The 141109-nt window shown below is 50.9% G+C and overlaps 1 protein-coding gene across 1 annotated transcript; it reads right to left on the reverse strand.

Moving 5' to 3' along the window:
* Positions 1-10458: 10458 nt before the first annotated feature.
* Positions 10459-116589, reverse strand: NUP210 (nucleoporin 210). Its single transcript, XM_032149776.2, has 40 exons — positions 116208-116589; positions 95403-95539; positions 93032-93163; positions 86561-86657; positions 83636-83786; positions 81618-81750; positions 74914-75072; positions 74264-74332; positions 72929-73035; positions 71772-71912; positions 70986-71123; positions 69213-69368; positions 67331-67529; positions 61449-61594; positions 55751-55972; positions 53705-53878; positions 49410-49602; positions 49019-49125; positions 47550-47654; positions 47349-47450; positions 37301-37429; positions 36122-36249; positions 35874-36009; positions 34357-34419; positions 33975-34154; positions 31954-32034; positions 30904-31035; positions 29526-29684; positions 26356-26447; positions 24522-24696; positions 22836-23011; positions 21297-21517; positions 19875-20011; positions 17394-17517; positions 16277-16423; positions 15669-15919; positions 13986-14202; positions 13451-13546; positions 13293-13376; positions 10459-12002 (listed from the first exon to the last, which is right to left on the reverse strand). Exons 1-40 carry the CDS (start codon positions 116372-116374, stop codon positions 11902-11904), a joined length of 5664 nt encoding a protein of 1887 aa, XP_032005667.1. The 5' UTR covers positions 116375-116589; the 3' UTR covers positions 10459-11901.
* Between the last annotated feature and the right edge of the window lie 24520 nt (positions 116590-141109).

Consider the following 141109-nt stretch of genomic DNA (forward strand, 5'->3'; position numbering starts at 1 on the left):
CAAATAGCTCACCCCAATTCTTTCTTGTTGTGATGTAGAAATGACAGGTTGGTTTCTAACAGTAATTCCAATAGAAATCCAACAGTAATTGCAATTGACTTTTATTTTATTATTATTTATTTTTTTTTTTCTTTTTTTGAGATGGAGTCTCGCTCTTGTCGCCCAGGCTGGAGCGCAGAGGCACGATCTCAGCTCACTGCAACCTCTGCCTCCCGGGTTCAAGTGATTCTCCTGCCTCAGCCTCCCCAGTAGCTGGGACTACAGGTGTGTGCCACTGTGCCTGGCTAATTTTTGTATTTTTAGTACAGACCGGGCTTCTCCATGTTGGTCAGCCTGGTCTCGAACTCCCGACCTCAGGTAATCTGTCCACCTCGGCCTCCCAGAGTGTTGGGATTACAAGCATGAGCCACCGTGCCCGGCCTTTCTTTCTTTTCTTTTTTTTTTTTCTTTTTTTTTTGAGATGGAATCTCACTCTGTCGCCCAGGCTGGAGTGCAGTGGCACGATCTCAGCTCACTGCAACCTCTGCCTCCAGGGTTCAAGTGATTCTGTTGCCTCGGCCTTCTGAGTAGCTGGGACTACAGGCATGCGCCGCCATGCCCGGTTAATTTTTGTATTTTTAGTAGAGACGGGGGTTTCACCATGTTGGCCAGGCTGGTCTCGATCTCTTGACCTCGTGATCTGCCTGCCTCGGCCTCCCAAGGTGCTGGGATTACAGGTGTGAGCCACTGCCTGGCCACTTTCTTTAATTAACTCATTTGATCCTCAAATCAACCCAAATGATGGAGGCGCTGTTAGTGCCTCCATTTCCGAGGTGTGGAAGCAGAGGCATAGAGAGAGCGGGCAGCTTGCTCATAGTCACGCAGCTGATAAGAAGTGGAGCCAGGATTGGAATGCAGGCCTTCTAGCTCCAGGCCCTGCAGATAAAGCCATGGCCTGGTCCAGCCCCTCACTATACTAACTTCAGTGTTTACTCAGCTGACCTGCAGAAGGCCCGCCCTGGCCACACAGCCTTAGCCCTCTCTTGACCTCAGCCTTGCCCTTGACGCCACCACCACCACTGCCCAGCACAAAGCACGGCTCCTGACCCTGCTTGTCTTTGCAGATAAACAATGGGTGATTTTTTTAGTACAATTACATCCCACGCAGCTCCTTCCTTCTTTTGGGAGCCCTTCCCTGTTTTCCTCTTACCACTCCTTCAAGATGCTTGAGGAAGCCTCAGGATGCCACTTCCAGGGAGCCCATCCTGATCATCCCTATCCTCTCCACCGGAGTAAGGCCTTCTGTGAGCTTCCTCAGCACTGGCCCCACTCTGGCCCTGGTCTGAGCCTGTGCTTCACCACACTGAGCTCAGAAGCATAGGGGTGGGCTGAAGGCCTCCCAGAGTTCCAGCACCACAGAGATGAATGCAAGATTGCAAGGTCCAACAGCAGGAAACCTCAGCTTCTGTCATCTTTTCTGTCCTCAGAATAATTTTGGTCCCTGTCCCAGCCTGTCCCTGACCAACCAGAGTTGACTCCTCTGGCGTGGACTGGAGCAGAGACAGAGAATTGGGGTGGCTGGTTCCTGGAGGGGCTTGCAGGAACAAAATCCATGTAGGAATTTTGGCTCAACACCTCTCAAGACCCACCTAGAAGAAAGCGCATGCCACGTGTAGGAAGTTGTCCAAGGGAAATAACCAGGCAAGGGCAGAGCTGTCTGCACCAGGACGTTCATTTCAGCATTGTTGATGACACTGACACATTGGAAGCAAGCTGGGTGCCCCTTAACTGGGGATGGGTGAGGCCACCAATGCCACATCTATGCCTCTGCTGCAGCCTCCGTCGCTCTCTGCTGATCAGTCATGATAGCCACACGCCCTCAGCCTGAAACCCTTGAATGGTTGTGCCTGTACCTGGAACACTCTACCCGACCTGCCCGTCCTCACTTGGCTACCATTTACTCCTCAAATGCCAGCCCAGTCATCACTTCCCTGTGAGATCCCTCCCTGACCAGGTCAAATCCCCCAATAACATGTGTCTTCTTCCAGGAACTTGTCACATCGGCCATGGTCTGTGTACAGAGTGAAGCTTGGTGTATCTTTCCCCCCTAGTTGGACTGTAAACTCTATTAAGGTAGCAATGGATCTGCTTTATTTCCCAGTGTAAACTCAGAACCTAGAAAAGTGCCTGGAACACAATAGGCACTTAATATTTGTTGAATGAATGTCTGATGAATGACTAATGGATAGAGGCCCGTATTTATTGGCAGGGCACACACAGGAAGAGTCCTGGAGGAAAGAGCAGCATGCTGAAGTGGAGTCACAATCAGCAAAGGGGCTGCAGGTGATGCCTCTGTTCTTCTTGCTTATCTGTATTTTCTGCTTCAATTAACTCCCATTACTCTGTGATTAGAAAAGTGCACACCTGGGGGCTTGTTGAAATGCAGATTCTGATTCAGCAGGTCTGGGGCCGGAGAGTCAGCCTTTCTAGTGAGCTCCCTGGGTGCCGGGGCTGAGGACCCAGTGTGAGCAGCGAGGTTGAAGAGTGTCGCATGAAGAGGAGAAGGTGGTTAGAGAGCCAGAGAAAAGGGGAAGAGAGGGAAGGGGAAGGGGCAGAAGAGCAGTCACACAGGTGGTGAGGCCTCTGGTCATCTGTCAGCCCCCAGTGCAGGTGCCAGGCAAGGGAGAGAAGAATGCCCGGACACTGCCCTGAAGCTTCCCAGGGCACAGTGGATGAGAGGATGGAAGGAGGCCCTGCGTCGTGGAGGGTGGATGGAGAGATGGTCAGCTCGGGGCAGCACTGCTGGGTGGGGTGGCAGGTGTAGTTCGGGGATTAGGAGCCCCACATTTGACTTTTTCTCGGGCATCTCCTAGTGACTTGCTCTCCACAGGCCTGGCTCCATGTCCCTCTCTCACATGTCCCCAGTCAGGCAGGGAGAAGTGACAAGTTCGTAGCGTCTTTCAGACCCCAGTGGCAGTATTTGTTGGTTACACTGGGCTGGACTTTGAGGAGGGGAAGACCCCTGTCCCACTGGTGCAGCGGTGGCTCTGAGGCCCCCACCTCCCTCCTGCTGAGGGCAGAGCAGCCCCTGGAGTTCAGCACATCTGCTCCCTGAGAGCTCGGCTGATGGGGCAGACTGGGGCCTGGGTGCTGGGTCCTTTCTTTGCCGGGACTCCCAGTAGGCAAGGGATGGGAACCAAGCGGGCAGAGCCTGGCAGGACAGTCAGAACTAGAAGCAGAAGCCTGGGCCTGTTCCTACTGCTCCTTGGGGTGGCAGGGGGAGCCGTGTTACAAGACAAACAGGCAGCGGCAAGGCAAATTGCACATTTTCCCCAAATACAGGCCCGTCCACGGCCCCGGGCTACAGTCATCCCCTCAGCTGCCACGGAGGGGAATGCATCCCCTCCACACACTTACCCCTCGAATAAACTTCCTAGCCCAGCTCCAAACACGCCACCTGCTCAGGCACCATCCATGCCTCCCCACTGCCTACAGGAGAGGGCTGACTTCTTTTTCGTTCTCTTAAAGAATTTGAGCAAAACTATACCCCCCAACATTTTAAGTCGACATCTGTAACTTCATCCTGTTTAATGTTATACTTTCATTAATAGGAACTAGAAAATATTAAACATTGTGGCTGGGCATGGTGACTCACGCCTGTAATCCCAGCACTTTGGGAGGCTGAGGTGGGCAGATCGCCTGAGGTCAGGAGTTCAAGACCAGCCTGGCTAACATGGTGAAATCCTGTCTCTACTAAAAATACAAAAATTAGCCGGCGTGGTGGCGGGCACCTGTAATCCCAGCTACTCAGGAGGCTGAGGCAGAGAATTGCTTGAACCTGGGAGGCGGAGGTTGCAGTGAGCTGAGATCTTGCCATTGCACGCTAGCCAGGGTGAAAACAGCAAGACTCCGTCTCAACAAAAAGAATATATATATATATATATATATATATATATATATATACAATGAGGGCTAAATGTAATTGGAAAACGTTATGATACAACTTGATGAAATAGCTCTCAATTATCAAATTAACTCACTCAGAATCTGAAGTTATGTGAACCTTTATTGAGTGAATTGTATCCATTTTGCATTTCCAAATGTGGGAACCCTAACAGAGGCCAATCACACTGAGTCGATATCGCTGGCTTCTGCTCCCCAGCTGTTGTGAATTCAGAGCATCTCAGCCCAGCTGAGCTGCCGCCAGGTGATGCTCCAAGATGAGGAATGACCCAGGTATCCCACAGCAGGACCTCTGGCCTCTCTGGGGGCCCAGGAGCTTTGAATGCCCAGGGCAACAGGGCAATATGCCATAACTCCATTGTAAACAGGTGAGAAGGTGAACCTAGGCTGCTGCCTGGAAATCCTCACTGCTTAAGACTGTCCCTGCAGGAGCCTAGAAGTTTCTGACCTTGCCTCCAATTGCCCCTCCCCCCCCCCCTGAGATGCCCCTTGTTCCAGCCCCATTCCAACTTCACCCCCTCCCAGAGCCTCCTCCACCCCATCAACAGGGTGCAGTCTCTTCTTCAAGGCTCCAGCACCTTCCATTCTGTGAAGGTCCTTTGAGCCTGGACTGTCTCTCTCGCTGCCCCGCATGGAGGAGCCCCACCTGACTCAGAGCTCTGCCCCTTCCCAGCCTGCCCCCAGGACGCTGCTAGCACATAACGTGAGCTAAAGAATGGCAGTGGAATAAATACATGGGCAGGCAGGCATCAGAAGCAGATGCCAACGTCCCTAGGAGGCGATAATGGCAACTCAACTATCTGGGCTTGGAGACAAAATTATCCACCTGGCAGCCAACAGGAATCGGCCTCCAGCTCAGGTGCCTAAGAAACAGCTCTTAATAATTTTCCTTTAATTTAGAACTTGAGCCTTAATTCCCCTCCCACATTCTGGCTAAAACTGCCATTTCAGTTTTTCCTTAAAACTTAACAAGGGTTGGCCGGGCGCGGTGGCTCATGCCTGTAATCCCATCACATTGGGAGGCTGAGGTGGGTGGATCACGAGCTCAGGAGATCAAGACCATCCTGGCTAACACCGTGAAACCCCGTCTCTACTAAAAATACAAAAAATTAGCCGGGCGTGGTGGCGGGCGCCTGTAGTCTCAGCTACTCAGGAGGCTAAGGCAGGAGAATGGCGTGAACCCGGGAGGCGGAGCTTGCAGTGAGATCGCACCACTGCACTCCAGCCTGGGCGACAGAGCAAGACTCCATCTCAAAACAAACAAACAAAAACTTAACAAAGGGATTACATTGTCGCATTTAACTGCCCTCCCCTCAACACTCACACACAATCCACTTGCCCACTGCACCCAGGAAGTGGATGCAGGTGGTCAGAACTGCAACTGTCACCTGCTCCTTTGCCATTTTAAGATACTTCAGCTCCAAACCCATGATATTGAGGGGAAAAACAGAAACCTAACATGCACAGGCCGGGTGCAGTGGCTCACGCCTGTAATCCCAGCACTTTGGGAGGGCAAGGCTGGTGGATCACGAGGTCAGGAGTTTGAGACCAGCCTGACCAACATGGTGAAATCCCGTTTCTACTAAAAATACAAAAATTAGCTGGGTGTGGTGGCACGCACCTGTAATCCCAGCTACTCAGGAGGCTGAGGCAGGAGAATTGCTTGAATCCAGGAGGCGGAGGTTGCAGTGAGCCGAGATTGCACCACGGTACTCCAGCCTGGGTGACAGAGTGAGACTCTGTCAAAAAAAAAAAAAGAAAGAAAGAAACATGCACAGCCTCTTCTAGCCACTCCCTTTTCTCTTCCTCTGTGTTTGTCCTGGGCAAGTTGCCAGGGAAAAGCTGAGACCATCTTTGAACATGGGTGAGCTAAAGCCAGTCCTTCCCCATCTCTGCAATGACGGTTTGGAGTAGACTGGGACAACGGTGGCCTCCTCTGCTCTGCCTGCACACGCTGACTGGTGGTGACCACCTGGATGCTGGGTTGTAAGGAGCGCTGAGGGAGTCCTGCTTCTGCAGGGATGCGAACGAACAATATCTGATGGGAGCGACGAGCAATATCTGCTAGGGCCAGAGGAGGCAGTGTGGAGACACACATGCCCGGCTTTTACCAAGTAGGAAGAAATTCAGACATTGAAAACTGGTGGCCAGGTGGGGCTTCGTGGCTCATGCCTGTAATCCCAGCAGTTTGGGAGGCTGAGGCGGGAGAATCACTTGAGCCTGTGAGATCGAGGCTGTAGTGGGCTGAGACTGTGCTACTGCACTGGGTGACAGAGTGAGACTGTCTCAACAACAACAACACATACAACGCAACAATAGCAAAACACATACAAAAAACTGGTGGCCCAAGGACAGTTGTTTTGCCTCACTGTGGGTTGTTTTTTATAGTTTTTAAAACTTGAATTTTATTTCCATTATTTATCTATTAGGTTTTATCCCAAGAAAGCTGGATGAGGGGAGTCTGGAAAACCAGAGGAATTGGCCCCAGTGGGGCTTTGTTCCCATCTGGCCACAGCAGCTGGAGCCAAGCGGGCAAGGCCATGCAGTCCAGGTCACCAGCATCTACCTCTGACACCCTGGCTGGGGTGTGTCTACCTGGCCTGGCAGCATCCATGTTTGTGACCCCTAGACTTGATTATTGATTTGTTTCTGTTGGTCCAGCGAGTGGCAGAGGGGACTGCTGCTAAGAAACAACTCCTGGAGAAGGTGTGTCACGGTCCCCAAGAGACTGGGGATGGCTGCCCTGGACCACCTAGGGAGACAAAGGAAGAAAAGTTCACATTTATTGAGCATCAAATGTTTGCTCACCACTGTTGTGGGTTGTGGTGGGGGGAGGGGTGGTTCAACACAGGAATTCATTATGCTCACGAGGCAATGCTGTGAAGGAGGTCACATAATTACCATTTTGCAAACAGGGAAACTGAGGCTCAAACACGAAGATTCCAAGGTCATCCAGCAGGTGAGTGGCAGAGGCAGGATTTGCTTTGCACCTGGGCCCCGTCCACCAGGCTCACTGGCCACTGCTCTTGCCCCCTGACTCTCCCCCGTCCACTGAGAAGGACCCCGACAAGGAAGCTACTATGCTTGAAAGCAAGGAAGCAAGGGGTCTTTCAGATTCCACTTTCCTGGTTTTTGTCAGTGGCCTTTATGGGCTTTCAGTGAAGCCTCTCCAAATGAAAGTGGTTGCCTGATGAGCTATGAAATCTTCCACAGAGGTTCATTTGCTAATTACATACAACATAAAACTTAACAAAGTGATAGACGATCACCCAGCCTGTGGCCTCAGGTTTTTCTTCTTTTTTTTTTTGAGACAGAGTCTCGCTCTGTCGCCCAGGCTGGAGTGCAGTGGTGCAATCTTGGCGCAATCTCGGCTCACTGCAAGCTCCGCCTCCCGGGTTCACACCATTATCCTGCCTCAGCCTCCTGAGTAGCTGGGACTACAGGCGCCCGCGACCATGCCTGGCTAATTTTTTTTGTATTTTTAGTAGGGACGGGGTTTCACTGTGTTAGCCAGGATGGTCTCAATCTCCTGACCCTGTGATCCACCGCCTCGGCCTCCCAAAGTGCTGGGATTAGAGACGTGAGCCACCGTGCCAGGCCTTTTAATTTTTATGAAAAACATTTTTCCTTGTAAAAAATATTTTTCTATGTTAAAGTTTTTTATGTTAAAAGTTATTATTTTTTTTTTTTTGGGATGGAGTCTTGCTCTGGTGTGATCTTCGCTCGCTGCAACCTCCACCTCCCAGGTTCAAGTGATTCTCCTGCCTCAGCCTCCTGAGTAGCTGGGATTATAGGCACATGCCGGGCTGATTTTTTTATTTTTAGTAGAGACCGGGTTTCACCATATTGGCCAGGCTGGTCTCGAACTCTTGACCTCAAGTAATCTGCCTGCCTCATCCTCCTAAAGTGGTGGGATTATAGGCGTGAGCCACCATGCCCAGCAAAAGTTTTTCCTTATGATTATAAAATAATTCATGAGACAGTCCACAGCTGAGCTGGTCTGAGGGAAGTGGGTGCAAGGCTCCCACAGTGGATGCCCCTACCCAGGAGGGCAGAAGGTACACAACGGGGGAGCAAACTCTGGTGCCAGTCAACCAGGATTTGAATCCTGGTTCTGCCACTTGCCAGCGTGTGACCAGGCGAGTGGCTTCACCTTGGCCTCGGTTTCACCATCTATAGGTGGATGGGCCTGCCTCCTAGGGCTGTGGTGGGGATGAAGTGAGCTGGTGACTGGAAATGCTCAGCATGTGCTAGCAGGTGGTGTGCAGGAAACAGTGGTGGCTTTGAGCATTCGCCCCGCCTCTCGGCTTCTTCCAACCATCTACACAGATCTACACAGACTGCTGGGAGCCATGCTGGTGGCCAGAGGTGGTTCTGTCAAGTTGGCTTCGTTTGGCGCTGGCCCAGATGGCTTGGAGTTGGCTGAGAGGAGTGGTTTGGAAGAGACTGAGTCAGCCCTCTCTGTTTTCTGTCCTGTGGTCCCTCCCTTCAGCCAATTCTCCCCTGGGCTGTGTCTGGTGGGCACTCTCAGCCTGTTCTGAGTTTCAGCCTCCACCCGCCCCCCTGGACCCTGCTCCTCTCCACACTGACCTGAGGCTCAAGATGTTCCAGAAAGTAGAACCCAGAGTTGGGGAAACCTAGAATCACATTCCTTCATGGGGGTTCACTCATGCATTCATTCCACAAACCATCCTGAGAACATCCCTCCCACTGTGGCCCTGCCATAGGGCTGCAACAGAGGATGAGGCTGGGCAGGATGGTTTCATGTGGGCACAGGACTCACAATGATGGAGCGATGTGTCCTGTGGAGCCACATTCCCATCCACTCCCACAGCAGCCTCTAGTGTGTGGCTGACCACACCCTTGCCCAGAGAAGGAGATAGGAGCGCAGGAGGGGCAGGCCCGGCATCGCACAGCCTTGCTGTGCCCCGTCCTCAGAGGCTCCTGACTGGGTGCCTGGCTAGGCCTGAGGCCAGGGATGCCCAGGACACCCTGTCCCAGCAGGATGGGCTGAGAGGGCCCAGAGGGAATCCGCAAAAGGAGGGAACGTGAGAGACGGAAAACATCTGCCTTCACTGGATTCAGCCAGAAGGGAACCATAGCATGTTTCTTATCTGTCACGGGTTGCTGCAACACTGCTGCCTACCACGCTGTCCCCAAGAACCATCACTCTTTTCATAGCCATGGGCTGCAGGCCAGGTGATCCGGGATGGGCAGGTCCCTTGCAGGTGTCCTTCCTCCTGCTTGGATCTGCAGCTACCTGGGCTTCCTGATTACTACATCAATGGCAGGGGCACGAGGAGGGTGAGGGATGCCCAGCACTGACCCATGGTCCTTCTCACCCATGCCAACCAAAGCAAGTCACATGACCACACTTAGCCTCAATGGGCAGAAGGAACTGCAAAGGCATGTGGGAGAGGGCATGCGCAGAGGGAGGCTGAGGGTTTGGGGACAGACCCTCAGGAAGCACCTGCTTCCTGCTGGGAGCCACTCTGGGTGGGTGGTGGGTAGGACACATGTCAGGAGGGCCCCTTTGCAGGTGAGGAAACTACTGTGGCCCAGAGAGATAAATAATTTCTCTCCAGCCCCAGAACAAGGTGGGCCTAGGCTCCTGGTCACCTGATTGCTAAGTTCTCACCAGCCTAGACCTGTGCTACCCACCCCTGACGCCCCAGGTTCAGTGCTCCCTGCTAGTGAGTGTTCGCAGACTTTGTGATGTAACATTTCCAGGATGCGGCCGGGTGCCATGGCGGGCTCACGCCTATAATCCCAGCACTTTGGGAGGCCGAGGTGGGCGGATCACGAGCTCAGGAGATCGAGACCATCCTGGCTAACACGGTGAAACCCCGTTTCTACTAAAAATACAAAAAATTAGCTGGGCGTGGTGGTGGGCGCCTGTAGTCCCAGCTACTCGGGAGGCTGAGGCAGGAGAATGGTGTGAACCTGGGAGGCGGAGCTTGCAGTGAGCCGAGATCACATCACTGCACTCCAGCCTGGGCGACAGAGGAGACTCCATCTCAAAAACGAACAAACAAATGAAAAACAAAAACAAAACAAAACAAAACAAAAACATTTCCAGGATGCAGGAATGCACATGTGAGCAGGCACAAAGACACACAGAGAAACAGAGAATAAGAGTTCACTTTTGGCCAGACTTAAGAATTCTAGAGAAAAAACAATCTATATGATATACTATATTTTTAGTGCTAAATGGTGCTAAAAGCCTTTTCTGGCAACCATTAGAGATACAGAGTCGCTTGGTTAGCTTGGGAGCAGAAAGCTGAACTGTGTGGCATCACCTGGTTTTGTCAACGTGCCTTCTTGGGCACTCACTTGCTAGCAAGATCTGGCTGCGTCCAGATGCACTTGCATTTGCCAACCTGAATGTGCTTGAAAATGATGCTCACCCTTTAGGGTGAATAAAGCTCAGACCTCCAGCTCTGCCAGGCCCCAGAGTATCACAGATGGAAGAAACCATCACCATGAGACAGAAATCTCAGCAATGATCACACCCTCTTAAAAAACCACATAGAGCTTTATTAAATAAACCAAGTAGAAAGGCTCCTATTTACATCCAGGTTGTCAGTTTGAGCTCAAGTAATATGCAAGGCACAATTCTTACTTTCTCCAGCTTTAGAAAAATCAACCACATGGCCCAGCCCTGAAGGACTGAAGGGAGCTTGTGCGGGATCTTATCATCCTGGACTCTCCACACAGCGTCCATGCATGGATGGCCATGGGCATGAGTCTCTGGATCTCCCTGAGGGTGGCCCAGCCTCAGCCTGGAGCACAGGGGCCTGTGATCTGAGAATCTCAGATCCAGAATTAGGAGCTGGGAAGAGAAGACTTTTCCAAGGGTCTCCTCCCCCAGCCCCTGGGGAGTCCCTTCTGGATGGGCAGGCCCTGGGCTGGTGGCCGCCCTCCATCTTTGGCCCAGGCCAGGCTCTAGGGCCTGCTGGGAAGCTGCCTGGGGCCCTGCGCCTGATGAGCTGCCATGAAAGTGGCCGCCTCTCACACTGGCAGGCGGTGGCTCAGATCTGCTGAGGTTCTGGAGTGGCACAGGAACAGGAGGAGCAAATGACACTGGGTCTTTGTGCTGAGGCACGACACAGCGGCTTTCCGAAACACACACACACAGAAAATACAACTCCTGCTGCCATCTCAAGGACATTTTCCTAAGGACAGTCCTGGTGTCCTGATGGAGTGAAAGGGATCACACTTGGGATGTCCCAGCAGGGCCTAAGCCAAGTCCACCAGATGTCTCAACAGCTTATGAAACAAAAACAGAGGACTGAAGTCTGTTCACAGTGGCCCGTGGTCGGGCAGCAGCCCTGGGTGAGCTCCCTTGTTCTCCAGCCTCTCGCTCACCCAGCGCTTGGCTATCCTGGCCTCCAGGTGCTGGTTCCTGAGGCTTCCCTTGTGGCAGTGGGGCAGATACAGGGACACTCACGTCCCATTGCTCCCCCAAAGTCCTAGCAGCAGCCAGACTAGGGGAAAAGTAAGTTTTCACAGGGGGAAAAACCCTACCAAAAAACCCCCTAAAGTAACTGGACAATCCTTTCCCTGAGACCACTACAGTAGCATCACCTACAGACAACTTCTAACTGCTCAAAGTCCTGAGAAGGGAGAGATTTTAGCAAGGCTAGGAAAATAAAAATGCAACAGCACATTGTCCAGAAACCCTAGACAACCATGCAAAAAGGAATGAGCCAAAAAGTCTTAGCTTGGTAAGACTGGAAAGGAAAAAAACCACACATTTAAGACTCCTACATAAAAGAATGAGCTAATGGGCAGAGCTGAAACTACAGCTCTGTGTGAACAGAGACGGCAGTGAAGCTGGCCTGGGGCTGGGGCACTTGTCTGGAGGGGCTTGTTCCAGTGTGAATGCAGCAGGGATGTCCCATCTTGGGGGCGCACGAGGCTCGGCTGAGACCCATCGTCCGGGAACCTTCACGTGGCCTAGTGGGAGGCATAGGCTGGGCTCCACAGCCCTGAGGGAGGGCTGGCTTTGCGAGCAGGAGGCAGTGCATCGGGAGATGTGGGTGATGAGGCAGCGAAATCTAGGGTAGGAAGAGAGACAATGTGAGCAGCAGAGCCAGGGAGAGCGGCACACTCCTCAGTTACACAGCCAGCATTCAGCAGGTGCCTGCCTCGCCCAGGACACACTCATAGTGATGCCCCGAGGCCTCCCCGGCCAGCAGGGGAAAGTCCACGGGCACCTGCTGAGCTGGCCTCATTCACACAGAGAGGCCTGGGACGCCACCCTAACACCCAGGAGCACAGAGCCTTCCGGGGAGAACATGCCTCAAGTTTCAGGACCACAGCAGCATCTGTCCAGGGGGCATGAGGCAAGGAGGCCCCGTGCATCTGAATGCAATGCAGCCTCGGGCAAGAGAGCCACAGGAACAAAGACCCCGAGGGGAGCAGCGATTCTGCAGTGCTCCGGAGACCTTGCAGAGATCCAGGTGTGGCTCCCAAAACCCAGGGAGGAACACGCTGAGAGAGGCAGCCTAGAAAGGGCACGCACCTGCTGCCAGAGCAGCTGCAGAAGGCAGCAGAGCCGCGAGGAGGCCGAACACCCATGGCCTCCCCTGGGTACCACTTCACAGGTGGAGAAGTCGTCCGGCAGAAGGCAACGGTGTGTGGGCTCTCCTTACCCAGGAAAGTGCTTCTACCCACACAACTGGGTCTTCTTTCAAAAAAATTCAGGGACCCCCCTGAAGCTGGTCCACGGGCCCCCATGTCAGCAGTCACGAGCTCAAGGACTCTTTGTATAGGGGAGAGAACCCTCAAATGGGAATCAGGAGACATTAAAGGGCCTTCGCGTACAGCAGTACAGGCTGGGCACTGCATTGTTTGAGAGAGAAACTGCATTCACACAGTGAGGTGCTCCCTGGAGCGGTGCAGAGTCACCAGGGCTTCGGGGTCACCAAAAAGATAGTTGGACCATTGAAATAAATGAATTTGCCCCTTCTGGGAAATTTCTCATCAGAACTACCCAGAATCCCCACCTGTGAGTCAGCTCGTCCAACCCCAGCTTAGAGCCTTCTGAGGCAGCCTCAGCAAGTGGGCATCTGGTCCTAGCATGTACTCCTGCCTAGACAGAGCTCCTTGCTGCCCATACCTCCACCCAGCATGGCTCTACCTGGGGAAAGCTCTTGCTGAACCAGGACTGGCAGCCCCTCTGCCCCGACCCTCCTGGCTCCCACGTCTGTTCTCTGGGCCTCAGGCTCCTTTGGCCCAGGCAAGGGCCTGTTGAGACTTAGGGTTCAGGAGCCTTGACCCCTCCCCCAGGGCTCTTCTCTTTCTCAGCAGCTCTGCCTGGTTGTGCCTGCAGGGGGGCTACTCACAGTGGGGGCTGTGCCCAGGGCTGGCTCGAGGCGTGAGGGCTGCAGGCACAGCAAGATCCCGGGGCGTGCAGACAGCGTGGTAGGCTGCAAGAGCACATGGTTGGTTAGAGCAGGTCGGGGCAGGGGAACAGACCCAGAGATACACGCAGCCTCCTCACCTATAATCATGACCGCTGTCCCAGCCAACAGGGCAAAGAGCGTGAAGAACATGACCTGGTAGGAATCCAGGAAGTGCTGAAAGAGGCTGGCTCCATCTGCCATCAATGGGAAGATGAGTTACCAAAACCACCAGGCCCACTGTGGTGTCCCATCATGTTCCTGCACTACTGTACATCTATAGGGCAGTCCACAGGCCCCTCTTAGACGTAAGGATGGTGGTCTCAGAGGGCCAGGCCACCTGCTGGAGGCCCGGGCCCACAGCTGTTCTTGGTACCCTGGCACTTCTTCTCCTGGTGCAGGCTGCTGAGCAGAGGAGGGGCAGAGCCCCTGTGGCTGCCATGTTGAGAACAGATGGGAAAGCTGGGGAACTAAAGCCTGCATCATGGCCCCAGTGAGCAGAGATCACTTTGAGGGACATTCTGCATTTCTGACTCCTCCATTTCTTCACCTCAGGTTTCTACTGATAGCCAGGACCACTCCTGCCTGTCCCTCCCCACCCTGGTCTGTCCCAGATGATGTCGTTCCACAACTCACAAGGACCGGGCCCACGGCGATCCATCACAAAAGCCACTGTCACTGGGATGGCAATGGCTTGGCTGGTCACGGAGCTGGAGAAGGTCAGGGTAGTGGACAGAGGTCCCTGGCTGCCAGCCGCGGGGTCCGAGATGCCGACTGTGTATGTGATGAAGCTGGGCCACCCAAGAGACTTCTCCTTTGCGAATGCCAGCACGGCTGGGGACCCGGATTTCACCTGGAAGAGACATCAGAGCTGGGGGTGCACATTCTGCAGAGTGGAGAGACCACTAAGTGGGGCCTCAGGACCCCGAGGTGGGGGGACTGCTCTGCATGGCCCATCTCTGGAAGCACCCCCGCTTCAGCCTGACATGCTGGGCTTCCCTCCTGGGGCCTAAGGGGTACAGGTGGGGACCTCTGCCCAGGTCACACCTCATGGGCAGGTAATGACACCTGGGCACTGCTCATGGATGGCATGTAGTCTACAGAGTCGGGAAGCCCTGTCCATACTCAGGGTATTTTTTGAGGGAAGGAGAAATCAATATGAATGTCAGAATCAAATTCAAGCTCATTTAGTTCTAATCAACTGCTGCTTACAAAAAGGCTAAACCAGGCCGGGCACGGTGGCTCACGCCTGTAATCTCAACACTTTGGGAGGCTGAGGCGGGCGGATCATGAGGTCAGGAGACTGAGACCATCCTGGCTAACACGGTGAGACCTCATCTCTATTAAAAATACAAAAAATTAGCCAGATGTGGTGGCAGGCGCCTGTAGTCCCAGCTACTCAGGAGGCTGAGGTGGGAGAACGACGTGAACCCAGGAGGTGGAGATTGCAGTGAGCCAAGATAAGATAGCACCACTGCACTCCAGCCTGGGCACCAGAGCAAGACTCCGTCGGCTGAGGCACGAGAATGGCGTGAACCTGGGAGGTGGAGCTTGCAGTGAGCCGAGATTGCACCACTGCACTCCAGCCTGGGCGACAGAGCAAGACTCTATAAAAAAGCTAAACCAACACACGAAGTATCACCAAGCACCAGCTCTCCAAGGCAGCAGCCCAAGCTCTGCTCACGGCTGGTCTCCAGCAGCCGCCAGCGGGCCGGCCCTCCTCCCTCATCAGTGATGCTGGGCATTTCCTGCCTCTGCGGGAGAACACACGGTCACGCTGGCTGCAGTAAGGCAGGAGGAGGAGCAGGAGGAAGTGCCGAGGAACTCCTTGGTTCTCTCACCCCAGAACTCTTCCCAGCCTGCCAGGCTCCGGGCCTGAGGGATCATTCACCCCCCAATCCCACCCCATGGCTTAGTCATGGGGTAAGTGAGGCCTGGAGAGAGGGGACTTGTCCCAGCAGGGATTAGGGCTTTCCTCCCTGCTCTGTGGTGGATGCTCCTGCACTGAATTCTGCCATGCCACGCACCACACGCTCACTGGCACCTTTTCTGGGTTCTCAGTGCTGCCCCCACAAGCTTAACTTGTAGCTGGGGAAGACCAGCAGAGGTGGGAACAATTAATACAATCACGCAGCCTGAGAGACAGCAATAGTGCTATGGAAGAAGAAAAGAGTACTTCAACTTAAAAATTCTAATTGTAAAAATAAATTTTAAAGAGAGCTGGCCCAGGACATCCATGCCACATTCCCTCTTCCTCCAGGGCCTTCCTTCCTGACGCCCCGACTCCGGCCTGGCCTGAGGCATGCAGATGCCACTCACCTCCAAGTTCTCCAGAACCTCTGGGGCACCAAAGACCCTGACCTCGGAGCTGGTGTAGTGGTTGCTCAAAAGGATTTCAGCCTGGTCGGCGAAGAGACCTGGGCTGAAGGGCACCTCAGCCCCCACCTGCTCTGTGGAGAAGTGGCTGCTGGAGAGGGAGGCAGTGACCACCAGAGCTGTCTTCTTCATGCTCAGGTGCTTCCGCTGCTTGTCCGTCAGCCTGTGCATTGTGATTGAGCAGAAATACTGGCCTGCGGAGACAAGGGTGTATTGTCTTTTCCCCTCTCCTGCCTGTGCACTGATGTCATTTCTTCTCCCTGCTTCTCTAACCAGGGGACTCCTATGCATCCTCCAGAGCCCAGGTGAGAAGTTACCTCCTCTAGGAGTCCTCCTGGGAATCCCCTGTAAAGCCCTTGGCCAAGCTAGGATATCCTCTGTGACCAGCAGTCCTCCCAAGTCCCCCTGGTGTCAATCCCCAGGCTGGGCTCCTGACAAACTCTGCCCTCCAGACAGATGGCCATGGTGAGCTGGGCACGTGGAAACCCCAAGATGCCCAAAAGACAGAGACTGTCTCCAAGTCCCTTTCACTTTCAAATCCTCGCAGTTACCCAGAGCAGCGTCAAACTGTGGCTCCACAGTGAACACATCTTGAGATGGGAAATCAAAGACGGCTGGCTTGAACTGGGACTGGCAGCTGATGAGGGTCTCTGGGTGCAAGGCCTGGATGACTTCCCTCTGGGTGGAGGTGCACTCACCTAGAGAGGGGAGAGACGAGAGGGTGTGGGCTAGGCCCGATGGCCACCACACCGAATTCCACCAGGCCTGCACAGGCTGGCTGGGCTGCAAATGCCACCTGCCCCTGCAAGTCTTCCCGCAGGGCCCCAGGGCGGCTCAAAGCTTTGAGATGCAGCCAGGATTGGTAAAGCCAAGGACATATCATATGGAAGAGGGTGCCATTCGGCATCATAGGGAGCTTCAAGTCAGAATTTCAGCATTTGTTCTAGACCTTGTATCCAGGGGCACAGCAGATGGGCCGGGCCCACTAATGCCTGTCTTCTGTCCCTGTCAGCAGGGGAAATGGCAATTTACTTCTGCACATTCAGAGGACACTAGTTCTCCACTAACACCTGAGCAGCATTTTGGCAATGGCACAGTGCTGTCCACTTGCACTAAGGAAGGAGCAGAGGCTGCCATGATGGAACAGAGCTGCCTTGTTAATCAGGACGAGAAGGGCGGTGCTTCACTCTGCCAGTGAGGTGGTTTAAGAAAACAGCCCTGTTGACTTACTTATTTCTGGCAGCTGCTGTTCAGGGCTGTCATGGGCAGGGGATGGGATTCAACATTCTATGCATGACCTGGGAGAGGTCGCTACAAAAATTAAAACCAGAGACCGGTCCTGCTAATTCATTAGCTTCTGGGATTCACGGTGGGAAATTGTGGCTTTCTTTGCTAGGGTGCCCTCGGGCTGAAGTCACATTTCCAGTGCAGAACAGGCACCTTCTGGGAGTTGGGCTCCATTATGAAGATTCCTTTCACTGGCTCAGCTTTTGGAGGACTCCAATTTCAGAAACGCTGGAAGGAGTGGACGAGTGGGGGCTAAATGCCCTCTCTGGAGTTGGTGTGAGTGTGAATAGGAAAAGCAGACAAACTCCATCCAGAGGACACAGGAAGCCACCTCCCTGCTCCCAGGTACTCTGAAGACAGCCCAAGCCCCTCATTAAGTACCTCTCAGGTTAGAGCTTCTGTCTCCCACGGCAACAATCACTTTGGAGGCTGTAGCCTCCTGGAAGCTGGTCTGGATGGGGTGGAGGTGACGGGCCATGATCCTCTGAGGGACGCCGACCATGACCTAGAGAGGGAGCCAAGGAGGCTTCATGGAGCGCTGCCTGTGTCCCAGTCCATGCTGGGCGTTTCCACAACCTCACCCTGCAGTCTGTCACATAGTGTCACCTGTTTCACAGGTGGCAACACTGAGGCTCAAAGCCTAAACGCCTTGCTAGAATGTGGTAGAGAGGGGGTTTGAGCCCAGTCTGGTCAGACTTCACAGCCCAGTTCTCCCATTGAACAAGCTGCTTCTCCCAGCAGCTGACTGGACGCTGAGCAGCGGGCCTGAATTCATTAATCGATCTGGGTGGGCTGAGGATTTTGGCTCTTGGGACAGCCATGATCACTTCTCTGTAGTACAGCACCACCCCCCACCCAGAATCCAGTCTGCCCAGATTTTCCCAGCTGTTCCCCCTGGGCCCATCCTGTACCTGGCCACATCCAAACAGCCCCTGGAGACCTCCCTGCACTCCCTTGGCTAGGACACCCTCCCATCTCCTCTGCAGAGCCCAGCCTCATCCACCCTTCAGGCCCAAGGCCACTTCCTGCAGCTGAAGGCCCCCCTCCCTCTCTCAGCAGGCACCAGCGCTCCCTGCCTCTGGGGGGTCTGATTTCTACCAGTAGGTGAACTTCAGAGCAGGGATGCGATCGAAGCCCCTGCAACTCCCAGGGATGTGGCCCATGCAGAGCTGCAGGTGACCAGGCCTGCATCACTGTCAAACTCATGGGGCCTCCTCTCAGGGCTCACCACCATCCACCTCCAGGGACTGAGAGGCTGCGTCCCACTCCCTAGCCTGGGACCCCCCAACCCTGGCTCTCCTCTCCCCTTCCTACCTGTCCACCCTCAGAGAGTGCCCAAGGCCTCCTGGCCCCTCTCCTGCCTGTACTCCCAGAGTGCCCGTGCACTCCCACCCACTCCCAGGGCTTCAGAGGCTACCTCTGGGCTGAAGTCCCCACCCTGTCCAGCCTTCCTCACAGCGCTCCTGCCGTACCTGCCCAGCTGTGCCCCGCTTCACCTGGGAGAGCTGTGACATCTCTAGCTCCCCGGCCCAGGCTCCTCACCTCCCTGCAGGCCTACCTACCTCTGTGTGCCCCTCTCAGCAAAGGACCAATAGCAACCTGGTCACCCCAAGCCCTTCCTCCCCTCCAGCCCCACTTCTGGATGCTCATGGAGCTCTGATGTGCCTCCCTCCCTCCCATCTCTCCCAAACCTGCCTTTAGATTCCGCCCTACCCAGTGATCCCAGCTGAGGGCCTGGTCTCAGTCTCTGGCCAGTTACCCTGTAGCTACTGCTCTCTCGAGCTCTTCCAGGCGCCAGATAACCTCTCCAAACACAGCCTTGGTCTATAGCACTGTTTAAAAAACTCCAATGAGTGTGGCATAAGCTTCTACCCCTTCACCCTGGAACAGCAGCAGCAGCAACTAATTTCTGCTGAGCATTGGCTATGAGCTGAGCACCACCCTAGGGGCTTCCGACGTGCTAACTCACTGAATCCTCACAATGCTATCATTCCCATTATACAGGCAAGAAAACCAGTGCATAGTGAGACTCAATGATTGCTCAGTCATAGCCTTGCAGTGGCCAAGCTGGGATTCGACCTAGACCATCTGGCTCTAGATGCCCCACCCTCAACCTGCACCAAACTGCCCGGAATCCGGTGCATTTTCTGATCTGATCACAAAGCCATACCATGCTTCTCCCACACCCTCTGTTCCAGCCCCCCAGGCTCTGCCCTTGAACCCTACACACCTTTGTCCATGCCACCCCATCCCCCTGACCAGAGGCTCTTTCCAGGAGAGCAGAGCTGTATTGTCACAGGATGCCTCTGTCTGCAACTGGCTCGCCCAAACTGCAGAGCCGCAGCACTAAACATGCAAACTATTAGGTTAAACTGCTAGGTTCCATAAAGCACATGTTGCCTCTAAAAATGAGATACATTTGGATCTCAGCCAGACTTGGCCCACTGATTCCTTCTCAACTGGAGATGAATGGAAGAAAGAGCAGGTTTTGTCGCCTCCAGACTCAAAAGGTGACTTGCACAGGGAGTCTTAACTTTGCAGGTGACAGGGAAGCACCGGCTCCCAGGAAGTGCCCACTCCGGGGTTGCCAGACCCAAGCCCACGGGAGCTGGAATCCACCCTACAAGGCTGCCTGTCCTCATCACACCCTCTTGAACATGGGGAGACTGAGGCCTGGAAAAAAAAGGAAGCTTGTCTGCATGTGAGAGCCAGCAAGTGGCCAGTCCCAGACTCATGACTCCCAGACCCCAACCCCTCAGACGGCTTTTCCCTAAAAGGAAAAGTCTTCATAATCCTCCCAGAAGGTCAGGCTCGCCTCACAGGCCACTGAGCCACGTGTGCCTCTGGCTGCTTAGAGCCCACCTCCTTGTAGGTCCTCAGGTGCCCAGCGACCTCGTAGTAAACCGTCACAGATCCCACGGCCCGGGCTACAGCCACACCCGTCTTGGGGTCGATGTGGAGGATGCTGTTGGCTGAGGAGCTCCAAGTTCCCGAGAGGCCTGGAGAGGAAGCACGGGTGTCAGCCCCCTTCCCATAGCTGGACACTCCAGTCAAAGCCCAGCTCACCCGGGTGACAGGCCAGCTTCCTCGCTGGCTGCTGCTACCCCCATGGGGGCTCACTCAGCAGCCTCAGGAGACAGCCACGCTGCCTGCCCCACTGCCGGTCACGCTCCTGGCTCCAGCCACCTGGAGCCATCAGCTCTCCTACCCTGCTGCACCTACCCTCTACAGGGCTGTGGCCCCTAGCACCTGCTCTCCCTGACCCACAACTCCCTGCCTGGAATCTCCTGACCATCCTGGCATGAAGCTTTAGCTGACGCCTTCCCAGGAATGGTCTGGTGCTGCTGCCAGGCCCTGCCCTCTGTAGCTCCTTCCCCAAAGCACAGCCCCTCTCCATCCCTTCGTTGCCTTATCAATTCCTTTTTAGCAAACAGACAGCAGGTGTGAGGCTCAGAGCTTTCACCACATACACATCTGAGTTAAAAGCCAATCACATTATATAATAAATACAATTAAAGGACTCAACAATAATCTATTTAGGGCAAATTATATTTGCTTTTCCTTAAAGGTAGTATTTCATCTCCTTTTAAAATGAATTTAGTAAGGTTAAAAAAAAAGGTGGAGACAATTTGAAAATAAAAACTAAGTAAACAATTGTACACATGTTCCACAGATGTACTACAGGTCACCTGGGCATGGCTGAAATTTGGAAGCCCCTGATTTAGCCCAGTGTCCTTCTTTGCTTAAGTCTCCCAGCCTGTGCTGTCCACTATGGCGGCCACTTCCGACAGAATTCACTAAAATGGTGAATTCAGTTCCTCAGCAGCAGCAGAAATCCGTGTGTCTCCTGGCTAGAGGAACTGCGTGAGACTGTGCAGAGGCAGGATGCCCCGCAGGAGCAGGGGACCCCGCCTCCACTTGGCAGAGCTGTTCCAGAAGAGGGCCGGCAAATGCTTTCTGTGGAGGTCGGACATAAGCATTTGGGCTATGCAGCCCATACGATCTCTGCTATGACCACACAATCTGGCAGTGGTAGGGTGACAATAGCCACTGACCATACATAATGCATGGCGCAGCTGAGTGCCAACAAAAATTTACGTGCAGAAAACAGGCACAGGCTGGATCTGGTCTCCGGGCAGCAGTTTTGGAGCACTGCTCCTGAGTATCCTGCAGGTCTGCCTGTAGGCCCCCATGACTGGCGCCGAGCCCCTGCCCAGGTAGCCCCCACCCAGCTTTGCAAGCGTCTGTGACTCCACAGGTTCCCTTGCTCAGGATCTATCTTACCTTCCAGGCTGGTCAGAACAGTGGCCAGACAGAGCACATCCCCCACGACCACGGCCCCGGACAGCTCTGGGGAGATGGCCTGTAGGACAGGCAGGGGCACGAAGTCCGAGAGGCCTGGGTGCTCTGCGTCCCACACACGGAGCAGTGTCAGGCCCACGCTGACTGTGCGGACAACGCAGGTGTTGTTGGTGGGGCCCTTCCCGATTTGCACAAAGTCGTCTCTAGGCACAGCAGAGAAAGGAGGGCTCTCAGTCTCAGGAAAGAAGCCTCCAACTCCCAGAGGTAGTCCAGGTCCTCTGCTGAGCAAAGCATTCAACTGACTGAGGTCCCAGATGTGGCCCCAACTTGAGGTTACCAAGCAGTGGCCCCAGATGAGGGACCACTGCAGGCAAGTGGCACAGGCTCGACCTCCTCACTTGTCATCCCAGAAAGCACACACAGCCCGCAGCCAGGCAGTGGCAGCATCATTCCTGCATTCCAGAAAGGAAGCTGAGGCCCCAAGGGGAAAGACATCCAGAGTGCTTCCTCACGCTCTTCCCACCAGGGAACTGGACATGCCAGAAAGGGAAGACTGCCCTTACTATGCAACCTGACTGCAGAAGCAGCCTCTGCCCCTTTCCTCCTCTGAAAAATAGGGATCATCACGTGCCCGTGACGCAGGCCTGGCATGAGCATTACATGAGGTCAGCAGTGGAGAGGCACCTGCCACAGGGCAGGTGCTCAGTCAATGTTGGCAATGGCAGCTTTAGTGCAGAAGTGTGGACTGCGTGGGGTGACAGTTTGGGTTAGGGATCGTGGCTGCATCCTTGCCTCCACACCTTCTGACCCTGAGTGCTGACTGGGTCTCTATCAGGTGCTCCTGCCACAGGAAGGCCAGAATGACCTACAGTGCAGCCAAAGGGCTAGGAGAACTGGGCTCCATTTCCTCCAAGACATGCCCTAAACTGATGGACGGCAATTCTGTGCACACACACAGAACGCCATGGTTTGCCAGAGGTCCTCATGACCACTCCCTCAGCTGAAGGAAAGCCCTGGAACCTAGGCCATATTGCCCAACATGAGAGGTCTGGAAACAGATTTTTGGTTGGTGACCTGCTCACAGGGCCCACAGAGGGCAGAGCTGGGGCTAGAACCACGCCTGACTCTAAACCCCAGTTCTTTCCATAAGACAACACCCCTGACACCTGTCTTTGAATGCATTCAGCAACAGGGAAACACAACTGTGGTAGGACCTGTGGGCAGCCGAGGCGAAGGGCCAATTTCCTGTGCCTCGGGGAGCACTCCCTGGAGCTGCCCCACGCCCTACTTCCTCCTCTGGGGGCTGATGCCTGTCTGTCTTCCTCTGAGTTGGTCTGCATCCCCCGAGGGCAGTGGTGCTTCCTCGTGGCCCTGCATGGTGCAGCATGCTCACATCTCTTAGAAACTGAAGTAACACACATCTTCCTTCAATAGCAGCAGCCTTTCTGTGTTATCCCCAGTTGTCTCTACCAGGTACTAGACAAGACTTCATAGAAGAAATGACCCTCGCCCACATCCTACCTGTTAGTGGCAAAGTTGAGGACCGAATTGTGAGCATGGAAGACATCTCCAGAGTTGTCGTGGAAGTGGACAGTGAAGGTCACGGTCATTCCCAAAGGCACGGCTACCAGGGCCTCCTTGTTCTGGGTGTGCAGGACAGGGCTCATGGAAACCCTCAGGTAGGAAACAGGGGATACCTAAGGGAAAACATACAGGTATGATGAGGATTCAGTGCCAGGGACTGGCCTCCAGGAAAACCCACCTCCCAAGGAGGGGACACCTGCCCCCAGCAGGATCCACCTCAGGAACAATGCGGGGCTGGACTTAGGGGTCCTGAGAGGAGTAAAGGCCACACTCCCCAGAGTGTCCCAACCTAGTGACAAGGTTCTTACCTCCCAACACAGCAGACTGGCCTCTCTATGAGAAAACCCACCCAGGAGTGTCCCAATCCATGACCTGGAAAAATGAGATCACTATTTACATTACAAGAGGGCTCCCTGGGCTGCAAATGTCCAGTTTCTTCAGAGAACCTGGCTCTCGGGGCATTTAAAGAAACGACGTCCTCCTTGATTGCAGGGGCAACACTAAGCAGGCCACAGCATGCCTGCAGGCCACCAAGGGAAGGAGGGAAATGGGGATTTCCGGAGCCCAAGAACCCAAGCTCCATAAACAGCAGCCCTTGTTTCTCTGAGTCCAGGTGAAAATCTATCCTGTCTCAAAAGCTAGTGCTCCAAAGGTCTGAATTTCTTTGACAAAGTTCAGTGGTGCAGTGTCTGGTATACAGCTAGTGCTCAAAACATATTTGTTGAAATAGGATGATCAGTCAGTCACTTTCACTCACCAAAAACTAGAGCGGGGGATTTTCTGCCAGGCACCCACTTTGAAACAAAAAAGATGTGAATTAATGAAAGAGGTCTGTGACCCAGGCAGAGTCTAAGGATTTAAGTGAGTGTGTGTCTTCTGTCATCCAGGGTTCAGCAAGTGGTGATGATGAGACACGGAAAGAAAATTCCATTCAGCAAAACCCCAGGACCTGACCCAGGGATGCTGATGGAGGTACCATCCCTAAGGAACACAGAACAGCAGAGGACAGTGCCATGATATGGCAGAAGGACACGGCCCAAACCAGACAGACCCCATCTCTCAATTCCCATGCAGGTTTGAGCAAGTCACTCTCACTCTGAGCCTCAGTCTCCTTGTCTGGAAAATGGGCCACCTCATTCTCAAAACCACAGTGGATGTCATGTACTGGATGTCACGACTTGTATGGCAGGTACTGAGCACACATTCAATGCTCTTAAGAACAGACCATGTTCCAGACACTGGGCTGGCCCAGAACAGAAGCTCCACCATGGGTGGTGATAACGTCAGTGGCCAGGCACGGTGGGTGGAGCACTGGCACTCCAGTCAGGAAGCTGTGGTGCCAGTCCCAGCTCTGTAACCTTACGCCAATCATGGACCTCACTGGGCCTCATCTATGAAATGAAGTTCTTGGAATCAATGATCTCCCAAGGATCTTCGGCTCTGATGACCAGAAGATGCCGTAGCTTTTTATCTACCTAGGACCTTTGCCCCTGAGTTACTCTTAAATGCCTATCTACAGTTTCTCAGCTGGAAGGTGAATATATTCACTTTTACGCCTGAGAGGCATATTACCTCAGTGCTATTGCTTTCATTACTCCAAAAAGGAGGAGAATGCAACCCTACCTTTACAGCAACAATGATGGTTTGGTTGGCCCCAAAGGGCTCTTGTGCAATCACTTCGATGGTGGATGTCCCGATCATAGACCCTGATGCTAGAAAGCCTTTCTCATCAACATGCACAACTGGAACCTTTTCAGGTCCATCCAGGACGCGGTAGCTCAGAGAGGCTGCACCATCCCTTTGGAAAACAAAACAGAGCTGTTTTTATAGACGGCAGCAGTGGGAGTGGGCCTGGACACAATGCCAGATCTAAGAGTCTGCGGCTCCCCATGCTCCTGGGAGGAAAAAAAAGGCCCAATCTTGGCCCCACGGGCCTCATGACCACGTGCTGTCAGTTGTCTGAGGCTTCATCAGTCACCCACAGAAAAGTAATTCAGAAATCCAATGGTTCCGAGCAAAGTGTGGCTTCTCACTCTTCCCAGAGCAGTGCCTGCCGTGGGTCGGTCAGCAGGGAGGGAGAGACTGTGAGGGCAGTTTCTTTCATCAGCTCCATGGGACATTTACTGTAAAATACCATTTCTGCAGCAAATTGTTCTCAATTTACTGAAGCAAGGCAGCCTGGCGTAGTGGAGGATGGGGCTTTGAGTCGGAGAGAATCCAAAGCCGGTCCCAACATGTCCTGCCACCAGCTGTGTGCACATTATGTCCCCTCTTCTCTCGGCGTTGACTTCTTACATGGTAAAAGGTGCGTAATGATCCTGCCTTGTCCTATTTCTAAGGACTGTCAACAGGATAAAAACAGGCTACCCACTAGGAAAACTGTTAGCGAACTACTGATACTATGCACTGGGTAGGAAGCAAATTACACTGTATCTTTTACCCTTTTACATATTTATTAATATAATAAAGAAACCCAGGAAGCAAAGGCCTCTAGCTCCCAGGGCTAGTTTCCATCATCTCTGTCTCTTCCACAGACCTATAGATGACTAGGAGCAAATGTTATTGCCTCTGCCTAAACATTCTTCCCCCATCAACCCCTTCCTCTTAACCTGGGGAGCTCTTATTCATCCTTCAACAACTCCATCCTTCAAGAATCTCCATCTGGGACATGGCTCCCCTAAATCTCCATGGACCGCACCCTTCTTTGGGCTCTGGTTTGAATATTACACCTTGCTTTTTAATAGGCTTCTCCTGCTACCCTCCTCCGGGGCACCCTATGTCACCCATATTTGTGTTCCTGGAGCCCAGCATGGAGCCTGGCACTTTGTTACTTTTGGCTGAATGAAAACATGTATGTGTTTCATGCAACATGTAAGTGTCCTGTGGCCCGTGGAGTCTCCTGCTTGGCAACTGCCATTCAAATGCAAGCCACTGTTATGAAAGGCATCCCCTTGGAATCAAAGGTAGGAATTATGTTTGCAGAAGAGCTTTAAACAGCTTTTCCCAAGCGTTACTGTGCAGCCCCCTCGCCTGGAGATCTCCCTAGGGTGCAGCTTCTCCCTGGGCAGGTCTGGGGTGGGGCTTGAGAGCTGCATCTCCTCTTCCCAGTGATGCTGATGCTTCTGGCTCGTGGGCTACACTCTGAGTGGCAAGTCTTGAAACACAACACTTCTAAGCTGGTGTTTTTTTCCCTTTTAAAGACTGAATTTTAGTACCTCGCATAAAAATGTTTCTAGGCTACAAGAAGGAAAAAGAGACCCACAGTGAGAAGTGATTTCAAGAAGCAGAGGAGCACCACAGAGAAGAGAAGGAGCAGGCAGAGGCCTCACCCATTCCAAGCACAGCAGGAGAAAACCTCCCTGAAAGCACCCATGGCTCCTGACAGTGTTAACACATGAGCTGTCGGATGCAAGCACAGCCGCAAAACTTTGCTAGAAACAAGAGCTGAGTCACGTACCTGTTTGTCTGCAGCTTTATATATGAGTTGGGCGACATTAATATTTGGTCTGCTTCTATTTCAGGGTTGAGCAGCTGCAGCTTCTCAAACACCTGCAAGAGAGGGCAAGTTTCACTTCCGATGGGGCACTGGAGTCACATCCAGGCCAGATGTCTGCTTCTCTCCTAGCAGCAAGAGCCGAGGAGGGGCCAGAGAGGAGAAAAGCGGCTTTCTCGCCTGTCAGGTCACTGGTGACATGATGTGAAGGGCTGACCTTTAAGAGGCCAAAGGTGTGGCCAGGTGCAGTAGCTCAGCCAAGGCAACACAGCAAACCCCCAGTCTCTACAAAATAATTTAAAAAATTAGCCAGGCATGGAGTGTGCAACTGTAGTCCCAGCTACTTGGGAGGCTGAGGCTTGCACTCCAGTCTGAGCAACAGAGCAAGACCCTATCTCTCTCTCTCACACACACACACACACACACACACACACACACACGGCCAAAGATATGATGAGAAAAGGCAGGCAGGCTCATGTTTGTGTAGACTAATGGGAGCTCCTTCAAGGAGCCTGGAAACACAGGCCTTTCCCTCCGTGCCCAGTGAGGGAGAACTTTACCTGCCAGGATGTGAGCGCGGAGGGCAGCACACACAACTCCAGCACCAGGGTCTGCTCAGGATAACTGAGCCTAGGCAAGGCGCCACCGAACTGCTCCTTTCTCTCACAGAGACATCCTGCTTCTCACTGCCACCATCTCAGAACAACCCCCGTTCTACCTCCCAGGCCCCTCTGGCTGGCTCTGGCCATGTTCTTGCAGGATCCACATAGACACACACAGGGGCCTGGTGAGGATCTCAGTCCGGCAAATGATCAGCCTCATGAGGTCGGCTCAGATCTGATCCTGGGATGCCCAGGTGCTCCAAGGCCCTGGTGGCTCCCCAAGCCCGTAGTGACAGCACTTACCTGAGAACTCCAGGCCCCTTCTCTGCAAGACTTCAGATGTGTCCACCACCTGCGTAAGTCCCCTCTCTCAGGCCCCTCAGGGCTGCTGCCTCCTCGGCCTCCCAGCCTGGCTCAGGGGCAGTCACTCACTGGCAGGTAAAGCTGTGCCCTGAGCTCCCCACAGGCCTCTGATCAGACCAGGTGGACACCCCTCGGGCCTGAGCCCTGGGCCATGGCCAATATCATCACATCTGACGAGTGATTCTCCAAGAGGAAGATGGCCTGATTCTATCCCTCCCAGCTCCTCTGTGCTCTGTCCACGTAAGCCTAGATTTCCTTGTGTGTAACATGGTCCACAACTAACGTCCTCTCTATGCCTGTCTTGAGAGTTGTGGGCTCCATATGAGGTGACAGGAGGAGCAACACTTCCCAAATGGTGAGAAACAGCCTTTGGGAGCTGGGTGCGGTTTTGGTGTCAGGTGAGACAAGGCTGACTCGGATGCCCCCTTCCGGCATCCACGGGGAAGCCACCTCACTGAGTCTGACTCGGACACACTTACTGCCCGGTAAATACATTCATAAATAGGATTCCTCCTATTTTTTTTTAAACCATGCATTTCTATTTTCTGTCTTTAGATGGAGGGGGAGTTGTAAGAGATTTCCCACTTTCCTGTTAACTATAAGAAAAGCAACAGCACGAGCACCACGGTAAATGGCAACTGATACTTGATCTCACTGTCAGGGAGACAACAGGGAGTGGCGGGTCCTGTGGCAAACTGGAGAGTGCAGCTCTAATGGAATCAAGGTTGCTTCTCATTGCCTGCTGATTTTGCTGTGGCAGACACCGTATCTTTAGGATATGCTGCATCTTAGATTTTTACATAGAATCTTCCTATCTTTACATGACAACAAGCTGTCTCAAAGGCCTGAGTGAGCCAAATAAAACATGTTTGTAGGCTGGATCCAGATTCTCTAGTTTCTGATTTACTCAAACTCCACCTGCTATCAGATAGGGAAACAGAGGCACAGAGCTGCCAAGTGACCCAACTGAGGTTACAGAATTCGGAAGCTGCAAAACCCTGCCTTTAATTCCATGATAGACTCAAGGACTTACTTCCTTTTAACAAAGAACATGCATTTGGTGAGTGTGGGGATGTGCATGTGTACCTCTATGTTGTATGTATGTGTCTCTATGTATGTGTGTCTGTGTGTGCATGTGTATCGTGTATGTGTGCACGTGCAGGCAGGGGTGAGGGGTTGGCAAATCGGTGGGTTTTTTTTTGTGGGTGTTTCTTTCTTGAAAAGTTTGCTTCTTTGCCCCGATCAGGGAGGTGCTTGGGTTAGACATAGTTTATTTCTTCTTGAGGCGGGGACTAGAAACTGTTTCTTTTCTTGGGACATATAGGGAACACTTTTTTTCTTTACAGCTTAGGAGCACCCAGGGGTTACTGAGGCCCAGAGGAGCAGAACAAGGCCCTTGAAGACAAAAATGCTCTTCAGAGCCAACTTGCCAACTCCCCAACTTGCAGAGGGGCCCAGAGGGGCAGGAACTCACCCAGAGCCCATCCTGTAAGTAGCAGGGACAGGCTGGATACAGACCCAGGGCTGCACCCCAGGCAGGAGAACCATTAGATGCAGTCCTGACCCCCTGGCTCTGAACAAGGCCCCTCCCTCTCTGAGGCTGTTTTCCAAATGCAGACAGGGCACAGTCCCCAGGCCTCTTGAGGCCACCCCCAACTTACCCTGTGACCTTGACCCTCCCCGCCTCAGGGGCATCAGCAGGTGACAGCCCCTGCAGCCCCTGCCCCGCAGGCTTCACCTGAGGACTGGAGGCAGCAATACTGAAAAACGTGCAAGGGCACCCCAGCCTCTGTTGGGTGCTCTATGTGTGTTAAATAAACACAAACGATCAAATTATCAGCCACTCAGACACAGTGAGCTCCAAGCTCAGAATTCTTTGCTCTTTTGGCCACACATCAAGTGAGTTCCCACCTCCAGGCCTCTGCCAGCCCCTCCGATCCTGAAACATTACTCCTCTGTGAAGCCTTTGCTTGGCCCCACCTCTGGGCTCCCATAGCACCAATCATACCCAGATGCTTACCCCACTGCGATGGACCACTGTCATCCCCACAGACTGAGAACTTCTCAGGCCTCTCAGCCCCTGCCCATACAACATGTGGCCCCAAAGGAGGACTGGGCAGCTGGCACTTCCTCTCCCCCTTCCCTGTGGCCTGTCCACCTGCCTCCTACCTGGATTTGGATCTCATCCGAGAGTTCTCTGGCCAGGCCATACAGCTGCCCCGATGTGGGGTCCACAGCCTTGACCACCACCCTCAGCCCGGTCCGGCCTCTCACCCGGCCAAGCACGTTCATGGCAAAGTTGTACTGTGACGGGAGTCGGATCGACGCCTGGGAAGACATCAAACACGTTTTCAGGGGTAAGGCCCAGGTCCCTGTGTCCTCAAAAAGGCAGAGCCAGACAGTAGCCCCAGACCCCTCCGCCTTCCCATCCTGGTAGCTGTTGGCCTGTTCTCAAGGGCCCTGCCTTCCTGCCCAGGTTGGGCCTGCTAACCCCAGAGCTGTGCAGACCCGGCTTCCCTAGCATGGGTGCCCGGGTCCTGCCCCGCCTGCATTGCACAACATGCACAGATGCATTTGGAAAACACTGGGCCCACCCACATAAGCCAGGGGCCTTCACGACAGGATGTCCCTCAGACTTCAGTGCTTCTAGGTCACCCAGAGTGATGCTGGGTTTTGCAGTGTGTCCCTGCAGACTGTTCTGTTTTGGGATATCTGTTAGTAAGTCTCACTGCCAGACTGTTCTGTTTTGGGATATCTGTTAGTAAGTCTCACTGCCTGTGTTCCATGGGAGCAATCTGGGGGAGCCTCCAGGCACCAGGGACAGGACCCTGTTCCCACTGGGTGGGGTGGGGGGGCATTCATCCTACACTAGACAAGCTTCAGGCAGCCTTTAGGAAATCCCATCCCTGGGCCTGGGTCTCTTTCCAGGCCTCTATCCCCACCGTCCTTGAATCAGGCAGCGAGCGACCTTTCAAGCCACCCTCCACTTGGGTCGTGTGTGTCCAAGGCCCACCTGGGCTTTAGCCTAGAGTCACAGGGGCTGGTGCCCAGTACCATTTCCCCACTGGCTTGCTGGGCAACCCTGGGCAAATCCCTTCCCGTTTCTGGCCTCAGTTAACACAGAGAGACTTAGTAATCTCCCTGGCACCTTCCAGCTCTGACATCTCAGGAGAAGCCCAGGGCCCCTCGCTGGGCTAAGGGAAGGGGAGTTTGGCCTCTGGGATGAACCAGGAGAAACCGAGGGCTGCCAGGCATCATCTCAGAAAATGGTCAGAAGCTGCAGACTCTGACCTCCCAGGACTTTCGTGACTTCCTCACACGGCCGCTTCTGTTAGGAGAGGCACCTACTCACCCCACCTGTGTGTTTAGCATTTGGGAGAAGGGAGTCCCGATGAGCCTCGGGAGAGGGAAGAAAGTGGGAGGGCCTCTCTAGGTGTGAGGGTGGGGACTTCCTCTGAGACAATGTGGTGGGAACCGTCCCCGCCACTCAGGGTGCTGGCCTGGGACAGGGGTGGGAGGTGAGCTCTGGGAGGGGGTGGTTACCTACCTCGTGGTGCCGCCCTCGGAGGTCCAGGACGTCCCGCTTGGTGACAGTCCAGTGGAAGGTCAGGCCTGGCACGGCATTGCCAAAGGAGAAAGGGTTCTGGTGGTTGGTGATGCCGGTGACATAGATGGGCATCTGTGGGGGAGAAGTCAGGCCCAGTGAGCAGTAGCTCCGAGCACTGGGAATGCCCCCAGAAGCTTTGCTGCCTCCTTCAAGCAGTGGGAGATGAACCCAATTCCTCCCCAAGTAGAGAAGAGCACGGCACAGGTTTGGGAATTTTGATGAAATATCAAACGAGCAAACCAGAGGTGGGACTGTTTTCTCCCACACTGTCCCTCCCCTGCAGCGCGCTGCGCCTCTCCATGGCCAAGAGACTCATTTCCGGAAGGAGTCCCTGGAGCTCTAGGAGGCCATGGATCCCTCGGCAGCACAGCTCGTGCTGCCCCACAGTGCTGGTTCCTCCAGGCCCCTCTCTCCTAATCTAGCTGGGGTCCCTGCTCACAGGGCATGCGTGGGTGGGGTCCCCAGCTCCTTTAGTCTCTATTTGCTGAGTCAGCTTGAGGGCACAGGTGGAGGCAAGACGGCAAAAGGCCACAGCAGGTGTCATGCCAGGCTGCCCAGTCCACTCCCAGTGCTGCCACTTCCTAGCTGTGTGGCCCTGGGCACGGGTCTTAAGCTTTCTGTGTGTTCATTTGCTCATCTGCGACGCGCAGATGGTTCTGACACCAGCCTCCCAGGGCTGCTATGAACACCAAATGTATTAATGTCCAAGAGAGCACAGAGTGGAGTAAGTGCCATGGTCACTGTGCTCCTGTTAGGTACCTGGTGCTATTACAGATGTGGGAAGGTGACAGGCCGGCAGGAAGCAGGCCTTCGTCAGTGGCTACCAGAGAGCAATGGAGGGTGTCTCCCTGGGCGGGGACAGGTGGGAAGCGGGCCCTAGATACCCAGGCCAGGCAGATGGAGGAGGTGGAGAAGCACTCTAACTCCAGGACAGGGTTCCAGCAGTGGCTCTTCGGGAACGAGGATTCAGAGCCCAGGAGGTCCCCTCACCTGGGTGCCCGTCCTCATCCGCATGATGGGGGCGCGGATCCTCACTGCCCGTAGCAGCAGCACCTCCACCTGCACGAGGTCCTGGGGAAAGAGGGTGGCATTTAGGTGTGGGGATGCTGTGCTGGCCAGGGATGTTTCAGGAAGGGACCCCTCAAGGGAAGGCGGCTGCGGCTCAGAGTCTGTTGCCAGAAGTCCCCTCAGGATGACCAGCACCGTGCTCCTCTGCCGAGGGAGGCCTGGCTTTGCGGGCGGTTGGCCCCTCATGGGCCAGCCATTGCCTCTCCCAAGGCCCCGCAGGTCCAAGCCCAGTCCCCTGAGGCTGCCACCCTGTCTGATCCAGCTGCTCCATGTCAGCACTGCAGACTTGGGGCGGGGGACTGGTGCCTGCTCTTCCTTAGGCCTGGCTGCCCTCAAGCAACAGGTCTCTAGGCCCTACCAACCCCAAATCCAGCCTGTCTGTCTCTGACTGAGCAGGGTACAGGGATGAATGCAGGAGCCCTGTAGAGTCTGATCAGAACTTACAACCTCCTTCATTCTGAACTCCACACTCCTATTAATCTGGCCAAAGACTAACTCTCCTGGCTTCTTCCTAGCACTGCTGAGTCATGCTGAACTAAGGCTATTAAAACCCTTAGGCTCTTTTGACGTGCTCATGCTGAGCCCATCTTCTGAGGCTCATGACTTGGGCTAATGCTAATGCCTGGCACACAGTAGGTGCTTGATAAGCACCCATTCCCCTCCTTTCACTCATCCTTCTGCTCAGTCTCCTCCTGCTAGTCCTGGCCCACCTCACGGCCTTGGGGTGCTGGTTGTGTGATCTGGATTGGACAGATGGAACTGGAAGCATCTGACCAGAATCACATTCCAGGCATGGACAAGGGACCGCAGGTGAAGCCCCTGCCTGCCTAGGCTCAGAAAATGCCTTTCAGATAGGGCTGGTGGTGCAGCCCCTCCACCTGCCCAGGGCCTTTCCCCAGCACCTCCCCAACCTGCCAGATGGGGGACCTAGAAGGGAGGGTGCCCAGCAAGGTTAGACCACAAAGACAAGGAATACGCCGGGCCCTGTGCCCCTCTTGCTGAATTTCTAGCCAGCTGCCCTTTACCTACGCCCTCAGGAGGAGAAAAATCAGCCAGCTCCTGAGGCTGCACTCCTTTTTAGAGAAAAAAAAAACATAGAGCCTCCTGTGGTCCTGAATGTCATGCACCAGGAAGCCCATCTGAACCCTGCCCCACCCCCAGGACAGGTTTTTACATCCCCAAGGCTTTCTCTTTGTCTTCATAATTGACACACACTGGGAAAAGGAGTAAATCAATGAACTCAATGACGGATCAAAGTCAGCCTCTGAGAACAAGCACTTCCCTGCACCCCCTCTAGGACCGTGCACTTGCCAGCTTCCGGGGTGCTGTGTTTATAGGCTGTGAACTCAGGACTGCACGGACTGCTTCCAGGGGACCTAGTTCTCATGAGGGATGATATGACTGACTCTAAAACAGGTTTCTGTCCACAGTTGCATTACACATCACAGAAGGCTCTTCTTACAGACCAGGTTTCTGGCGCAGCTGTGAGTGGAACCCCAAAGCAGCCTTCCGAGATGCTCCTGCAAGTCACTGCTGGCGAAGGAGGTCAGGAAGAATGCAAAGGCCTGGATTTTAGCCCTGAGCCTTGAGAGGACTCAAGAAGATGAAGGCAAAGTGCTCAGAGCAGCGCCTGCCCTCACCACGATTGCCATCATCCTCCACTGGAAGGGCCCTTTGGGGCCGGGGGTTACTGAACACCCTGTCCCGTAAGGAGCAGCTGGAAGAACTGGGAGACTCAGCCTGGAGAAGAACAACCTCTGGGGGTCTGGGTGCTCCCATATTGGCAGGGCTGTCCTGCACCAGGGCCCCTGCAGGGACTGCAGACCCAGGGGGCAGAAGCAGCACCCTTGGAGAGGAGTGGTCCTCAGAGGTAGAACTCAAACACAGTAAAGAGGCTTCTGTCCCAGGCACAGCTGCCCAGTCTCCAATAGCACGCCTGTTACCTGAGAGATGATGACCACCTTGCCGGTCTCTGCATCCACTGCCTGCACGAGCCCAGACACAGTGCTGTTCCCGACGGCGAGGCCTTGTACCAGCCCGGCAGCACTCACCAGAGCAACGCTCTCATTGCTGATGGAGAAAAGGATGTTGGACTGAGGCTGGGGGCCGCCATCGGAGGTGACCTGAGCGGGGAGGAAACAGCGGTGCATCAGTGCCCGTCATGCCAGGCAGCCCACACCTCCCACTCAGAGAGCCAGGGTCCCAGTGCAGGCAGCTTCTGCCTTCTTCTCCCAGTCACTGCATGCAGGGCCAGAGGCAGCGTGCCTGGAACTGGGTGGTGGCCTGCACTGGGGCTGGAGCAGGACGTGGCTTCTTGGCTCTCACCTGCATCGTGGCCCCGATAAGCAGTGTCACCTTCCTGGGCATCAGCCTGAATGGGGGAAAGACCTGTTGGGAGACACAGGACAAAAAGGACTACTGTGCCCCAAGCCCACGGCGCCGAGCATAACTCACACACTACATGTTTCATGAGAGGAAAACTTGGGGCATGGATATCACCCCTCTCTGAGCAGTGACCAGAGGGCCCAGGGTCCTGGACCCCCAATGCTGGGGGCTGTCTCCCAGCCACTGGCTGAGGCTCCCTGGTTCTCTGGGGTGTGTTCGTCTGTTTGTGATTGTGTTTCACTTTGCCTAGATGTTAAAACCCAAAAGCTGGGCCGTCCCTTGGAGGAATGGCTTTTATGCAGTTGAGCCATCCCCTTAGAGTAGCGGTTCTCAGTGTGTGGTCACTAAGCAGCAATGTCAGCAGCACCTGGGGACACATTAACAATGTACAGCCCCAGCCACCTGGCCTGTGGAGCCAGAGGCGGCCCCACAGGACAGCCCTGCCGATATGGGAGCACCTAGATCCCCAGAGGTTGCTCTTCTAGCACGCCCTCCAGATTAGCCCGGGAGGAGACCAGGGACGTCGGTGCCACTCTGTGGAGCAGGTGAAGTCCCCACCTGCTCCTCCTGCAACCCCTACAAGTGCCTGCCTGGCAAAAGTAGGTGAGTGAATGCAGGAGGTGGCCAGGGTGCTACTTGTGTGGGAGTATCGGTCTCTGCAGCTGTGCTATTGATGGGCAGAAACAAATTTCTCATCACCAGAAGAAGAAAGGTGCACCTCCATCTAGAGACACAGATGGCACCCACCTGCTTCAGATCACAGACTAATGACGCTCACCAGCTCCTACGTGGCCCAGACGCAGGGTGGATGCTGGCAGGGCTGGTTTAATGCTGCTGCTGTGAATAGACTTAAAACGATGCCTGGGCCACAACTGCCGTGGCCTGTGGCTGCAGTGGGGCTCCTGTCATAACCTAATGCCCCGAGACAGCCCCATACCACACACTGAGGCCGTGCGGGGACCTCAAAGCTCCCCTCATCCAGGAATCACCTACTTCAGGAGTTCCCTTTATGACACCTCTGCTCACGCAGCCCCTGTGACAGGTGCCCACAGCCCTCGAAGTGCCTGTTCTAAGGCTCAGGACCAATGGTTAAGGAGTTCCTCTACACATGAGTCAGCATCTGTCTAAGCTTCCATCCAGTCAGTGCTTTCTGGAAATGGTCCTGGTGTGTCCCCTTGCCATGTGACCAGGCACACCCCTTCTCTGAGCCACACAATCCCCCATGTCACAGAGGAAAAGTCAAGTCACTTGGCCCCCTCCTTCCGGTTCTGCCAGTCTAACTTTGCTGCCTCCCAGATCCCTGGAGCTAGTAACAGCTGCCTTTTGATGAGAGGACATTGTGGGACACAGATTTTTATATGGCTTCTCTACAGTAGCTTCCTGGACTGTACTATAAAGACACCCCCAACCCCCAGCACTGGGCTGATCCCACATAGTGTGGGAAGAACCCATCTTACTTCAATCTGTTGTGGGGCTGAGTTGATTCTCTGTCCAGCTTTATTGGTCACACTTGCAGTTAGACTGGTCTGGCCGATGGCCACGCCGCGGATGAGGAATGTGATGGTGTAGTTGTCAAGGGCTTCATCAAGGGCCCTGAAACAGATGGAAGGGCTGGGACTTCTCCAAGACCACCCCGTGGGAAAGGCTGCAGCCAGGGTCAGCACTGTCTCTGAGGTGCCCTCTTCTGACCCCTAGGAGAACTCACACCAATGTAATGATCGGGGAGGCTGCTCGAAGCTTCAGGTCCATGAAGGGGAAGTATTTGGCCAGGAAGGGCTTCTTGTGCAAGTCCAGCACGCGGACGTATGCCTTCACTGTCTTCCCAATCTCCACCTGCATCATGGGGACAGAGGTTCAGGGGAGGCCTCCAAAAGACCAATCCTACCATCTATGGTGCCCTATGACTTTCTGAGATAGCATCACCAACCTCAACCCACAGACCTGAGAATCAGGAGAGTCACCCAGGTTGACTTCTGGACTATCAGCCAGTCAGAAAATGAAAATCGATGAGGGGCAGCTTGGGGATACCTAGAGGCATAAATTCCACATTCTACTCTTAAGTAACTAATACACTAATTAGGGAGATGAGACACCACTTAGAACAGCAGCATCCAGTAGGAGCTCAATAAATGCTCACTGACTGAACAGCTCACACCTGGCAGTGTATAATACAGTAAGAACTTTAGGAAATGAGAATCAGAAATACACAGTGAAGAAACAGATGATTAGAAAACAGCAGTGGAAATGAGAATATAGGAGGAGTATGTGAGGCTGGGTAGAGCATATTAGCTTCTTTAGGAGCCTAAGCCGCATGAATATTCCCCTTTTAATTACCAGCCCTTCTATCCACTGAGGAACCTGACTGCAACTCTCTGGAAGCCCAGCTTCAGTCACCTCAGATATTTGGAGTAATAAAAATTCCGTATCAGTGTGAAAGATAAACCGAGATCTATTCTTTGTCTCTTTTTGCAATGGCACTTGGCATGGATGAGTTGTACTCATTTGCCACTGAAACCCCAGAGAACCCAAAACCTATATTCTGGGAAGAAAATCCATGCTCAGCAGGGCATGTGCCTGGTTGGTTAATAACCTACACCAGCCAGAAGACATGAATTCCCAGGTCATGGCTAATTTAGAGACAGCAGGATTAATTGCCAAGCCTCATGGGGATGTCACCTGGGATGAAGAAGTCCCTTACTGAAGGGACTCTGGATCCTCCACATGGAGTGAAGGAGATGGGAGACAGCTCTGCAAGTTCACAGGGGAAGGGATGCAGACCCCAGGAGCAAAAGCAAAGGCCATGCAGAACACTCCTCCCACAGTCCCCTCCCTCCCAGTTCCTGCAGGTCAGCTGAGGGTGCCCCGTCATGAAGCTTCCACTGACCTTGTCAACCACACGGATGTACAGCTCCTGAATGTCCGACACGTAAACGACAGCCTTGGCTGGGGCCGGGAAGACGAGGCACAAGTCATGGATCATGATGGTGGATGAGCCCGGGAGCAAAGGGTGCACCTGCAAGGTTGGGGCAGAGGTGGAGGGGTGGGTGCTGGGTTATGCAGCTGCAGGGCCCCCCTCTGCTCAGGTCCGTGAGCAGTGCCTCACCCTCAGCACCAGCCTATCACCTCATGCGATGCCAGTGGCAGAGCCCGCCAGGCCAGCACTGGGAAGCAGTGGACAAGGGAAATCCTACCCCAAGTAGTGCCCTGCCCACCTCTCGTCATGAGCCCCACTGCTGGCCAGGAGATGGGCTTGGGATATAACACATTAGTGCCAGGATGGATCTCACAGAGCATTGATCTCCACTTGCACATTTTACAAAGAGAAGAAAATGGAAGCTGTTCCAAGGGGGCCAGTCAGCAGCCTTGGGACATGCACCAACTTGAGGGCAGAATGAGGATGCAGTCCCAGGATGCCACATACTGAGCTGGCCACCTGCTGCTGCAGCCCTGGTGCTAGAGAAGCACCCCGTGGGGTCTTCTGTGAAACCGCAAGTCAGGGGCTGGCAGAAAATGAGGCAGATGCTTTCCAATGGCAGCTTGCACAGGAAGTCCCAATCAGACTGATGGAACCACGGAGCCTGGGAGTGGCCCGCAAGGCCACCCCAGTGTGAGCTATGTGCATCTCGCTCATCTCTGTGTCTCATCACATCCCCAGCTATGTGTGAAGCAGTGACTGCCAAGGTCTTGTGAGTGAATGAACAAATCAGAGCTAGTTTTTTCCAGGCTTTTCACTGCCAAAGACCCTTTTAACATTTATTTATTTATTATTTTTAGAGACAGGGTCTCACTCTGTCCCCAAGGCTGGAGTGCAGTGACGGAATCACAGCTCACTACAACCTCAAACTCCTGGGCTCAAGGCAAGAGCCCACCTTTTAATCCTTTTCTCCCTACCCACTTTTAGGGATTCTACCTTTAAGACTCTCTCCCCTAAGAAAGTGTATCACAATCACCCTCTCATGCTGCAGAAGATGGGCATTCACACAAGTAACATGTCTGTTTATGATGGAATTCACACAGCTTGTCTGACTGCTTAGGCGCATATTTCACCCAGGTGGTCTTGGAGCTGGGCAAGCAGGGACAGGCCATGAGGCGAGTCCAGCCAGCTGCCCCACTCCTCTATCTGGGCCTGGCTTTGTTGCTTGCTCTTTGTGGTCTCATATTCATGGGGTGGGAAGCAAGGGGTTTTAAAGTAAGCACTTCAGGGTTTGCAAAGCTAGAGTTTCAATATCAAGAAGCCACAAATAAATAAATAATAAATAAATAAAATAAAAATAAGGTTTCTGACCCAAAGGTGACAACCAAATAGGATCACATCACACCCAACATCAACCCTTCAACAGCTGCCCAGTGCTCTGAGAATGAGCTCAAAGCCTTAGCATGCCCTGTAAAGCCTGGTGTGGCCTGGCCCGTCTTCACTCCAGATTCCACGCACATCACACTACCCCACTACACTTATGCTCCAGCCACGCAGGCCTTCTCTCCCACTCATACAGACAGCAAGCTGCTGCCTGCCTGCCTGCCTCCAGGCCTCGCAGCCCACCTTAAAGACCTGGACTCTTTCCCCAGCCTCCACCTGCTGGCTGCAAGTCATCCTTCAGGCCCAGGTCCAGCGTCCTTCCTCAGAAGAGTCTTCCCTCATCCACGTCAGCTCCTCCAGCACCTCTTCTGTCCTCTTCCGGGGGCTGGGCCTGCCGGGCGCCATCAGTGTTGATAGGACCCACAGTGCACTTGGCCTTCCCCTCCAGGCTGTCCCTAGCACTCACATGCCCTTCGGACTCAGCCCAGCATGTGGTACAGCCTAGCCTCCTATGAGCACATCTTGATGGATGAAGATCCAGGGTTGCTGCTCTGAGTAATTCTGGATAAGGTCATGGAACCTGGTGCTCCAGCCTGCTCAGCTTTACAGAGTAAAACCAGCTTTGTTAAGACTTGGAAATTCTGAAAATCACCTGCAACCCTCATGGATCTTCACTTATTTGCAAAGTGCTGATTCTGGTCCAACCACTTCAATGTACAAATGAGTTAACTGAGGCCCAGATGACGGGACAGGGACATGGCTTTGAAAAGGCAGAGCTGGGGATAGAACCAAATACCCTAACTCCCAATTTAGGCTCCTCCCCCGACTCTCCACTTCCCAGGGGAACGGGGCTAGAAGCCTCCTGCAGCCGAACGGAACTGCAGGGCCGGGGAGGAGGGAGAGTGGACAAAAGCAAAGGCCTAGCTGAGAAGGGCCCAAGCCCACGGCTGGCTGGGGGCATGGAGGATCAACAAGCTGGCCCCAGCTGCACACACCACCCATGTAATGATGGGTACATCAATAAAGACAAAGCATGCCTGGGTTATTCCACACAATGACTTACAGTAGATGAATAAAGATCCCGGAGTGGACGTCATGCTTATACTACAAAACAATAGCTTTGTGACTGGAGCCATCGCCACATGAGCCTGGTGTCAAGTATGGGCTGAGGAGCAGGGTCCAGGAGCCACCAGGTTTCTGGTTTTGCTCAGGCTGATTCACCCCAGGTTATTACATTTCTCTCAGAGAAAACTCATTGAAAAATTACAGAGAGTAATGAGAGCTGTCTTTGAGAACTCAAGTTAAGGCTCCAATCTGAAACTCCTACTATAGTTACTGCTGTCAGGAGTGGGCAGGTCCTTCACAATGTGAAGAAATTCCACAGTGCACCCACTGCAGAGCCCCACGCAGGGCAACACAGGGCAATGCAGGGAAGGGCTTTTTCTCCTTTTTTTTTTCTCCTTTAAAAGAACCATCTTGCACATTTTAAACAAAGACATAAAATGGCAGTGGGAAAATCAATTGCTCTTCCGCTCCATTTCCCAGGGGATGGGCATCCAGCTACCATCTCTGGAGCCCTCAAAGCCTGGCCTGCCCCTCAGGCTGGTGCATGGCAGCTAAATGCACCCCACAGTGATGCTGTAAGGGGGTGCCCACCAGGCCACTCTGGAGGCTTGGGTAATGGAGGGCACTTGGCCGCTAGCTGGTGGCAGAGTGAGACCCTGCACCCACTCCTAACTAAATTGTGCATGTGGCTCACACCACACAGCTTCTCCGTGCGTTCTGGACACACCTGCTTCCTGATTGACACACGGGAGAACGTTTGTGAGGGGAAGGAGGTAGTGGTGACCCATGCCCAGAATGAATTTTAATTTCTGAGTGTTGAAGGTGCCACCTGAGAACATTGGGAAACACTGAGATAAGGGGAAAGTTCTGTCAAGTCAGAGATGACAAATGTGTCGTTGCTCATTAAGACGCTGAGTGCAGCCAGAGGCAGCTCTGTGCATGTGGAGGCTGAAACTGTCAAATACCTCGGAGCTTGCCAGGCCCCAAGGCTCTGCCCACATCATCTCGGTCCCCACTCCTGGAGCCCTAATCACATTTCAGACTTGTCCCCTGACAGGTGGCAACTGCAGGGGATAAGGGACCTTGCAGCTATTTTTGAATGTCACTGGAGCCATAGGCTTCCATTTCCTGCAGGCTGCTTGTCAACATCACGTGATGGACCAGAAAGTGCCAAGCAAGTGTGCCCCTGATTACCCGCCCTCAAGGCAAGCAGGGAAGGACCTAAGCTCACATAAAAATCACAGGCACTGAGTGGGGCCCTGGCCTGGACGCTGGATGAAACTTCACACAGGGACCCGGCCAGCCCTGTGACCTTCCCAAGGGTGAGGACTGGGGACGTGCACCACTGTCCACAGATCAGTCTCAGGGAAAATGTAGATGCACCTGACTTCAGGCCCTGCAATTGCCACCCACACCCCACTCATCCTGGACATGAGTCCTCACCTGAACAATGGCCCCGTGACTGGCTGCGCCTCACAGGACCCAGGAGATGGAGAGATGCAGCCGCAGCTCATAGGACCCAGGAGATGGAGAGACGCAGCCGCAGCTCACAGGAGCTAGGACCCCCGGCTTCATTCCCTCCTGAATCCGCAGTGCCCAGCACAGCATCTGGCACATGATAAGCACTCCAGCGTCTCTGAGTGCACGAGTTAATGGGAAATGTAAAGTGCCCAGCAGGCTCCTTCCCCTGCTCTGGTCATCTCATGGGTTCCACCTGGAGGACTTGATTGAAATGTAAAGAATCGTTGAAAAGAAAGAAACCCTAGGCTTAAATCGGATAAACACTCCTATGTGCAAACCAGCCGAAAACAAAATAAAGGCCCTTACAGAGCGTTCTGGGGCTGTGTGAGCAAAATTCATCACAGCCCTGCACAGTCCATGCCCATTGTGTGGGGATAAAAACCTCCACAGGACCCCAGCTGCGTGAGCCCCAGAGAGCCCCCCAGAGACACTCCAAAGCCACACATGCCCGCAAGCCATCCTTGCGTGCTGAATATGTATCAACAGGAAGGAAAGAAACCCTTTCTGTGAGCTAACTGGGGAGCGCCGGGGGCCTGTCTATCTGTGCTGCTGCTCAGCAGCTGGAAAAAGCCACAGCCACGTGTAGACATCCCTCAGAAACAGCCGCCTGCAAGTGTTTCTGAAGCAACCAGGACCTGCTGCTGACGTCAATACTCCCTGGAAAATTCCTCCTGCAGGCTTCAGAAGAGACCAGAGGAACCAGGGCCTGATTGGAGTTGCGAGGATCTTTGGCACAAGCCCGAAATGAAGGGAAGTGGAGACCCCAGTGGGCAGGGCGCCTCCATGGAAGGAAACTTCTGGACCAGAGCAGTTCGCAGGGCCTGTGGCACAGGCTGCTGCTTGCCATAGTGGAGACTTGTCCCACGTCCTGCCTGCAATGGGCACTCTGTGCCACTCAACCAGGCCAGCGGCCATTCTACAATCCAGAAAGAGAGTGCCAGAGCTCCCCTGTAGCCACCTGTAAAACAGAACTGCAGAGGCACTCCTAGAATCGCAGCATTTTAGGATTCAAGAGGGGTTTAAAGGTCTCCTGGGGAGACTTGACTCCCATGCCGGAATCCCACCTTGAGTCTTTCAGACAAGTGTCCCAGCTTCTGCTCAAATGCCTCCAGAGACAGGGAGCTCACTACCTAAAGCGGCAGCCTAGTCCATCACCGACCTCTAGGAACTCTTGTTCTTGGAGAAAAGGTCTCCCTCTGGTCACAAGTCCACCCTCAGAGCTTGCACAAAATGACAGGTGCAAGGTAAATGTGAATGAGAGGGTGCCCCGGTTTCACTGGCACTGTACACATTTTTCCCTAACTTGGAACTCCCCTCTTCTTGGTAATGGGGAAGTTTTTATTAATTTCTAAAAGTAAGCAAAACAAGGCATATGCCAAGCAGTCAGAATTAAGATATGAGGTTCTCCTCACTCGCATGGCTGGAGGAAGAGCTGGGGAATTGTTCTTTCTTCTATGAGGGGATAAGAATGCTTAGGGCACACTGCCTGTGGTCTCAGGCTCCTCGCCTCCTCCAGTGTCCTCCAACCACAAGCGAGTTCCCAGGTGCTGAGGGCGTCCTGCCATCCAAGGGTCTGCCTCTGAGAAGAACAGAAACAGCGGGACTCCCTCCCCCTCTCTGAGGCACGGCGCTGAGAAAACATCCTCTCTGCAAGACAGCTGGAGACCAACATCAAACACTGAAGGAAGGTTTTTGAAAACACCCCAAACACCAAACAAAAAAACTGAATTAAAAAACTTATTAAACAGGGGGTGTTTCACACAAAAATAGAGATCTCTATTTTCTCTTGAAAATCAGAAGCTCTTGCCTCACAGGCCCACACCCCCACACATCAAAAACCAGCTGGAGGTGCCAGTTCTGCAGGACAGTGTAAGGAGGCCACAGACTTCCCCATGAGACATACAGCCGTTTAATATCTCTGGGATGATTCCAAGGGCACACAGCAAATGAAGAAGCATTTATTGGAGAAAACCTGCTAACATCTGGGAAGAACAAGGGCCTGTGGTGTGTGAAATAAGATGCCCGTCCTCCCTGACCTCCCACCCCAGTGAGCGGGGCTCCGCTCCAGACTGGTTCCTCCAAGATCACAGGACTCCCTCATCTCCAGCTCTCGGTCAGGGGATTCATTTCCTAGGAAGGGCAGGATGTCAGCTTTTCTTTTCTTATCATGCCCCCAGCTACAGCTTGCTGAGACTGAGTCCCAGGAAAGTGGGCTCAGAAGTGGGGGCTCGCATCTTCCACCCAGACACCATTCGTGGGATGGAGGCTCTGCGTTGAGTGCAGCACCCGTGAGAATACTGGGGCCCGGCCGCCCTTCCCTGGCTCATGGGGTGGGGTTCCCTGCTAAGAGAGGCCAGCCAAGGAACACTGGAGCTGCTGCCCCACTCACCAAGGGCCCAGCTCCTAGCGTGCAGGTGTCACCAGAGAGAGATGCACCACTGTGCCCAGCACCACAGCTCTGGCTCACAGAGTTTGCCTGGGAAAGCAGCTGGTGCACAGCGACTAAATGCACCCAGAAAACAGGTGTGAGTTGCTCCTGAAGGGACTGACTTCATGTGCAACAGAGCTTGGAGAAGTCCAAGCCTAAGCGCACTCTCCAAAACAGTGGAGGTTGTGCTGAAAGGCAACTGGGAGGCGACGGAGAGCCTGGGAGGTATGGGCTACACTGGAGGCCGGCAAGTTTGCCAGAGAGAAATGGAAAAAGAGAGAGCTAGGAAGAGCTCTCCTGGGGTCAGAAGAAACTTAAACATCTTCTAGGGAAAGGGTCCCTTCAAAGGATCCTGAATAGGATTGGACTGAGTTGTGCAGGAATGTGTGCTCCAGGGAATTACTGAAGACAGTAGAGCAATCAGCCTCAATTAGTGGAGCTCAACAGTTGAGTGGTCAGTGAAAGACAGCCAAAAAAAGCCCTGCAAAGGCCACAGTCATCCCAGGGTGACAAAGGACATACCAAGGTGTTATCCCCTAAGAGCAGTATCAGAGATTTCTTACTGGGGAAAAGTGTGTGTGTGTGTGTGTGTGTGTGTGTGTGTTCAGCAAAATAACACAGCCTGTGTGTGTGTGTTCAGCAAAACAGCACAGCCTGTGTGTATGTGTGTGTTCAGCAAAATAACAGCCTGTGTGTTTGTGTGTGTGCGCACGTGTGTTTTTGTGTCTTCAGCAAAATAACAAGGCCAGTCACTAAAGAAGTAAACAAGCAAATAATAATAACAAGCTCCAGCGTGGGGATGGGGAATCAGTACCCAGAGTTTCTACAATACATTACCTAAAATGTCCAGTTTCCAACAATTATAGGACATGAAAAAACAAAACAAAACAAAACAGGAAAACATGACCCATACTCCAGAAAAAAGGCAGATGACAGAAACTGTCTGTGAGGGCCACCAGAGATCAGATTCACCAGGCAAAGCCTTCCAACCAAACAACGATGAAGGGAGTAAAGGAAGATTTGATAATAATCTCATATCAAACAGAGAATATCAATAAAGAGGTAAAAGTTAGAGGAAAGAAAAATAGAAATTCTTTTTTTTTTTGAGATGGAGTCTAGCCCTGTCACCCAGGCTGGAGTGCAGTGGCGTGATCTTGACTCACTGCAAGCTCCGCCTGCTGGGTTCACACCATTCTCCTGCCTCAGCCTCCGGAGTAGCTGGGAACACAGGCGCCCGCCACTACGCCTGGCTAATTTTTTTTTGTATATTTAGTAGAGACGAGGTTTTACCATGTTAGCCAGGATGGTCTCGATCTCCTGACCTCGTGATCCACCCGCCTCAGTCTCCCAAAGTGCTGGGATTACAGGCGTGAGCCACCGTGCCCGGCCAGAAATTCTTAAGTTGAAAAGTATATTTGTTTGAGTGCATTGTAGATTCTGGATATTAGCCCTTTGTCAGATGAGTAGGTTGCAAAAATTTTCTCCCATTCTGTAGGTTGCCTGTTCACTCTGATGGTAGTTTCTTTTGCTGTGCAGAAGCTCTTTAGTTTAATTAGATCCCATTTGTCAATTTTGGCTTTTGTTGCCATTGCTTTTGGTATTTTAGACATGAAGTCCTTGCCCACGCCTATGTCTTGAATGGTATTGCCTAGGTTTTCTTCTAGGGTTTTTATGGTTTTAGGTCTAACATGTAAGTCTTTAATCCATCTTGAATTAATTCTTGTATAAGGTGTAAGGAAGGGATCCAGTTTCAGCTTTCTACATATGGCTAGCCAGTTTTCCCAGCACCATTTATTAAATAGGGAATCCTTTCCCAAATCTACAATGAACTCAAACAAATTTACAAGAAAAAAACAAATAACCCCATCAAAAAGTGGGCGAAGGACATGAACAGACACTTCTCAAAAGAAGACATTTATGCAGCCAAAAAACACATGAAAAAATGCTCATCATCACTGGTCACCAGAGAAATGCAAATCAAAACCACAATGAGATACCATCTCACACCAGTTAGAATGGCCATCATTAAAAAGTCAGGAAACAACAGGTGCTGGAGAGGATGTGGAGAAATAGGAACACTTTTACACTGTTGGTGGGACTGTAAACTAGTTCAACCATTGTGGAAGTCAATGTGGCGATTCCTCGGGGATCTAGAACTAGAAATACCATTTGACCCAGCCATCCCATTACTGGGTATATACCCAAAGGACTATAAATCATGCTGCTATAAAGACACATGCACACGTATGTTTATTGCGGCACTATTCACAATAGCAAAGACTTGGAACCAACACAAATGTCCAACAATGATAGACTGGATTAAGAAAATGTGGCACATATACACCATGGAATACTATGCAGCCATAAAAAATGATGAGTTCATGTCCTTTGTAGGGACATGGATGAAACTGGAAAACATCATTCTCAGTAAACTATCGCAAGGACAAAAAACCAAACACTGCATGTTCTCACTCATAGGTGAGAATTGAACAATGAGAACTCATGGACACAGGAGGGGGAACATCACACTCCAGGGACTGTTGCGGGGTGGGGGGAGGGGGGAAGGACAGCATTAGGAGATATACCTAATGCTAAATGATGAGTTAATGGGTGCAGCAAACCAACATAGCACATGGATACATATGTAACAAACCTGCACATTGTGCACATGTACCCTAAAACCTAAAGTATAATAATAAAATAAAAAAATAAAATAAAATAAAAAATAAAAATACAAATAAAAAGAAAAGTATAATAGCTGAAATGAAAAATTCACTACAAAGGCACAAGAGTAGATTTAAACTGGCAAAAGAAAGCATTAGCAAACTTGAATATGGACTGCCAGCTTACATTAGCAACATGCAAAAACATAAAAACTTAAAATAACATAATAAAAGCAGAACATTAAACTCTTCCATGCCATGAGCACAGCTAAAGTCAATGCTTGCAAGAGCAGGGAGAGGGTCAAGAGAGAAACACAGGAAAAATAGAGAAAGTTGAGACATCTTTTAAAAGAATTTTCTTTATGGCTGTTACAGTGCTCCTTATGGAATAATATTTTAATCTTAAAGGATTGATTGAAAGGAAACCATTAGATAACTAACAGTTTGTGGACAGGGAATACAAATCACAAAGGTTTCATGAGAATGACTAAAGTTGTAGAATGAATCAGAGAATCTAAAGACCTTGCTAATTATAGCTGATGTGATTAAGTGCCAGCTTTTTTTTTTTTTTTTTTTGGAGACAGGGTCTGGGTTTCTCACCCAGGTCTGTTGCCCAGGCTGGAGCATGACCACTGCTCAATGCACCCCTCAACCTCCTGGGTTCAAGCAATCCTCCTGCCTCAGGTTCTTGTGTAGCTGGGACCACAGGCCTGTGCTACCATGCCCAGCTAATTTTTTGATTTTTCTTTTTCTTTTTGTAGAGATGGGGGTCTCACTATATTGTCCAGGCTGGTCTTGAACTCCTGGGCTCAAGTGATCTTCCTGCCTCGACCTCCCAAAGTTCTAGGATTCCGAGTGTGAGCCAAGTGCTAGCTTTCAAAATAATCAATCAATTAACCACACAACAGCCCAGATAAAGAATGAAAACCAACAGTGGGGACCGATGGCCCAAGCTTACCATGGCGACACCCCTGGCCTCCTGGTAGGCCACTTTGACAACATCTGAGGTGCTGGTGTTGAGGAAGAAGTAACCTGAGCCTTCCCTGATGCGGAGCTCTGCCTGCAGGAGACAGATGCAGGGAGGGTTGGGCCGCATGTGGGAGGGCGAGGAGTCCCCCTGTGGGTCTTGCCCAGGAAGGTGGCAGGGCAAGGACTGTACCTGGATGCCAGGGTGGTTGTAGATGGTCACCTCTTCTGGGCTCACCCTCACGTCCTCCACCAGGATGAGCTCTATGGAGGCCGACAGAGGCACCAGAGGGTCATGCTGAAGGGCAACGGCAAGGTCATCAGATCCAGGAGGACATGATTAGGCCGCCCCTCGGGAAGAGCAGGCCCAAAGGCCCTAGGGCCTGGCCTTGCTCCTGGCCACAAGCCCCTGGTGCTCCTGAGCCCAGCAGAATGGCCACAGGCCCTTTGAAGCCTCCCTTCAGCCTCCTGAGGTGGAATGAGTTGCAGGCTCCTCCTGCAACTGAGGAGGGGGTTGGCACCAATCCAGCTTAGAAGACGCCACCCCAACCCACCAGGCCCCAGTGGTGGGCAACTCACACACACGCCCTGCCTTGCAGGACCTCACAGCAAAGGGTCAGCTTCAGAGCGTGTGGCCACCGGCCAGGCCAGGCATCGGGGGAGGGTCCCCTGGAAGAGTGGCCAAGGCTGGCTCAGGAGAGGACAATGACAGCCCTCATCCCCTAGGGTGGCACATGACCCACTGAGCTCTGCTTCCTGCCATGTGTCACACAAGGGAGCCACCCAGATCTGAGGCCCCCAGGAGGTCACGTGTTTGAGCACCTCCTCGAGGCCACAGATGTGCTAGGCACTCAGGGTGCAACAACTGCCCGCAGGGAGAGGCGACTCCAATGCACGGATGGAAAAGCAACAGTCAGTCAATGACAGGAAGGTGTGTAGTGTGGGCGACAAGGACAAGGAAGGTGTCTGCAAGGGAGAGCAACTCTCAGGGGAACAGAGACTGCAAGGGGAGGAAGCCCGAGTGACTCAGCAATGGGGGGTGGGGGGGACATCAGGGCAGAGGGAGGAAGTGCAAAGTCCTGGGGGGAACATGTCAGGGTGCTCAGGCATCAGGCAGGAGGCCATGATGCCACCCCACTCCCAATCAAGGGACTCCTGGTGCCAGTGAGGACTGAGCCATCAGGGACAGGCACAGGTGTGCCCCTTCAGTGACCACCTCCCTCCAGGCCAGCCTCCCCAGTGCTGCCCCCATAGGCCCCCAGCCTCTTTCAAAGTTTGCTCCCAGAAGGACAATAGAAGTGCCTCATTCTGGCATTTAGGGACCCTGGGAATACAGTCCCACCTTCTCCTTCCAGCCTGTACCTGCTGCCTCCACCTTATTCAAGACCTAAGTTTCCTTGTGGCTATACCCCCCATGAGGTGGCTGTCATCCAGGAAGGGCTATTCTTGAGAAGCCCTTCCCATTCCCACCTCCAATGTACCTACTGGTCCCCTACTATTAATAGCAGTGCCTCTCCTGGGGCCTCCAAGAGGCTGGGGTGGGGGAGTGGTGGTCAAGCAGACAGTGACTCAGGACACTGTGATACCCGGTGGAATTTAAGCAGAAGTAGGAGGCTTGCCCCACTACCCATAGCCCACCCACCACTGGGCCCTGGGAGATACCGGCTGCTTTATTCTGGCAGAGCTGAGGTGGGACTCCTGGTAGCCAGTGGCAGTGGCAGTGATGGCTGTGGTTCCTGATGCCTCGTGAACCAAAATGGCCTGCAAACCTGAGACCAGGAAGAGGGAAGCCACCGTTGGATGTCTGCCCATCACCACCCCTGAAGCAGCCCCTCCCTTCTTCTGATTTGCAGTTTCAAATCTGAAAACAGACAACTGTGTGTGTTGAAGAATCTGAAAAGACAACTGTATGTGTTGAAACTATGTGGATTGCAAGAGTTAACAGGACCTAAGCGCAGATAACTAAGCTCCCACAGGCACTGGCCCACCTTGGCAGGCTTCCTGTCTGGTCTCTGATCTCCTGCCTGGGCCGTCGGGCTTGCACCCAGCTCACCGTGCAGCTTCTTTTGGCCACTCTCATTGTCCTGGGACACCAGCTGCATGGGCAGCTCAGGCTCGATGCTGGCTAACAGTGGCCTGGTGGACTCCCATTGGATGCTCAGAGAGCTGAAGTTGTCGAACCGGCGGCCCTCCTGGTCGTAAGCAGCCAGGTCCAGCAGGGGGTTGCGGTGGCTGGACACTGGGACCTGCAGGGAACACAGGTCAGATGCTGTGGTCACCCCCAGGACTGGACCTGGACACTGACCACGCAGTGCATTCTGAGGCCAGCAGCTGCCCTGTGGGCTCTTGGAGGTGCTGGTGAGGGAATGGGATGAGCCAGAAAGCAATCCTCACTATTGCCACCCACCAGGTCCCCCCATGGCCCTGTCCAAGCTGGCCTCTGGCTCCAGACCACAGCTCTCAATGGAATGAGAACCACTAGGGGGCCTTCAGCAACACTGGAGGCATTTCTGGCTGTCCCTACTGATGAGTCAGGGGGTTGCCACTGGCATCTAGTCGGGAGAGGTCCATGATGCTGCTAAACACCCTACAATACACAGGACAGCCCCCCACAGGAACTATCTGGCCCCAAATGTCAACAGTGCTGAAGCTGGGAAGCCCCACCCTGGCCTACTACTGTGGGTAGGCTGCTCTCCTTCCCCTCTGCCCTCACCTTTCCAAATGATTGCCATCCCCCACCCAGGCACATGTCAGCACCTCTAGGATGGCCCCACTAGTGGTTTCACAGGAATGCAGATTTCAACGCCTAAGATGTCCCAGAGCCACTGGCGATGTACAGCTCCTTTCAAAGTGGAATACTCGCCTAATCCTTAAATGTCCCAGGAAGGTGGAAGGGGTCATCCCCATGTGAAGAAAGCACAAGCCCAGGCAGGGAAAGGAGCTCATCCAAGGAGGTTCAGGATGGGAGCTCCAGGCTGCAGGTCCAAATCCTGGATTCCCAGCACTCTGGCTTGATCTCTTGCTCCCCGAGCAGACTCTCCCCTTAGAAACCGGCTGAATCAAGCCTCTTTCCTGCGGGCTATCCCTTGCTTCTCTGGCTTCATAGCATGGGGGCAATGTGGGCAGGGCCACAAAGCAGAGGCCAAGTGTCTCTGACCCCACAACTTGGACTGAGCCCCAGCTCCACCTCTCAGTGCCCAGGCAAGTTATGAACTCCCTGAACCTCAGTTTCTCTAGCTGTGACACACAAAGCACAACCGAGGGATTTAAATATGGGGACTGCAAGGTCATTTTAGAGAGCCTTCCTACATTTGGGTAGGAAAGGGGGCAGCCATGAGCATCATTCACAAACAGGGCTAGTTTTCTATTTGGGGAGAGGGGGGTCCTGCAGGAAGAACTACCCTTCTCTCATACTCTGGTTAGAAGTGACTGAGGCACTTGCTCTGGCCAGTGAAATGGGACTAGGAGGAAGCTTCACTGCCAGATCCTGACCTGCCACATTCCCTTTCTCTCCACAGTGGCACCTGCCATGATCAACATGGTGGCTGCTCCACAGCCCATGTCTTGGAATGAAGATCACAATGACGCAAAGCAAGTCTCCCAGACAACTAGAGAGGCTCATGCAGCATGGGCAAGAGGTGAGCTTGTGCCATGTGAAGCTACGGGATGTGGGCTTGTTTGCTGTGGCAGCCTGGCCAGACCCCGCCTGCCTGACTGATACAGTCACAAAACACCCCACCTGCACCATGAGGGCTCCTCCCAACTCCTAGCTCTCTTGCCCCAAGAGAACACTTGATTCAAGCAGGCTACAAATTCTTAATCCACGCCCTGCTGAGAGTAGGCCAGCACCATCAGCAGGCATGCAAAGGTCTCATCATTATTCATAATATAGAAGCCGGGAGTTTGGGCAGGGGCTGTAAGGACCTATCCTAGGTGCTCCATGGCTCCCCCAGATGCAATCCTGGCTGGAAAACCAATGCTCCTCCAGGGAAGGAAATTGACACTGGCCAAGCACACGTGCAAGCTAACTGGCCCATTTGAGGCAACAACATAAGCCCCATATTACAAACAGGGAGGCTGAAGTCCAGGGACGTTAAACGTTAAATGACTTGTCCAAGGTCACACAGGTTTAGGGGTGGAACTCAGCTGGCCTGATTGTAGAGCCCAAGGACCTCCCCTGACTCAGTGTGGCCAATCTCTGGTGTCTCATCTGGGGGCAGCCCCATTCAAGCCCCTAATCAGTCCCATGCAACTGGTGCCCACCCACAGTGAGCGAGCCACACGCTAGAGGACCTGCTCGGAGGGCCAGCGTCAGGCTGAGCCTGGCTCTACCTTGTCATTCTGATCAGTCAATTCCATTCTGATGTCTCTCCCCACCAATAATTTAATCTGCAAACACATCTTGGGTAGCCTCTGAAGTTGGAGAGTATAAAATTACCTTGATCCTGCACCCAGGCTGCATTGCAGGGATATATCTTTCTCAAAGTTCCCTAATGACTGGCCAGGCATGGTGGCTCACGCCTGTAATCCCAGCACTTTGGGAGGCTGAGGCGGGTGGATCACGAGGTCAGGAGTTTGAGACCAGCCTGACCAATATGGTGAAACCCTATCTCTACTAAAAATAGAAAAATTAGCTGGGCGTGGTGGCGCATGCCTGTAATCCCAGCTACTCGGGAGGCTGAGGCAGGAGAATCACTTGAACCCGGGAGGTGGAGGTTGCAGTGAGCCGAGATTGCACCACTGCACTCCAGCCTGGGCAACAGAGCGAGACTGTCTCAAAAAGAAAAAAAAAAAAGTTCCCTAATGAGGCTCTAAATTGCCAGGGTCACGCCTCAACGGCTGGCTGGTGGCTCAGGAACCTGAGGACTGATGGATCACACAGCCACTCCGTGTTTGAGGTCCATTATTTTCTGGCGACATCTATGATGTGCAAAGCCTAATCAGAGTCAAGCCCTGCAGCCATCATATTTAAGTCCAGAGAGACAACCCTGGGCTAAAGCAGAGGTCCTGGCCAACAGACAGACCAGGCACAATCCAGCCCCAACGTGGCCTGCTCAGCTCACAGCCAATGCTAAGGACAGGGAAGATGCACATAGGTATGATTTTTCTTTGAAAGTGAGAAAGCTGGGCCAGCCTGGGGTTGAATTGACTGTCCCTGAGCTGAACAGGCTGCCTGTCCAGAGAGGACCTGCTCTCCAGTTCAGCTACTCCCTGGTCAGTTATCCAGCAGTGTGGCTTCTCCACCCATGAGTCTGCAAGAGTCAAGGGTGAAGACGAGTAGCACATGCACAGTGCATTCGCTGGTTCACTCATCCATCGCTCCTAGTTACTGAGCTCCTCCTATGAGCCAGGGTCTGCTCTAGGACTCGCAAAGAATAAATGGAGTGAGTTCCACAGCGTTAGATCGCGATGAGCTCACACATGCCCTCCTCAGAGCCCCACTCCGCTCCTCCTGAGCAGCCTCCTCCTCGCTCTGCTGCGTGCCCTATTTCACTTCCCTTGCAGCGCTTGCCACCTCTGATCCATCTTATTTGTGCATCTCCTGGTCTCCCTGTCATCTCTGGGAGGCAAGTTCCTTGCCTGTCCTGATTACTGTGCAATCCAAAACTCAGACCTGTGCCTGGCACAGAGGACATGCTCCATAAGTACATACTCAAGGAGTGAGGAGCCGCCCACCCCCCTCCTCTGAAAAGGGGCTGGGGGCTGGTGCTGGCCAGAGGATGTCTCATGTCCCTTACCCTGGACACACTCAGCACCTTGGGCTCTGAATGCCCTAGGGACTAAGGCATGGATATGTCTCAAGTCCAAGGGGAACAGACCTGTGGCTTCCCCTACCATCCCTGCTGTTAGACAGACTCCCAAGGGACTTTCTTCCCCTCCCAACACTTACTTCTGAAACACAGCCCCACATCGCCCACATCATGGGGATGCTATAGCTGGTCACCTCTCCTCAGCAGCCCCCATGCCTGCTCTGACCCTACATACTCTGTCCATAGACAGCAAGCCCCATTTTAACACCCTCAAGGCACAAAAGACAACAAGTTATTTTTAAACTACCAAGTGCCAAACAAAGACAGGCAGCGAATGTGGAAAAGGACTCTATCTTCACCTGGCACTGCCACTAGTAGCTGTGACTTTGGTATGTCCCTCACCTCTCCAAGCTGTGTGTCCCCTGCATATAAAACACAAATGAAACCAGCGCCCTCACAGGGCCAGCTGTTGAGACGAAGGAAGTGCAGTGTGGAGCTATGTCCGTTACAATGCTTGGGACCATGGGCAAGGCCGCCAATGTCCTCCTGCCCAAGCGGGCGGCACCCTCGCCTCCTCCCGAGCATAGCCCACACTCACCACCTGCTTGTTCTGCTGCAGCAGCGGACAGGACACGTCCAGCTGGGGGCTGGTGTAGACAGGAGAGAGGGTGAGCCTGGATGGTGGGGTGCAGACGAACTTCACCACGGCAGGCTCCACTGCAGGGAAGGGGTTGGTGAGGCTGGGCTTGTTCCCCACCGACAGGACGATGACCTGGTAGGGCACAGTGAGCAGTCAGACCCCCACGCTTGAGTTCTCACTCCTCTCTGAGCTGTGCCACACCCCATCCCAGCTCCCTCTGACTCAGTTTTCTCCTCTATAGGATGGCAGTGATGATGATACCCATGCCACAGGGTCTTAACAAAGGCCCAGTGGCACACAGGTGGGAAAGCACTTTCTCAACACCTAAGAGACTCTCAGATGGGAGCCCACGTGCCCTATGGGCTGCTCCTATCCCAGGAAGAGGTAGACCCGGTGAGGCTTCATGGTTTCCCAGGACCCTAGGAAAACCCCACGGTTGCATTAGCAAATTCACAAGTTCAAGGATGCTTCAATGAGGAGTCCATATGGAGGTGAAAACACCCATGGAATGAGGGACAGATGTGGGAAGTGCATGCTGCAGAATGATGACGGGGCAAGCGAATCAGATAGGAACTCTGCAAGACAATGCCCAGGAGCAGCTGCAGCCTGGAGGCAGGGCCTGCCCTCCGCCTGCTCGTGCTCTGCAGCTCCAGGGGCTGCTGCAGAGAGGGAAATCCATGGTGCAAGAAAAGAGGGAAACCTGTCTGCCTGGAGAGCTGGGACCTCAGAAATCATATCCAATCTCCTCTTTTTTGGAGCACCATGGCTCAGGGCCCATCTTGAGGTAGCGCCCTCAGCCTCCTCAGATGACATGCACTTGATGGAGGACACGAGCCCCCACCCCTCCTGACCATGAGGCAGGACCAAGGGCAGTGTCCTCCCTGACTCCACGCAGGCTTTCTGTCTGTACTCGGTGCCCCATGTGAGGGAGCCACAGAGCAATGGATTGGGAGGGCCCTAGAGGTAACCCCAATTGGAGGTCAAATTCCTACAGCCCTGAGAGGGGACAGGGATGGTGGGGTCATGCCAGGGATAAGAAATATATACAACTTAATTCATGAGGAATTTTATTCTTCTTATTGTATTATTTATTATGATGCTGCTATTGTTCTTGTTGTTTTATTGTTTTTCTAAAACCACCCCACTGGTGAGTGGAACCTATCACCAGGCATATTTTCTGGCCATACCAGGGCAGCTGTGGCATGGCTGATGCCATAGGGCACCGTGGGAGGCATGCATGTGCATTTTATTGCCAATTGACATTCTTTGCCCTGCTACACATGCAGGAAGTATCCTTCACTTCCCAAAGAAATGGGCTCTCTCCCATCTTCCTGATTCCCGCCGAATACCCCTTTTGCTTTGGGCTTCCTGCCTTGGAAACGGAGCAGTAGATGCCCACCAGAAGCCCCAAAAGCTCTCAGCCCACCCTCTCCGGGGAAGAACTGCCAGGCCCCAAGGCGCCTGAACAGCAAGATGCCCTCCAGTCAGCACGTGGGGATTCAGGTCACACATGTGTTTTGTCTGGTCCCCTCAGCCTCCTCAGCTTTTGGTTTTCAGCATTAAAAAACTTAAGAGATTACCTATGCAAAAAAAAACTATTGTGATTTCCAGGTTATCCTCAAGAACCAACAAGAAGTGTCAAACCTGGGTCTACAGCCTCATTCATTTACGACCCTGGAGACATTGGACTTGTGACCCCCGAACTCAAAGCCTCCAGCTCTGGTTTGGTTAGTGGGGGATGCTGAAGCCCATGGAGGTGGCAAGCCACCCAACTGGCCTGCTCTATGAAAGCTGGTATAGCAGGAGGTCCCCATTGCCACACCTGCTTGGCGTTCATTGAGTCATTCCACCTCACCATGCCTCAGTTTGCCTGTCTGTAAAATGGGTACAATAGGAGTGGCTGTCTCTCAGGGTTACTCCAAGGAGTAAATAAAACAATACTGAGAGAGTCATTTTCCAACCCTGCCTTACGGCAAGGAGGGTCTGGAGCAGCTGCCCACTCACCTGCTCACCCAAAGCCTGACAAGTCACAAGGATCCAGTGTTGCTGATAATTCCGGGAGGAATGGGGGGCAAAGAGAGCCAGGCTGATGCTGTCAGTGTCCTCAGCGGTGACGTTCTGGAAGAATTTGGATGGTTCCAGGATCCAAGGTCTGGGACCTCCTTCAAACAGCATCTCCTTTGAGGAGCCCAGGGTTACCAAGGCAACAGAGGAGGGATCCACAGCCTGGGGAAGGAAGAGGCGGAAGACTTGGCATTCTTCTAAGGCAGCACGGGCGGGAGCTGGGCATCCCAGTCCCGCATCCTCACCCTGCTTGTGGGGGCCAGTGGTCAGGCAAACCCCATGTCCTGTTTGAAACTCATTCTCCTCATCTGCAGTACTCATGGGGATCGTTGCAAAGATCCAGAGGAATGGGGTGTAGATAGAATTAAGCCCTCACTCTGACAGACTGCTGGAGGGTGTACATGGATTTGCCTCTTTTGTCAAACAATCTGGTAAAAGCCTTGAAAATACCCACAGCCCTGGAACCCAGGAATTCCCCATCTGGAACCTAACCTAACAACACAATGGAGAGAAACATGTCAATGCACAGACAGATGTTCATCACCCTATTATTTCCCACAGCAAATAACCAACAATAATCTACAATCCAGCACAAGGGGCTCAGTACACATGGTGTTTCCCAGCGACGGAAGCTGATGCGGGCCCCCAAAGCAGTCTTCACAAAGATCTACAAGCGCAGGATACAAATCTGATGGTGCAGTTTGATCACAACCATGTTGCTGTAAAAAGCATAAAATCCTAAAGAGATATCCACCAGGTGCCCAATGGAGATGCAGCCTGTGGTGTCCTTGCTGGCATCATTGCCGGTGGTCTGTTCCCTTCCTTCTGAGCCGCTGGGCTTCCCACACTTTGCACCATGTATGCATGAGCTTCGAAGGTGAGTCTTGTGGCACCTAGAACCATGCCTGGAACATAGTGGGTGCTCAACAATTCTTTGTTGAATGAAAGTGAATTGGCAAGTAAAACTGTGGAGTCCTTAAAGTACCCAGTAAACAAAGGAAGAATTAAAGTAATATTTCACACAAAGCTCTCATTTCCTCCACGGCCTAGGGCAACCAATGGTGCCAACGGCCCCATGGCCTCCTGGTGTGGGCAATGGCAGTGTTAGATTCTATGTAACAGGGTGTCATTCCCAGCCAACCTCCAGGAAGACGTGGAGACTCCACAGGACTCCTCCCTCCAGTGACACAGCAGGGGTGCGGAGAGGAGGGATTCACTCTGAGGGGTCCCACAGTCCTGCTCCTTGACTCCCTGCCCAGCTGGGCTAACCTCCCACTGCAGAGGGTCCCACTGCAGTGACTGCCAAGTCCTCACTTGTCAATCTGCTCCCTGCTAGACCCATCTACTCTCCCTTCAAACAGCTGCCCATGTGTCTCTTACTAAGACACAGACCTGACCCTGTCCCTTCTGCATTAAACTATTCCACAGCACCCACGGCCCTCAGAATACAGGCTCAGCTTCTGTCCTGGGACTTGGGCTCTCCCAACCTGACCCCAGTCCCAGCTACAGACTAGTGGCATCCTTCTAGAGAACCATGCTCAGCTGTCCCCAGGCCTTCGCAGAGGCTACCCTCCTGCCCTGTCTCACTTAGGTGACCCCTCCTCACACTGCAGGGCTCAGCACATTGGCCTCCAGAAAGCCCTGCTTCTTCCCCCACCCAGCGCCAACCTGTGGCCCAGGCGACTCTTCTCTGGCCCCCACTTCACCTGGTGCTCCTCACCCTGAAGGAGCTTCACGGCTTGGGGGTCTCCCTGATCAGGCTATAGGCTCGTGGAGGGTAGGGTGTGTCTGTTTCCTTCTGTGTCTATGGCATGATCTTAACCACATGAGGAAGGAAAAACCTTATAAGAAAAATATTCCCTCCCCACCCACAGAAAAACCTCTTCCACCTCTGCACACAGTGGAAGGGTCATGCTAGCTCTCTGGGTTCTTTTATAAGGGCACTAATCTCAGCCGTGAAGCTTCTGCCCTCATGATCTAATCACCCCTCAAAGACCTCAGCTCCATTGCTGTGGGGGTCAGCATTTCAACATATGTATTTTGCGGGGACACGAACATCCAAATTATGGCTATCTCTGAGGAAGGAAGCCCTCACCAGTCACCAAAATCTGCTGGTGCCTTGACCTTGGACTTCCCAGCTCCTAAACTGCAAGAAAGCAATTTCTGTTGTTTATAAGCTACCCAGTCCAAGGTGTTTTGTTAAGGCGACCTGAACAGACTATGACTTTTCAAATGAGAATTCTGTCCTTTTGACTTTGTTTTTGAATATGAACATTTTTTGAATCTGATATAGGTTATCGACTGTCTCTGGGCATCCCTCCCTGCACATGTGTGCTCACACACAAACAATTCCAAGGAGGCTATTGGTGCCCCTGCTGTAACCCATCCCCAGACTCGACCTTCAACAGAGCCAGGCGTGGCCCCTGTTTCCTGCAGGAGAAGCACTAAGTATGCTTAGGGCCTTCATCTCTTATCCTCTCAGAACTCTCTGCTGGAGACAGCAGCACAACCCAGTTCTGCACGTCACTCAGGCCTCTGCCTGAGCGTCACCTCCTCAGGCAGGCCTCTGCTGAGCCTGTCTGAAACAGGGTCTCCCTTCCCCTGTCACCCTCTTTCCAGCTCAACTCTTCATCTCTGCCCCTCAGACATCACTGGATATACCATCATTTGCTTCTCTGTCCCCACTGGAGCGAAGCTAGTGTGGGACCTTAAACAAGTTAATGTCTACAAGGCTGTTTCCCCATCCTGTGAAATGGGTACAATGATAATGCCTACCTCGAGGGGCTACTGGTGCGATTCAGGGGCTAGAATGAAAGACCTGAATATATGACTAGCACACGCTCAATCAATGGCCCCTGCTGTTAGAAACTGTTATGATTATTAACTGTCATCCCCACTTTATAGACAGAAAGGATAAATCCCAGCAGATGAAGACACCAAACCAAGCTAATCCAGCTGGTGGGCCTGGGTCTGTTCTGACTCTTGATCCCATGCTCTTACCCACATCTCATGGCCACAACCAATAAAACCCCACTATGGGCAAAGCAGGCCACTGTGTATCTTGCTAAAGACATTTTCATGACCAGCCCAAAGTGAAAGAACTGTGCGAAGGAGCTGTGTGTTCTACAATTAACAACCGGAGGATGAGGAATTATCACCTTCCTGTTTAATTCTCTCCCTCAGGCTTGAAAGTATCATGGAACCCTGTGCCAAGGAGACAGGTTAACAACGCAGCTGATGAAGGATGCTCATGAATTGTGCAGGCTCCTCCGCGGGTGTCAAAGCCCAAATATTCCAAATATTCCTCATGTGTGACAGAGACATCAATTCCTCTATTGGTTAAGTTTCTGTCACTTGGCTTTTGTTCCTTGTAAATAAACCTGATCTTACCTGCTAACTAGGAAGAAGACAGATGAAAAGAGAAGAGACCCATATCCACTTTTCTCTGTAATCTGTCCAATCAGGAAGCCACCTCCCTGAGGGACATGTCTACCTTATCTTCATCCTTACATCTCAGCTCAGGACTGTGAGCTCAGCTTCTGGCTTCTGCTGCTCCAGCCAAACGCCCTGATAATCCAGAGCCAGGAGGGGCCCTGAAAAACTCCTCTCCAGGTGCCTGGTGAATGCTCTAGCTCCCAGAAGGTGCACAGGGCAACCCCAGAATGCCTGCTGTCCTCAGGGATTTCAACTCTCTCCACCCTGCTCTCTGACACTCTCACCTGCTGCAGTGCTATGCTTGAGTTGGGGTGTGGGGGCAGGTCTTGATCTCCTCATTTTAAACTTCTACCCCCATCACCCCTTCATGCTCTACTTTTTTCATGGCAAGCAGAGGCAAAATACATTCTTTGCTTTGTTTACGGTCGTCTCTACCTCTCTTTGTCAGAATGTCACTTCATGGGGACAAAGGTTCTGCGTTTTCTGCCCTGGTGCATCTCTAGGGCCTGCATCAGGGATTGCACAAGTAGGTATTCATGCCTGTGTGCTGAAGGAACAAATGGGTGGAGGATAAGGAGCAGGGCTAGGCCTCTGATCACTAACGGACCATCTGAGAAGTGTCTGTTATGTTTGCTCTGGAGGTCAGGAGGCCTTGGCTTCTGCCCTGGCTGGGTGACCTTGGACACATTTCCTCACACATTCATTCTAAACAAAACCACCCTTGGTTGATGTCTGCTCTGTACCAGGCACTGAACCCAGGGCTAGGGGTTCAGAGATAAAAGATCCTAACATTGCCGGGCACGGTGGCTCACGCCTATAATCCCAGCACTTTGGGAGGCCAAGGTGGGAGGATCATGTGTGGTTGGGAGTTCCGGACCAGCCTGACCAACGTGGAGAAACCCTGTCTCTACTAAAGATACAAAATTAGCTGGGGATGGTGGTACATGCCTGTAATCCCAGCTACTCGGGAGGCCGAGGCAGGAGAATCGCTTAACCCTGGGAGGCGGTGGCTGTGGTGAGCAGAGATGGCACCATTGCACTCCAGCCTGGGCAACAAGAGCGAAACTCCATCTCAAAAAAAAAAAAAAGAAAAAAGAAAAAGAAAAAGAAATCCTAACATCACCAAACTTGCTTCCAATGAATGGGTGAGAGGAAGAAAAAAATGGTACAAACCATGAGGACCGGAGCTGTCTTCAAGGCTGACACTGGGAGCAGAAAAATGCAAGAAAATGCAAGGACTGCCTGACTGAGCCAGGGAGACTGGGGCTCCCCGAGGACTGCTCTCCAGCCCTCCCTGGAAGGAGGAGCAGGAACTCCCCACCAACGAACCCTCTCTGCACCTCCTGCAAGCCAGGCAGGGTTCAAAGAAAGGAATGATTACAGTCAGCAGCCTCCTGCATGGCAGCCTTCGCACGGAGCCTTCATACCCACCCTGGAGGAAGGCCCAGTTCTTTTTTATCCATGTATAATAACTAACCCTTCCTGAGCCTGCACTACCCCCTAGACTGTGTTCTGAGCTCATTCCATTTGTGAGCTCAGCAAATCCTCATCACAACCCCATGAGGCAAGAGCTGTCTCAGTCCCATTTTACAGGCAGGGAATGTAAGGCCCAAGAGCGGGTGGGAGTCAGGCTGGACTCAGCTCAGGAGGGTGGTATGGACACTGAGGCTATGTGCTCTGCTCCGCACAGGCCGTGGCCACCACTATCCTCAGATGGGAAGCAGGATGGATGGACACTAGGCCAGGGCAGATCCGCTCTGACCCCAGTCTTGGAGGCCTCAGCATCTGCCATACTACAAGGCCGCTGTCCCAATTCTAGGGCTCTGTGGAGACCCTGAAGGTTAGCTCTGGAGTGAAGCGGAAGCACTCCCCTGTTCTGACCCTTGCTGAACACACTTCTGAAGCCCTTGTAGCCCACATTCCTACCTTCGTTAGGAGAGGCTGGCAGGTCGGTGTCCTGCCAAGCCTGCCAAATGCTGTCTCACATAACCACAGAGATGCCCACAACCACTGCCCCATCAGGGAGGCTCTGCTCCTTCCACATGGATCCTGCTTTTAGCCAGAAATCATGGGAGAGGAAGCTGTGCCAAAAGCTATTTTGAAGGAATCGGGTTTATCACGGAAATTCGTCAGAGCAAATGGGTAATTTGCATCTGGGAAGGAGTGGGCAGGGGGTTGGTAAAGGGCAGGGCCCCTGGCTCACCTTGAGGGGCAGGTAGGCAGCAATGGTGATCTTGGCACTCAGGTGGACGTGGCCATGTCTGTAGCTCACAAGAAGCGTGGTAGAGCCCTGGGCCTCGGCCTTTACCTGGACGCCGCTGCAGTGCTCAGAGTCTGGTGGCAGCCTCCCTACGGAACGGAGAGAACTAGATGGTCACCCTGAAATCACTTTTTTTTTTTTTTTTGAGATGGAATCTCGCTCTGTTGCCCAGGCTGGAGTACAGTGGCATGATCTTGGCTCACTGCGACCTCCGCCTCTGGGGTTCAAGTGATTCTCCTGCCTCAGCCTCCCAGGTAGCTGGGACTACAGGCATGGACCACTACACCTGGCTAATTTTTGTATTTTTTTAATAGAGATGGGGACTTGCCATGTTGGCCAGGCTGGTCTTGAACTCCTGACCTCAAGTGATCAATCCGCCTCGGTCTCCCAAAGTGCTGGGATCACAGGTGTGAGCCTCTGTGCCCAGCCCTGAAATCACCTTTGGTGGGGAAGGCACAACAGGCTGGGGGCCCCCTCTTTCATCCCAGGCTTGATCCTTGATCTGATTTTTTTTTTTGAGATGGAGTCTCACTCTGTCTCCCAGGCTGGAGTGCAGTGGCGCGATCTCAGCTCACGGCAAGCTCCGGCTCACTGCAAGCTCCGCCTCCTGGGTTCAAGCGATTCTCCTGCCTCAGCCTTCTGAGTAGCTGGGATTAGAGACATGCACCACCACGCCCAGCTAATTTTTTGTATTTTTAGTAGAGACAGGGTTTTACCGTGTTAGCCAGGATGATCTCGATCTCCTGACCTCATTATCCACCCCCCTCGGCCTCCCAAAGTGCTGGTATTACAGGCATGAACCACTGCACCCAGCCCTGATTTTTAAAAAAATATTTAATTCAGCCGGGCACAGTGGCTCACGCCTGTAATCCCAGCATTTTGGGAGGCTGAGGTGGGTGGATCACCTGAGGTCAGGAGTTTGAGACCAGCCTGACCAACATGGAGAAACCCTGTCTCTACTAAAAATACAAAAAATTAGCCAGGCGTGGTGGCACCTGCCTGTAATTCCAGCTACTCAGGAGGCTGAGATAGGAGAATCACTTGAACCCAGGAGGCAGAGGTTGCAGTGAGCCGAAATCGCGCCATTGCATTCCAGCCTGGGCAATAAGAGTGAAACTCTGTCTCAAAAGAAAAATTAAAATGTTTAATTCACGGCCAGGCGCGGTGGCTCACACCTGCAATCCCAGCACTTTGGGAGGCTGAGGTGGGAGGATCACCTGAGGTCGGGAGTTTGAGACTAGCCTGACCAACATGGAGAAATCCTGTCTCTATTAAAAATACAGAATTAGCCGTGTGTGGTGGCGCATGTCTGTAATCCCAGCTACTTGAGAGGCTGAGGCAGGAGAATTGCTGGAACCCGGGAGGCGGAGGTTGTGGTGAGCCGAAATCACACCATTGCACTCCTGCGTGGGCAATGAGGGAGCAAAACTCGGTTAAAAAAAAAAAAATGTTTAATTCACATGAGTATATAATTCACAATGATTTTTCCACATACTGGACCCACCCTATATGCAGCACCCAGATCAACAAACAGAATATTATCTGTACCCCCAGAATCTCCTGGAAACCCTTCTGGTATTTGGCCTCTCCCTAAAGGAAAACCGCCCCCCTGGCGCCTACCAGCACAACTGAATCTTGCTTGGTATTGTTCCCATAAAAGGAATCATGGGCATAACTCTTTTGTGCCTGGCTTCCTCAATTCCACAGTGTTCATGGGATTTCTCATTGGTCACACCTTGAAGATCCTTTGTCCACATTCTCCATATGATTCTGTTGTATGAATACAGAGCAATAGACTGACCCATGCTATGGTGAACATGTGGGTTTCTTCCAGTTTGGGGCTGTGCTGCATGGTATTGCTGTAAACATCTGGGTGCCTTCCTCTTGAGGGACACACCTGGGCATTTCTGTTGCGTGCGTCCCTAAGAGAGGAAGTGCTAGGCTGCAGGGCATGCATGTGTTTAGCTGTAGTCATTATTGGTTGCTGTTGTCAAATCTCTTCCCAAAGTGGTTGTGTCAATTTATACTGCTGCCAACAGCTGCCCTACATCCCTGCCATTATTAAATTAAGTTTTAAGATTTTTATTTTATTGAGACATGGTCTTGCTCTGTCGCCCAGGCTGGAGTGCAGTGGCACAATCTTGGCTCACTGCAACCTCCACCTCCCAGGCTCAAGTGAGTCTCCTACCTCAGCCTCCTGATTAGCTGGGACTACAGAAGTGAGCCACCACACCAGGATAGTTTTTTCATTTTTTGGTAGAGGCAGGGTCCCATTATGTTGCCCAGGCTGGTCTCAAACTCCTGGGCTTAAGCAATCCTCCCATCTCGGACTCCCAAAATGCTGGGATTACGGGCATGGGCTACCGTGCCCAGCCTAAAATTTTATCTTTAAAAAAGTTGTTTAAAAAAATTCTGATAAAATACAGGTAAGATAAAATTTCCCACCATAACACCTTTTGTGTGTATAGTTCAGTTGCATTAAGTACATTTATGTAGCCTGTGAATGGATGTCGCCACCATCCATCCACACAACTCTTCAACTTACAAAACTGAAACTCTGCACCCAATATACAGTAACTTCCCAATTCCCCTCACTCCAGTCCCTGGCCACTACCATTATACTTCCTGTCTTCATGAATTTGATTACTCTAGGTATCGCATATAAGTGGGATCATAGAGTATTTGTCCTTTTGTGACTGGCTTACTTCACTGAGCATGATGTCTTCAAGGTTCTTCCATGTTGCAGCATGGGTTGGAATTTCCTTCCTTCTTAAGGCTGAATAATATTCCACTGTATGGATAGACCTCATTGTGTTCATCCATTCTTCCAACGGTGGACACCTGGGTTGCTTCCACCTTTTGGCTATTGTGAATAACACTGCCATGAACATGGGTGCACAAATACCTCTTTCGGATCATACTTTCAATACCTTTGGATGTGCACCCAGATGCGGGATTGCCTGCTGCATCATACAGTAACTCAATGTTTACTTTCTTGAGGAACCACCATACTGCTTTCCACAGCAGCAGCACCTTTCACATACCCACCAGCAGCGCATAAGAGTTCCAGTGTCTTCACATCCTTGTCAACATTTGCTGTTTTCTGTTGTTTTGATTGCAGCCATCCTAAGGAGTGTAGTCCTTTTCATTGTGGGTTTGATTTGCACCACTCTGATGATGAGTGATGTTGAGCATCTTCCCGTGTGCTTATTGTCCGTGTATCAGCTTTGGACAAATATCTATTCAAGTCCTCTGCCTACTGTTTGATTGGGTTATTGGTGTTATTGCTGCTGACATGTAGGAGTTCTTTACATATCCTAGATATTAACCCCTTATACAATTTGCAGATGTTTTCTCCCATTCTGTAGATTGCCTTTGTACTCTGTGGTGTCCTTTGATATACAGAACTTTTTTATTTTGTTGTAGTCCAGTTTGTCTATTTTTAATTTATAGCCTGTGCATCTGGTGTTATAGCCAAAAAATCAATGCCAATTCCAATGTCCTGAAGCTTTCCTCCGGTTTTCTTTTAGAAGTTTGATAGTTTTCAATTTTATATTGATCCACTGTGACTTAAATTTTGTGTTTGGAGTTATGGAAGGGTCTAACTTCATTCTTATGCATGTGGATACCTGGTTGTCCCAGCACCATTTGGTAAATAGACTGTCCTTTCCCCATTGGACAGTCTTGGCACCCTTGCCAAAAATCATTTCACCATGTATGAGCAGGTTTTTATCTGGGCTCAGTATTCTATTCTGTAAGTCTGTCTATGCCAGCACCATGTTGAGAGAGTCACAGTAGTGCCCACAGGCCAGGGGCTTTCAAGAAGATGTCACCCAAGAGGGCAAGGCAGAAATGGGACCGCCAAGTCCAACTGCAGTAAGCAGAGGGATCCACAGAGGGGAGGCCAGCCTGGGCCAGGGCTACCAGGGCTCTTCCTCAGAGCCATGATCAGAGCCTGGCTACCTGTGCTCTGAGCCTGGGAGGTGGCAGAGGGAGTTTACCTAACGTGGGACCAAATTTGTTTCTTTAGCTAAGTAAGCTCCAGGGTGGGTATTATAGGGACAGGTCAACCTGCTGATCCGACCTGCTCTTGAGCCCCATGGGTTTCTGTGGGGTGAGCATCTCTGTCCTGACAGAGCCCAGGTTTCTAAGATACATATTTTCATACAGCCTGGGCCCTACACACCTCCCTACACACTACCATGCACACTCCACACCAGGGGCGGTGCAAGGCACTTCCTAAGAGAAATTTGACACCACAGGATTCCCATCTTGACTGCTGTTTTCAGAAGTCAAACTCCTGGAGAAACGCCCTGCATCGTGCTGAAGGATATTCACTTGTAACCATCACAATAAGCAAGAGCTGTCATCCCATTTTATAGTTAAAGAACCCAAGGCCCAGAGAGGCTGGGCAGCACACCAGCATCACACAGCCAGCAAGGGAGTGGAGTGGCTCAGACCCAGGCCTGTGGAACTCCAAGCCCTGAACTTTCCTCCCTGGGACCTGAGCCCATGCCTGAGCAGCACCCTGCAGACTCCCTCCAGGACGATTGTGGCAGGCAATGCAGGGGAGTGGTTCACGTCCTGCTGTCAGCGGGCCTCTCCCATGTGCAAGGCTTTTCCTCCATCCTAAATGATTACCTGGCAACGACACTGTAGACTTCATGAGCTTAGTTTCTCCTGGATGCAGTCTGCTCAGGGATTTTTCAGAGATACTGGCCTCCTGTGCAGCTTCAAACTGCAAAAGCTCTGCACATAATTACAGCTACAGTTGCATGCACAGCCACTTGGCACCACAGGCGATCCTACAAACACCTCTGCCAATAAAGCTTCCTAAACACTGCCAGGATCACATCGCTCTTCTGTTCAAAAACCTTCAGTGGCTCCCCACTGCCTGGACACTAGGTCCAAGCCCTCCAAAGCACTCTGTGATTCAACGGGTCCTCTGTTCCCAGTCCTCCAAGTGCACAGGCACCACGGACTGCCCACCTCCAGGCCCTGGTACAGGTGCCCCTGCTCACCAAATGGCATCCCTGTTAACTTCCAATGCTCTGCCCAAATCTTACTCCTATTCAATAGTTCGCCCATCCTTTGGTCTTCTTCCTCTGCAAATCAGAGAGGAGGCCCTTCCTTTCCTTATCTTTAGGGCCCATTTCACAGGTGAGTAAAGCCCCAGGGTCAGTGTCAGCCACACCCAGATCTGTACCCCATCCCTGTCCCAGGCCATGTGTGACCTTAGACAGCTACAGCAGCTACAGCTATACAGCCTCAGTTTCTTCATCTGTCACATGGGCCAACAACAGATCCTTCTCCTAGGGTGGTTGTAAAGTCCTAATGAGGTCAGGCATGCAAAGTGCCTGTCCTATCCTGGCAGGGCTGACACTCGATAAACTATCACAGTCAGACTCCACCCATGTCACCATCAAAATCCCACAGCAGATGCGGCAGAGAACAGATGGGTGGGCCTTGCCTGTCACAGGTGAGAGGACCCTAGAACTAACTAAACCCCTATTGACAATGCATTCTGAATACCAACTGCATTCCAGGGACTAAAATAGGCACCTTGATGTGATTCTATGTAGATAACACACAGCTTAGAGATGTGAAAACTGAGGCTGAGTGAGGCCACTGATCTGCCAAAGTCATACGGTGGGCAAGATCCAGGCCAGACAGGAACTGACGGTGGATCAGGAGACATTCCTTATGCTGCAGCCCCTCTGCTGCCTCAAGCCCTCTCTTTGGGAATCTGGCGGTCCATGCTGAGAACACAGACAATCTGGCCCCCAATCCCAGTATCTGGCACCTGCTCAGTAGCGCTGGTTTACCTGGGAGTGGCTGGAACACACCCTGGTTCTCCACCTCAACAGCCAAGTCAAAGTGGGAGCAGTCGCTCAAGGTGACCACCTCGCTGGCCCCGCCGGGCATGAGGCCACTGATCCTCAGGGGCAGCTCCAGGGCCTGGCCCACACGTGCCTCCACCTGGCACGGGGCAAACTCCATGCTGTGGGGCTCGATCACATACACCTGGAAAACAGGGGCATGGCCTGGGCTCAGCTGCCTCCATGGGAGAGGCAGGGCCTGTTGCTCGGATTTCCTAAGAGCTGCTGTGTGCTGAGCACTGAGGATACATCTGTGAGAAGCCTGTCGCAGGCAGTGGGGTGATTCAGGGACAGACAGCAGGGGAGGCCTCTCCGAGGCGTGGCCTAGGAGCTCAGACCTGAGAGCCACAGCAAAGGCAGCCAGGCAAAGCCTGGGGGAAGAACACTCCGGGTGAAGGGATGGTGTGTGCAAAGGCCCTGCAGCACCTACCAGGCCAGCACCTTGGAGGAACATGGAGTCCAGTGTGCTGAAGTGCCCTGTGCAGGGGCAGTGGAAAGAGACGGGGCTGGCAGCCATGGTGAGGAATCAGTATTTACTGTGGCTGAGCTGGGGGACCTCAGAGGTCCCCACCACCCTGGCTTCTGTGTATCGATCAGCAGCCAAGTGAGCAGTGTGGTGAGGAGGCTGTTGGAAAGCCCCAGAGAGATGCGACAGCTTGAGCCAGGGCAGGCATGTTAGGACCAGTGAGATGTGGGATGTGTTCTGAATGTCTGGCTCATCAGATGGACCAGTAGAGCTGCTGGAGCCAGGAGAGAGGTAAGCACAGCCATGATTGTATAAAACTAGAATCCCACCTCCTGGTTAAGGAGGGGCTCTCCTCAACCCCACTCACCTGGCGAAGCACTGGCCTGAAGGGAAAGGGCCAGCTCCTTTACAGCGTGCTGGGTCTGAGTACAAGCCCCGCCGGCTGGCCCCGGAAGCCAGGTTCTACCCAGGACGCACGCTGCCTCCTGAGGAACTGTCCTCAGGATCTGGCTGGGATGCTGGGCGAACAGCGGCACAAGGGGAAACTGGGGTGAGAGGACAGGGGTCCCAGTTTATCCCAACGCTGGACCTCATGCTTCATCTCAAGGGCCTGTGTGAAGCCCCCTCTCCATGAGAATCAGGCCTCACGTTAGACAGAGGTGGCTCTGGGTCTCAAGCGGAAGACTGGCCAGCCTATCCATCCCTGTGCCCAATACTGTAAGAGCAGGCTGCAGCTGGACTCCACAGGGCATCCCTTCCTGCTCCAAATGAAGGAATAAAGGGGCTGAGGTCAGAGCACCAGGCAAGTATGGCCTGGGGTCAGGGGCCACAGGTGGGGCTGGCAGAGGCTCAGCTGTGACCACCACCACCTGCCGCCATTGTGAAATGAGATGGCCCCATGTCATTCAGGGCCAAAAGCCAGGTGTGGGGACCTGTGCAGGGAACATCTGCCTTTGTACCCAAAGGTGAGTGAAGGGAGAGGAGTCTGGCCTGGTCTCTTGGAGCCTGGTGGTGCCCTTTCACTGTGAGTTTACAACCCAGTGCTTGGTGGACCTTCCAATTGGAAATTACGATCTTTCAGGTCTGGGGAATTTTCTAGAATGGCTCTTAGATTATCTCCCCTCCAGAAACCCAGCCCTGTGGACACTGGCCTTTCTGGGCCCATTGCTGGCTGGTGTGAGACATCCTGTCCATCTTCCTGACATGGCCATGAGCTCCTAAGGGAAGGGCTGGGGCTTCAGCTGCTAAGTACAGGACCCAGGGTTGGGGGTGTTTCTGAGTGAAGTCGAGGCTTGCTCAGAGCGGGCGGCTGGAGACCACCATCCAAGCCTTCCAGGGGATGTCTTGGCCCTGAGCTCCTACCTTCATCTCACCGAAATGGAGTGGGTTCTGCACATCATGTGCCTGGATCACACTGAGCCCGATGTCACTGCCTGTGGTCATCACGCCCTTGACAGTAACTGTGGCAACCAGGTAGCTTGACGAAGACCAGCTGAAGTTCCCACTGCCACCGTGGGCCTGCGGAGGAAAAGCCATCACAGGACCGGCCACCCACCCTCAGCCTGCTGGGGAAGCCAGAGGGTCAGAGACACGTGCGTGTGCATTCACGCACTCATACACATTTATCCTCACACTCATGGGTTCACCCACACACACACTCACCATTCACATTCACACTCACATGTACAGCTACTTGCCCATTCACTCACACATTCACCCTCACACTCATGCTCACTTACCACTCACACCCAGTGCACACCACATATACCTACTCACCTGCTCACACACTCATTTACTCTCATGCTCACCACTCACACCCACAGTGCACACACATACACCTACTCATTCGTATACTTGCTCACACTTACATTTACCTTCACACTCACACTTTCACCCACTCACCATTCACACCCACAGTACACTCACATACATTCACCTACTCCCACCAGCTTATCCTCACATGCACACAAACTTTCTCACACATACATACATTCACACATATACACTCGCACCAATACACTCAAACACATACACACTCTCGCAGGCTCTAAAACACCTGTGGCCACTTCCTCACTGACACACAAGGTCGACGCCCACAGCAGGGAAAAATGTGGCATCAGCTAGGGTCTGGCTGGAGGTTCTCCCTGCCCTCACTCTCTCTGTCCTGTCTCGTTTCTGTCCTCATACTCTGGGGACCTCAAGAATGATGCACACAAACACACACGCCCATGACAGAGGCCCCAGAACCTGGTGACACCTCCCAGAGCTCAGGCCGGAGTGGGACGAACCCTTGGTCACCGAGCCAGTTGCAGGATGCTGCCTCCCTGACCAGACACAAGCTCCCAGCACACACCCCTGCCCGCTCCTCATTGTCTGCTGGGAGGACAGCAACCGCGCCTCTGCTCCTAGACCAGAGGAAACAACCGCAAAACCCAAGGGGCCAGAACGGTGATGCACCTGAGCAGAAAGCCAGTGCCAGTGCACAGACAGGACACCTGTCACCACTCCATGGGACAGCAGGACTGATGTGCCCTGCACTGACCACGAGGACTCGAGCCCTGTCTAAGGCGAGTCCTGCCAGCTAACACCAGGTGGAAGCATTAAGGTCAGAGCAGTGATACGTCCCATGTGATGAGGTTGGAGATACTTATCCCCTAAATTTTAATGTTTTTTCTAAGGGTGTGTATATATATATATTGCTTTCAAAAAATTTTTTAGAAAAATAAACGTTAATGAAATTCAAAACGGTATTTCAGGTTTTCTTTATTGTATTTTTTCTCTTTTTTTGGGTAGAGATGGAGGTCTCCCTATGTTGCTCAGCCTGGTATCAAACTCCTGGGTTTAAGCGATCCTCTCACTTCAGCCTCTGAAAGTGCTGGGACTGCAGGTGTTAGCCACCGCACCCTGCCTTATTCTCAATTTTTTCATTGTTGGTTTTTGTTGCTTTTTTTTCCTAATTACCAGAATGCATTGCTATGATGGAAACCTCAGGAAACAGCAGAAATCATAAAGACTGTGATTTAAAATTCTCCACGACTACTAGAGAGTAATACTAAAAGTAATAGAATGGACAAAAAGCCACAATCCCATGAAAACACCAAAGGAATGCACGCAGAGGTGAGGGGTCTCACGTACCTTTATTGTGTACTGATAGGTACCCGTCTTTGGTTGCCACGGAAATGTCAAGATGCTGGGATACAGGGTGATGGGAATGTGAATTTCCACCTCCTGCTGGTTCCACACAGGCACCTGTAGTATGTGGACCCCTCCATCCTACAAGAGGTGAGGGTGCCACACGTAACCATGACAACCATGTCATCATCAGTCTTTCCCAGTCACTGGAGCCCCACTCCTCCCTGGGAATCCGGCCACAAAGGTGGATTTGGGAGGAGAGTGGAGAGGAAGGTGCCAGACACCCTGCCACCCTCTCATTCTCCAAGGGGATGACTTTCTGAAGTGCTTTCTGGAAATGCTGCCTGACTGAATCCTCAGGGCACCCCGGCAGGATGGAAGTGGTATCCACCCCAACTTTACAGATGGGAAACTGAGGCTTGAGAGCTAAAGCAGCCCGCCCAGCCCCCAGAGCTGAGGAGGCCGACTCTGGCAGGAGTCACTGTCGGTGCATGGGCATTTCTTCCTGTTGCAGCCTGCTGCCCCTTCCAGACCAGGAGGCCTTCTGTGCGGGGTAGGAGAATGGGAACACCCAGGCCGATTTTCTGATCAGCAAAGCTCTGCTCCCTAAGGCTGATGGGCTTCTTAAAGACAAAGGAAAAAAGAACCCAGGATGCAATTAGCCCAAACGGGCAAAGGGATGCTGGTGGCCCAACTCCCTGGGACTCGTGGCCCTCCTGGGCTGACATTTCTGCCTACAGAGTGGGGCTTCATAGGCCAAGGCATGACGCAGGGGAGGCACCAACTTGCCTGGTCCACCACAGAGGTGAGGGCCGCGTCGATGGCCGTCTGTCCCCTCTTTAGTGCCCTGATGCGATGGTACGACCCATTCTGGGAGGACGAGAGCACCTCAAAGAACTCAGCAGGAAGCACAGTTTCAATTCGGATGTTCTGGAAGGCGAGGCAGGACAGGAGAGAGGTGCTTCTGGGGTGACTCCAGAAAGTCAGAGTTTGGACACGAAGCTACAGGACTGAAACCCGCAGCCAGGCCAGGCCAAGAGGCCCCCTGGGGCTCAGCAGCCTCCACTAGCAGCAGACGGGTGGGCTGGGCCCTGGAACAGAGGTCTGATCACTATGGCCTTTGTCCCCACCAAGGCCACCCTCCCTGCGTGGCCTGATGACCTGCGCTCCTATTTCATCTCCCCGTGTGGCACCTGGGGCAGCTTGGAGCCTACCGAGGTCTCAACAAGGAACCAGTAAATACAAAAAAAGGACATCATGTCCCCTACAGCTAACTGCAAATGGTGACCATCCCAGCCCTTGTTTGATAACACAAGCAAAGCAATGGCTTCTTCAAGGACACCGAGAGGAACCTCGCCTCCTTCTAAAACCTCCAACGCCACCTGAAGGGCCTGGAGGTGCTCACTGATGAGCCTGGAATTTCTCCCGGGGGACAGAGAGGCAGCCAAGACTCCTGCCCATTTCCCCATCTGTCTAACACCCCTTTCCAGAACCAGAAAGTGTGCTGAGCTCGGCCTCTGTCATGCAGGGTTCCAGGTATTTCTGGGATCCAGTACGGAGAAAGCCAGGACATGCTACCTGACTCTCTGCAGGGCAGGAGGAGAATGGATTCTGAGGTCCCTAGCTTGGGGAAAAGGGGGCAGGAGAGTGGCAGGCAGAGACCTCCTCCCTATCCCCCTATCCTGGAGCCCTGCCGCTGTGGCAACCTCTGCCCTCCAGCTCGACAGGGGCTCTGCAGCGGGGCTGGTGTGCAGGCTCACAGGCTCTGGAGATGCCCTGGGATGCCTCAGCAGTGTTTCCCACAGACCCGGGAGCGCCACTAGAAACAGGACCCTCCTTGGTCAGCCTGCATGGGGGCTCCTGTTGCTTTGGGGGCTGCTCTTCAGCAGATGTGTCAGACAATGACCCCACCTCATCCCCCAGCCAGGACCTGAACAGGCACTCACGTCAGATACATAGACCTTGTTGCTGAACTTGTCAAAAACTTCGATGGTGATTTCATACAGGCGGCCGATCTCCAGCACCCACCTGTCACCAGGGTGAACGGCGAACCCTAAAACAGGCAGGGGGAGCCTGAGCACTCAGGCCTCAGGGGCAGCAGGGTGGAAGAGGATGTGACTACCACCCTCAGCACAGGGGCCCTCAGCATCCACACAGGAAGCCCCACTCCACCCACCTGGAGGCCCCACACCACCCACCTGCAGGCCCCACACCACCCACCTGCAGGCCCCACACCACTTACCTGGAGGCCCCACACCACCCACCTGGAGGCCCCACACCACCCACCTGGAGGCCCCACACCACCCACCTGGAGGCCCCACAACTATGGCCCTGGCCTCCTCCACAGAGAGGGACCTGCTGCTGAGGAGCGGAAGTCTGATGCACCTTCAGCCCTAAGTCCTGAGCTGACCTCACCAGGACCAACCCTGGACTCATCCCACTCTGTCTGATCAAGGCTCTTTCAAACTCATTCCCATCCTCAGTGGGTCTACACTCAGAATCCAGCAGCTCTGTCCTCAACACACAGCAGGCCTATGCTCTGAACCCTCGGCAGGTCTACGCTCTGAATCCACAACAGTTCTCTGCTTTGAACTCTCAGTCCTGAGCTGACCTTGCCAGGACCAACCCTGGACTCATCTCAGCAGGTCTACACTCTGAAGCCTGTCATTGAGCACTCTTGCCATATGAGTCATCCCTGCCCTCCCAGGTTTTCAGTCTCCTCCAACACAGGATACCACAGCACTCTTGCTGCCCCTGGGATGCCCAATGTACTTTCTCACCTCCACACCATTGCCTAAGCAATTCCCTCTGCCAGGACACCTTCCCGCAAAAGAAGCTCTGTCTGAGAAAATGCCTGCCTTCAATATCGTCATCAGGTTCCTCCCCTCCCTGCTAAGGTACCTGCCTACTGTCATGTCACCTTAGGGTCCCTCTATAATTGAGCTGACACTGGGCCCCAACGTCCAAATGTCCATAGCAATGGTCAGGTCTGGGCAAAGCCGTGGTATGAAAACCCGGAGGGTGCAAGCCCCTCACCACTCTACCCGGTTCTGTTTCTCTCCTTGCTGAGCCTGCCACCTGCCTAGCTTGGCTCATTCTACCTATTTCTACACCAAACAGGCAAGGGCTGGTGAGTGCCCTGGGCAATGGTGGTCATAGCAAGTGGCAGAGCCGGCCAGAGGGAAGCATTTTCTGTGGAGCTATTGCTTCTTTTCTATTTTTTAAACTCATATAGTCACAACTGAGCAGCATCCGTGAGGGCCCAGGAGGCCCACACTCACCCAGGTATCCAGGTTCGACCACGTAGATGGTGCTGTTGGGTAACCTAGAAGCACCTTGCATGCGAATACCTGAATTTTTAATTAAGGGGCAAGACATATGACAGCAAATAAACCGGCTGGCTGGCCAGTTTCAGCTTGGCTCAGAATCCTGATCATCAAGACATCACATGGAGAGAAGAGGGGATGAAAATTCCCCTGGCTTAGGCCACGTAGAGCAAAGCACTTTTCAGAATCAAAGGCCACACTGCACTTGCCACACTAGCAAAGGGGAATCTCTGTGAGGGACACTGGAGACCACACAGGACACATCAACAAGTCTGGGGCATCAACACTCCATTATGCTAGTATGGAAACAGCCCCCGCCAGGCCCCCTCTAAGAAGGCTGCAGGTACTGGAGAAGCTTCCGGAGACAAGGAAAGACACTCAGCTCCTGCCATCACCTCCCACTGCTGGGAGCCTCTGGGGTGAGTCACCCACAGCCGTGAGCAATTCCACTCAGCAGTGCTATTTCAGTTCTTTCTGATTTTCAGACTGTTGAGGGGAAATGGCTATTTTTAGCCCTGCCGAGCTTTCAGGGAAAAAAATGACTTGACTTCCAAACAGCAGCTCCGCCATGCCCATGCACACACACAAGACCAAGAAAAGGATATTCCGGTGGCCAAGGACGAGGCTGCTCTGTCCCAGCTGCAGTGCAGTGACCATCGATGTGTCCTGGGCCAAGATAGCCACCGGCCGGGCTGGGTCTCCTTCGGGACCTGGGATGCTGTTCTGAAGCTGCAACTCGTACTGATCGGAAGGCATGGAGAGTTCTGGCCACCAAGAAACAAAAAATAACAGGGAAAGAGAGAGCAAAGACAGGAAATGTTAGAAACCAATACACTCCCACTGCCACCCCAAATCTCTGCACCCTATTGTCAGTACAGCTGACACATTTTCTTAACTGTTTTCGGTGCTTTAAATTTTAATATTGTTCTGCATGCTGGTGGACAAAACTGACACTCCATGAATTTTCAGAGGCAATCAGTTTTTCTGTGACTGCTGTAAGCTGTTTAAAAAAAAAATTAACCAAATCTATTTGCCAACTGCTTGGAGAATATTAACATTATGCCATTTCTGAACATTGCAAAGTAAACTCGGCTTCTACGTAGAGGGGCCTGTTTGGGGGCACTGGGGTTCTTGCTGGTTCCATCCAGCCTCTAGGGGTTTCCCAAGAAGCTCTGGTCACTGGTTTCCCATGGGGTCTGTAATTGCAAACAATGAACTCTGCTGCCATCTTCACCAGCTTCAGTGTTCCCCTGCCCTTCACACCCACTTGGCAGAAAAAGAACTTGCCCAATGTGGGCTAGGATGGAGAAGAGTTTCCCTGAGAAATAACAGTTCTATAAAGCGAGCAACATCAACATCCATCTTCCTTGTCCTGTGGGCAGAGACCATAAGCACTTTTGATAGCAATGGTGACTGCTGAGCAGGGATCAAGATGCCTCAGAACAATGAGGTGTCTCGTGATCACATTCCCTCATATCCCTCAATAGCCCTGGGAACACACACTACTGAGAGCCACATTTTGAGGATAGGGGACTGAGGACACCAAGATGAGCAGCGTGCTCACTGTCGTGCAGCTAGTGGAAAACAGAGCTGGCATTCTGATCCAGAGAGCCTGACCACTTTCACCTTCACTCTCCTAAGTCCATGGGGCTTCCTAACCAGTCACCCATTCACTGTCCCCACAGGTGGGACATTCTAGCCCTCCAGCAAGAGAAGAAGACACAGGGAACAGCAGACAACAACCCTGCCCGGCCCTCCTCTCAGGCCAGCTCAGGGTTTCAATACCCCATAGAGGGTGCCAGGTCAGCGCTCCCAGAGGAATTTCAGCTAAAGCATGTTTCAGAATCTCCAGGGATTCTGACGAGAATTCTAAAACAGAGGCAACTTGCCTAGCCCTTGTCCTGGGTTATTTTTCTTGTGATCTAATAAGTATCAAATAATTTTCACTAGAACATTGGGTCCTCAAAGTGTGGTCCCTGAACCATTAACATCACCTGGAACTGCAAATGATGGCCCCCATCCCAGGGCTGGGCTGAATCAAACTCCAGGGCTGGGCTCCAGCAAGCTCTGTTTTCACAAGCCCTGTAGGTGATTCTGATGCAGGCTAGAATTGAGAATCCCACAGGGAATGCACAGCCCACGTCCTCATCTCTAATCAAGTGATTCTTGCAGATTATGTGTCTAGTGTTCAGAATATGGAGCAGTGCATCAAAGATAAATGTCAGAATAAAATAACACAGTTGCTCAATGAAGCAACATTACTTTATACTGATTAATAAAGCACTAGCTTCCTTCCTTGTTTATTTTAAAGTTTTCTAAATGAGTAAGGCCCTTTTGGGAAATGAAAATGCTTACACTGAAGGGGACTTACATAGCATAGATGTAACCCTCCTTGCAAATTCTAAGACTGAAAATAAGGAGGATATTGTGACAGACTCCTTAGATACCTCTTTTTCTTTCTTTTCTTTTCTTTTTTTTTTTTTTTTTTTTTAAGAGATAGGTTCTTACTATGCTGCCCTGGCTGGAGTGCAGTGGCTTTCATAGGTGCAATCACAGCTCACTGTAGCCTGGAACTCCTGGGCTCAAGTGATCCTCCTGCCTCAGCCTCCTAAGTAGTTGGGACTACCAATGCATGCCACCATACTCAGCCTTAGATACCCCCTGTATCCTGGAACTCACTCCTTATAAGAGACACTGAATGTGGAAGTCTTCGCAGATATTAAGGGCACTGCCCAGTTCCTGTCTTGGAATTATTGGGCCAACAACAGAAAGGCTGCTCCTGAGGCCCCAGATCATCCCTGCTATCAACTTCAGAGGGTGAACAGCTGCCCTTCTATAGGTCAGGAGGCCCACATTCTTCTAAAAGACATGATCTCTGTCCCCTGCTGACCCTGGATGATCCCCCCAGATTTGTTTCTGTCAGCGCCCCCACTCCCGGACCTTGCATTCCACACGAGCTCCAGGGATGACCACGGAACTCCTGAGGAGCTAGGTCTGAGTCAGGGATGATGGAGAGCTCACTCCCTGTCTCTGACTTCAGCCTCTGCTCATGCAGCCCCAGATACATTAGTTCTGAGCAGCCACAGTTAAGTGCCTGCCAGATTCAAAGTTCCTCCTACAACTGAGTCTCTGACACATGAACCTCAGCCCAACACATGTGCATGCTATTGGTTTTGCAAACCTAGTACATTTTATTTCAGTAATTTCCAGCATTCTATCCACTCAAGTTCTCTTCAGATACTGATTCCATCAGCCAGCATGTCCTTCCCACATTTTTATTACATCTAACAACTTGATCACAGTGGCAGTCATGTCTGCAACCAATCCAAATACCAACAGGACTTAGGACTAAGGATTGGAGACGGAGACCACGGCTCCCACCGGAAGCCCACCCTATAAGCAATACAGATGCCCTGATATAAGCCCTAGGAGCCTGTCTCCTCCACTAACAGGCCTCATTTGCAGACATGATGTGACTGACTGTGCTCCGCCTCCACTAGGCTGTGAGCTCCAGGCAGCCCTGCTGACCACTGTGCACCCAGCACTTAGCTAAGGGCTGGCACAGAGCAGATGCTTTGGAAATGTATTTGCAAGAAAGGGAGCAGCCAGATAAAAGAAGAGAGGCAGACTTAAAGGAAATAAAAATACCAAAGAAGAAAAAATTACTGTAAGGAAGGAAACCCAACAGAAAAGAAAATATAAAGAGTTAATATGCAGTTATAATTATCGCATGTTAATGAGCCCATCTAACTGTCATCCAACGCAGAATGCTCTGAGGCTTCCACAGGATGCCGGGCAAGACAAGGGATTTGCTGCAATTCAGGTCCCCTATGAAGACACCATTCCCTGACTTTTCTGTCTAGCAAACCTGCAAAAACCAATATAGTCATGTGAATTATACCTCAATGAAAAAACAATCCAGCTAGGCTGAGCATGGCAATTCACGCCTATTATCCCAGCACTTTGGGAAGCTGAGGTAGGAGGGATAATTTGAGCCCAGGAGTCTGAGACCAGCCTGGGCAACATAGAGAGACCCCACCTCTATTAAAAAAAAAAAAAAAATTAGCCAGGCATGGTGGTGTGTGCCTGTGGTCCCAGCTACTCAGGGGTCTGAGGCGAGAGGATCACTTGAGCCTGGGAGGTCAAAGCTGCAGTGAGCCATGATCATGATACTGCACTCCAACATGGGTAACAAAGCAAGACTATCTCTCAAAAAAAACCCAAGATCAATTCATCTAAAAGACTTAGGAGTTTCCGTTGGTGTGTCTTGTTCACAGTGAAGTTTTGCTAGCTTGGCCCCTCTCGGTTTTGCCAAAACATCCATCTGGAATCTACTGCAGTAGCATCCAGTGCCATCAATCGCACAGGAGTGTGTATTTTTGGAGGACTTTCACATCTCATGACATGACGAGAGGGAGGTGGGCCCTGCCTCTTTCCTTCCTGTCCCAGGGCATCTTTCGTGTGCTCCAATTCCTTGATGTCTGCGGCAGGAAAGTCAGTGACTAAGCTCCTAAGTTTTCTAGGTACCTTGGGAGGTGCAGTTCCTCTGGGCTGTGATACCTGAGCTAATTTAGAGTGAGCTCTTTTTTTTTTTGAGACAGAGTCTCACTGTCGCCCAGGCTGGAGTGCAGTGGTGCGATCTCAGCTACTGTAACCTCCTCTGCCTCCCGGGTTCAAGCAATTCTCCTGCCTCAGCCTCCTGAGTAGCTGAGACTACAGGTGTGTGCCACCACGCCCAGCTAATTTTTTTCTGTATTTTTAGTAGAGACAGGGTTTCACCGTGTTAGCCAGGATGGTGTCGATCTCTTGACCTCATGATCCACCCGCCTCGGCCTCCCAAAGTGCTGGGATTACAGGTGTGAGCCACCATGCCTGGCCGAGTGAGCTCTTTCTAAAGCCAGCCCATCCCCTCTTAACTACACGGGCTCTGCTTGCCCAGCTGGGGCAGTTTCATGCCCCATGAGTCCCATGCAAAAGGACCACCTCGCTGCTGCCCTGGGAGACTGTAAGGCCCTGTTTTTGTTTATTTGTTTGTTTTGAGACAGTCTCGCTCTGTCACCCAGGCTGGAGTGCAATGGCGCGATCTTGGCTCACTGCAACCTCCACTTCCCAGGTTCAAGTGATTCTCCTGCCTCAGCCTCCCGAGTAGCTGGGATTACAGGCATGCGCCACCACATCTGACCAATTTTTGTATTTTTAGTAGAGGCAGGGTTTCACCATGTTGGTCAGGCTGGTCTCAAACTCCTGACCTCGTGATCCTCCCACCTCAGCCTCCCAAAGTGCTGGGATTACAGGAGTGAGCCACCACGCCTGGCCGGCCCTGTTGTTATAATTAGCTTTTTTCTGGGTTTCCTTTGGGGAGAAGGGGCAGAGGGAAATTCCAATCGATCCTACAGGGGTGATTAAGGCCAAGGAGCCCAACAGTTTTGTGAGCTTCAGGTCTTCTATGCCTCAGTTTTCCTCATGTATGAAACAGGGTATTAATGAAATCTACCTCATAGAGCTGTTGGGTTACATCCAGGTACACACCTGTAGTCCCAGCTACTCAGAAGAACTGAGGCAGGAGGATGGCTTGAGGCCAGCAGTTTGAGATTAGACTGGGCAACACAGCAAGACCAAGTCTCTAAAAAATTAAAGTAATTTTAAAAAGAAAAGCACTTACAACTGCCCAACACCGAGGCAATGCTCAGTCATGGTTAGGTGCTGCCAGCAGTGACTGGGCTCTCCAAGCGTCTTCCTTCAGGCCGCAGTGCCATTTCTTGATCAGGGTTCATGGATAATTTTACATTTCTGAGACCTCCTGTTTGTGCCCTCTGGCCTTTCAACATGCTTCCCCTTTGCATTCTTCCTTAGGCTGCTGTCCCCAGAATGCTACCTTGGAGCCTCCTTCCCTTTCAGAGTCTCGGAAAGCCACATCTTGGACTGTCCCTGTCCTAGAATCTGCTTCCCTGAAGTCAGGTAAACATCTGGCTCTGACCAGGACACCCACGCTTGGCTTCCTACAAATCCTGCTGCAGGCCATCCTCCTGTTGACTTGACATCCTGCTGAAGGGCAGATGCTGCTTGCCCAGAATCAAGAAACATGAGTTTGCTTCTCTTCAACTAGGACCCCCTTGCCAGAAAGAACTGGGCCCAAAGGCAGGAGCACCAGTCTTCAGTTTCTTTGTCCTCCTGAGAGAAAGCGTTCTGCCACACAGGAATGACCAACCAGATGACTGCTCTCGGTTGAGCAGGACTTTAAACAATGCAGCACCTCCCGTCAACTGGAGACACCACTCAAGTTGCTCTTATGCTGAAGTGTGTATCTGCCTGCCTCTTAAATGACACCCTGTATCACAGGTGGAACCGACCTACCAACCTGGCGAAGTTACCTGCCTGAGGCCCTCGGATGGACTGGACCTGAGAGCTCTTATGCCCATGACCCTTCAGGTCCTGTGCTCTGGATGTTAATCATACACAGCTTTGAACAAAATAATAATGATCCTTAGGAGGACTGGCACTCCATTAAGAACCCTCACTATCTAAACACAAGTACACAATACAACTACACTCCTATTGATTCATTTTGTCCTCACAGCCCAGGCAGAAAGGCCTCAAAGGCTCCAATGAGAAACAGCCCTGGAGAAGGGCAGTGGCTTGCCCAAGTTTGTTCAGTTGTCAGTTGCAGATGGGGGCAAAGCCTAGCTAAACACAAAGCCCACAGCTCCGGACTTGCTGCCACTGAAGGGGCATATACCCCAAAGAATTTGAAAGCAGGGACTCAGATATTTGCTCACTATGTTCATGTAGCATTACTCACAATGGCCAAAAAGTGGAAGCAACCCAAGTGTCTGTTGATGGATGAATGGGTAAACAGAATGTGGTCTATCCATCCACACAGTGGAGCACTATTCAGCCTTAAAAGGGAAGGGAATTCCAACCCTTGCTACAACATGGATGAAACTTGAAGACATCAGGCTAAGAAAAAAGCGATATAAGCCAGTCACAAAAAAATACTACATGATTCCACATACATGAAGTACCCAGAGTAGTCACATTCACGGAGACAGGAAATAGACTGGTGGGTGCCAAGGGCTGGGAGAGGGTGAAGGGGAGTTAGTGTTTAACAATGCAGAGCTTCAGTTTGGGAAGATGAACGAGTTCTGTGGATGGATGGTGGTGACGGCTGCAAAAGAGTGTGAATGTACTTGATGCTACCTGACGGAGCACTTAAAAATGGTTAAGATGGTAAATTTTGTTACATGTATGTAACCACAATGAAAAAAGGAGGAAGGAAGCATCTGTCATGATGGCAGAGCCAATGACACACCTGTAATTTTCCCTTGCCTGATCTTCTGCACCTTGTAGTGAATGGAGGTTCCCACCATCAGGTAGATGTCATAGGCCGGGTTCAGAAGGATGTTCTCCAAAATCAGCAGCCTGACTTCTGCAGGGCGTACATTCTTGGCATGACGAAAAGGCAGACAAAGTGAGGTGTGGACAGGGAATGGGGAAGTGGCGGTGTGAGCAAGAGAAAGAGATGTTTTAAACATGGGAATAGGGAAGTTAAGAGGAAAGAAACAAAATATCATTCCCAAATCCTCACTTTCAGACTCCAGAGGTCCCAGGGGAGCTCCATAAGTATAGCAGGCACCCAGAAAAAGGGCATTACCCAGACTGAGCCCTCACACTGACTGCCCATTGTGCATGGTTTATCTCTATGTGAAACAATGATTAAACTGGAGTAAAAGAGGAAAGCCAGGGTGAACTCTAGGGATGCTATGGCCACCGGGAGCTCAAGTTCTCTCCGCACAAAAGCCCAAGGTCCATGGAACTTGAGAAGCCCCAGGACAACATAAAAAGCAGGAGAGGCATGTGCTGTGATGAGCCCTTGGCTGCTATTCCTTGGCCCCTTCCCCTGCTCACCTTTCACCCCCCAACCTGTGACCTCCTGCCTCCTCAGGAAAACCTGTGGGCAACTTCGCAACGGGAGAAAGATCACTAGGTGCCCTGTCTAGTGCACCCTTAGGTGTACTGGATTCTCCAGAGGCCTGCACCTTTCATTGTCTTTGGCCTGTTTGATGGCACTGTACGTCGTAGAAAAGTGACAACAAAGCAAACGATTCTTGTCCACAGAAATGCAAAAACATTTCCTCTGGTGGAGGCGCAGCTGACTGCCCTCCTATGGGTGTGGGCATTCTGCATTTTTCTGAGTTCAGTTCAGCATGCCTGGTGTCCTGTGGCAAGTCTTTGGATTCTCCTTTAAGCCTGCTGTCACAACTAACAGGTTTCCTCACTTAACAACTAGTTAATATCTTCAGTGAGTTCGAAACAGACAAGTGTATTGGGCACCACCATGGGCCGGGCTCTGTGGCGGATGCTTTCCAGCAGGCAGGCAGGGAGGGCCACTGAATGTCTGTGGGCAGGACAGCAATCTGCCTTTCCAGCTTAGCAGTGTGGCTGTACCCCATCCCAGCCTGGGCCCTATATAGGAGCAAACTGTCTCCAAGTACTACCTGCAGAGTCCTACGGGATTAGCCCCTATAACAGGGCATGTCCCCATGTTTCTAAAACCTTCCAGGACTCCCAGATGCAGCAAACCCACTACAGAGAGTGAATCAGAAGAGGATTTCTCTGTCTGCCACTTTACAAAATTAAATGGCAGGCCAAGTACCACAGTGTTCCTGCCTGTGCTCCAGACACTAGGCAAACAAAAATATCTCAGGGTTGCAGCTCAAAACGAGGCACTGGTTGGGTGGACATCAGTCCACACGAACAGGGAAGGAACCAGGATGTTGGATAGACCCACTCCTCACTCTCCTTTCCTCTGGCATACCCCCACTACCCTGACAATGGGATGCTGGTGAGGCCAGGAAGACATGGGATTAGCTGGGGCAGGGGGTTGAGGAGATCTACACATGGGATCCCTGGGCCACAAGTCTCAGGGATCCAATGGGGGCCCAAGGAGAGACAGCATAGAAGACACCCAGGAGCCCTGGGTTTTGTCAAAGCCCCAAGTGCTTGGGAGCATCCCTATACCAGCACGGTGGGGGCACCAGTTGGAAACAGGCAAGTTACTGGGAACCTCCTGCTCTTGGACCTCCCCAGAAACTGAGAATGGGCAAATGCTATGCACCCCTAGAGATGCTTTCTGGGGCCTCAACCACCTTTCTTTATAAGCTGAGGCTCAAACAAACCAAATCAAACACATAAAAATATGAACCCACATCCTGAAATCATGGGACAGCATCTCACTTCCACTATTCAGCGTGTCTATGGGGGTGAGCAGGTACCGTCAGCCTGATTCCACCCCAGGAAGCCCATTGCCCCCCAGCGCCCCAGGCCCACCTTGTAGACAGCCTCCTGGATTCGAGCCTTGAGCTTGGAGCTCCCGGTCTTCATCCCAGACACCAGGATGGTGTCTCCTTGCTTGGCAGCCTTCTCCATCTCTGAGATGTAAGAAGGAGGGATGTACGTAGACTCCAAGAAAGTGAGGATTCTGGAAAAGGAGCATGTTGTCAAAGTTCGTTGATCAAACCCCAACATAAGATTCGTCAGAATCTACCACAGCATTCCCTATCAGCACCTCCTACTGGGGCTGACGCTGAAACAAGGGGTGTCCCCCTAGTCAGGGCTGGGATTGCCTACAGACATGTCCCTGAAGCTTCCTACATCAGAACTGCCAAAGCCCTTGTGAAAAATGAAGATTCTTGGCCCCTGGCCCAGGCTTGTTCTCCAAGATGCCTGGGAATCTGCATTTTATCCACATGCACACGTGATGTAAATACTGACATGCGAGACCAGCTGCTGAGTCCACATGGGAACAGTGTGGCTCGGGAGATGAGGCAGCAGGCCCAAGAGCACAGCCCAGTCACAGCGGGGCCAGCAGCACCCTCACCTCCCCGAGGCTGCCTGTTCCTGTCCCACCTCCCTGGCTTAGTGTCCAGCTCTGGGGAACGATTCTCCATGACGGGTTCCCTAGCCCTGGGGACCGGACGGCATCACGTCTCACTCTTCCTGCGTCCCAGCTTGGGGAGATGTCGGGGACGTGGTGGAGCCTGAAGTGTGGGCTGCTGGGCAGGCTGACTCCAGGGATCCTTTCCATGCAGCCTCCCACTTCAGCCTGCATTTACAAACGAGCCCACTGTTCTCCTGCACAAGAGCAATCTGCCGATGCTGGGCCGCACTGTGATTTATTTCCTCGTCCGGTTACTCTAGGTGTCACATGTCAAATTGCAAATCCAGGACAATCCAGCTCCAACCCGCCTTGGCATCTGGGATTTCTGTCAGCATTTGGCTCAGGTGCAGAGCTAGCTGCCTGGAAGCTCAAGGGGCCTGATGTGGCAGGGAATGGGGTGTTGTCAGAAGGGGACAGGGAACAGCATCCCCTCAACATCCAGCGTGTGCCAGGCCCAGAGAGGGGCCCTGAGCAGATCAACCTGCTGAGCTGTACAGTGGCCCTCAGAGGCAGGCACGGGATCCCCTCCAGCTCTGTTTCCCAGGGCAGGAGGCTGACGCTCAGGTGGGTAAAATTCCCTGGCTAAGGCCACGGGCAGGAAGCAACAAAGCCAGGACTGGAATCCAGGTCTCTGATTCTCCGGCCCATGGTCATGGTTTTACAAAACACCAGAAACCGCAGAGCTGGTCTAGAAGACTCTGTCTCCACAAGGGCAACTCAGCTCGCAAAGGCGTCAGGACATGAGGATGTCTGCCTGGAGGTGCTGTGAGCTGAGCCCTGGAGAAGGTTGTGATAGAGGAACCACCACATCCCCAACATCCCCTACGGCCCAGAGCAGGACTTTAATGGCATAATGAAAGACCAGACAGTAAACTCCCCGACAAAGGACTTATAATTATAAAGGGGTGAGAAGGCGCAGAGGCAAGTGGAAGAATGGAGTCTCACTTCTGTGATATTCCTGCAAAAGACACAACGTTCAGACCCTGGCCGTGAGGGAACAGCAGACAAACCCAAAACAAGGGCTACTCTACAGATAACTAGACTGTCCTCTTCATAAGCGTTGCGGTGTCCAAAGTCAAAGCCCAGGAGACAGTCCCAGGCTGACAGAGACTAAGAGAAACAGGACACTTGTGGCAGGTGACTTGGGGCTGGGATCTTTATTTTTGCTGAAAAGGATAAAGCTGGGACAAATGACCAAACTTGAGTAAGGTCTGAAGACAGCCGGCATCAGTGTTCGTTTCCTAGTGCCATGACTGCATGGTGGCTGGGCAGGACAATGTCCCTGACGGTCGTAAAGCACATGAAAATCATCAGGGTGATGGGACATGAGGCCGGCAGCCGGCTCTCAGGTGAATGAGGGAGACCACTTTTTGGACTACACTGGCAGATTTTCTATAGGCCTAAAATTGCTGCAAAAGGAGACTCAAAAGACTCAAAAACAACTTTAAAAAAGGGACCATGCTTTTTAAAAATCACATAGCAAATCATGAGGAAGGCGGCACAACCAGGAATACAAGCTCAGACCTGGGAACTGCACCAGCACCGGTAGAGGACCCGCGTGGCTCTGCTCCTGCCCTGTCCCACATGTGGCAGCGCAGTGAGCCATTGACAGGAGGCTTGTGCATCTCAGGAACTGAACTGCTCATTTTCTGACTACAAGTAAATGGCTCTGGGGCCCGTGGCTCCCACATGAGAGTGCAGATCCATGGATCTGAGTTCAGACTCCAGCTCTGCCCTCCCCAAGCTCAGACAAGCAGCTCGGCCTCTCCAAGTCTCAGCCTCTATGACTACTCGATGGAGAGCACAGTGGTAGGCAAGCTCGCGTGGCTGCCAGGAGGATGACACAGGTCAAGACGCTTAAGGTGTCCGCCTCACAACAGGTCTTACTATACTACCGTATGGGCAACTCAGCCTGTTCCACCTGAGACCAGCCAGCACAGCTGGCCTGTGCCCCAGCCAAAACCTGGCTGCCCTTTAACTGGCCCCCCAGAAGTGCAGCCTGGGGCCACCCATACTTTCCCTGTGCCCCGAGACAGCCGTGCATGTCTCATTTCTCCAGCTGGACATCCCAAGCCTCTGACAGCTTCTCACAGGACACTCTCTGTGGGCTGCAGAAGCAGCCAGGCTCCCACACAATGGTGTGAGTGGACCCCATTCCTTAACTGGATACTCGGAATGTTGCAGGCATCCTAGGAGTCTCCCAGCCTCCTCAATGACCCAGATGAAAGCCCCCCGCTGGTGAGGAGCTCACAGATGTCCCCCTTTCCCCTTCCCTTCAAAGGGGCCAGGCCAGGCCCGGCAGAGGCGCCCCTTACCGCAGTGCATTGTGGGAGTCTGAGAACCTGTCCGCCTCGGAGTCCTTCACAATTGTCCACTCGAAGACCAGTCCAGCCAGAGTGCTGAAGGTGTTCCCTGTAAGAGCAGATGGGAGAGGCAGACAGATATGGAGTTAATTCCCCAGGGCGGAGGGAGGCGTGATGGGAGCTTCTGCCCCATGCAGGAACCACGCTCCACATCACCACCCACCAGGCAGGTGGGTGGTGCACATAGTCAGGAGAGGAAACTGAGGCTGAAAGGAATGAAGACACTTACTCATGGTCATGTGACCACCAGGGGGCGAGGCCAGGATTTGAACCTAGGGCTGTCCGATGAAAGTTTGTGCTCTTCCTGCTGTGACTCCCTGCCCTTGACTGCAGGACCAGCTCAGTGCAGTGCATAACACTGCCGCCCTGCATGTCTGTGAGCGGTTTACAATTTAGGCGGCTGCTCGGAAACCTGGGCCATTCATTCCTGCTCACCACTTCCTGGGAGTAAACTCCTCTCCCTCCCTGTGCAGGGGAGAGGACCAGGGTGGAGGGGCATTACCCAAACTATCTAGTGTCACATGACTCTTGTCTCTTCACCTTGACTGTGAGACCCCTGAGGTCCTGGGGTAGGTAGGGGGCAAGAAGAGCCAGGCCCAGCCAGGCTTGGCTCTTATGTGCTGGCTTGCTGCCTGGGAGCCTTCTGATCTGTCCTTTCCAATCAAGAAACAGATGCCACATGCAAGTCTAGTTCTCACCTTCTCTTGAAAGGATGAAGATCCACCCACCTGGGCCTCATTCCCTCTGAGGGCCAGAAGCTGCTCGCCCTCTCTAGAAGGGGCCATGCCACACTCCCTACCAGCACCTGATGCTCCATGCCTGTTCCACATCCCTCATCCACACTCCCCTCCTGACCAGCTCCCAATACAAGGGATCTGGTGGCCAAGAAAAGCTGTTTCTACAGTGCAAAGGGCAAGGTATTTAGAGTCGGATGGGCCTGGGGTCCTGCTTCTCTTCACCCCGATCCCTGGCCCCGCGAGGTCTCAAAGATCGCATGAAATAGTGCTTAGCAGAAGCTCCAGAAAACTCTGCTGTCTTCGCCTTACTTCTCAGGGCATCTTTTATGAAAAGAGGCATCTTCTTACAGTTCCCTGGGTGTCTTTCCGTCAATGTGAGCAACTGATCAGAGGAAGACAACCCCCATCTGTGATGTACATACATGCGGGAAGAATTTTTCTTAGAGATCCACAGCAGGATTTTGAGCAAATGAAAAGTCTATGGTTTCCCGAAAATTAATCTGTCTTCCTAACATCCAGGGCATTAGGTGAGGATGGTGGATATGAAAATCCACACCAGCAAAGCACATCAGCTGTAAGACATGAGTCCTCTAGTTCAACCCCTGGATGCTTCGTCCCCATTGGATGAGGGCTTGAGACCCTTCCCGCATACCCCAGGGATGAGGAGCTCATCACCCAGCACAGCCTATTCCTCTGTTCAACAGCTCTGACTGTGAGAACCTTCTTCTGCACACTGAGCTGAAACGGGGTGCATATGGAGTACTGCTGGCCCCAATTCCGCTGTCAGGGGGCAGAGCCCAGCAGGTTGGCTTAGCAGTGTGCTCAGTGAGGGGAGCCTGGGCTCCAATTCCACCTTCTGGGGGAAGAGCCCAGCAGGCCGGCTTTGCAGTACGCTCGGTGAGGGGAGCTTGGGCCCAAATTCCTGCCTTCCAGAGTCAGAGCCCAGCAGGCCAGCCTTACAGTGTGCTCAGTGAGGGAAGCATGGAGTCCCTACAATAGTGTGACCCAGTAACCAGAAATGCAAGACTGCAGACCACTAGGCAGGCCACTCCCTTAACACAAATACATGCCAACACCCCAAGAGTCCTGAACAGCTACCCTGGGGCTTCCACCCAGCTCAGCTCCAAGCACAGCTTTTCTCTTCTGTAAAATGGGGATGAAAATACCAACGCATGGGGTTGGTGGGAAGATCAAATTGAGAAAGCACCCCCGTGACATGTCCAGTGTTCACAACGGTCCGCCTATGGACAAGGGGATGGAGGTGGGGGAGGCCCTGCTAAGGGGCTCTTAGCAAGGAAAACGGTGGGAGAGAATCATGCCTGCAGACACTTCAGGGCTGCACGTGGAGCTCTGTTTTTCATCATCTTTGCTCCCCCTAGTCTCTGCTGGAAGTCCACCACATTCAAATGTGGAAGAAGAGTTGAATGTGTGGTAATTTCAAGGGCAAAAAGTGTCCTTAGGCTTCTGTAAGTTACCTGCTCCAGCAGGTGCACACACAGGACCGAGTGCAGGATTTGCAGGGTTCTGTGCAGATGAGAACACAGGGACCCTCGTTCATGCATGGGCCTGCCAGCTGCTGGCCACTGGCTTTCTCTCCCGCCAGCTGCTGGCAACATGGCCAGACCCAGCTGCGTGGGCTCTGGGGATGTCAAGGCAGGCATCTGCCTTTCCAGGGCCTGCTGCAGGTGGGCACCCCTAAGGGTAGCAAGGGGGAAGGGAAAGCTCTCAATAAATCTGTGCCCAAAGTTTTGCTTTTTCCACTCTAAAAGAAGCTATCAGGGCCGGGCGCGGTGGCTCACACTTGTAATCCCAGCACTTTGGGAGGCTGAGGCGGGCGGATCACGAGGTCAGGAGATCGAGACCACGGTGAAACCCCGTCTCTACTAAAAATACAAAAAAAAATTAGCCAGATGTGGTGGCGGGCGCCTGTAGTCCCAGCTACTCAGAGAGGCTGAGGCAGGAGAATGGCGTGAACCCAGGAGGCGGAGCTTGCAGTGAGCCGAGATTGCGCCACTGCACTCCAGCCTGGGCGACAGAGCAAGACTCCGTCTCAAAAAAAAAATAAAATAAAATAAAAAAAATAAAAATAAAAGAAGCTATCAGTACCTACTATGTGCAACAGAGCCCTTGACCTTGAAGGCTCACAGCCAAGTTTAGATATTAACCAGGAAAGCCAGGGGTCGTCTCCAGAGGATCCACCTCCCCTGTTCTGCAGGAGGGCTGAAGGAAAATGTTAGGCAATTCAACCTAGCAAACATTTACCCAATGCCAGCCGGGCCCAAAGTCCAGTGTCAGGCACAGAAGAGTCCAGAAGAATGAACTGATTTCAGTTATGTCTTCCTAGTGCTGACCTTGACAAGCCACAGTAGAAAATGCCTTGTATCCCAGGGCAGGGGGCACTGCAGAGCTGAGGGACATCGAAGGGAAGAACAAGTCCCACCTTGGGCAGCCAAGGAGGGCTCTCTGGAGGAGGGGACACCCGAGAGGCAATGCCAGAGGAAGCGTAGCTTCTGAAAGCAGAGTTCAGGAGGGGAACGTGCTCCAGGCAGAAGAGACGGGATAAGGAAAGGCGAGGAGGGGGCATCTTTGGAGACCCTGAGCTAGTCCAGTTCTGCTGATGCAAGAGGCACGGGTGGGCCAGGAAATAGCTGTGAAAACCTCTGCTTAAAGTTTTGCTTTTTCCACTCAAAAAGAAGCTATTAGTACCTACTATGTGCAACAGACAGAGCCCTGTCTGGAGGCGGGCACTCTGCAGGTGGCTTCTGGCCAAAAAGGCAGATCCCAGCCATGTGGAGAGGGCCCCCAATGCCCAGGAAAATGCAGCAGTAGGAGACAGGCAGTGCGTCCAGCGGGAGACAGCTCAGGCGACAGAGTCGGACATCCTGGATCCCAGCCCCTGCTCAGCCACCCATGAGCTGTGTGACCGTGGGCAAATTACTGAAGCTCTCTCAGTCTCAGCTTCCTCATCTATATAGTGGGCATCAGACCATTTATAAGCACAATAAGACATTGTACTTACTAAGGGGACAACATACTGCCTGGCACCCATGGGCAGCCAGGGTGCCACTGTTCGTTGAGCAATTCTCTTTCTTGACATTCATCAATACAGATAAGGCACATCATTTCTGGGACTGCCAGCCCCTCAAAGGTTCTAAGGGTCAAGTTCATCTTCACAGAGGAGACTCTGATCAGAAAAGAGGTCACAGGCTCAGAAAAAAAGGCAAAAGAAATGATGAAGGTACTCATTCAAGTATTGTGGGGCGAGGAGGACCAAGTAGAAAGCATGATGTGGGCAAGGAGGGAAGTTATCCATTTCCTTACTGCAAAGGTGGGGCCTTGACATGGGCTACTGATGAATGATCCAGTCTGTGGAGACCAGATGACGTCCTACTCTGGAACTGGCTGCAGGGGCCATCAACCCTCCAGGAGAGGGGGGACTGTGAGAGGAAACCATCCACGGCCGCTGGGCACCATCCTGGCATAACAGTGGCCTGGGAAGGCCAAGGCAGGCACCTCCCCAATCCTGACATCCCCACTACCTGCCTGGGGAGAATGGATACACATTCAAGAAAAAGTGACACAAAGGGGGTTTAACTAGAACCACAAGGATGAGCAATAGCAAGTGCTGGCCAGGACGTGGAGATCATGGCACCTTCACACACTGCCCCCAGGAATCTGAAACAGGCTGGAGTGCAATGGTGCCATCTCGGCTCACTGCAGCCTCCGCCTCCTGGGCTCAAGCGATTTTCCTGCCTCAGCCTCCTGAGTAACTGGGACTATAGGTGTGCGCCACCACGCCTGGCTTATTTTTCTATTTTTAGTAGAGACAGGGTTTCACCATGTTGGCCAGGCTGGTCTCGAATTCCTGACCTCAAGTGATCTGCCCGCCTCGGCCTCCCAAAGTGCTGGAATTACAGGCATGAGCCACTGCACCCAGCCTGTATTTCCTTCTTTTTGTGGCTAAATAATATTCCATTGCAGGGGTCGACTGCGTTTTGTTTTTCCACTCATTTGTTGATGGGCTCTTGGGTTGTTTTCACATTTGGCAGTTATGAATAATGCTGTTATGAGCATTTACATGTGGACATGTATTTTCCGGTCTCTTGGGTAGGAGTGGAATTGCCAGGGCATAGGATAACTCTGTGTTTAACTGTTTGGGAGCTGCCAGGTACTTCTTTCCCTATAGCAACCCTGGTGCCTGGACAATGCCCAGTTTGTACAAAGTGCTCAGAGAAACACCCCCTGGCTTACTGAGTATTCACACAAGACTGAACACTGTACATATTTCTCACTAAATCCTTATGGTCCCCAGGACAAGCAACACTATCTCAATCTCACAGGTCAGAAGGCAGTGTCAGAGGTTAAGGACCTCATCTGATGAATGGGTAAGTGGGGAAGAAAGGGTCTGCTAGTGCTCTAAACAGTAGTTTGGCCCCCCAGGGACATTTGGCCATGTCTGGGCCATTTTTGATTGTCATGGCTTGGGAGACACTACTAACATCTAGTAGGTAGAGGCCTGGGATACTGCTGAACATCCTATAATGCACTGACAGCCCGCATCACAAAGAATTATTCAACCCCAAATGTCAATCAATACTATCTAGGCTAAGAAATCCTGATCCAGAAATTTTTTTTCAGAAACAGGAGCTAGAGTTGTCAGAAAAGGTTTCAAAGACAAGGTGAGCCTTGGTTTGGACTTAGTTTTGGGGCAGATCATCTGAAAGGCATCTTTTGCCTGATTTTTATTTTCTCTGACAAGAATTTTAACCTACAAAGTTTCCCTTACTGGCTGGGTGCGGTGGCTCATGCGTGTAATCCCAGCACTTTGGGAGGCTGAGACAGGTGGATCACCTGAGGTCAGGAGTCCGAGACCAGCCTGGCCAACTTGGTGAAAACCATTTCCACTAAAAATTAAAAAAAATAAAAAATAAAAAAATAAAATTAGCTGGGCGTGGTGGCAGGCACCTATAATCCCAGCTACTCGGGAGGCTGAGGCAGGAGAATCGCTTGAACTCGGGAGGCAGAGGTTGCAGTAAGCCAAGATCGTGTCACTGCACTCCGGCCCGAGCAACGAGAGCAAGACTCTGTCTCAAAAAAAAAAAAAAAAAAAAGTTTCCCTTACTTCCTTTAAGAGATCACCTAGAAGAATTCCAGCCTGGAAACAAGCCCATATTTGACTCTGGCAAGGTGAAGATGTGAGGTCAGTGCCCTGGGACAGCAGCATAAATGTGACCTGACCCACACACACGCTCTGAGATCTGGATCAGGAAGCCACCACCGGCCCTAAGAGCCACAGCAGGGAGCCTCTCCCTGCCTCCCATCGCTGCCAAGAATGCTAGCTTCCCCAAGATGTGCTGCACCAAGGACCAGCACTATGACAGGCAGGGTCTGGCTCCAGGGTCACAGAGCCACAGCTCTGAGCACACAGGCCCCGCTGCAGGGGTTCCTGAGTGCCAGGAGTGACCATGATTCTACACCACTGAGGGCTTGAGACCTACCTCAGAGGTGGTTTCTGCCTCTTCAGCATCTCCCCCAGCCCCAACTTCACCTGCCTGACCAGAGCTGCCCTCTAGGGACCTGCAGGGTTGGATGCCAGAGGAGTGGGGAACGCAGAGAGGCCAGGGTCATGGTGGGGGGATGATCTAGCATGGGCTGCAAAGGACAAACAGGCAGGGGACGTCCTCACCTTCGGAGTCCAGGGCCTGGATCTTCAGCTCCAGGGGGGAGTCCTCCAGGTAGAGCTCGCGGGTGGTAGAGACGATCTGGATGTCATGGATGAGGTCCACAATGGCATCACAGCGCAGGACCTGGCCTGTGGCTGGAGGAACCCCAGGGAGGGGTCAGCACCAAAGACAGTCCCCGCCCCTGGCTCCACTTCCAAGCCTTGCAGGCTTACACTGTGGCAAAGACCACAGTGACCACCAGCTTCACCCTCAGAAGCCAAGCAGTTGCCTTGCACACAGCCCCACTGAAAGTTAACAGGGACTACCAGAAAGGAAGGGCTGTGGGGGCCTTGTCACCACCCATTCTGGCTTTTCCAGCAGGGCACCAGCATTTAAAGCTGTGGGCAAGGAAAACTTAGTTTCGTTCAGGGTGTAACCATTCAGTGAAGTGACAAGGGTTATAGTATAGTATGACGAGTGCCCATCCCAAAGACGAGAGCCCTGTCCCTTCACTGAGATTAGGGATTACGCTGGTGGTTTTTGGTTTTCACATATGCTGGTGTTTTTATAAAAGACTGTCAACTAAGTACAGAAGGGGCTGGTGGGCACACCCAGAGATTTTTTTACTTGCTCCATAAATAAGGTATGTAAATGGCATTACCTGGGGAGCCCTCAAATGTAAGGATAGCAGCAAGAGATACAAAATTGTTCTGACCATTCTCGAGGTATCATATAAAAATACTTGTGCACTTTAGTGTGGTTCTCTTGCACAGCAGTACAGTCCCATGTATCAAAAGCCTTAAAAGTATTCAAGGTTGGCCAGGCATGGTGGCTCACGTCTGTAATCCCAGCACTTTGGGAGGCCAAGGCAGGTGGATCACTTGAGGTCAGGAGTTCAAGACCAGCCTGGCCAACACGATGAAACCCCATCTTTATTAAAAATACAAGAAAAATTAGTCAGGCATGGTGGCACATGCCTATAATTCCAGCTACTTGGGAGGCTGAGGCAGAAGAATTACTTGAACCCGGGAGGCAGAGGTTGCAGTGAGCCAAGATCACACCACTGCACTCCAGCCTGGGTAACAGAGCGAGACTCCATCTCTAAAAATATTCAAGGCTGTGGCCCAGAAAAACTGGGAATTTATCTTAAGAAATAATGTAAAAGAACTCTAATTTGTTCTCCATATAAAAACATTTATTTTTATATGTAACACTGAAACAAACATCTGAAAACACTCTAAATGCCCAATACAAGGGAATGTTTATAGGACAACCTCCTATTAAGAATATTATTTGGGCCAGGTGTGGTAGCTCACACATGTAATCCCGCCACTGTGGGAGGCCAAGGCAGAAGGGCTGCTTGAGCCCAGGAGTTTGAAACCAGCCTGGACAACATAGGGAGACCCCCAACTCGCCACAAAAAATTTTACAAATTAGCTGGGCATGGTGACATGCACCTGTGGTCCCAGCTATTAAATACTTGAGAGGCTGAGGCAGGAGGATTGCTTGAGTCCAGGAGGTTATGGCTGCAGTGAGCAGTGTTGGAGCAACTGCACTTCAGTCTGGGTGACAGAGTAAGACACCGTCTCAAAACAGCAACAAAAAAAAGAGAATATTATTCAGCATTAAAAATCATTGTATGGGCCAGGTGCGGTGGCTCGTGCCTGTAATCCCAACACTTTGGGAGGCTGAGGTGGGCGGATCATGAGGTCAGGAGTTGGAGACCAGCCTGGCCAACTTGGTGAAACTCGTCTCTGCTGAAAATATAAAAATTAGCCGGGTATGGTGGCGCATGCCTGTAGTCCCAACTACTCAGGAGGCTGAGGCAGGAGGATCACTTGAACCCGGGAGGCAGAGGTTGCAGCAAGCCAAGATCGCGCCACTGCACTCCAACCTGGGCGACACAGCAAGACTCTGTCTCAAAAAAAAAAAATCATTGTATGGTAAAATGGAACATGTCCTATAACCTAAGTAGGGAAAAGCATGATAGAAAATTATATTGTTGTTGTCAAACTACTTTACAACTAATATAATAAATTAGATATGAGGAAGGAAAAGGAGTGATTTCATAGATTAGGACAACTGTCATAGTAATGAGTTGATACCCATTAAGAGTTATTTAGGTAACAATAATTTAGAGATTTAGCAAGCCAGCCTCCACAAAAAGGAACATGGTACAAAGTGCTGGCACAAGTCCTGGGATGGGTGTTGCCTGCTGGGTGCCTGTCTCCTGCCTGGGTGTCCTACCACCCAACAAGAGAAAGCCTTGCCATGGGCTCAGGTAGCCTCTGGGACCCTGGGTCTCAGTGGGCGTTTCCCTGTCTCTGGCTCCCACCGGGGATCACACACAGCACTCAGCCCTTACTGATGTCACACACAGCACTCAGCCCTTACTGATGTCCTCTGCGAAGATGATGCTGGTGAGGCGGGCAGGCTGGGTCAGGCGGGCCTGCACCACCGCCTTCTGGGAGCACTGCTGCTCGTCCAGGCCCAGAGGCTCGATGCTGGCCACCTCCGGCCGGGTGGACAACCTGCAGTGGAAGAAGACACCATTTACTCTCTGGAGCTGCACTGCAAGGCACAGTGGGGTCCAGACAACAGGCTGTGGCTCCCGTCTAGGGCACAGTCCTGGACCCAAAGACAGAAGTGAGGTGGGCCGCCTAACACCAGCTTCAAACCCAGAGGAGACGTGGGGCCCTGCCAAGGCCTCTCCAGTTAAGACCTCCACAAGCTGAGGGCTCCGGGCCTGTGCACACAGTCCCCGTGGAGTAAATCAAACAGGAGACCTCACACCTGGAAATGACCTCAAGGTTCAACAGATGGCCACTGTCCAAGACTCCTGCAGATGTGGGAGTTGTTCAGTACCAGCAAGAAAGCTGCTCAAGGGATCCCATGAGGGACACGTTGCACAGGGAGGGGTACAGGCAGGCATCTCGACCGACCTCTAGCCCAGGCCTGGCACACAGCAGGCTCCAGGCAACAGCTTCCAACCCCAACGGGTTTCACTAACCCTGGGGATCACTACTTGTAATGATAACCATGACCATGAGCTCCCAGTGCCTGCGGAGTGGATATGATAGCCACAGTGGGGAGACAGACAGATAAACACATCCACAAATGAGCCCAGACGTCTGTGAGCCAATTTCCCTGGGGAGGATAACAGGAGGAAGGATAACAGGAATGTGTGGGGAAAGCTATCTGCTGTCAGCGCCTCAGTTTCTCATCCATGGCCCAGGATAACTGCCCCAGGCCCAGGTGAGAAGGGGACGAGAGGCAGAGCACAGCAGACTCCACACTGAGCATGCCCAGCTAGCACGTGCTGTCTACAGACAGGCACTCAGGCCTAGTGTACAGGGCCTCCAAAAGAATGCCACGCAGGACCTGGGGTGAAGCAGGGCCATGGGAAGCGGCCAGCCATGCTGCCCTCAGAGAGCTTATAGTGTGACCAAGACCCCAGGAGGGGCTACTAAGCCATGCCTGGTGCTTGTCTCTCGGGGCCGCACCCGGCACAGCACCAGACATACAGCAGACACTCCAGGGTCTCTGCATCCTCCCTAACTTTGCCTAAACTCACTGGAACATCCACAGCCGCGAGTATTCTGAAGGAGACTTGTCAGAAACTGCCTGGTGTCAAAAAGCAATGGTGCGTGGCCAGGTGCAGTGGCTCATGCCTGTAATCTCAGCACTTTGGAAGGCCGAGGTGGGCAGATCACCAGAGGTCAGGAGTTCGAGACCAGCCTGGCCAACTTGGTAAAACCCCGTATCTACTAAAAATACAAAAAATTAACCAGGCTTGGGCCGGGCGCGGTGGCTCACGCCTGTAATCCCAGCACTTTGGGAGGCCGAGGTGGGCGGATCACGAGGTCAGGAGATCGAGACCACGGTGAAACCCCATCTCCACTAAAAATACAAAAAATTAGCCGGGCGTGGTGGCGGGCGCCTGTAGTCCCAGCTACTCGGGAGGCTGAGGCAGGAGAATGGCGTGAACCCGGGAGGCGGAGCTTGCAGTGAGCCGAGATTGCGCCACTGCGCTCCAGCCTGGGCAACAGAGCGAGACTGCGTCTAAAAAAAAAAAAAAAGAAAAGAAAAAAACAAATTAACCAGGCTTGGTGGTGGGTGCCTGTAATCCCAGCTACTCGGGAGGCTGAGGCAGGAGAATGGCTTGAACCCGGGAGGCAGAGGCTGCAGCGAGCCAAGATTGAGCCATTGCATTCCAGACTGGGCAACAGAGTGAGACTCCGTCTCAAAAAAAAAAAAAAAAAAAAGGCAATGGTGTGGAACACACCCAGACAGATGTCCCACCTTCTGGCTGGATGCCAAGTGTCTTCCCTGGGCCAAGCTGGCACAAGGCCCCTTCTAACACACCTGAGCATGCCGACCACTCCGACATCACCTGGCCACAGTGGGCTGCAGCAGGAGGCCTGCAAATGGACCTTGGAAGTTCACGGAAAATGAGCCGCACCCATCAGTGAAGGAAAGCAATCTACACCCCGGAGGAAGTGTCTATGGCCCCTTGTGGATTTCTTCCAGGAAAATAGCACGGCAGAGTCGAGGAACACAGCAAAGCAGGCACAAGCACACACAGGAGACAAGAAGCAGGTGCCTGTGAACCCGGCCCACGCCCACTGGAAACACTCCATCCAACCATCCAACTGCTGACAGCCCTAGGGCCCTATGGTGTTTTTCGAAGGGCTTTAAACTTCCCACACACAAGCACACAAAAGAGAGTGTGGAAACAAAGACAAATTAGAAAATTCACACGGGGCAGTAGAGGCTAAGGAAACTCAACAAATCCTGGGTCCTAGATTCGATCTGGGGGCAGAAAAAGGAGCCTGTACTTTCTACTGAATTTTGCCATAAACCTAAAACTGCTTTAAAAAAAAAGTCTACTCTGCCAGGTGCAGTGGCTCATGCTTCTAATCCTAACACTTTGGGAGGTTGAGGTGGGAGGATCATTTGAGCCCAAAAGTTCGAGACCAGGCTGGGCAACAAAGTGAGACTCCATCTCTACAAAAAACATTTTTTTAAATTAGCCAGTTATGGTGGTGTGCACCTGTGGTCCCAGCTACATGGGAGGATCTCTTGAGCCAAGGAGTTCAAGGCTGCAGTGAGTTATGATTGTGTCACTGCACTCTGCCTGAGTGACAGAATGAGGCCCCATCTCAAGCAAACAAACAAGTAGAATAAATGAATAAATATAAAGAATAAAGAAAATAAAGTCTATGGGGGGGGGAAGAGAATTCATCATTTCCCACTCCTGCCTTTAAAAACACTGTGGTATATATCATTCAATGGCCCCTGGGAACTGGGATCTGGGGTCCTGGTCTGGCCTGTAATCCCACACCCTCTCCTAGCCTCTGTCTCCTCAACAAAATAGAGACAACCACTCTTTTCTTGCTTCATAACAGCAGTGTATTAATCTCAGACACAGGCCCAATAAATGCAAACAGAGCTCTTCCTATCCAAGTAAAAGAAGCCTGAAATTCTCCTTGCAAAACTCCCCAAGCTCTTCCCTGGGCTGCCACTGAGATGCCCAGACAGCCTGCAGAGCCCAGCTGCAGTCACCATACCTTTCATGTCCATGTTGCAGGACTACATTAAGGACCCATACAAGCCTGAGATAGCCCTGCACAACAGATGTGTAACACAGGCCATGTTTTCATTTTCCATCAAAAACAAGTAACCAGTGAGATTAATTTTTAATAAACCTTGTTTTTTAAAGCAGTTTGAGGTACATAGCAAAACTGAATGGAAAGTACAGATTTCCCATACACGCCCTGCCCCATGCATACATAACACTTCCTTCAACATCCCCACCTGAGTGGTGCATTGGTTACAATGGAGGAGCCTGTGGTGACCTCACAATCACTCAGAACAACTGCAGCTGACATGAGGGTGCACAGTAGGCATCCCATGTCCTGTAAGTTTGGACAAATGGATAACAACCCACACCTGCCATGGCAGTATCCTTCAGAACAGCACCACTGCCCTAAAAGTCCTCTACACTCTGCCTATTCCTCCCTGTTTTTAAATCCCTACTAAAAAGTCATATTTTAAAGAAAATATGTGATTTACCCCAACACATCCTAAATATCATGCTTCTGACACGTAGTACTGGCTGCATTTGCAGAGCTCACAGTCACACGTCTTAGTCTGTTGGGGCTGCCATGACAAACATCACAAACAGGGTTTTTCCAACAACAGAAATTTATTGCTCACAGTTCTGGAGGCTGGCAGTCCAAGATCAGCTGGCATACTGGGTGTCTGGTGAGGGCCCACTTTCTGGGTCATGCCTGCTGTCTTCCCACTGTTGTCACATGGCAGAAGGGGCAAGGGAGCTCTCTGGGGCCTTTTGTATAAGGGCACTAATCCCAACCATGAGGGCCCCACCCCCATGACCCCATCACCTCCCAAAGGTGCCACCTCAAATGCCATCGCCTTGGGGATGAGGTATCAACGAGTCTGGGGGGACACAGACATTCATTCACATGGTGAGTGGTTCCAATGCTGGCCTGGCTCTGAGGCCTGGTCTCCTGGTGGAGGGCCGTGCAGGCCCAGGGCTCTCATGTCCTGGGGTCTCTGTGGACACCTCCGACCCCTGCCCAGGCTCTACTTGAGAGGCAGCGGGTGCTGAGTGCTCGTGACCTTCTTAAGAAAGTCCCTCCTCTCAGTACTCAGGGCTGACGACAGAGCCTGGGGGAGAGAGAAAGTGGCTTGGCCTGGCCTGGGAAGGCTTGCCTCAGCCATCTAAGGCGGCTCCCACCCCTCAGGCCCCAGGGCCTGGGGCTTGATCCCTGCATCCCCTCTTCAGCTGGCTGAACTCTGTGCAGCAGGAGTGAGATTCCGTCCTCCCAGGGCTTCCTCAACAAACAGACCGGGCCACGTCCGGCCTCTGCAGATCCCCACTCCCCTGGGGCCTGCTCTCTCTGGGTCAGGACCCACATCAGAAGCAGGGGCAGCCCATCCCAACACCTCCCGGAGGCTGCAGGCAGCTCAGCCTGGTTTTCCTGTGACCAGTGTGAGTGTTCCTTTCAGTTATCTGACTTCCTTCCCGGGCATTCTGAGCCCACCCATTGCTTTGGGCATGTCTTTAAGGGGCACAAAAGAACCACAATAGCCACCAATTCCGTCCTCATCTGTAAGGCAGGGCCCCCACCCACCCTGCCTTCCTCACAGGGGTGTGTAATGCTGGATGAAAAAGCACAACAGAAAGTGTCTGCCAGAGAATTACAGAGGGAAAGGTTTTCACCAAACTCAGAGAAGGTGGAAGTGGAAATGGTGGGGGCAGTAAGGAGGAATTCACTTTTATCCAGAAGGTTTTATTTCTTTAAAAAAAGATTGGAAACCAATATAGGTTGTTACACTGGCTAATTCTGATAGTAGGAATATTGGTATTCATTATATTATTATTTCTTTTCTGTGTTATTCTAACTTCTAAACGAAAATATCTTCCCCCTAATGTTAGTTGTAACTTAGAGAACTACTGCTATGTCTTCATCTTATAGATCAGTAAACTGAGGCTTAGGAAAACGGGACTGGTTTAAGGCCACGGAGGCCAGGCTAGGACACAGGGGTTCCAAGCCCAAAAGCAGGATGCTTTCTGCTATCGGGGCCACGCAGAAGCGCCCTCCCTCCTAAGGGCTGTCTCTGCACCTCACAGCTTTCTAGGATGGGCCTTAGAAAAACCCTATAGGTGTCCCTATTCAGGTTGGCTCTTTCCCAGGCTGGAAATGAAAGAGCTGGCCAGTAATGTGCAAGTCGGGAATGTTTCTGTTTCCAGGATCTGGGGAGAGAAGAATTACATCTACATGGAGGGAGGGTGGGTAATTCCACACAGACACGTTAGTTGATCAAACCAACCCAGGCAAAGAGAGACAGGGAGTGCAGGAGGAGCTAAGAGAGGTGAGGGCAGGCAGGAACAGCTCGTTTCTGGAGAGCACTGAGATATCCAAGGACTGTTTTTAATTAAAAGTGTGCTGGTGGAGTGTGAGGATTAACTTTACATGTTAACTTGACTGAGCCACAGAGTGACCAGATATTTGGTCAAACATCAATCTGGTCATTTCTCTGAGGGTGTTTTTGGGTAAGATTAGCATTTGAATCTGTGGCCTGGGTAAAGTAGATACCCCCTAATGTGGGTGGGCCTCATCCAATCAGGTAACAGCCTGAACAGAACAAAAGCCTGAGCAAGGAGAATTCCCGCTTTGGGCCTCGCAGTCATGGAGTGGGGATGTCAGTGTCCCTGCCTTCAGACTCGAGCTGAAACACAGGCTCTTCTGGGTCTTGAGCCTGCTGGCCTTCAGACTAAAACTAAACCATCAGCTCTCCTGAGATTCCAGCTGAATGCAGCTCTTAGGACTTGTCAGCCTCCATAATCATGTAAGCCAATCCCTTATACTAAACCTCTCATATACATATGAGGGGTGTGTGTGTATAAGATATATATATATAGGCTATATATATAGCCTATTGAATATATGCATATGAGCTATATATATATATGATATATATGTCCTATTGGTTCTGTTTCTTCAGAAAACCCTGACTAATCAGGGAGGATATAAGAAATGAGAAGGGCAACTGAGGAAAAAGAAGGGTACCATGTATCAGGCCCAGAGCTAAACACTTCTATTTATCACTGAATCCTCCACCAGCCCTATATGGGAAAACCAAACTGAGGCTCAGAGAGGTTAAGTAATTTGCTCAAAGCCACACAGCTGTCAGCAGCAGGGCCAGCTATCACAGCTAGGCCTGGGTGACTCCAGATCAGATACCTCTCCCATTCCAGGAGCATTTTCCTCAGGATATGACACACCCACCACCAGTTTAGATGATGCACAGATGAGCTATTTTTTAACAGACTCATTATGCATTTTAACTATTACATATTCATTTAAGTGTTTTAGGAAAAACATATACCAAACTCATGAGCTCATAAATGTTAATACAAAAGATAATGTCTATGTTTTTTAAAAAGTGAGTCATTTTGAAGGAAATGTTCAGTAAATTCTAGTATAGGTAGTATATAAAAGCAGCAACATTTTAATCGTGGCAATGAAGTGACTGCAGTCCCCACCACCCACTACTGAGGCACACCTTGGGGAAGCGTGGGTCCAGGGAAGAGGGGAACCGAGCCCTGCAATACCAGCAATGCCTTCCCTCTGGTACGGAGTCTGATATAAGCTGCCATTCTCCAATTTCTGGGAGCACAGGGGCAGGGCAATGTCCTACACTGATATCAGGAACTCTAAACACCAGACAGGCCTCTCCCTGGCTGGCTGGGACCCACCGTGAGGAACAGAGGAACTGCTGGAAGAGGCACATGGCTACAACAGCTCACACAGTCCTTGACTGGTACAGGCTCTGGGCCACTGGTGGCCCATGCAGCCGCTCAACCCATACTCAAAACCGGGTCTGGAGACACAGCACTCAAGGACACACAGGGCCTCACTAAGCAGAAAAGGCAGGGTCTGCACATAGGGCTCACTGGCTGAGATGCCAACACTTTCATCTGCCACCCACTGAAGCTGGGTCAGCCCGCTCATAGCCCAATTCACTTGGATTCCACATCAGGTTTGGCCAAAGAAACAGAGACCAGTGACTTTTCTGCGGAAAAGCCCTCCCCTGCCCATCCAGTCTAAACGAATAGCCACTCCTCTAAAAGGACACTTGGTCCTCTTGCCTGCACACCTGTGGTTCTTCCCTACACCTCGGCAGGTGGGCGGCATGTCTGCCCCACCCTCCCACTCACCAACACCTCCGCCTCACACCCCCCCACCCGCCCTGCAACACACAGCAGGCTTCATAGCTGGGAGTGGTGCATGTGGCTTTCCCAGGGACCCCTCGTGCAGTGCAGCAAGTAGCCCTCAGTGATGGGGACATGTCTCACTCGATTCTCTCATCTGTTGGTATGTGTGGAATGGGAGGTCATAAGACAGATGGGTGCTGCCACTCACCAGCTGCGTGACCTTGACCAAATGAGCTAACCTCCCTGGGCTGCCACATCCTCATCTGCACAATGGGAATGAAAATAGCACCTATGCAAAGCACTGGGCTGGGATAATATATATAAAGCTCTTGTCACAGCTCTCAGATCTAGGAAAAAGGAGGGGGCTCCCAAATGAAGGAGTTGTGGTCCTGCAATGTTTGGCATGATTCTGACCACAAGAACTGCTTTTTAAAGAAAGGAGAAAAGCTGGGCGAAGTGGCTTGTGCCTATAGTTCCAATTATGCAGGAGGATGGCTTGAGCCCAGAAGTTCAAGGCATTGTGATTATTACTGCTTGAACCTGTCCTTCCTCTTCCCTGAAGGCTGACCCTAAAGCCCTAGGGTCAGGGCCCTCCTCACAGGCCTCCCAATGACACTACCAAGGCATCCTTAAAGCCTGAATCAAAGATTCAGGCCCAAAACAGGGTTATTGGCCCAAGGTCTCACTGCTGGAAAGAGCCTGAACCACCTGCCATCAAATCCAACCTCTGTTCCGAAGCCCCTGCCTCCCACTCCTCCCTCCCTCCCAGCTTCCCCACCTCTGTTCCTCTGCTGATGCTGGTCCCTCCACCTCACGTGACCTCTTGACCCACAGGTATGCTGTCCAACCTTCTCTGCTCACCAAACACGGCAACTCTTCCATGGACTGTCCCTATCTGCATCACCCATGCCCCTCCTATCAGCTGCCATGGCACTGCTGGTCCTCCTTGGGGTCTCTAAGCATTCACCCACTTATTGAAACCATAAATACTGGGCCTATTAGTGATATTTAAGGTAGTGTTCTAGTTGCCAAGGACACAACTAAGTACAGACTACACATTAACCTCTACCTTCACGGAGTTTTCACTTTAGTGGAAGGAGAACAAGAATAGACAAAATGAATGAGTGAAGATGGGATCTTACTAATGGCTAAGGACTGATAAAATGGTGGGAGGACAAGGGCTGCCATCTTCCATGGACACTCAGAGGAGGCATCACTGAGGGGGCACTGTGCGAGCAGAGACTTTAAGGACAGGCAGGCACGGATTCTATCAGGTGTGGGTGGTGAATGTTCATCCATGGAGACAAATAGATGGCTTTTCTTCTTTATTCTGTTAACATGGTAATTACACCGATTTTTTTAAAATATTGAACCAACATTGCATTCCTGGGATATGCCCTACCTGGTCATGATATATTAGTCTTGTTTATTTTTCTGGATTTGATTAGCTAGTATTTTAAAAAATTGTGCTTTTGGTCTATGGGATTTTTTTTCCTATAATGCTTTTATCTGGTTTGCAATGAGTGTAATGTTGGCCTCATAAAAGTGAATTAGGAAACAATTGCTCCTTCTCTCTCTCCTGAGAGTCTGTAAAGAACTTGTATCATTTCTTCCTTAAATGTTTCACAGAATTTATAGACAAGGCCATCTGGGCTTAGAGTTTTCTTTATAAAAAGGTTTTTAGGCCAGGCGCCGTGGCTCACGCCTGTAATCCCAGCACTTTGGGAGGCCAAGGCAGGCAGATCACGAGATCAGGAGTTCAAGACTAGCCTGACCAACATGGTGAAGCCCTGTCTCTACTAAAAATACAAAAATTAGCCAGGCATCATGGTGTGCACCTGTAATTCCAGCTACTAAGGAGGCTGAGGCAGGAGAATCGCTTGACCCCAGGAGGCAGAGGTTGCTGTGAGCTGAGGTCACACCACTACACTACTCCAGCCTGGGTGACAGAGAAAGACTCAGTCTCCAATAAAAAAAAAAAAAAAAAAGGTTTTTATCAAATGTACCAAGTGGAACAGAGGCATCTAGGGCTGCATGCTTTGCAAGTGTTTTCAGAGCATCTCAAAAGCTCCGTGCAGCAGCAGGTCTTGTGTGCCCACCTGACGGCTGTTGAGACGGAGCTCTGGTGCTGTCACACGGCCAGGCTGCCTCCTCAAAGGCACCTGACTCTGTTCTGCTCAATGTCCTCCCTCATCACACCAGCTCCCCTGCCCTTCCCACAAACAGCTGTCAACAGGCAAGCAGCCGACCTGTGAATGTAATTTCTGTGGGGGACATGTGCTGGGTTTGGGCTGCCCAGCCTCCACATACCTCCCGGTAACAGCACTCAATTTTTCTGTGGGTGCCTGTCTGCTATGGTCTGAATGTCTGTGTCCCCCCAAAATCCAGATGTTGAAATCCTCACCTCCGAGGTGATGACACATGTTAACAGGTGGGGCTTTTGGTGCGTGATTATGTCATGAAGTCTGAGTCCTCACGGATGGACTAAGTGCCTTTATAAAAGAGGTCCCACAGAGCTGCTCATCCCTTCCCACCATGCAAGGATGTCGCAAGGAGTGGGGAGTCTGAAACCTGGAAGACAGCCTTCACCAGAACCTGACCATGCTGGTACCATCTTGAAACTTTCATTTATTCTATGCTTTCTTATATGTCAATCACAGAGTGAAACATATCATAAACATTTCATTTGCTTCCCAACAATCCTATTAAAACCCCCATTTGACACATGAGGAATCCTTTGCATGGATGTTAAGTGAACTTCATGAAGCCACATCCCTAGACACGGGCCTTAGTGTAGTCTAGCTCAGAACTCCTGGTCTGGACACTCTCCTGCTCCCTTGTGCTAGGGTACATGGAGTTCAAAACAAGGCCACAGTCCTCCCACCTTTACCTGGTGCTGCCTCCAGACCCAAGCAGAAGATGGCTTTAACATCCACCTGAATCAGCCCCCACCTCCAAATGTATCCTGAATACTAATTTTTTTTTTTTTTTGGAGACGGAGTCTCGTTCTGTCACCCAGGTTGGAGTGCAGTGGTACGATCTAGGCTCACTGCAACTTCTGCCTCTTGGATTCAAGCAATTCTCCTGCCTCAGCCTCCTGAGTAGCTGGGACTACAGGTGCACGCCACCACGCTGGCTGATTTTTTGTGTGTGTGTATTTTAGTAGAAACGGTTTCACTGTGTTGCCCAGGCTCGTCTTGAACTCCTAAGCTCAGGCAATCCGCCCGCCTTGGCCTCCCAAAGTGCTAGGATTACAGGTGTGAGCCACCACACCCAGCTATTACTGATTTCTTTTTTCTTTTTCTTTCTTTTTTTTTTTTTTTTGAGACAGAGTTTCACTCTTGTTGCCCAGGCTGGAGTGCAATGAGACATCTCAGCTCACTGCAACCTCCACCTCCCAGGTTCAAGTGATTCTCCTGCCTCAGCCTCCTGAGTAGCTAGGAAAAGGCATGCACCACCATGCCCAGCTAACTTTGTATTTTTAGTAGAAATGAAGTTTCTCCATATTGGTCAGGCTGGTCTCAAACTCCCGACCTCAGGTGATCCGCCCACCTTGGCCTCCCAAAGTGCTGGGATTACAGGTGTGAGCCACTGTGCCTGGCCAATACTGATTTTTGAAAGCACCATTGGGCCAGGCATGGTGGCTTATGCCTGTAACCCTAACACTTCGGGAGGCCAAGGTAGGAGGATCACTTGAGACCAGGAGTTTGAGACCAGACTAGGCAACATAGTGAGACCCCATTTCTAAAAAAAAAAAAGGCCGGGCATGGTGACTCACGCCTGTAATCCCAGCACTTTGGGAGGCCGAGGTGGGCGGATCACGAGGTCAGGAGATTGAGACCATCCTGGCTAACACGGTGAAACCCCGTCTCTATTAAAAAATACAAAAAATTAGCTGGGTGTGGTGGCGGATGCCTGTAGTCCCAGCTACTCGGGAGGCTGAGGCAGGAGAATGGCGTGAACCCAGGAGGTGGAGCTGGCAGTGAGCCGAGATGGTGCCACTGCACTCCAGCCTGGGTGACAGAGCAAGACTCCGTCTCAAAAAAAAAAAAAAAAAAAATTAGCCAGGTGTAGTGGCATGCACCTTTAGTCCCAGCACTTTGGAGACCAAGGTAGCAGGATTGCTTGAGGCCAGGAGTTTGAAACTAGCCTGTGCAACAGCGAGTCTCTAAAAAAAAAATTATAAATAAAAATTTTAAAAATTAGCTGGGCGTGGTGGCTCACATCTATAGTCCCAACTACTCTAAGGGCTGAGGCGGGAGGATCACTTGAGCCCAGGAGTTTGAGGTTATAGTGAGCTATAATTGTGCCACTGCACTGCAGCCTGGGTGACAGAGCAATAACCTATCTCAGAAAAATAAAAGTACTACTGAAGTTTTAAAACCCAGCTGATGGAAACTGGGTAAACCAACAATCATCTGAAAAGGGTGGCGCATTTCCCCAGGCACCTGAGAGTGAGTGTGGTTCTGGATCTGAGGCCAGTTTTGAACATAGCTCTGCCACTAACCAGCTGTGAGGCCCTTGGACCCAGGCTCCTCATTTGTACAGTGCAGTCATTCTTGCCAAAGGAGTTTTTTTAATTGTTCATTTTTAGGATTAAGTGGGAGCACAGTATACAAAGGGATTAACAGAAAAATTGGTTCTTTCATTTTGGCTCCCTCTGTCCATGCCCCGTCACCACCCCCACATCTCCTCTACAACACTGGAAGCCCCTGCCTCTGGACCTGCAGGCTCTGGCCAGGAGGGGCAGTTGCCTAGACATCTGCACCTGCCGACGGCCCCTCCCCACCATCAGGCTCCTCTTGGTTGGACACCCGCCCTAGCCCAGTCACATACAGGTACCACTTGTATTCGTTTATCTACTTATTTATTTATTTGAGACAGTTTCACTCTTATCACCCAGGCTGGAGTGCAGTGATGCAATCTCAGCTCACTGCAACCTCCGCCTCTCGGGTTCAAGCGATTCTCCTGCCTCAGCCTCCCAAGTAGCTGGCATTACAAGCGCCCACCACCATGCCCAGCTATTTTTTTTTTGTATTTTTAGTAGAGATGGGGTTTCGCCATGTTGGCCAGGCTGGTCTCGAACTCCTGACCTCAGGTGATCCGCCCTCCTCGGCCTCCCAAAGTGCTGGGATTACAGGCATGAGCCACTGCATCTGGCCAGCCACTGCACCCGGCCTAATTTTTTAATACGATCTCTCTCTGTTGCCCAGGCTGGAGTAGAGTGGTACAATCATGGATCACTGCAGCCTTGACCTTCTGGGTTCAAGCAATCCTCCTGCCTCAGCCTCAGGAGTAGCTGGGACCACAGGTGCCTGTGCCACACCCAGTTTTTTCCTTTACTTTTTTTTTTTTTAAGTAGAGACAGGGTTTCGCTATGTTGCCCAGGCTGGTCTTAAACTCCTGAGCTTAAGCGATCCTCCTGCCTCAACCTCCCAAAGTGCTGGGATTATAGGCATGAGCCACCACGCTCGGCCCTTTTCTTATTATTGTTTTAAATGGATTCTTCTTTACTAAAAAATTACTTTAAAAGGAAACCTTGGCCAGGTGTGGTGGCTCACACCTGTAATCCCAGCACTTTGGGAGGCAGAGGAGGGCTGATCACCTGAGGTCGGGAGTTCGAGACCAGCCTGGCCAACATGGCGAAATCCCGTTTCTACTAAAAACACAAAAATTAGCCAGGTATGGTGGCGGGTGCCTGTAATCTCAGCTACTCAGGAGGCTGAGGCAGGAGAATCGCTTGAACCCAGGCAGCAGAGGTTGCTGTGAGCCAAGATCTTGCCACTGTATTCCAGCCCAGGCAATACAGCAAGACTCCATCTCAATTAAAAAAAAAAAAAAAAGGGACGCTGAGGCAGGTGGATCATGAGGTCAGGAGATTGAGACCATCCTGGCTAAAATGGTGAAACCCCATCTCTACTAAAAATACAAAAAATTAGATGGGCATGGTGGCAGGCACCTGTAGTCCCAGCTACTTGGGAGGCTGAGGCAGGAGAATGGCGTGAACCCGGGAGGCGGAGCTTGCACTGAGCCAAGATCAGGCCACTGCACTCCAACCTGGGCGACAGAGTAAGACTCCGTCTCAAAAAAAGAAAAAAAGCCAGGTGCAGTAGCTCACGCCTGTAATCCCAGCACTTTGGGAGGCTGAGGCGGGCAGATAACGAGGTCAGGAGTTCGAGACTAGCCTGACCAATATGGTGAAACCCCGTCTCTACTAAAAATACAAAAATTAGCCAGGCGTGTTGGCGCATGCCGGTAGTCCCAGCTACTCAGGAGGATGAGGCAGAAGAATCGCTGGAGGCCGGGCACGGTGGCTCACGCCTGCAATCCCAGCACTTTGGGAGGCCGAGACGGGCAGATCACGAGGTCAGGAGATCGAGACCATCCTGGCTAACACGATGAAACCCCGTCTCTACTAAAAATACAAAAAAAAAGTTAGCCGGGCGTGGTGGCGGGTGCCTGTAGTCCCAGCTACACGGGAGGCTGAGGCAGGAGCATGGCATGAACCCAGGAGGCGGAGCTTGCAGTGAGCCAAGATCGCGCCACTGCACTCTTGCCTGGGCGACAGAGCAAGATTCTGTCTCAAAAAAAAAAAAAAAAAAAGGAAACCTTACACACTAGTGTAAATAAGAATCTCATAGCATTTGCCATCCATCCAGATGACTCAAAGCAGTGTCCGTTAAGTCCTGGGGGGAAGCTGCTACCTACAAAGACTGTAGGCATCTGCCTGTTCTCTTGGGAGACAGGCAAACATCAAAGAGTACAATGAAAAGACAGTGTAGGCCAAGGCCAGAGCAGGAGAAAATAGGGAGTTACTATTTAATGGGTATGGAGTGTCCATTTGGGAAAATGAAAGAGTTCTGAAGGTGGACGGTGGAGGTGGCTGCACAATTGTGAATGTACTTCATGCCACAGAACTCTACACCTAAAAATGGTTAAGGAGGTCGATTATGTGTTATATATATTTTACCACAATTTAAAACAAAAAAAAAAGGCCGGGCACGGTGGCTCACGCTTGTAATCCCAGCACTTTGGGAGGCCGAGGCGGGCAGATCACGAGGTCAGGAGATCGAGATCACGGTGAAACCCCGTCTCTACTAAAAAAATACAAAAAAATTAGCCGGGCGTGGTGGCGGGCACCTGTAGTCCCAGCTACTCAGAGAGGCTGAGGCAGGACAATGGCGTGAACCCGGGAGGCGGAGCTTGCAGTGAGCCGAGATTGTGCCACGGCACTCCAGCCTGGGCGACAGAGCGAGACTCCGTCTCAAAAAAAAAAAAAAAAAAAAATGTAAACCACATATGGACACCAGAAAAAAACTTTTATTTTGAGGAAAATTAAAGGACTGACAGTGAGTTTTGAAAGAGTGAATTTTTCTCATTCCCACTGTTGCATGAGGCCCCACTGGCACACAGAATGTGCTGGCGTCTGGCAGGCACTGCTTTTGAGGGGGTGCTCCCCACTCTTCACAACACACGAACAGGAGGCGGGCAGGCCATAGGGGAACTCAGGGACCTGGGTCAGGCCAGAAAGCAACAGTGAAAAGAAAAGAGAAGTGAGAGTTGCACAAAGAACAAGGATGGGTGAGGGTGGTGGATGACACAGGCCACCTCCCATTCACCCGCAGGGTCCAGCCCCTAACTGTGCCCAAAGGCAGGGTCTACAGAGCGGAAGCCACCTCGTGGGGCTGACAGAGCTCAGGCAGAGTGGGGGACCCACAAAGGAAGCAGGAAGAAAATCACCCAAGGCCCAGGTCAACCCAGGTCCACAGATACTTCCTGGCACTTCCCTGCTGAGGGCCTGGTGAAGGGAGTTGAGCAAGGCCTGGTCCAGCCCTGCAGGGGCCACAGCTACAGACAGCCCTCAGGGGCCGGGGAGAACAAGTCCCAAAAACCAGGCCCAGTCTAACCCTGCCCAACATCTGACCCGGCATTCTCCTTCCTGTCTCCTAACCACAGCCCACAAGGTCCCACATGGCCCCGCCCTGCCAACCTCTCCACCCTCCCTCCCAGCCCTGCTGCCCTGGCCAAACGTGCTGCCTTTGCGCACTTCTGACAAGCTCCATCTCTCCTCTGGGCCTTTGCACTTGCTGTCCCCTCCACTCAACCTCACTCCACTCCTAGTTCGACTCCCAGGAGGCTTATGCTGAGCGCCCTCCCCAGAACGCATTCCATGCCTTGCAGTTCTGTTTCCTTCAGGACTTACTCCTGCCTCACATGCATCCACAGATCTCATCTTAATTAACCGTTTAATTCCGGCAATCAACCATGAGTCCCTGAGAGCAGGGCATCTCCTGCTGCTTCACTGTCACATCCCAGGACCTCAAGTAGTGCCTGGCTCACAGTAAGAGTCACAGACAGGTGGGTGTGGTGGCTCACGCCTGTAATCCCAGCACTTTGGGAGGCTGAGGCAGGTAGATCACAAGGTCAAGAGATCTAGACCATCCTGGCCAACATGGTGAAACCCTGTCTCTACTAAAAATACAAAAATTAGCTGGTTATGTGCCTGTAGTCCCAGCTACTGGAGAGACTGAGGCAGGAGAATAGCTTGAACCTGGGAGGCAGAGGTTGCAGTGTGCCGAGATCGTGCCACTGCACTCCAGCCTGGCAACACAGTGAGACTCCATCTCAAAACACAAAAAAACAAAAAGAGTCACAGACATTTGTCACCTCTTATTCAGTGACTCTCCAGCCCTCCTCGGTGAAACACATGTTGTCCATCAGTGCTTGTCCCCTGGTGGTCGGGCAGGATGGGTCCTCACCGTATGCCCTCTCCCAGGCCCTGCGGGAGCTCTGGTATCTCCACCCCACCTTCTAACTGCCAGAAATGCCATCAAATAGGCCCAGATGATAACACAATCGACCAAAGCCTGCGACTCTAAGGCCGGGCATAAGAAAGGAGACAGAGATTTGGCCTAGGTGTGTGGGGATGCAGCATGCACACAAATCGAGTGGTACAGGGGAAAATGCTCTCAACGAAGAGAGCAGAAGTACAGGTGTGGGCTCAGGGAAGGCCAAATGAAGGAGGTACAGAAGAGCAAACTGGGGGCCTCCCGTCGAATTCAACTCCCTCTGTTGGGTTGTTTCCACTTTGTGAATTTTTTATTTTGACTATGGGGCAACTTTTTACAGGCCCTGTTGCCTCACCTGTGCAGTTTCCAGCATGTGACCTGCTGACCTGCCCCTGTCCCAGAGGCTCAGGGTCCCTGAGCCCAGAAGAAGCCAGCTAAGCCAGATGACACTCTGACCTGGCTCAGCGTGCATCCCTCACTTTCCTGCCCAACTTCACCCATGAAGGCCTGTGAGGGGACTTGCTGCAGCTTCCCCTGCCGGGGCAGGGAGAGGGACCCAGGATATCCATACGCAAGGGTAGTGCGGGCCGCTGGCCTCCCACAGTCACCCCTCAGCAAAGAGGGACTCCCCAGGGGTCATCTGAGCTGCCTGGGGTACAGCACGCTCCAAGGCCAAGCTCCACGGCATAGGGACCAGTGCCCTCCCTGGCCCTGAAAAGACTCCCATCTGCCTGTTTGAGAATCCTTACACCTGTAACTGAGAAGTGCCCCAGACCACATAAGAGAGGGTGTACCCTGGTGCAGGACCAGGCCTGGCACACACGTTAGATGGCTCCAAGGTGCCCAGGAGAGACTGTCGGGCAGGAAAGGAGAAGTCTGTGCACAGCTTGGTATGGCGGTCACTGTGCGTGCTGTGTCTGGATGCTGTTCACCAGGCAGGTCCACATCCCCTCCCCACCTCAGCCAGGGGAGCTGCAGGTCGTAATTCAAAACAGAGTGTCTCCGCCAGAGGCCTGGGAGGTCGCACAACATCCCCTTCCCCAGGGGAACCAATGGCTGCCTGACAGTGGGTACAAAAGCTCAAAGCTTGGTCTCTTTGCCTGAAGGCAGGACAACCTGCAGGCAGCCTCCCTTCTCTATCCAGCTGCCCAACAGAGCACTTTCTCTGTAAACCTAGGGCAGCAGAATCCTGCCTCAGGCTCCACCCCTGGGAAACCAATCTGAGCCACTCACTTTCTGCAAGACAGGGCTCCCCGCTGGAGCACCCAGAATACCCTGGGACTCAATGGCAGGGAAAGAATCAATGAGGAGGCAACTTCAACCCAGCAGAAAGGTGCTCAGACGCGGAGCCCTCAGGAAGAAGCAACAGAGCAGTGCTTAGGCTTCAGTGCTAGCCAGTGTTGGCAGGGGAGGAGGTTCCCGAGGTGCCCAAATAACCAGGTTCAAGGCAATGTCAAGAAAGGAGCTAAGAGGGGAAACATAAGTGACCGAAAAGAAACCAAAATGCTGCCTGTGATTGTATTACAGCTGGAAGATTATGGCATGATTTCTTTTTTCATCTGTTCTCCAAGTTTTTGATATAAGGTCGTTTTGTATATAAAAAGGATACCTTTAAAAGAAGCAAATGAAATATACTTTATGGAACACTTTCAAAAATGCAAAATATCTAGAAGGAATCAGGAACTTGTCACAAAACCAGTGCTGGCTGGGTGCAGTTGGAGAGACTCAATTAGACCCTGGCAAATTAGCCAGAGGCTGCAAGTCCCCAGGTCTGATGGCATGGGACAGGGAGGGGTCCCAGCAGCTCCTGCTCCAACTCAGTGTCCATCGCTACTAGACTTCTCAGAGATCACTTCCCCTTCTGGGGCTCAGGTTTTCCTATACGAAACACAGGCTGTTTAAACTAGATGACCTCTAAGGTTCCCCTGGCCCTAAAACTGTACAATTTTGATGCTATAAAATAAAAAAATAGGAAAAGTAAACATGAAGCTGTTGGCTCAGGCACACACAGTAATTTCTGTAAACTTAGAGCTCAGCTGCAAATTCAAAGGATGTGCAAATGTTCCCACAGGGTCTGGCAGAATTCTCGTTTTCTTTTTCGTCTGAGACTTAACAATGAACTTTCTGGATGAAGAGGTAATATTCCTCCCAGGTTTAGAGGACTGTGGATATATGTCTATAGGCCAGCTCTTAAAATCTCCAGGGGAGATTCTTCAAAACTGCAGCAATAGATGACTACACTAGGAACAGCACTACTAAAAATAAAGAAAGTATTCTCAATGCTTGATTGACTAAATGTCTTCCTGTCAAGTTAAGGGGGAATCACAATCACCAAGCACCTCTGAGAAGACACTTTGGAAAGCAGTACACATCTGCAGTCACACATCTACAATACAAACTACAGATCAACGCCAAACACGTTATAAGGTACTTAGCACTTCTCTGATGCATCAGAAATTAAGAATGTTTTTTCCCTTTTTCCTACCAAGTAAATTAAAATCCACCAACACCCTTCAGCTCCTCTCAGAAAAGAAAATGATGTTGGGGGGAAAAAGTGTTGTTAGTTTAGAAAAAGAAAAAAAGTACAGCTATAGAATCTCAGAGAAAGTAACACACAAATATATCCAAAGGGAGTCACTTGAAGCCAGCTGTTTTTAATAACCAGTTTCCTCTTTCTTGCCCACATACTGAGAGGACAGACAGCTTCAACAAGAGAATGAGCACGTATCCCCGCCACAGTATTGACTAACAGCTGATTCTCCCACACAAGACAAGGCCTTAGACTGGGATACAGAAAACCTAACGCCCAAGTTCAGCCTCTGACATCAGGCCAGAAATAGGAGCCTCCAGGTGCATAAAGCACTAAAACCAAAATGCAATGGGCTGACCTAGTACGTCTTGATTTCAGGAAGGAGACCTTCAAAAAAGAAATAGGGCAGGCTGGGTGCGGTGGCTCACGCTTGTAATCCCAGCACTTTGGGAGGCAGAGGTGGGGGGGGGATCACTTGAGGTCAGGAGTTCGAGACCAGCCTGACCAACATGGTGAAACCCCGTCTCTAATAAAAATACAAAAATTGGCCAGGCAAGCCAGGCATGGTGGCTCATGCCTGTAATCTCAGCATTTTGGGAAGCTGAGGCGGGTGGATCGCCTGAGGTCAGGAGTTCCAGACCAGCCTGGGCAACATAGTGAATCCAGAGTTCGAGACCAGCCTGGCCAACATAGTGAAACCCTGTCTCTACTAAAAATACAAAAAACTAGCTGGGTGTTGTGGTGGGCGCCTGTAATCCCAGCTACTCGGGAGGCTGAGGCAGGAGAATCGCTTGAACTGGGGAGGCGGAAGTTGCAGTGAGCCGAGATCGCGCCATTGCACTCCAGCCTAGGCAACAAGGGCGAAACTCCGTCTCTAAAAACAAAAACAAAAACAAACAAAAAAAAAATTAGCCAGGTGGCCTGCACCTGTAATCCCAGCTACTTGGAGGCTGAGGCGGGAGAATAGCTTGAACCCGGGAGGCGGAGGTTGCAGTGAGCCGAAGTCGCACCACTGCACTTCAGCATGGACAACAAAGCAAAACTCCGTCTCAAAAAAAAAAAGAAACAAAAGAAATAGGGCAAATAGTGCAAGCAACAGAGAAAGCTGGCTGGTCTGAGCTTCGGGCATCACACTTACATACACACACAGACCAATACTCAGGCTTAACACACACCTGTCCAGGCTTACACACATGGGTCTGTCATGTGGTCACACCCCGTTCTGCCTCAACCTTGACCCAGTCTTGAAACAGAAATAAAGGGAGCAACTAATGAGTATCCTGGGGGTGGGAAGGGCGGAAGCCCATCTTTTCACCCCTAGCAGGGCTGGGCTGGGAAGCTGAGGGCGCTCAGTCGCGCCCATGCAGCCTTGCCAGGGGCAGGAGCTCCATTTCCCCAGTCTGCAAAATGGAAGGGCTGGACCGCTCCGCCCTGTCAGTGTCGGTCTCTGGTTTCATGGGTCCCTGTGGTTCCACAGGGTCACACTCCGCAGCCGATCCCTTGGAGAACTCCCAACCCGAGAGGGAGGGTGATGGAAATGCCCTGAGCATCAGGACCCGCGCCGAGGCAGCCTGAGGGGGAAGCGCCGGCCTGCCTCGTCTCACTTCGCCTCTGTAAGGCGGCCCCTGGGCTTCCCTCCAAAACGCCTTTCCTCCAGGGTCTCCGTTCCTCCCCGCGACGCTAGGCGCTGCGCTTCGTCTCACAGACTCACTTCCCACGCCAGGGCGAGGGCGGTCACAGACAAACCCGAGCCAGGGTCCCATACGCAAGGGAAGTGCGGCCCAGCGGCCCCGGCGCCTCCTCCCGGGTCAGGCCGGCTCGGGCCCTGCGGTCCCTGACGCCGCTCCCCAGGCCACCCCTCCTCCCGCACAACCCAGAACACGCGGGTCACGGCCGCCAGGCTGCGCCCGCTCTGCTCGCGCCTTAGCGGCGCGGAGGCCCGGACGGCGCCATGACATGAGCAGTGGTGGCTACCCGCGCGCACCCGCCGTTCCGACCGCCGCAGCCTAGCGCCCAGCGAGAGCGCGCCGCGCACCTGCCGGCTCTGCCGGCTTCCCGGCGCCCGCCCAGCCTCTCAGCGCGAAAGCCCAGCCTGGCCCACGGCGCCCGCGCGGCCTGGCCGCGCGCCTCACCAGCGGTAGCAGCCCTCCGAGGCCTCCAGCGTGAAGTTAACGCGCGTGGCCCGCGTGAAGGGCAGCAGCACTTTGGGGATGTTGAGCTTGGCCGCAGCGGCGGAGGGGCCCACCGCCAGCAGCACCGACAGCGTCAGCAGCAGCAGTCCCCGGCCCCGCGCCGCCATCCTCGCCGCGCGTCACCTCCCGCGTCCCTGCGCCCGGCCGCCCGCGCCGCCCAGTTGCCCTCCGCTCCCGCCCGCGCGCGCCAGGCCAGCAGGTGATGAGCGTGGGGGCGGGGCGAGGGCCGCCGGCGGCGGCAGCTTCCTGGGCCCGAGCGCGGGAACTCTGGGGGCCGAGCTCGCGGCGACCCACCCCCAGCCCGGCCCTCGCGCAGGGACGCGAAGCTGGGGGATGGGCGCGCGCCCGGGCCCCCGGAGCTGAGGGAGAGGGCTTGAGGCGTGCCCGCGGGGACCCCTGGACCCCAGAAGGCCCAAGGGGGAGCCCCCGGGGGCCCCGCAGCACGCATCCCGCCCTGGTCTGTGCACCTGGCGGTGGAGCCAAGCCGCCGGCTCTGGACCTTGCGCTCAGGCCCGGACCCACGGTCAGCAAGGAAGGGACACATGCCCCAGGACATTTCGGATGTAGAAAACCGGCGCCTGCCTTGTCCCAGCCCATGCTTCCCAGAAAAGGGACCCCGGGCTCGCAAAGGGAAGCCACCTGCTGAAGCGCTGAAGGCCCGGGGCCCGCTCCCCCTCGACCGCATCACACCCTTTCCACAGAGGCCTTAAGATCCCCATTTCTCCAGGAAAAAAACCGGTTGAATGGCCCCCAGATCACTCAGCCAGAGAGCCCCAAGCTCTTGTCCTCTGCACTGCACCCCCTGCGGAAGCCATTAGAGGTTACCCATAGGTCATTTAAGGCGCCAACGCTGCCAGAGCACAACCCCCTCCACAGCCCCCACACCCACAAAAGAAAGTTCAGCACCGCGGAATCCACCCGCACACCAATGGAAGGCCTTAGATTCCGCGCTGTGCTCTGTGGCTTTTAGCTGTCTTTGTCGTGAATTGCATGAAGGCATGCGTCAGCAGGCACCTGACTGCTTGGTGTCGCTAAAATATGAATCTAGCCTTGCAGAGAAGGCCCAGCCTAGCGGGAGGCCATGAAAGGGTGGGGTGAGGGTGCACCGGCCGGCTGTGTAAGGAGTGCAGGAAGTGGATGCTTACTGTAACCAAGAAGACACACAGCGATGCCACTGGGTGACCAGGAAGGAGAGGATAAATGTCAGAAAGGCTCGGAAGGCTTTTTGGAGGCGGCGGCCCCTGGGTTGGGCATAGACAACGCACTGGGCTTTAGCGAGGCCCGCATAGGCTGAGCCTGCCCCTCAGGGATCATGGGGCTTTTGGATGGTGATGCAGGGTGTTTGGGGTCACCCTCAAAGCCTGAGGGCCCTAGAGCAGGGAATGTGTGTGCTGGGGGAAATCTCTGGAGATCCCAGAACTAAGGGGGTGAGGGTCGGCCCTGTGTGGAACCAGGTGCTGTGGGAGGGGAATTCCAACGGGCTCCCTCTGAAGAAACAAAAAACAGACTTGTGCGGAAAAGGCAGCCTCAGAGTGGGTATTTGTGAGGAAGTCTGTGGGTGTCTTCTGAGTTGCACAAGATTGATTTGTTTTCCAACAGGTAATCCAGATGGTTGAAACTTAGGCTCAAAAGGGTTCCAAGTGAAAGTGACTCCTCTCGCTCGCTATCACCTAATACTCTTCCCTATAGGCAATGAGTGTTTCCCACTTGAGTATACATCCAGAGAAATTTTATGCATAAACAAGCATATATATATATATAAAATATGGCACACATGCACACACATACCCATACATGCACACACATATGTATATATGAAATTTGGCACATATACACACATATACATATGTCTTGCCAGGCAGGTAAATCTCACTCTTGGACATTTATCCTAGAGAAATGAAAAGTGATGTTCCCACAAACACCTGTACATAAAATATTCATAGCAGCTTTATCAAATAGGCCCAAACTGGAAACAGCACAGAGGTCCTTCATGGGTGATGATTAAATACTGTGGCACATCTATGCCATGGAATATTATTCAGCAACAAAAGGAAATGAACTGCTAATACATCCATCTTGGATGAAGCTCCAGGGAATTATACTGACTGGAAAACAAACACCACAAAAGCACAAAAAGTTACATACTGTATACTTGCTTTTATACAAGATTCTTGAGATGGCAAAATTATAGAAGTATAGAGCAGGTGAGTGATTTTGGGGTCGGGGGTGGCACGGGGTAGGAAGTGATGTGGCTATAAAAGGTCAACATGAGGAGTCCCTGGGATGGAAGTGCTTGGTGGCTTGACTGTATCAATGTCCATTTCCTGGTTGTGATATTATCCCATAGTTTTGCAAGATGTCTACTAGTGGAAACGGGGTAAAGGGCACATATTATAGCATCTCGCTTATTATTTGTTACAACTGCATGTAATCTGTAATTATCTCAAAAAAAAGTTTAATTACAGAGACAAAAAAAGAATCATACAAACAGGCCCAGCAAAACACATGTGAGTGGACACAGCTTGCTAAACAACTACGTTTCAGGTGATTTAAGGCAATCAGGAAATTTTCCCAGCTGAAAACAATCCATGGAAGACAACAAAATGGAACAGGTGTGGTGGCTCTCGCCTGTAATCCCAGCACTTTGGGAGGCCAAGGTGGGCAGATCACTTGAGGTCAGGAGTTCGAGACCAGCCTTGCCAACGTGGCAAAACCCCATCTCTACTAAAAATACAAAAATTCGCCAGACATGGTGGCATGCATCTGTAATCCCAGCTACTGGGGAGGCTGAGGCAGGAGAATCACTTGAACCTGGGAGGTGGAGTTTGCAGTGAGCTGAGATCGCGCCACTGCACTACAGCATGTGGGACGAGAGAAACTCCATCTCAAAAAAAAAAGGCAACAAAATGATGGGTAAAACATTTTCCATCTGAGATTTTATCCCCTTACATTGTCCTTAAACTTGCCCCCAGACCCCATTTCACTTGCCTACAAACCTGGTATGGGATGGTATCTGGGGCCAAGCCAGGGGTCCATGTGTAGGGGCCACCCCCACCTTCTGTGTGGGCTGTCTCCACTCCCTGGCATTGGGCCCCTTCTTTGGGTGTCAGTGTTTATCTGAGATGCAGGGAGCCAGCCATGGATGATGGCCTGAGCAGAGCCTTCTGTCCTGGGCACAGAGACCCTCTGGGCTGGAAGAGACCACAGATTTGAGCGAGCTGGTTACCCACCTGATAACTAAAACCAGATAGGAAAATGTCTCCTGACCCACATCAGGGCCTCCCAAACTTCTGTTACTTTCTACCACCCTAAAACATTAAAAAAAAAAAAATATCTGAGTACCACTTGTACTCTTATTTCCTATATGTCAAAGTGTTTACATATATTTACTTAAGAAGCAAAGTTTGTCTCTTCTGTAAATAAAAAGCCATTATCAGTTTGCAAAATATAATAGAAGTAGCCATAAAATAAATACAGCGAAACAAAAGAATGCCTTCAAATTACTGGAGGATACTATTTCCTGCTAAAGGCTGAGAGCCCAAGGCCTGCTCTCAGGGCCTTCAGTGGGAAGATAACCAAACACAAGATAGTGGGAAGGACAAACCACACTAATCTTGACCTTTCTTCTTGAGCATACAAGTATGGAGAGGTTTTTCAAGGCAATTAACTTTTTCCTAGGGGGACGTTGTCCTATTAGAGCCTACTCACCGTCTTTTTGTGACGAGTTATTTTTATTTGTATTTTATTTATTTATTTATTTTTGAGACAGGGTCTCACCCTGTCGCCCAGGCTGGAGTGCGGTGGCACAATCTTGGCTCACTACAGCCTCTACCTCCTGGGCTCCAGCCATCCTCCCATCTCAGCCTCCTGAGTAACTGGGATTATAGGTGTGTGCCACCACACCCGGCTAATTTTTGCGTTTTGTTTTGTTTTGTTTGTAGAGACAGGGTTTCGCCATGTTGCCCTGGCTGGTCTCGAACTCCTGGACTCAAAGGATCTGTGCCCCTTGGCCTCCCAAAGTGCTGGGATTACAGACATGAGCCACTGCGCCCAGCCCAAACAGTAATTTTAAAGAATCATTCTATAATGGGGAAACTTAAAGAGTCATAGAGTAGACAGAGTGGTATAATGAAGCCCCATGACTGTTCAGTTCTGTGGCCACAATCCACAGCCAATTCTGCTGCTTCTGCAGTCACCCCAGGCCCCACCCTATCTCATTTTGAAACAAATCCAAGATATCCTGTCATTTCATCTGTATTTCAGTGTGTATCGCTAAGAGATAAAGACCCTTTTATAGATATAATATAACTGGCTGGGCGCGGTGGCTCACGCTTGTAATCCCAGCACTTTGGGAGGCCGAGGCGGGCGGATCACGAGGTCAGGAGATCGAGACCATGGTGAAACCCCGTCTCTACTAAAAATACAAAAAATTAGCCGGGCGTGGTGGCGGGCGCCTGTAGTCCCAGCTACTCGGAGAGGCTGAGGCAGGAGAATGGCGTGAACCGGGGAGGCGGAGCTTGCAGTGAGCCGAGATCGCGCCACTGCACTCCAGCCTGGGCGACAGAGCGAGACTCCGTCTCAAAAAAAAATAAAATAAAATAAAATAAAAAAATAGATATAATATAACCACAATACTATTACCACATATAAAAAAGTTAACAGTAATCTTATGGTCATAAAATATTATTAGAGTTCAAATTTCCAACTGTCTCATACATGTCATAATACCTTTTTACAGTTTATACTTTGAGAATCAGGATATAAGTAAAGTTCACATATTGCAATTGATTGAAATGTCTTTTAAGTTTCTTTCAATCTATAGGCTTCCTTCCCCATCTCTCTTTTTCTCCCTGAATTTAAATGTTGCCCTTTTACCTCTGGAGTAGATATTTGTGTTTTCAGACACCCCCAAGCTGAGTCCCCCCTCGCCTGGGCCCTACTGCAGCAACAATGGGGGTTTCCGCCTCTCACAAGTCTGCTCCCAGGCTTTGGTCATGGACTCTGGAAATGGAGGAAAGGGACACCCACTGTGGACCTTCAGCACCGCCTCTGAGCTGGAAACCTTGGCTTTGGGAAAAACAAAAAAGAAGTAAAACACCAGGAGCACTGGAATGGCTTCCACCTTTGCAAAGTGCTTTCCAAAACCCCATCATACTTAAGAGAATGGCAACACTTAATTATAGAAATTGCTGCTTAAGTCAATGCCCAGACATGCCTCCTGCTCATGGGTCCCATCTTCTGGATGTGTTTACTCTTCCTCAGAATGTGTTCCTCACGCTTGCCACCTTCAGCCTGTGCCAGGATTGGCAATTGTTTGCTTCCTGTGGGCCCCTGGGTCCTTCCCCACAGGCATCACTAGAGGATGATGGCTGCAGAATAAGTGATAGCAGCCAGCTTGTCACACCTTCAGCCTTCCTTGGAAGTCCAGGCACACGTGTTATCCCAGCCACCTCAATCTGATTCCAGCAAACCTAGCTGGATACACAAGGGAATCCTCAGACATCACCAGGCCACCAACTCTGGAAGAGTACAGGCTCTCTACTCCTTGCTTTCTAGAACTACCAACAGCATGATCCCTTTTCGTGATGGTTAATTTGTGTGTGAACTTGACTGGGCTAAGGGATGCCCAGATAGCTGGTAACACATGGTTTCTGGGTGTGTCTGTGAGGGTGTTTCTGGATGAGATTAGCATTTGAATCAGACTGAGTAAAGATCTGCCCTCACCTATGTGAGTGGACACATCCAATCCCTCAAGGGCCCGACTAGAACACAAAGGTGGAGGAAAGGCAAATTCACTGTCCACTGGGCTGGGACATCTGTCTTCTCCTGCCATTAGACATTGGAGCTCCTGATTCTCAGGGCTTTGGACTATGGAACTTACATCAGCACCCCAAACCCCGACCCCAGGCTCTCAGGTCTTTGGACTGAGAGGCTCTAAAGCCTTCAGGCTTGGACCAAATAATATCACCAGCTTCCTTGGGCCTCCAACTTGTAGACAGAAGGCTCTGGGACTTCTCAGCCTTCATAATTATGTGAGTCAATTCCCATAATCTCTCCCTCTCTACAACCCCCGCTCCCCACCACACACATACACATACACACCCATACCCACACACACATACTCTTATTCTGTTTCTCTGGTGAGCCTAATACATTCTTCATGCTTCTGAGCTCCCCTTGGTGCCAGAGTGGTCAACACAGATCACAGCACACCCCTCAGGGGGCCAGCCCTCCACAGCCTCCCAGGTGGCCTTGACAGAGAATTCAAACTCCTGCTTGTGGTCCCCAGGCCCTCCGAGGCATCCTCTCTGACCTTTGCCTCCCAGACTCACTCCTCTGGCCTGGCCCCACCTGGGTAGTTCAGACCTCCTTAGCATACCTAGCAAATTGGACCCCCTAGGGAGGATAGTTTTTGAACCACTCCTCCTTTATAAGACAAAATTATTTTCAGTAATTAACATGAAATGAAATATAATAATTTCTAGGAAAAAATAACATTTTATTAAACTTTCTATATATAAGTAAGCCAGCAACATGTTTAAATAAAAATAAAATACTACAACCAAAAAAGGAAAAGCTAGCGGCTTAATATTTTTAAAATTATATTAATGTATTTTTAGTTACATTCAGCATAGAACAGTTGAATAGCAGTAACTCAAATTTGTCTTTATAATCATTATGCCATCACTGGTTATCTGAAATCTACAGTTTAAACACAACAATGTATAGTACCATAAGGGTTGGAGAAAACAACTCTCCCCGAAGCAAGCTCAAAGGAGTCCAAAAAGTTATAAGCTTACTCTGGGAACAAACACATGAGCCGAATTGATGTATATGGGGGGCAGATGTTCTAGGAGTTCTGTAAATTAACATCCATGTAGAATGCATTGCTAATAAAGGATCAATTTCAAAAAATGTTTTATTTTAGGCCAGGTGCAGTGACTCATGCCTGTAATCCCAGTGATTTTGGAGGCCAAGGCAGGAGGATTGCTTGAGGCCAGGAGGGTGAGAATAGCCTGGACAACATAGTGAGACTCTATCTCTACCAAAAAAACTTCAAAATTTAGCTGGGCATGGTGGCACACATCTGTAGTCCTAGCTGCTCAGGAGGCTGAGGTGGGAGAATCACTTGACCTCAAGAGTTCTAGGCTGCAGGGAGCTATGATCTCGCCAGTGCACTCCAGCCTGGGCAACAGAGACCCTGTCTCAAAAAAAAAAAAAAAAAGAAAAGAAAAGAAAGGAAAGTTTTGTTTTAAAGTTTTTATGTTATTAAAATTCAACAATGCAACAAAAGTAAAAAATAAATAAATTGAACTACATAAAGACTAAAAACAGGCTGGGCGTGGTGGCTCATGCCTGTAATCCCAGCACTTTGGGAGGCCGAGGCGGGTGGCTCACCTGAGGTCAGGAGTTCGAGACCAGTGTGACCAACATGGAGAAACCCCTGTCTCTACTAAAAATACAAAATTAGCCGATTAGCCAGGTGTAGTGGTGCATGCCTGTAATCTCAGCTACTCAGGAGACTGAGGCAGGAGAATCACTCAGCTGCTCAGGAGGGAGGTGGAGGTTGCAGTGAGCTGAGATCGGGCCATTGCACTTCAGCCTGGGCAACAAGAGCGAAACTCTGTCTCAAAAAAAAAAAAAAAAAAAAAGATGCAGCTACAATAAAAAACAGTATATTTCCTCAAAAAATTAAATGTAGAATTACCGTATGATTCAGCAATCCCACTTCTGGGTATACCCAACACAACTGAAAACCTATAATCGTATACCCATGTTCATAGCAGCATTATTCACAATAGCCAAAAAGTGAAAGCCATGCAATTCATCCACTGATGGATAAATAAACAAAACGTGACCTATCCATTCAATGGAATAATATTTAGTCTTAAAAAGGAAGACCGGGCGCAGTGGCTCACGCCTATAATCCCAGCACTTTGGGAGGCCAAAGCGGGCAGATTACCTGAGGTCAGAAGTTCAAGACCATCCTGACCAACGTGGTGAAACCCTGTCTCTACTAAAAATACAAAAATTAGCCAGCTGTGGTGGCAGGCACCTGTAGTCCCAGTCGGGAAGCTGAGGCAAGAGATCGCTTGAACCCAGAAAGTGGAGGTTGTAGTGAGCCGAGTTCGCACCACTGAACTCCAGGCTGTGCGACAGAGCAAGACTCCGTCTTTAAATAAATAAATAAATAAATAAATAAATGATATAGTTAATATTTAAAAAGTTGTTATCAGTAAAGGATTTTTCTAATAAAAATAATCACTTATTCTGATTAAGATGAGACCAGAATATTCTACTAATTTCATTCTTCTGAGTGTAGTCCTTTCATCCCGAATGAGTATGTATATAACAGTGTATATGACACATAAATAAAAATTCATGCCCAGACAACGAAAGACATGTTAGGGAACTTTCATTTCACCCACAGCCTCGCCAACACAATGATCAAATGGGAATTTAGGTTCTCCATAATTTTCCATTATATCCACCCAGGAGGAAGCAACAATTTTTCTTTTGTTGATCTTGCAGCTTTCAGATTGTTTGCCCTGCACCTGAGACTTCTTCTTAGTGGGCAGGTGTCTTCCTGTCTTGTCAGAGGGACGGTGACTTCCTGTAAGATGCCCCAGTCTTCCTCTCAGCTCGAGGAGCAGGCTTACTTTAAGTAGGCTTACTTAAGTAGGCTTAAGTTAATCATTTGAGTGATTAGCCAGGGAAATTCAGCTAAATGGTTGACAATATCTCAATGCTTACACGTTAGACTGTGTTAAACTGTAGTGTGTGTGTGTGTGTGTGTGTGTGTGTGTGTGTGTTTGAGACAGAGTCTCACTGTGTCGCCCAGGCTGGAGTGCAGTGGTGCCATTTTGGCTCACTGCAACCTCTGCCTCCCGGGTTCAAGCGATTCTCCAGCCTCAGCCTCCCGAGTAGCTGGGACTACAGGCACCTGCCACATGCCCGGCTAATTTTTTGTATTTTAGTAGAGACAGGGTTTCACCATGTTGGTCAGGCTAGTCTCGAACTCTGATCCACCTGCCTCGGCCACCCAAAGTCCTGAAATTACAGCCGTGAGCCACTGCATCTGGTCTGTAATATCTTTTAAGTCATAACCTGGCTTGGCTGAATAATTTAGGTTTGGGGGTTTTGCATTCTTTAGAAATTGTATGAGCTTAACTTTTTTTTTTTTTTTTTTTTTTTTGCGACAGGATCTCACTCTGTCGCCCAGGCTGGAGTGTAGTGGTGAAATCTCAGCTCACTGCAACCTCCACCTCCCGGATTGAAGCAATTCTCCTGCCTCAGCCTCCTGAGTAACTGGGATTACAGGCATGCACCACCACGTCCAGCTAATTTTTGTATTTTAGCAGAGACGGGGTTTCACCATTTTGGCCAGGCTGGTCTCAAACTCCTGACCTCAGGGGATCCATCCACCTCAGCCTCCCAAAGTGCTGGGATTACAGGCATGAGCCACGGCACCCAGCCTTGAGCTTAAATTTTAATTAGTTGAGGAGAGAAGGAGAGAAACCTTTTCTTGCCATTTTTACACTGTGGGCCCTGAGTACTTCTCCGTGTATTGAGAAAGGGAGAAATAAGAATGAAAATATGGGTAGACATACATACAGACAATTCCCAGAAGAGGACATTCAGATGGTCAACACACATGTGAAAATCTGCTCATCCTTCTCAGTAACCAGAGAAATGCAAATTAAAACAGCAACAAGCTGTCTCTTCTCACTGATCAGATTGGCAAAACTTTTCTTTCAAGTCTTACAATATCAAGTTTGGGCAAAGATGGAGGAAAATGAACTCTCTCATGTCCCTGGTAGAAGCGTAAATTAGTCCAGCCAATTTGTTTGTGTGTGTGTGTGTGTGTGTGTGTTTTGTTTTTGTTGTTTTGTTTTGGAAACAGAGTTTCACTCTTGTCACCCAGGCTGGACAGCAATGGCAGGATCTTGGCTCCCTGCAACCTCCGCCTCCTGGGTTCAAGTGATTCTCCTGTCTCAGCGTCTGGAGTAGCTGGGATTACAGGCACCTGCCACCACGGCCGGCTAATTTTTGTATTTTTAGTAGAGACAGTGTTTTACCATGTTGGCCTGGCTGGTCTTGAACTCCTGACCTCAGGTGATCCACCCATCTCAGCCTCCCAAAATGCTGGGATTACAGGCATGAGCCACCACACCCAGCTGAGTCCAGCCAATCTGGACAGCCTTTTGGTACATATGTCTGCAAGTCTTGATTGAAAATCTTTGAAAGCAGATGTTTGTTGGGACTCAGCAACCGATACCCCAAAATATGGAGCTTTGATGTACTGAACTGAAGAAGCAGACTCAAGGTCTCTCTGACCTTTCTCCCACTCCTGTCTGTCCCAAAGCACAGGATGAATTTGTTCTCTGAAGTTCCCTTATCTGCCTAAAGTCTGGACCTGCCAAAGAAGAAAACAATTACCTCCAGTCCTTTGCCTATTTTTTCATTAACTGAACCCATATTGCAGGAAGAAAAACCAAAGTCTGTCAACATGTTACAGGAAAGGGGTCCCGATCCAGACCCCAAGATAGGGTTACTGGATCTCACGCAAGAAAGAATTCAGGGCAAGTCCATAAAGTGAAAGCAAATTTATTAGGAAAGTAAAGAAATAAAAGAATGGACAGAGCAGCCCTGAGGGCTGCTGGTTGCCCATTTTTATGATTATTTCTTGATGACAGGCTAAACAATGGGTGGATTACTCAGGTCTCCCCTTCTTAGACCATATAGGGTAAATTCCTGACATTGCCATGGCATTTGTAAACTGTCATGGTGCTGATGCGAGTGTAGCAGTGAGGATGACCAGAGGTCACTCTCATTACCATCTTGGTTTGGGTGGATTTTAGCCGGTTTCTTTACTGCAAACTGTTTCATCAGCAAGGTCTTTATGACTTGTGTCTTGTGCCGACCTCCTATCTCATCCTGTGATTTAGAATGCCTAGGCCGGGCGCGGTGGCTCAGGCCGGGCGCGGTGGCTCACGCTTGTAATCCCAGCACTTTGGGAGGCCGAGGCGGGCGGATCACGAGGTCAGGAGATCGAGACCACGGTGAAACCCCGTCTCTACTAAAAATACAAAAAAATTAGCCGGGCGTGGTGGCGGGCGCCTGTAGTCCCAGCTACTCGGAGAGGCTGAGGCAGGAGAATGGCATGAACCTGGGAGGCGGAGCTTGCAGTGAGCCGAGAGCGCGCCACAGAAAATCAAAAAAAAAAAAAAAAAATGCCTTAATACTGGAATCAACCATAATCTCACCTCATTTTACCAGGTTCTATTGCTGACAAACACACCTGTTATGGAAAGGAGTCTGGATCCAGACTCCAAGAGAGGGTTCTTGGATTTCATGCAAGAAAGAATTTGGGGCAAGTCTATAAAGTGAAAGCAAGTTTATTAAGAAAGTAAAGGAGGCCAGGCGTGGTGGCTCACGCCTGTAATCCCAGCACTTTGGAAGGCCGAGGTGGGTGGATCACGAGGTCAGGAGTTCAAGACCAGCCTGACCAACATGGTGAAACTCTGTCTCTACTAAAAATACAAAAATTAGCCAGGTGTGGTGGTGCATGCCTGTAATCCCAGTTACTCAGGAGGCTGAGGCTGGAGAATCACTTGAACCTGGGAGGTGGGGGTTGCAGTGAGCCAAGACCATACCACTACACTCCAGCCTGGGCAACAGAGTGAGACTTTGTCTCAAAAAAAAAGAAAAAAAAAAAAAGAAAGTAAGTAAGTAAGTAAGGGAATAAAGAACAGCTATTCCATAGGCAGAGCAGCCCAGAGGGCAGTAATTGACCTTTTTTTTTTTTGAGACAGAGTCTTGCTCTATCACCCAGGCTGGAGTGCAGTGGTGCGATCTTGGCTCACTTCAACCTCCGCCTCCCAGGTTCCAGAAATTCTTCTGCCTCAGGCTGCCGAGTAACTAGGATTACAGGCACCTGCCACCGCACCTGGCTAATTTTTGTATTTTTAGTAGAGACGGGGTTTTACCATGTTGGCCAGGCTGGTCTCCAACTCCTGACCTCGTGATCCGCCCACCTTGGCCTCCCAAAGTGCTGGGATTATAGTTTTCTGGGAAAGGGATGGGCAATTCCCAGACCTGAGGATTCCTCCCCTTTTTAGACCATATAGGGTAACTTCCTGATGTGCCATGGCATCTGTAAACTGTCATGGTGCTTGTGGGAGTGTAGCAGGGCGTGGTGGCACTGTAATCCCAGCTACTCAGGAGGCTGAAGCAGGAGAATCGCTTGAACCTGGGAGGCAGAGGTTGCAGTGAGCCAAGATTGTACCACTGCATTCTGGCCTGGGGGACAGAGCAAGACTCCGTCTCAAAAAAAAAAAAGGTCAATAAAGAAATATATATATATATATATATATATATACTCCTGTGAACAAAATTTGGAGCATATTTGTTCCTCTCTACCTGATTTCTTCAGAATTTGGGAACTATTTGTGAATATTCTCAATTTATGGCAGTACAGTTAATTACACAAGTGCAATAAGAATTTGTTTTCTTTTGTAACAGGACACAATTGGAGAAATAGGTTATTTTACCAAGGCTTTGAATGGAATGACATACTTCCTTTAAAGAATCAAAGTTGACTTATAGAGCCAGTTAAAGCCCATTGGGGAATCTGGTCTCATACCTTGTCCACACAGAGTCCCTGTACAAAGTTCCTGACCGGTGGTAAATAAAAAATGTTACTTTCTAACAGACCCAGGAATCCCAACTTATCTTGGGACCTCAAGAGGAGAGGAGTTTGCCCAACTCATAGGTATTTTAGGGTACAAACCCATGGCTGGGCTAGGCTTTTAAAAGTCTTATCTGAGATTCTTCATGGAACAGAGTTCTATCAAAGCCAATTAAAAAATCCTAAGTGAAAAATAATTATTCTTGCTGTACTTTATGAAAATAATCAGGCCAAGTACAGTAAGACTAAAGTTTATTTTGTAAACAAATCACTTCTATCATGATTTGTTTTTAATAAAAATGGGGACTGGAGAGAGAAAAATTATGCTTCGAAAGAAAACTAGGTCAGGCACAGTGGCTCATGCCTGTAATCCCAGTGCTTTGGGAGGGTGAGGCAGGCAGATCATCTGAGGTCAGGAGTTTGAGACCAGCCTGGCCAACATGGCCAAACGCCATGTCTACTAAAAATACAAAAATTAGCCAGGCATAGTGGCATGCACCTGTAATCCCAGCTACTTGGGTGGCTGAGGCAAGAAAATTGCTTGAATCTGGATGTGGAGTTTGCAGTGAGCCGAGATCGTGCCACTGCACTCCAGCCTGGGCAACAGAGTGAGACTCTGTCTCAAAACAAACAAAAAACAAACAAACAAAAAACAAAAAGAAAAAGAAAAACTATAGTATACTGTCATTAGCTGTTCTTGAGGTTTTTTTTTCTGCAGTTTAGACTAAATTCTAAATTCCTTGTGGGTTAGAAGTCCCCAAACTAATGCTTTCCAATCTTTGCTTTTAAAATTGGGAATTGTACTCCTTATCCTAAGACTCATTATTTTACCTTATAGTAGGCTTTCACTTAAACACTGTAGTAAAACTATAGCTGAGAGTACTAATGTTTTTGCCATGCAAGCCTTGGAAGCCCAGCCAGGCCTGCATGAGTACACTCAGACAATTGCAAAGCAGTTCCATTCTTCTCACCTTGGGGTTCCATTCTTCTCACCTTGGGGTTCACTCCCATTCCCACTATGTCCCCTGTCAGTAGGAAGAAGCCAGAGCAATCGATGATCTTTTCCCATCTTCATAGCCTACACCTTAAGATTAAGGTGCTATAAAACCCAAAGGGAGGGACTGAAACTGCCTTTGCAAAATTATGACTGAGACAGTGAAAGAGATCCAACTTAATTGACTCCATCTTGCTTCTAACTTCCAAGCTGTCCTTGTTCATTCCTGGGCTAGGCTGAACTAACTTTGGGAGAAACTTAGTTTATAGTTTAAACAAAGATGGTAACAGCCCTTTCCCAAAGCAGACCTCCTTGCTTGGGGACTAGATTGCCTTTGTAGGACTAACATTAGCCACAAGATTAGAAATTATGGTTCAGGAGTCATGCAGCTGGAGGCTACAAGATTCTGACCCTCCCTAAACCACTCCTAAGGTCAGTGCTTGATATGTTTTGCAGACTCTGCACTTAATGGATCAGCTGGTCCTACCCAGATCAATAAACTGGCTCATCTGATCTTGTGGCCCCCACCCAGGAACTGACTGAGCGCAAGAAGACAGCTCGGACTCCCTGTGATTTCATCTCTGACCAATCAGCACTCCTGGCTCACTGACTTCCCCCCACCCACCAAGTGCTCCTTAAAAACTCTGCTCCCCAAATGCTCAGGGAGACTGATTTGAGTAATAATAAAACTCTGGTCTCCCGCACAGCCAGCTCTGGGTGAATTACCCTTTCTCAATTGCAATTTCCCTGTCTTGATAAATCGGCTCGTCTAGGCTAGGCAGCAGGCAAGATGAGCCCCTTGGGCCGTTACATTTATGACCTGTATCTTGTGCTGACCTCTTATCTCATCCTGTGACGGAGAATGCCTAACCGTCTGGGAATGCAGCCTAGTGGGTCTCAGCCTCATTTTACCCAGCCCCTATTCAAGATGGAGTTGCTCTGATTCAAACACCTCTGACACAGCTGGACAGACTTTTGTCACAAACCATTGTCTGCTCTGCAGGCCCATCAGACTTTGTCCCAGGCCTCTGTATACTCTTCAAGCCCATTGAATTCCCCTTAAAAATCATATACTACCCTCCTAACCTTATCCACACTTCGCCATCTCCCTTTCCCCTAAGAAGAAGGGTATGTAAGCATCTGTACCCCATGGCGCGGTGGAGCAATCAGTCTGTGATTTCCCCCCATGCATGTTAATAAACGTGCATGCCATTTCTCCTACGAGTCTGCCTTTTGTCAGTTTATTTTTCAGCAAAACTTCAGAGGGTGAAAGGGAAGTTTTCCCTTAGTTCCTATATGTGTTTCAGATTTTTTTTCGAGCTTGATAGGTAAAAGGTGCCTATGCTATTTTTACATTACCACTCCTAGTGGGTTCAGGAGCAGCATCTTATTGTCAATACAATGATTTTTCTGCAATGAGACATGAATATTCACACTAAATGGGATAAATAGAGACTTTAAATACCCTCAGCTCATTTTAGGTTAGTTTTCACTGCCAGAGGACTTGGTTGCAAGCTCGTGGGAAAAGTGGGTTTAGAGTTTTTTTGGCTTTTTGAATTATGGAGAGAGATCTTGGATCTGTACATAGTAAACTTGAACATGAGCATATTCTATGACCTAGAAATACACCTAAATTCATTTCTTAGAATAGTGGGATTTGAACTTTTCTATGCACAATCCAGAGTAAGAAATACAATTCACGTGTAATCCAATTCACCCATGTATTTATGTAACTTGCAACAACAGTTGCAAGAAACACCACCCTTCCTACACGTGATCACTCTGTCTTTTATATTTCATGCTTTGAGTGTTTACCATATGCCAGGCACAGTTCTAAGCATTTTTTCTGTATTTCATTTTTTTAAAGTTGTTGGGTTACAACTCGGCGATAAAAAGATCAATAACCCAATTTTAAAAATAGGCAGAGGCCGGGCGCAGTGGCTCACACCTGTAATCCCAGCACTTTGGGAGGCCAAGGTGGGCGGATCACCTGAGGTCGGGAGTTCGAGACCAGCCTGACCAACATGGAGAAACCCTGTCTCTACTAAAAATACAAAATTAGCCAAGCATGGTGGTGCATGCCTGTAATCCCAGCTACTTGGGAGGCTGAGGCAGGAGAATAGCTTGAACCTGGGAAGCAGAGGTTGCAGTGAGCCGAGATCATGCCATTGCACTCCAGCCTGGGCAACAAGAGCAAAACTCCATCTCAAAAAAAAAAATTGGCAAAGAAGGCCGAGCATGGTGGCTCATGCCTATAATCCCAGCACTTTGAGAGGCCGAGGCAGGCAGATCACCTGAAGTCAGGAGTTCAAGGCCAACCTGGCCAACATGGCAAAACCCCGTCTCTACTAAAAATACAAAAATTTGCCAGCTACAAATACAAAATACAAATACAAAAATCCCAGCTACTCAGGAGGCTGAGGCAGGAGAATCACTTACAGCCAAGAGGCAGAGGTTGCAGTGAGCTGAGATTGCACCACTGCACTCCAGCCTAGGCGACAGAGTGAGATTCCATCTCAAAAAAAAAAAAAAAAAAAATAGCCAAAGGATCTGAATGGATATTTTTCTGAAAAAGACATACTAATGGTCAATAAGCACATGGAAAGTGTCCAACATCATCAGCCATCAGGGAAATGCAAACCAAAACCACAATAAATACCACTTCACACCCAATACAGTGACTATAATTTTTAGAAAGACAGACAATAACAAATGTTCAAGTGTTCACAAGGATCCATATCCTATTTTTGAACTCTCATACACTCTTGGTGGACATGTAAAATGGTGCAGCTACTTTGAAAAGCAGTTTTGTAGTTCCTCATAAAGTTAGACATTGAGTTACTATATAATCCAACAATTCTACTCCTGGGCATATACCAAAAAGAAATAAAAACATACATCCACACAAAAACTTGCACATGAATGTTCACAGCAGCAGTATTCATAATAGCCAAAAAGCAGAAACAACCCAGTTGTCCACCAACTAATGAATGGATAAACAAAATGTGGTATAGTTATACAATGGACTATTATTTGACAACAAAAAGGAAGAGGCCAGGCGTGGTGGCTCATGCTTGTAACCTCAATACTTTGAGAGGCTGAGGCAGGAGAATCACTTGAGCCCAGGAGTCTGAGACCAGCCTGGGCAACACAGTGAGATCCCATCTTTACTGGTGTGGTGGTGCACACCTGTAGTCCCAGCTACTAGAGAGGCTGAAGCAGGAGGATCGCTTAAGCCCAGGAGGTGGAGGCTACAATGAGCTGAGATCGTGCCACTGCACTCCAGCCAAGGGGACAGATTTTATCAGAAAATCATAGTGTTGCACGAAAAAGCACATTGTAAGGAGATACTGGGATTTCTGGTGTCATTGATATTCTGGTTCTTAACCTGAGTTGTAATTTCATGAGTGTTCACTTTGCAACCTTTTGTAAAACTGAACACTTTTCTGTATATTTGTAATTTACAATTAACTTTCTTTTAAAAAACAAAAGGAAATGTGCAATATGATATATAGCATCATGCTGTTTATATAAACTTTAGGAGCATGTCAATCAATGGTACTGCATCCATCTGTGTCTGGTCAGGAAAATAGAAGTCACTCTAGCTATTTTAAGCAGAAAAGTATGTAACGAAGGAAGCAAAGGCAAGAACTATTACCCAGACATCAAGAGGCTTCTTCTACCCCTAGACTGAAGCCAGGAGCTCACACTCCCTACTGATCTGACCCTGACCATGAACACAGGAGGCTACCCTTCTGCTGCTGCTGCTGCAAAAAGGACCACCAATCTTCTGGAGATGATGCTATGATGAAAAGATAGTTTCTCTCTTTCTCCTGCCTTAAAATTTCCCACTAGTGCCTCCTGGAAACTAGCAGGAAAGGGAGTCAGTAGTTTGGAGACTTCCGGCCCCATAGATGCTGCAGCAAGCAGGGAAGGCTGGGAATAGAGCTGAGAGCTGACAGGCAGAACCTATATATTATCTATATAGGAAGGGTTCCTACCAAGGCATGTTAGTAATTACAGCCAACTTTGTAATCAATTGATTCATTTAAAAAGTCAAAGCAAGTATAATAATCGTGGTCGCTGAATTTGAGTTTGGCGACTACAGATGTTTAATTTATTATTATGTGTATTTTTCCGTATCTTTTTTTTTTTTGAGACGGAGTATTGCTCTGTCGCCCAGGCTGGAGTGCAGTGGCATCATCTCGGCTCACTGCAACCTCTGCCTTCCAGGTTCAAGCAATTCTCTGCCTCAGCCTCCTGAGTAGCTGGCATTACAAGTGCCTGTCACCATGCCCAGCTAATATTTTGTATTTTTAGTAGAGACAGGGTTTCACCATCTTGGCCAGGCTGGTCTTGATCTCCTGACCTCTTGATTCACCCACCTCGGCCTCCCAAAGTGATGGGATTACAGGCGTGAGCCACCGCGCCCGGCCCGTATCTTTTTAAGTTCCAAAAATCTAATAAATTTAAAAAATATAAAGGTAAATTCTAAAAATGTAATAAAAAAGGAACTTACTGAAAAGAGAATAAAACAACTTGCTAATGGTTGTTGTATTAGGGTGGTAAACCTAGGGATTTTTTTTCCTTTTGTTTTAAATTTTCCAAATTTTCTTTGACACCCATATTAAATTCATAGTAAAATTTTGTAATAGGATGCTCTTGCTTTTCACCTAACTTTACATGAATGCTATAGCTTTAGAAAAAATACCCTGTGGATGGGCACAGTGGCTCACACCTGTAATCCCAGCACTTTGGGAGGCTGAGGCGGGCGGATCACCTGAGGTCAGGAGTTCAAGACCAGCCTGACCAACATGGAGAAACCCCGTCTCTACTAAAAATACAAACTTAGCCGGGCATGGTGGCACATGCCTGTAATCCCAGCTACTCGGGAGGCTGAGGCAGGAAAATCGCTTGAACCCAAAAGGCAGAGGTTGCAGTGAGCAGAGATTGTGCCATTGCATTCTAGCCAGGGCAACAAGAGCGAAAATCTGTCTCAAAAAAATAAAAGAAAAATAAAAAGCTTGTCCCGGGAACTGCTGTGAAGGGTTTGATGTTCTCAAATTCCAATCTGATCCCTGAGGTAGGATGAGAAGTTTGCCTGTCACAGACTGACTGTGTTTTTCAGCAAAAGTGGGCTACATTTGGATGCAAAAGAGCTGATATCCTGAAAAGCTTTGAAATTAAAGATATGGCTCTTTTCCTCCCAGGCAGAAGAAAATTACACCCTCCACGTGCGTTCAGCATTTGACTGTTCAGATGTTGTTTGCATCTGTGATCTTTTATCCTCACCAAGAACCAGAGCACAAGACACAGCATTTGGGAAAGTGCTTTGAAGAGACCTGGCAAGTGCAAGTGCAGGTTTTTTTTGTTTTTTGTTTTTTTTTGAGACAGAGTCTCACTCTCTGTCGCCCAGGCTGGAGTGCAGTGGCGCGATCTTGGCTCACTGTAACCTCCGCCTCCCGAGTTCAAGCGATTCTCCTGCCTCAGCTTCCCGAGAAGCTGGGATTACAGGCGTACACCAACACACCCAGCTAATTTTTTGTATTTTTTTGATAGAGACGGGGTTTTACCATGTTGGCCAGGCTGGTCTCGAACTCCTGACCTCAGGTGATCCACCCGCCTTGGCCTCCCAAAGTGCTGGGATTACAGGTGTGAGCCACTATGCCCGGTTTAAGTGCACACTTTTATTAATGCAATGCCCATCTTCTAGAGGAGGATACTGAGGCCTGGGAAGGTGGAGTAACACTGCCCATGATCCCATAGAGCCTGACCCAGAACTTGGGCACAATGTATTTTCCTGTATTGCGGGGCTGAGATTGGGTTAAAATCCCCTCTCCGGCCAGGTGCGGTTGCTCATGCCTGTGATCCCAGTACTTTGGGAGGCTGAGGCGGGTGGATCAACTGAGATCAGGAGTTTGAGACCAGCCTGACCAACATGGTGAAACTCTGTCTCTACTAAAAAATGCAAAATTAGCCAGGCATGGTGGCACATCTCTGTAATCCCAGCTACTTGGGAGGCTGAGGCAGGAGAATCGCTTGAACCCGGGAGGCGGAGGTTGCATTGAGCCAAGATTGTGCCGTCACACTCCAGCCTGGGCAATAAGAGTGAAACTCCATCTCAAAAAAAAAAAAAAAAGAATCCCTTCTCCCTACTCCTGAGGACTCCTGTTTGTTTTTTCATTTAATTTTTTCCTTTGCAAATAGGGAAATGAATCATGTTCCTATTTAAAATATCTTCATGGTTTCATGACCAGAAAAGTATGATTTATGAAAAATGACCATTAAAAAAGATAAAAACAAAACCATGACTGATTAGAATGACCATGATAGCTTGATAGTTTTTTTGTTTTTTTTTTTAGACAGAGTTTTTGTTCTGTTGCCCAGGCTGGAGTGCAATGGCACCATCTCAGCTCACTGCAACCTCTGCCTCCCAGGTTCTAGTGATTCTTCTGCTTCAACTTCCCAAGTAGCTGGGATTACAGGCGCCCACCACCATACCCAGCTAATTTTTGTATTTTTAGTAGAGACGAGGTTTCGCTATGTTGGCCAGGCTGGCCTCAAACTCTAGACCTCAAGTGATCCACCCAACTCGGCCTCCCAAAGTGCTAGGGTTACAGGCAGGAGCCACCGTGCTCAGCCATGATAGCTTCTTGAAGGGTGTTCATTAATTATCTGGTTTGAACATAAATTAGTTATAGGTTTTGACTGAGAGTAGAGAAAAGTTATTGTCTGACTTCATTGTTGAACACCTCCAGGGAAAAAAGATTCATTAGCAGCTCAGCAAGCCTGTCCACTCATTTCACCCTGTGTCAGTCCAAAATCTCCCTTCCTATAGCTCCTCTTCATCCATAGGTTTAAGATCTACCCTCAAGAGCACCACACAGAGTCAGCCTGGTCACTGCCCTCCCGAGTGCTGGTCCTTTGCAAGCCTGAGGTAGCCATATGGTGGTGGCAACACACAAGTCCTGGCACCTTCCCTCACTCACCATGAGACCTTGACCAAGCAATCCCAACTTCCTTCCTGTCCTTAGAGAGTTGATTATGCGCCTTGAATCTTTTCTGAGGTAAATGTTTAGGGCTGTATTAGTCATGGTTCTCCAGAGACACAGAATCCACATGTGTGTGTAGATGTATGTGTAGTCATGCATCGCATAATGACATTTCAGTCAACAATGGGCCGCATATACAATGGTGGTCCCGTTAAGATGATGCCATATTTTTACTGTACATTTTCTATGTTTAGACACATAAATACTTAGCACTGTGTTACAATTGCCTCCAGTATTCAGCACAGCCACATGCACTACAGGTTTTAGCCTAGGAGCAAAAGGGCATAGCACATAGCCTCATATGGTAGAGTCTGCCATCCAGGTTTGGGTAAGTACACTCTGTGAGGTTCCCATAGCAACAAAATTGCTGAACAACGTGTGAAGCATTGCATTGTCACACGTGACTGTATAAAAAGAAAGAGAGACTGAGATTTAGTAAATTGGTTCACCCGATTATGGAGGCTGAAAAGTCCCAAAATCTGCAGTCAGCAAGCTGGAGACCCAGAAGAGCCAGTCTCAGTGCTCAGACACTAATCTGAGTGTGAAGGTCTGAGAACCAGGAGAGCCAAGTTCCAGTCTGAAGACAGGAGAAGACCAAGGTCCCAGCTGAAACAGGCAGGAGGAGTCGCTCTTGCTCAGCCTTTCATTCTATCCAGGTTTTCAGGTGATTGGATGCGGCCCACTTACATTAGTGAGGGCAATCTGTTTTATGTAGTCTATAGGCTCAAATACTAATCTCATCCAGAAACACCCTCACAGACGCATCCAGAATGATGTTTGACCAAATGTCTGTGTACTCATGGCCCAGTCAAGTTGACACATACAATCTACCATCAGCAGAGCCATCCATTTCCTCTAAGCACTGCTTTCTTGACTTCCCACACATTCTGAAACGCTGTGTTTTCACTACCATTCAGTTCAAAATATTTTCAAATTTCCCTTGTGACTTTGTTTTTTATTCATTTTTTATGTATAAGTGGGTTGCTTGATTTTCAAATGTCTTGGGGATTTTGTGAATAGCTTTTTATTTTTAATTGTGGTAAAATACAGATAACACAAAATTTACCATATTAACCATTTTTTTTTTAAGAGATGGAGTCTCACTATGTTGCCCAGGCTGAAGTGCAATAGCTTGTCACAAGTGTGATCATAGTGTCCTACATCCCTGAATTCCTGGGCTCAAGAGATCCTTCAGCTTCAGCCTCCTGAATAGCTGGGACTATAGGGGCACACCACTACGCTCAGCCCATCTTAATTTTTTTTTTTTTTCTGAGACAGAGTTTCTGTTCTTGTCAACCAGACTGGAGTGCAATGGTGCGATCTTGGCTCACTGCAACCTCAACCTCCCGGTTTCAAGCGATTCTCCTGCCTCAGCCTCCCGAGTAGCTGGGATTACAGGCATGTGCCACCACGCTCGACTAATTTTATATTTTTATTAGAGATGGGGTTTCACCATCTTGGTCAGGCTGGTCTCGAACTCCTGACCTCAAGTGATCAACCCACCACGGCCTCCCAAAGTGCTGGGATTAGATGTGTGGGCCACTTAACCATTTTTAAGAGTGCAATTCAGTGGCATTAAGCACATTCACATTGTTATGTAACCATCACCACCATCCATTTCCAGAACTTTGCATCTCTCAAACTGAAACTCTGTACCCATTAAAACAAACCCCCAACCCCCAGCCTCCCAGCCCCTGGTATTCTTTTTTCTGTCTCTATGGATATGACTACTCTATGTACCTCATATAAGTGGAATCATCCAGCATTGATCCTTTTGTGACTGGCTTATTTCACTTAGCACAATGTTCTTAAGTTTCATCCGTGTTGTAGCATGTGACAGAATTTTTTTCTTTTTAAGGCTAAATAATATCCTGTTGTATGGATAGACCACATTTGGTTTATCCATTCATTTGTTGATGGACACTGGGGTTGCTTACATATTTTGGCTCTTGTGAATAATACTGCTATGAACACGGATGTACAAATATCTCTTAGGGACCCTGCTTTCCATTCTTTTGAGCATATACCCAGAAGTGAGATTGCTATGGTAATTCTATCTTTAACTTTTTAAGGAATCACTATACTGCTTTCCACAGCAGCTGTGCCATTTTACATTCCCACCAACAATGAAAAGGGTTCCAATTTCTCCTCATCCTCATCATCACTTGTTATTTTCTTTTTGTTCTTTCACTTGTTTGTTCTTTTAAAAAAAATAGTAGTTGGGCCGGACATGGTGGTTCATGCCTGTAATCCCAGCACTTTGGGAGGCCAAGGCAGGTAGATCATTTGAGGTCAGGAGTTCAAGACCAGCCAGACCAACATGGTGAAACCCTGTCTCCACTAAAAATACAAAAAATAAGCTGGGCGTGGTGGTGCACGCCTGTAATCCCAGCTACTTGACAGGCTGAGGCAGGAGATTTGCTTGAACCTGGGAGGTGGAGGTCGCAGTAAGCTGAGATCGTGCCACTGCACTCCAGCCTGGGTGACAGAGTGAGATTCTGTCTCAAAAAATAAAAATCACAATCATAAGGTCCCACAATAGGCCGTCTGCAAGCCGAGGAGCAAGGAGAGCCAGTCTGAGTCCCAAACTGAAGAACCTGGAGTCCGATGTTCAAGGGCAGGAAGCATCCAGCACAGGAGAAAAGATGTAGCCTGGGAGGCTAGGCCAGTCTAGTCTTTTCACATTTTTCTGCCTGCTTTATATTCTAGCTACGTTGGCAGCTGATTAGATGTGTCCACCCAGATTAAGGGTGGGTCTGCCTTTCCCAGCCCCCTAACTCAAATGGTTAATCTCCTTTGGCAACACCTTCACAGACACACCCAGGATCAATGCTTTGCATCCTTCAATCAAGTTGACACTCAGTATTAACCATCACAGAGTGTATTTTTTATTATTGTCTAATTTAATGCAATTTTTGAGACTTGTTTTATAACAATGTACTCTCTGTGCAGTAAATATTTTACGATCAATTGAAAATAATGTGTATTCTACAACTGTTCAGTGTAATATTCTACAAATATCAATTAGGACAAGTTTCTTGATAGCGTTTTTTAAATATTCTATTAATATATGCTTCCTAATGTTTCATGTACTTTTTCATCTATTGAAGGGAGGTGTTAAAATCTTCAGTATTGTGAACAACTAACTTTATGCTAACAATTTGGCTACCTAGATGACATTAACAAATACTTTTAAAAACATAACTTAGGCCGGGCGCTGGTGGCTCACGCCTGTAGTCCCAGCACTTTGGGAGGCCGAGGTGGGCAGATCACGAGGTCAGGAGATCGAGACTATCCTGGCTAACATGGTGAAACCCCATCTCTACTAAAAATACAAAAAAAATTAGCTGGGCGTGGCGGCAGGCACTTGTAGTCCCAGCTACTCAGAAGGCTGAGACAGAAGAATGGCATGAACCTGGGAGGCGGAGCTTGCAGTGAGCCGAGATCGTGCCACTGCACTCTAGTCTGGGTGACAGAGTCAGACTCCGTCTCAAAAAAAAAACAAAAAAGCAAAAAACTTAACAAAATAGACACAAAAAGGAATTTAAAATATCAATAGTTCTTTATCTGTAAAAAATAAATTAAATTTATAATAAAATATTTTGCCACAAAGAAAACTCCAGGTCAAGATGGCGTCTCTGGGGAGTTCTATCACACGTTTATGGAAGAAATAATACAAATTTACACAATCCTTTTTAGAGCATAGAGGAAGTGGACATGATCCTCTATTCTTTTTTTTTTTTTTTTTAAGAGACAGGGTCTCACTATGTTGCCCAGCCTGGCCTCTAAATCCTGGGCTCAAGCAATCCTCTTGCCTCAGCCTCCCTAGTAGATGAGACTACAGGCATATGCCACCATGCCTGGCTTTCTCTACTTTTTAATGGGCCAGCAGATCCCTGATACCAAATGTTGACAAAGACATTACAAGAATGGAAAAATACAAATCAATATCCCTCTTGAACATAACAATGTTTAACAAAATATTAGGAGACAGAATCCAGTAATATAAGAATATAATACATCATGGGCCTGGTGCGGTGGCTCACGCCTGTAATCCCAGCACTTTGGGAGGCCAAGGCAGGCGGATCACTTGAGGTCAGGAGTT

The sequence above is a fragment of the Hylobates moloch genome, unplaced genomic scaffold, assembly GCF_009828535.3.
Source record: "Hylobates moloch isolate HMO894 unplaced genomic scaffold, HMol_V3 SCAFFOLD_4, whole genome shotgun sequence".
Classification (NCBI taxonomy): Eukaryota; Metazoa; Chordata; class Mammalia; order Primates; family Hylobatidae; genus Hylobates; species Hylobates moloch.

What these genes read in the sequence shown, in the direction of transcription:
- NUP210 (XM_032149776.2), bottom strand. Translation starts at nt 116,374, where the DNA reads ATGGCGGCGCGGGGCCGGGGACTGCTGCTGCTGACGCTGTCGGTGCTG. An exon ending in CAGGCAAGGGAAAATTACAG is followed by an intron (nt 75,073 to 81,617) that starts GTGTGTCATTGG and finishes CTTGGTGGCCAG; the next exon opens with AACTCTCCATGCCTTCCGAT. An exon ending in CAGCCCCACAACAGATTGAA is followed by an intron (nt 34,420 to 35,873) that starts GTAAGATGGGTT and finishes GTCTCCCAACAG; the next exon opens with GTCTTTCCCCCATTCAGGCT.